This window comes from Vigna umbellata, chromosome 7, assembly GCF_029865625.1.
Source record: "Vigna umbellata cultivar VRB3 chromosome 7, Vumbellata_1.0, whole genome shotgun sequence".
Lineage (NCBI taxonomy): Eukaryota > Viridiplantae > Streptophyta > Magnoliopsida > Fabales > Fabaceae > Vigna > Vigna umbellata.
Genome location: NC_142171.1, coordinates 34997365 through 35141543, shown reverse-complemented (window position 1 = coordinate 35141543; position 144179 = coordinate 34997365). Strand labels below are relative to the sequence as shown.

The window sequence follows — 144179 nt, the reverse complement described above, 5'->3', positions numbered from 1 at the left end:
AGCCATCTAGAATGGTACATTAGTGAGTGGCATTAACAATGATGATTTGAATGTTGAATTCCTAAAATATATGAGAGTGGATGAGATGAAATTGACCCCCAACAACATATTCATTCATATATTCCATTGAAAGTGTTTATCTTTTGTCTTTGCCATTGATCAAAATTCATGCATACATGTTTATTTTCTGTCTTGCATTTTAAACTCAAATATTTCGTTTGTAAGTCTTAGTTAATCAAGAAACCACATAACTAAACTAGGCCGTGAGTCCTTTGGGAAGAACGATACTTGGTCTTACCAAGTTTTATTACTTGAACGATTCGGTCATACTTGCCGATTGTGAAACAAGTTTGTGACATCATATTTTGGTGCTTACAAATTTGTCCATCATGAACGAAGAGGACGAAGTTCACGAAGTTGAAAACGTTGACAAAGTAGACGAAGTGGACGAAGTGGACAATGTTGACGAGGTTGACGAAGTTGACGAAGTGGACGAAGTGCACGAATTGGACAAAGTTGACGAAGATGAGAAAGTGGAGGAAGTGGAGGAACTGGAGAAGGTGGACTAAGTTGACGAAGTTGACGAAGTTGACTAAGTGGACGAAGTTGACGAAGTGGAGGAAGGAAGTGGAGGAAGGTGAGGAAGTGGAGGAAGTGGACGAAGTGAACGAAGTGGACGAAGTTGACGAAGTTGACGAAGTCGCTGATGCACAAATTTATGAACACCGAAATACGGCGCCACAAACTTGTTGAACAATCGGCAAGTATGACCGAATCGTTTCAAGTAATAAACTCGGTAAGACCAAGTATCGTTCTCCAAAAGGACTCACGGCCTAGTTTAGTTATGTGATTTGTTGATTAGCTAAGACTTAAGAACAAAATAAGTAGAGTTTAATATGCAAAAGACGAAAATAAACATGTATGCATGAGGTTGATCAATGGCTAAAACAAAAGACAAGCACTTTCAATGAAATATATTGATGAATATGTTGTTGGGGGTCAATTTCATCTTATCCACTCTCATATACTTTAGGAATTCAACATTCAATTCATCATTGTTAATGCCACTCTCTAAATTACCTTTCAAGAAGGCTTCTCCCTAATTTCGAGTTCATACGATTCCTAGCATTCCTAATAATTAGTTTTTTTAGCACAGGAGCTTAAGGCAACCAATATACTATTGGGAGAAATTCCTCGGATCTAGACTTCCCCGTACGTTCCCGTATCGACAAAATCAATAATCATGCATTGAATGAGTTAAACAAAGCAAGCATTGAGCAAAGAGGAAAAACCCTAACTAATGATGAAAGAAAGCATAGGTCTTAGATTAAGATGTAAACACAAATTCCATATATGAGAGCTTCAAAAGATTACATTGATTCCCCAACAAACATACAAGGTTTAGTTCACCATATTCATGGTGAACCTAGATGAACAATAATGAAAGAATGAAAGATAAAACCCTAGAAAGGTGAAGAGGTAGCCTGAGCATCCAAGATCCTCCTTCAAAGGGGTGGAAGAGAGAGTGTTTGCTTCGTTTCTGCCAAAGATACAAACCCTAGGACGTCCTAAAGCTTATATACTATTCTAAAATTACAGAAAATCTAGGTCCAAGCCCATAAGTGTGCCGCTCAGCGGTAAAGTGTCGTTCAGCGGTAAGTGCGTGAGTAGTTTCTTCCCCTCAGTGGCCATTTTGCCCCTCAGCGGTTCCAACGTGAACTTCTGAGTGCCGCTCAGCGGTAAACTGCCGCTGAGCGGCAGTTGCGGCTTCTCCCTTTGCACTTTTTGATGTCTTTTCTGATTCCATCTCTCTCCTTCTTCACTTCTTTCACCAAATTTACCTTAAAACCTGTACAAAAACACTGAAATCAAGCATAAACCTGTCCAGCTCTCTTATTTATGAAAATATGAACAAAAGCATGATTTCAAGCTAGTTTCTAAGTGTTAAAGGTTGCTTTTAGTATCAATTTTAAGCATGAAAATAACAGTTTTTCAACTGTTATCACAACCCCAAACTTAGAACTTTGCTTGTCCTCAAGCAAACAGGATGTAACTCAATCTTCTACCAATTCATATGATGGTTCACTTATTCAAAAATCTTCTTTTCAAAATAAGTAAAAACATCAATCAAACTTATGACCAAGATTTCAATCAAGATGTGCACATGCTTTGGTATTCACAAAGTCACTTAATATCCAACAAATGCTATTTCTTTTATGAATGATCAATCAATTAAACATGGATGTTCATGTGCTCATGGAATAATTCCTCACTAGGTACAGTGTTTCACTCACACACAAGTGTATAAGAGGTAATCACTCATTCACTCCACTATCACAATGTCACATGAATCAACTTTGCCTTTCATTTAACCACAATCAAAAACATTCACAAGCATGCATCATCACAAGGACTTTTCAATGGCTTATAACGTGGCTGGGCTAACAAGAAAATTGGTTTTTTTTTCTGGACAAAATCATTCATGCTTTCAAAGTAATAGCATCCAAACATAACAACTCTGGAGCTCAAAACCTCACATATAAGCTAATCCACATTTGACATACACATCCTGCTTAATCTCACAATCACAATCATAATATCATGCATTTGTTTACAAAGCTTGTGAATCACCTGTATAAGCATTTTAATGTGCACATCATCTCAACATCAATCAATCAATAAGCATCATCAAGCATTACTTATCAAACAATTACAGTTAATAGCAAACCATCATAACAAACCAGGTGTTCAATAGAGTACATCAAACCCTAATCTAAAAAACAAAAATAACTAAGTTCAGAACACTTAAACCAACAAAAGCATAAGCATATGATAGCATTCATCAGTAAATGCTATCTCACCTCCTCATCAATCTGAGCTGTCCTCTGTATCTTCCTCTTCCTCCTCATCTTCATCATCTTCAAATGCATCATCATCATCAGCTTCATCTTCGACCATCTCTCTAACTGAAGCTTCAGCTGCTTCAGCTCCTCCTCCATGCACTAGCTCCTCATCCATAGTCCACCTATGAGCTGGAGGTGTATCATACATCCCCACAATCATCTCAGCAGTAGCCACCTGCCCTCTGTGAATGGACTGTAACTGAGCACCTATAAGAGACATGTACATGTCCCTCATCTGGAACGGTTCTGCTTCATGTGTTTCAGCAGATGTCTGGCTCTGTGCTTGCCCTCTCTCTCTACGAGCACGGCATGGTGGAATTGGCTGAGCTGCCTCCTTACCTCCACAATACTGTCTGTAATAGGCCTCATCAATGGCTTTTCTTGGCCTTTCAAATGGTGGAGCAGAAGTGTCCACCCCAGCTATCTTGCAAAGGTGAGTGATTAAGGAGGGATGTCCCAAGGGTGCTTTGTTATTTGAGGTATTGGCACACACACTAATCTCATCAGCTATCACCTGCCCAATATTGACATGTAAGTTCCTGATAGCACAGTAGATGAAGAGTGCCCTATTGAGAGTAATATCTGACACATGTGAACATGGCTGAATGTTGGCATGAGAAAATGCCATCCAATACTTTGTAAGAGGAGTCAAATTAGTCCTCCTAATGTTGACCACTGAGCCAGATCTATTCCTTTGGAAGTGTCCTCCAGGTATACATAACACTCTCTCCACATCCTCATAATCAGCACATTCCTCCATGCAAAGAGCAAACTGGCACTGCTCACTAGCCCACACAGTATCCAGGAAGTTATTGATAGAATCAGGATCATACCTGATAGCATGGCCTCTGACATAGCCTAGATAATTTTCAGCTGGATAATCACCAATCTTCTTTGCATTGGTGTAGAATTCTTTTACCACAGCTATGTTGGCAGGTGTAGGATATGTGGCTAGCATTCCCCAGTCATTCCCTAACAATTGCTCTCCAAATTGAGGAGCAAAGTTTGGTGTCGTTCCAGCTTTTCTCTTCATAAGGAGTCTCCTGTCTTGCACCACCTTGAAGTGCTTCTCATGTTTCCGAGAGAGAAACCTACTAGAATGGGGCTGTTCTGGTTCCTTTTCCTTTCTCTTGGTTGCCATGGTTTTCAATCTTTTTCCTGAAGATGATGCCATTCCTGCATTCAAACACAGATACAAAACCACAGAACATGATGTTAATCATTAGTAAAACACAGAAAACAACTCCGTTCGAACCTAAACCACCGTTGAGGGTCAGAATTTCCCCTCAGCGCCACTAGTGCCACAGTCCAGAACGCAACAAATAAAAAAAAACCAAGTTTGGCAGAGTGCCGCTCAGCGGCAGTTTACCCCTGAGCGGTAACTCTGCAGAATTTTGAAAAATCTATTTTAAGCTGTCCTATCTCCACCTAAATGCAATTTTCAGTTTTCCAGTTCAGAATCATGCAATTTAATCAGTTCAAACATCAAATATATCATCAAATCATGCATAGAAACCAAAACCCCTAAATATTCATGCTTTGAGAATCACATTCAAAATCAAGAACCCTAGAATGAACAAAATGCTTTTTACTTACTTGGGTGGAGATACTAGATGCAATGAGAATGCTTCCAAACTAGAATACTCTCTTCCAACCCCAAACTTTGATGGAACACTACTGAGCAAGTGAGTGGAAGAGAAATTTTCAAGAGGGAAGAATGAAAAGATGTGGAAAACCTTGGAAAAGGTATGTGGGAGTGTTTGTGCAGAGAAGAGCCTGGAAAGAAAACCTAAAACGCAGCTTGGGGTATAACAATACCCTAATGGGCTCGGGTCCCGCTAAGGGGAATTAAAGCCCATTCTGCGAGAGTGGACGAAGTGGACGAAGTGGAGGAAGTGGACTATGCGGACGAAGTTGACAAAGTTGTCAAAGTTGACGAAGTTGACGATGTGGAGGAAGTGGACTAAGTGGACGACGTTGACAAAGTGGACGAAGTGGACGAAGTGGACGAAGTTGACGAAGTGGACGAAGTGGATGAAGTAGAGGAATTGGAGGAAGTGGAGGAAGTAGAGGAAGTTGAGGAAGGGGACGAAGTGGATGAAGTTAACGAAGTTGACGAAGTGGAGGAAGTTGACGAAGTGGACGAAGTTGACGAAGTGGAGGAAGGAAGTGGAGGAAGTAGAGGAAGTGGACGAAGTGGACGAAGTTGACGAAGTGGATGAAGTTGACCAAGTGGACGACGTAGAGGAAGTTGATGAAGTGGACTAAGTGGATGAAGTTGACGATGTGGAGGAAGTGGAGGAAGTGGAGGAAGTAGAGGAAGTGGAGGAAGTGGACGAAGTGAAGGAAGTGGACTAAGTGGATGAAGTGGACGAAGTGGACGAAGTGTACGAAGTGGATCTAAGTGGCCGAAGTTGACGAAGTTGGTGAAGTGGACGAAGTGGAGGAAGTGGAGGAAGTGGACTAAGTCGACGAATTAGACGAAGTGGAGGAAGTGGACGAACAAAGTGGACGAAGTGGACGAAGTGGACGAAGTGAACGAAGTGGAGGAAGTGGAGGAAGTGGACTAACTGGACGAAGTTGACGAAGTTGACGAAGTTGACGAAGTTGACGAAGTGGACGAAGTGGAGGAAGTGGAGGAAGTTCACGAAGTGAACGAAGTGGACGAACTGAGCGAAGTGGACGAAGTTGACGAAGGTTACTAAGTGAACGAAGTTGACGAAGTGGAGGAAGTGGACTAAGTGGACGAAGTTGACGAAGTCGACGAAGTCGACGAACTTGACGAAGTGGACGAAGTGGACGACGTTGACGAAGTGGACGAAGTAGAGGAAGTGGACGAGGTGGACTAAGTTGACGAAGTGGACGAAGTGGAGGAGTGGAGGAAGTGGAGGAAGTGGAGGAAGTGGAGGAAGTGGAGGAAGTGGAGGAAGTAGAGGAAGTGGAGGAAGTGGAGGAAGTGGAGGAAGTGGAAGAAGTGAACGAAGGGGACGAAGTTGACGAAGTTGACGAAGTTGAAAAAGTTGACGAAGTTGACGAACGACGTGGACAAAGTGGAAGATGTGGACAAAGTTGACGAGGTTGACGAAGTTGATGAACTGGACGAAGTGTACGAATTGGACGAAGTTGACGAAGATGACGAAGTTGACGAAGGTGACGAAGTGAAGGATGTGGAGGAAGTGGATGAAGTGGACGAAGTGGACGAAGATGACGAAGTGGACGAAGGTGATGAAGATGACGAAGTTGTCGAAGTTGACGAAGTTGATGAAGTGGACGAAGTGGACGAAGTGGACGAAGTGGACTATGCGGACGAAGTTGACGAACTTGACAAAGTGGACGAAGTGGAGGAAGTGGACTAAATGGACGAAGTTGATGAAGTCGATGAAGGGGACAAAGTGGACGAACTTGACGAAGTTAACGAAGTGGACGAAGTTGACGAAGTGGATGAAGTTGACGAAGTGGATGAAGTTGACCAAGTGGATGAAGTTGACCAAGTGGACGAAGTAGAGGAAGTTGATGAAGTGGACTAAGTGGACGAAGTTGACGAAGTTGACGAAGTGGACGAAGTGGACAAAGTGGACGAAGTGGACGAAGTGAAGGAAGTGGACTAAGTGGACGAAGTGGAGGAAGTGGACGAAGTGGATAGAGTGGTCTAATTGGACGAAGTTGACGAAGTTGGTGAAGTGGACGAAGTGGACGAAGTGGAGGAAGTGGACTAAGTGGACGAATTGGACGAAGTGGAGGAAGTGGACGAAGTTGACGAAGTGGACGAACAAAGTGGACGAAGTGGAGGAAGAGGAGGAAGTCGACTAACTGGACGAAGTTGACGATGTTGACGAAGTGGACGAAGTAGAGGAAGTGGAGGAAGTGCACGAAGTGGACGAAGTGAGCAAAGTGGACGAAGGTTACTAAGTCAACGAAGTTAACGAAGTGGAGGAAGTGGAGGAAGTGAACTGAGTGGACGAAGTTGAAGAAGTTAACGAATTTGTCGAAGTTAACGAAGTTAACGAAGTTGACGAAGTGAACGAAGTTGACGAAGTGGACGAAGTGCACGAAGTGAACGAAGTTGACGAAGTGGAGGAAGTGAACTGAGTGTACGAAGTGGACGAAGTTAACGAATTTGACGAAGGTAACGAAGTTGACGAAGTTGACGAAGTTCACGAAGTTGACGAAGTGGACGAAGTGCACGAAGTGAACGAAGTTGACAAAGTGGAGGAAGTGGAGGAAGTGGAGGAAATGGACGAAGTGGACGAAGTGAACGAAGTGGATGAAGTGGACGAAGTTGACGAAGTGGAGGAAGTGGACTAAGTGGACGAAGTTGACGAAGTCGACGAAGTGGACGAACTTGACGAAGTGGACAACGTTGACGAAGTGGACGAAGTAGAGGAAGTGGACAAGGCGGACTAAGTGGACGAAGTGGACGAAGTGGAGGAAGTTGAGGAAGTGGAGGAAGTGGAGGAAATGGAGCAAGTGGAGGAATTGGAGGAAGTGGAGGAATTGGAGGAAGTGGAAGAAGTGAATGAAGTGGACGAAGTGGACGAAGTTGACGAAGTTGACGAAGTTGAAAAAGTTGACGGACGACGTGGACGATGTGGAAAAAGTTGACGAGGTTGACGAAGTTGATGAACTGAACGAAGTGCACGAATTGGACGAAGTTGACGAAGTTGACGAAGTTGACGAAGTTGACGAGGTGAAGGATGTGGAGGAAGTGGACAAAGTTGACGAAGTGGACGAAGATGACGAAGTGGACGAAGGTGATGAAGATGACGAAGTTGTCGAAGTTGATGAAGTTGACGAAGTGGACAAAGTGGACGAAGTGGAGGAAGTGGACTATGCGGACGAAGTTGACGAAGTTGACAAAGTTGACGAAGTTGACAAAGTGGACGAAGTTGACGAAGTCGACGAAGTGGACGAAGTTAACGAAGTGGACGAAGTTGACGAAGTGGATGAAGTAGAGGAAGTGGAGGAAGTGGAGGAAGTGGACTAAGTGGACGAAGTTGCCTAAGTTGAGGAAGTGGAGGAAGTGGAGGAAGTTGAGGAAGTGGACGAAGTGGACGAAGTGAACGAAGTGGACAAAGTTGACGAACATGACGAAGTTGACGAAGTGGACGAAGTGGTCGAAGTTGACGAAGTGGACGAAGTTGACGAAGTGGATGAAGTTGACCAAGTGGACGAAGTAGAGGAAGTTGATGAAGTGGACTAAGTGGACGAAGTTGACGAAGTTGACGAACTGGACGTAGTGGACAATGTGGGGGAAGTGGACGAAGTGAAGGAAGTGGACTAAGTGGACAAAGTGGAGGAAGTGGACGAAGTGGATCAAGTGGAATAAGTGGACGAAGTTGACGAAGTTGGTGAAGTGGACGAAGTGGACGAACTAGAGGAAGTGGAGGAAGTGGACTAAGTGGACGAATTGGACAAAGTGGAGGAAGTGGACGAAGTTGACGAAGTGGACGAACAAAGTGGACAAAGTGAACGAAGTGGAGGAAGTGGAGGAAGTGGACTAACTGGACGAAGTTGACGAAGTTGACGAAGTGGACGAAGTGGAGGAGGTGGAGGAAGTGCACGAAGTGAAAGAAGTGGACGAAGTGAGCGAAGTGGACGAAGTTGACGAAGGTTACTAAGTGGACGAAGTTATGATAACAGTTGAAAAACTGTTATTTTCATGGTTAAAATTGATACTAAAAGCAACCTTTATACTTAGAAACTAGCTTGAAATCATGCTTTTCTTTATGTTTTCATAAATAAGAGAGCTGGACTGGTTTATGCTTGATTTCAGTGTTTTTGTGCAGGTTTTAAGGTGAATTTAGTGAAAGAAGTGAAGAAGGAGAGAGATGGAATAAGAAAAGACATCAAAAAGTGCAAAAGGAGAAGCCGAAGTCACCGCTCAGCGGCAGTTTACCGCTGAGCGGCACTCAGGAAGTCACGGGAGGTCCGCTGAGGGGCAAAATGGCCGCTGAGGGGAAGAAACGACTCACGCACTTACCGCTGAGCGGTACTTTACCGCTGAGTGATGGACAAATTTATGAACACCAAAATATGATGTCACAAACTTGTTTTTCAATCGGCAAGTATGACCGAATCGTTCAAGTAATAAACTTGGTAAGACCAAGTATCGTTCTTCCCAAAGGACTCACGGCCTAGTTTAGTTGTGTGGTTTGTTGATTAGCTAAGACTTAAAGACGAAATATTTGGATTTTTATATGCACAAGACGAAAATTAAATATGTATGCATGAAGTTTTGATCAATGGCAAAACGCAAAAGATAATCACTTTCAATGAAATATATGTATGAATATGTTGTTGGGGATCAATTTCATCTTATCCACTCTCATATATTTTAGGAATTCAACATTCAAATCATCATTGTTAATGCCACTCTCTAAAGTACCTTTCAAGAAGGCTTCTCCCTAATCACGAGTTCATACAATTCCTAGCATTCCTAATGATCAGTTCATAAGTACAGGAGCTTAACGACAACCAATATCATATTGGGAGAAATTCCCCGGATCTAGACTTCCCCGTACGCGCCCGTATCGACAAAACCAATAATCATGCATCGAATGAGTTAAACAATGCAAGCATTAAGCAAAAAGGAAAAACCCTAACTAATGATGAAAGAAAGCATAGGTCTTAATTAAAAGATGTAAAAACAAATTCCATATATGAGAGCTTCAAAAGATTACATTGATTCCCCAACAAACATACAGAGTTTAGTTCACCATATTCATGGTGAACCTAGATGAACAATAATGAAAGAATGAAAGAGATAGAAAAACCCGAGAAAGAGAAGAGGAGAGCTGTCACCATCTCGCAATCTACCCCCAAGGGGTAAAAAAGAGAGTGTTTGCTTCGTCTCTGCCAAAGATACCAAACCCTAAGACATCTAGGTCTTTAAATAGGACATAAAAATAATAGAAAACGGGTCTAGGCCCAAACAGATCATAAAATCGCAGAAAACTGGCCCAAAACTCGTATGGTTGACTTTTTCCGTATTCTGGTTGACTGGTTGACTTTTCTGGTTGACTTTTCTGGTTGACTGGTTGACTTTTCTGGTTTCTGGTTGACTTTTCAGCACTCCAATCATTCGGTACTTCAATTCTTCTTTCAAATCATTCAATTAGCCTACAAAATCAAGGGAATCTTGCAAAAAACCATTAAATTCACTTTTAACTCTCTTATTCACAAAACTAAAGTAAAAATAACGGTTTTTCAAGCTAGTTTCTAAGTCTTAAAGATTGCTTTTGGTATCAATTTTAAGCATAAAAATAACGGTTTTTCAACCGTTATCACAACCCCAAACTTAAAACTTTGCTTGTCCTCAAGCAAATAAGATGTAACTCAATCTTCTGCCAATTCATATGATGGTTCACTCATTCAAAAATCTTCTTTTCAAGATAAGTAAAGACTTCAATCAAACTTATGACAAAGAGTTCAATCAAGATGTGCACATGCTTTAGTGTTCACAAAGTCATTTAAATTCCAACAAATGCTATTTTTAATGAATGATCAATCAATTAAGTACGGATGTTCATGTGTTCATGGAATATTTCCTCACTAGGTAAAGTGTTTCACTCAACACACAAGTGTATAAGAGGTAATCACTCATTCACTCTACTATCACAATGTCACATGAATCAACTTTGCCTTTCATTTTACCACAATCAAAAACATTCACAAGCATGCATCATCACAAGGACTTTTCAATGGCTTATAATGTGGCTGGGCTAACAAGAAAATTGGTTTTTCTGGATCACAAAATCCTTGAGTTAAGAGAATCATAACAACACAATTATTCTTATTCATTCCCAACTTTCTTTTGCATTTGCATTGAGCTTTGCTTCTTTTTCTTTTCTTTTCTTTTTTTTTCTTCTTCTTTGCATATTCTTACTTTTTAGCTCTTAGCTCAATGCTTTTCCTTTTTCATGTTTTCCCAACAACCCCAAACTTGAACATTTAACAATACCACACAAGATCTTCTACTTAACTCAAGGTAAAGATTTTCAATCAAGGGTTTCAGTGTATGTTCAAGGCTAAGGGTTCAAAGGATAGAACACAAAGTGTTCTCTTTTAGTGGGCTAACTTTATGAATCTGGCCAATAAAAAGGGTTCCAACAAATGGCCTTGATCATATGATGCAATACAAGCAATTGATTCAATCATAGAAAACCTGGCAAAATCATTCATGCTTTCAAAGTAATAGCATTCAAACATAACAACTCTGGAGCTCAAAACCTCACATATAAGCTCATTCACATTTGACATACACATCCTGCTTAATCTCACAACCACAATCATGATATCCTGCATTTGTTCACAAAGCTTGTGAATCACCTGTATAAGCATTTTAATGTGCACATCATCTCAACATCAATCAATCAATAAGCATCATTCAGCATTACTTATCACACAATCACAGTTAATAGCAAACCATCACAAACCAGGTTTCCAATAGAGTACATCAAACCCTAATCTAAAACGAGAAATAAATAAGTTTAGAAAACTTAAACCAACAAAAACATAAGCATATGATAGCATTCATCCGTAAATGCTATCTCAGCTCCTCATCAATCTGAGTTGTCCTCTGTATCTTCCTCTTCTTGGATCTTAGTCTTGATTCTTTTTGCCCGATGAGGAGGCCATCCCTGCATCAAACATAATTCACAAAACCAAAAGATACATTGTTAAGCATTAGTAAACCACAATGAAGAAATCAGCCCCTTCAATGATGCTTCTCCCAACCCCAAACTTAGATGGAAAACTAGTGAGCAAGTGAGTGGAAGGGAGATTTTCTAAAGAGGGATGAGGGAAAAGTTGTAGAGAACCTTTGAAAAGGTATGTAGGAGTGTGTGTGCAGAGAAGAGCCTGAAAATAAACGCATTTGCGCATCTTAGGGTATAAAAATACCCTAATGGGCTCGGATCCCGCTAAGGGGAAACTAAAGCCCATCTGCGAGAGTACCGCTCAGCGGTAAGTTGCCGCTCAGCGGCACTTTCGTGAAGTGCTCTTCTCCTTCTTTTCTTAACCTACGTGCCTCCTAGACATGCCCCTCACTGGTTCCCTGCAATTCAATGTTTAAAATACTTATGCAAACCCTAACTAAAATAAAACAAACAGAAACAATCAATCAACTGGGTTGCCTCCCAGGTAGCGCTTGTTTAACGTCACGAGCCTGACCCAAAATCCACCAACACCCATCAGTAGGTGTTTAAATCTCACAACACCCATCAGTAGGTGTTAAAAACTTACCAACACCCATCAGTAGGTGCAAAATTTTCTCATCAACACCCATCAGTAGGTGTTACACACTTAGTATCCTTCAGTAGATACTTAACCACTAGCATCCATCAGTAGATGCTATGTTCAAAATATTCACAAAATCATGTTCAATAGATTAAAAATTACAAACCAAAATAAAATTAAAAGTTTTTAAATCACTGGGTTGCCTCCCAGCAAGCGCTCTTTTAACGTCATTAGCTTGACCCAGTAAAGCTCAAGTTCCTTCTTTATAGTTGATGTTGTCATCCACCAACTCCTCAGCTGTTTCCTGTGAACTGTTTTGGTCCTTCTAGAATGTGGAGACTCTATCTCTATCATCTCCTTCTCTTTAAAGCCCTTCACAACCCACAACTTGTTCTTGATTCTTACAGGTGTGCCAAGTTGGAGTCTTCTTTTCTCCCAGTCACCAGGAATTTCTCCTCCTCTTCCAATCTTTTCTTCCTTGTGTACCTGAAACAACAAACAATGGTTACCTGCAACCTTGAGATTTTCATCTTTACGGCTAGTCATGGGTGCATCTTGAAATGCAGCTTTATAACTAGCTTCTTCCTCCTGTGTTTGCGTCTCATCTTTGAAGACGTCTATAACCACTCTCTCCTCCTGTCCTGGAGCACACTATACCTTCATTTACATCAATGATAGCTCTGGCCGTTTTCATAAACGGTCTTCCAAGTATGATAGGTATCTTCTCTGTCTCCATCTTCATCACCACAAAGTCTGCCAAGAACTGAAGTTTGCCAACACAAACTATAATGTCCTCTGCAATCCCACATGGCTCCTTTGAAGATCCATCGGCCATTACTAGATTAACCTTTACAGGTTTCACATTAACATTGCCGATTTGCTCCAGTAAAGATAAGGTATCAAGTTAACACTTGAACCTAAATCAAGAGAGCTTTCTTCACCTTTTTCTTCCCTATGGTACAAGGGATAGAAAAACTGCCTGGATCTGTTGCTTTAGGAGGGAATGACTCTTTTTTAACAGTTATACACTCCTTTGCCTCATCATCTCTACGTCTTTTCTTTGTAGAGATTTCTTCATTAGATTTAGTGTAAACCGTAATCTGTTGTAGAATCTGTTCCCAAGGTGCATCATTATCCACCATTTTGAATAATTCTGTGAAGTCTAGTTGTTTCCCTTGATGGATTGGAAAAGGAAAAGTGCTTTTGCTCTCTATTTCTCTTCTCTCTTCTGTATCTAACTCAACTTTCTCATCATCAACACTCTCTACCACCTTGCACTCTTCTCTGGGGTTAACCTCAGTATTAGCCCCAAAATTTCTATTTGGCCTTTCTTCCACCTGTTTGGTGATCTGCCCCATCTGAATCTCCAAATTTTTGATAGCAGCTTCAGTGCTCTTTTGGGTAGACTCAGTTTTCTGTATGAAATTGTTGAGAGTTTCCTCCATCCTCATGGACCTTTCATTAAGCATAGATAACTGTTGCCATAAGGTGGGTTGCTGCTGCTGCTTATTATATTGACCAGCTTGCCCAGTTTGCCCTTGACCAATACTTGGGTGTGGTTTCCACCCCTGATTGTAGCTTCCTTGACGTACTGATTGGTCATGTAGTTTACATCCTCTACGGCTTCAACTGGAAAGGCACATTGACCATTGATATGGTCGCCTCCACACAATTCGCACAACTGGGTTTGTACCTGTGCAACAGTTTTCAACTCTTTGGGTAATTGTGCAAGAGTTTTGGTCAGAGTCTCCAGCTGTTGAGTTAGAATTTTTTTTTGAGCTAGCAGGGCATCATGTGTCTGTAATTGGAGGACTCCTTTTTGCATAGGAGCTCCTCTCTCATTGTGTAGCTCATTATCACTAGTAGCCATGTTTTCTATAATCTCTGTTGCTTCCTCTGGAGTTTTCCATTTAATATTGCCTCCTGCTGAGGCGTCCAGCATCATCTTGGTTTGTGAACCAAGCCCTCCAAGGAAAGTTAAGACTACTTCCTGATCTTCAAAGCCATGCGTGGGTGTTTTTCTTAGCAAGCTTTTGTATCTGTCCCATGCATGCCCCAGTGATTCTTCCATACCCTGCTTAAATGAAGAAATCTCTTGCTTGCCTTTTGTCACCTTAGATTGTGGGAAGTACTTGTTTAAAAATTTTGTGACCACTGCTTCCCACTCTGTGAAACTTTCTTCTGGGAAAGAATTCAACCAAAGCTTAGCATTGCCTCCCAATGAGAAAGGAAACAAGCTAAGTTTGATAGCTTCGTCTGGCACCCCATTAATTTTGACTGTGTTGCAAATCTCATTGAAGGTAGTGAGGTGCTCATATGGGCTTTCATGAGATAACCCATTAAATTGGTTGCTTTTCACCAGTTGAATCAGTGCTGGTTTGACCTCCATATTAGCTGCATTGACTCTAGGTCTAGCTATACTGTTAAAGTGCTGAGGTCCAGCTATATTGGTGTAGTCAGCAAGAGTTCTTCTAACATTGTTGTTCTCCATATTTTCTGTGCTATGAACAGAACCTTGTGGTGATGATTGTAAGAGAGTTTCTGGAGAAGGGAAAAGTTCTCTAGATGTTCGGATTCTTCTCCTCCGTCTACTCTCGTCTAGACCTTCAAGCAGAGGTTCTTGTTTTCTTGCTCCTTGTTCTAATTGCTTCCTGCATGCACAAGAAAACAAAACCCTAGAAAAGATTTGTTAGCACAAAAAGATATAGGAGAAGATATAGATTCAGAAGATAAAAGATTCAGAGGATAAGATAAAATATATAAATAAAATAAAATCTAATATAATCAAATCAAATAATCTAATCTAATCAAATCAAATCAAATAATCAAATAAAATAAATAAATAAAATAAAATCTAATCTAATCAAATAAAATAAAATAAAATAAAATCAAATCAAATAAGATAAAATAAAATAAAATCAAATCAAATAAAATAAAATAAAATCAAATAAAATAAAATAAAATAAAATCAAATCAAATAAAATAAAACCAAATCAAATAAAAACCGAAAAAATAAAAACAGAAAATAAAAACAGAAATTCAAAATTAAAGTCAAAGATAATCAATAATCACACAAATTAACCAGTTAAACTAGAGTCCCCGGCAACGGCGCCAAAAACTTGATGGACAAATTTATGAACACCAAAATATGATGTCACAAACTTGTTTTTCAATCGGCAAGTATGACCAAATCGTGCCTAAACAGATCATAAAATCGCAGAAAACTGGCCCAAAACTCGTATGGTTGACTTTTTCCGTATTCTGGTTGACTGGTTGACTTTTCTGGTTGACTGGTTGACTTTTCTGGTTGACTGGTTGACTTTTCTGGTTTCTGGTTGACTTTTCAACACTCCAATCATTCGGTACTTCAATTCTTCTTTCAAATCATTCAATTAGCCTACAAAATCAAGGGAATCTTGCAAAAAACCATTAAATTCACTTTTAACTCTCTTATTCACAAAACTAAAGTAAAAATATGAGTTCAAGCTAGTTTCTAAGTCTTAAAGATTGCTTTTGGTATGAATTTTAAGCATAAAAATAACGGTTTTTCAAACGTTATCACTGAGCGGCACTTTTATGGGCTTGGACCTAATTTTCTGTAATTTACGAATAATATATAAGCTTTAGGGTTTCCTAGGCTTAAGGATCTTTGGCAGGAACGAAGTAAACACTCTCTCTTCCACCCCTTTGAAGGAGAATCTTGGATGCTCAGGCTTCCTCTTCACCTTTCTAAGGTTTTATCTTTCATTCTTTCATTGTTATTCATCTAGGTTCACCATGAATATGGTGAACTAAACTCTGTATGTTTGTTGGGGAATCAATATAATCTCTTGAAGCTCTCATATATGGAATCTGTTTTTACATCTTTTAATTAAGACCTATGCTTTCTTTCATCATTAGTTAGGGTTTTTCCTCTTTGCTTAATGCTTGCGTTGTTTAACTCATTCGATGCATGATTATTGGTTTTGTTTATACGGCCACGTACGGGGAAGTCTAGATCCGGGGAATTTCTCCCAATATTATATTGGTTGTCGTTAAGCTCCTGCACTTATGAACTAATTATTAGGAATGCTAGGAATTGTATGAACTCGTAATTAGGGAGAAGCCTTCTTGAAAGGTACTTTAGAGAGTGACATTAACAATGATGATTTGAATGTTGAATTCCTAAAATATATGAGAGTGGATAAGATGAAATTGACCCCCAACAACATATTCATACATATATTTCATTGAAAGTGTTTATCTTTTGCTTTTGCCATTGATCAAAACTTCATGCATACATATTTAATTTTCGTCTTTTGCATATAAAAATCCAAATATTTCGTCTTTAAGTCTTAGCTAATCAATAAACCACACAACTAAACTAGGCCGTGAGTCCTTTGGGAAGAACGATACTTGGTCTTACCAAGTTTATTACTTGAACGATTCGGTCATACTTGCCGATTGAAAAACAAGTTTGTGACATCATATTTTGGTGTTCATAAATTTGTCCATCAAGTTTTTGGCGTCGTTGCCGGGGACTCTGGTTTAACTAGTTAATTTGTGTGATTATTGATTATCTTTGACTTTAATTTTGAATTTCTGTTTTTATTTTCTGTTTTTCTGTTTTTATCTTCTCCTATATCTTTTTGTGCTAACCAAATATTCTAGGGTTTTGTGTTCTTGTGTATGCAGGAGGCAATTCGAACAAGGAGCAAGAAAACAACAGAACCTCTTCTTGAAGGTCTAGACGAGAGTAGACGGAGGAGAAGAATCCGAACATCTAGAGAACTTTTCCCTCCTCCAGAAACTCTTTTGCAACCATCACCACAAGGTTCTGACCATAGCACAGAAAATATGGAGAATAATAATATCAGAAGAACTCTTGCTGATTGCACCAATACAGCTGGACCTTAGCACTTTAACAGTATACCTAGACCTAGAGTCAATGCAGCTAACATGGAGGTCAAACCAACATTGATCCAACCAGCATTGATCCAACTGGTGAAGAGTAATCAATTTAATGGGTTATCTCATGAAAGCCCATATGAGCACCTCACTACATTTAATGAGATCTGTAACACGGTGAAAATCAATGGGGTGCCAGACGAAGCTATCAAACTTAGCTTGTTTCCTTTCTCATTGGGAGGCAATGCTAAGCTTTGGTTGAATTCTTTCCCAGAAGGAAGTTTCACAGAGTGGGAAGCAGTGGTAACAAAGTTTCTAAATAAATACTTCCCACAATCAAAGGTGAACAAAGGCAAGCAAGAGATTTCTTCATTCAAGCAGGGCATGGAAGAATCACTGGGTCATGCATGGGATAGATACAAAAGCTTGCTACGAAAAACACCCACGCATGGATTCGATGAAGTGGAAGTAGTCCTTACCTTCCTTGGAGGTCTTGGTTCACAAACCAAGATGATGCTAGATGCCTCAGCAGGAGGAAACATTAAATGGAAGACTCTAGAGGAAGCAACAGAAATTATTGAAAATATGGCTACTAGTGATAACGAACTCCACAGTGAAAGAGGAGCTCCTACGCAACAGAAAGAAGTTCTACAATTACAGACGCATGATGCCTTGCTAGCACAAAATAAAATTCTAACTTAACAGCTGGAAACTCTTACTAAAACACTTGCACAATTGCCTAAAGAGTTGAAAACTGCTGCACAGGTACAATCTCAGTTGTGTGAATTGTGTGGAGGCGACCATATAAATGGTCAATGCGCCTTTCCAGTGGAAGCTTTAGAGGATGTTAATTTCATGGCCAATCAATTTCCATATCGTCAAGGGAACTACAATCAAGGGTGGAAACCACACCCAAGCATTGGTCAAGGACAAACTGGGCAAGCTAGTCAGTATAATAAGCAGCAGCAGCAACCCACCTTTTGGCAACAATTATCTATGCTTAATGAAAGATCAACAAGGTTGGAAGAAATTCTTCAGCAATTCATACAGAAAACTGAATCTTCTCAAAAGAGCACTGAAGCTGCTATAAAGAACTTGGAGATTCAAATGGGTCAGATTACCTAGCAATTGGAAGAAAGGCCAAATAGAAATTTTGGGGCTAATACTGATGTTAACCCCAGAGAAGAGTGCAAGGTGGTAAAGAGTGTTGATGATGAGAAAGTTGAGTTAGATACAGAAGAGAGAAAAGAAATAGAGAGCAAAAGTACTTTTCCTTTTCCAATCCATAAAGGGAAACAACTGGACTTCACAGAATTATTCAGAATGGTGGATAATGAAGCACCTTGGGAACAAATTCTACAGCAAATCACAGTTTACACAAAATCTGATGAGTAAATCTCTACCAAGAAGAGACGTAAAGATGATGAAGCAAAGGAGTGTATAACTGTTAAAAAAGAGTCATTCCCTCCTAAAGCATCAGATCCAGGCAGTTTTTCTATCCCTTGTACCATAGGGAAGAAAAAGGTAAAGAAAGCTCTCCTTGATTTAGGTTCAAGTGTTAACTTGATACCTTACTCTTTACTGGAGCAAATTGGCAATGTTAAAGTGAAACCTGTAAAGGTTAATCTAGTAATGGCCGATGGATCTTCAAAGGAGCCATGTGGGATTGCAGAGGACATTATAGTTTGTGTTGGCAAACTTCAGTTCTTGGCAGATTTTGTGGTGATGAAGATGGAGACAGAGAAGATACCTATCATACTTGGAAGACCGTTTATGAAAACGGCCAGAGCTATTATTGATGTAAATGAAGGTATAGTGGTGCTCCAGGACAGAGAGGAGAGAGTGGTGGTAGACGTCTTCAAAGATGAGACGCAAGCAAAGGAGGAAGAAGCTAGTTTTAAATCTGCATTTCAAGATGCACCCATGACTAGCCGTAAAGATGAAAATCTCAAGGTTTTAGGTAACCATTGTTTGTTGTTTCAGGTACCCAAGGAAGAAAATATTGGAAGAGGAGGAGAAATTCCTAGTGACTGGGAGAAAAGAAGACTCCAACTTGGCTCACCTGTAAGAATCAAGAACAAGTTGTGGGTTGTGAAGGGCTTTAAAGAGAAGGAGATGATAGAGATAGAGTCTCCATATTCTAGAAGGACCAAGACAGTTCAGAGGAAACAGCTGAGGAGTTGGTGGAATGACAACATCAACTATAAAGAAGATGGAACTTGAACTTTATTGGGTCAAGCTAATGACGTTAAAAGAGCGCTTGTTGGGAGGCAACCCAGTGGATTTAAAGACTTTTGATTTGGTTTTGTAATTTTTAATTTGTGAACATTATTTTTGTAATTATTTTGTTGGAGATAGTATCTACTGAAGGATGCTAGGTGGTTAAGTATCTACTGAAGGATACTATGGTTGTAACACCTACTGACGGGTGTTGGTAAGAAAATTTTGCACCTACTGATGGGTGTTGGTGGATTTTGGGTCAGGCTCGTGACGTTAAACAAGCGCTACCTGGGAGGCAACCCAGTTGATTGAATATTTCTGTTTGTTTATTTTAGTTAGGGTTTGCATAAGCATTTTAAACATTGACTTGCAGGGAACCAGTGAGGGGCATGTATGGGAGGCACGTAGGTTAAGAAAAGAAGGAGAAGAACACATCACGAAAGTGCCGCTGAGCGGTAATTTACCGCTGAGCGGTACTCTCGCAGAATAGGCTTTAGTTCCCCTTAGCGGGACTGATGGACAAATTTATGAACACCAAATTATGATGTAACAAACTTGTTTTTTAATCGGCAAGTGTGACCGAATCGTTCAAGTAATAAACTTGGTAAGACCAAGTATCGTTCTTCCCAAAGGACTCACAGCCTAGTTTAGTTGTGTGGTTTCTTGATTAGCTAAGACTTAAAAATGAAATATTTGGATTTTATATGCAAAAGACGAAAATTAAATATGTATGCATGAAGTTTTGATCAATGGCAAAAGCAAAAGATAAACACTTTCAATGAAATATATGTATGAATATGTTGTTGGGGGTCAATTTCATCTTATCCACTCTCATATTTTAGGAATTCAACATTCAAATCATCATTGTTAATGCCACTCTCTAAAGTACCTTTCAAGAAGGCTTCTCACCAATCACGAGTTCATACAATTCCTAGCATTCCTAATGATTAGTTCATAAGTGCAGGAGCTTAACGACAACCAATATGATATTGGGAGAAATTCCCCGGATCTAGACTTCCCCGTACGCGCCCGTATCGACAAAACCAATAATCATGCATCGAATGAGTTAAACAATGCAAGCATTACGCAAAGAGGAAAAACCCTAACTAATGATGAAAGAAAGCATAGATCTTAAATAAAAGATGTAAAAACAAATTCCATATATGAGAGCTTCAAAAGATTACATTGATTCCTGATGGACAAATTTGTAAGCACCAAAATATGATGTCACAAACTTGTTTCACAATCGGCAAGTATGACCGAATCGTTCAAGTAATAAAACTTGGTAAGACCAAGTATCGTTCTTCCCAAAGGACTCACGGCCTAGTTTAGTTATGTGATTTCTTGATTAGCTAAGACTTAAGAAAACAATGATTGAAATTTTAATATGCAAGACGAAAATAAACATGTATGCATGAATTGATCAATGGCAAAGACATAAGATAAACACTTTCAATGGATTAAATGAATGAATATGTTGTTGGGGGTCAATTTCATCTCATCCACTCTCATATATTTTAGGAATTCCTCTTTCAAATCATCATTGTTAATGCCACTCTCTAATGTACCATTCTAGATGGCTTCTCCCTAATCAAATAGTTCATACAATTCCTAGCATTCCTAATGATTAGTTCATGAGTGCAGGAGCTTAAGGCAACCAATATAATGTTGTCAGTAAAATATTGGGAGAAATTCCCCGGATCTAGATTTCCCCGTACGTGTCCGTATCAACAAAACCAATAATCATGCATTAGAATGAGTTAAACAATGCAAGCATTGAGCAAAGAGGAAAAACCCTAACTAATGATGAAAAGAAAGCATATGTCTTAATTCAAAGATGTATTCAACAAATCCATATATGAGAGCTTCAAGAGATTACATTGATTCCCCAACAAACATACAAGGTTTAATTCACCATATTCATGGTGAACCTAGATGAATAACAATGAAAGTATGAAAGAATAAACCCAATAAAGGTGAAGAGGTAGCCTGAGCATCCAAGATCCTCCTTCAAAGGGGTGGAAGAGAGAGTGTTTGCCTCGTTTCTGCCAAAGATACCTAACTATAGGACGTGCAAGCCCTTATATACTAATCTAGAGTTACAAAAGATTACAAAAGCCCAAGTCCAAAAAGTGCCGCTCAGCGCCATTTACCGCTCAGCGGTGGTTACGCGTCTTCTTTCTTCCCCTCAGCGGCCATTTGCCCCTCAGCGGTTCCAACGCCACCTCTTGAGTGCCGCTCAGCGGTAGTTTGCCGCTGAGCGGTGCCTTCGACTTCTCCTTTTTGCACTCTTTCTTGTCTTTTCTAATGTCCTCTCTCTCATTCTTCACTTCTTTCACCAAATTCACCTCAAAACCTGCACAAAAACACTCAAATCAAGCATAAACCTGTCCAGCTCTCTTATTTCTGAAAATATAAACAAAATGCATGATTTCAAGCTAGTTTCTAAGTCTAAAGGTTGCTTTTAGTATCACTTTTAAGCATGAAAATAACAGTTTTTCAACTGTTATCACAACCCCAAACTTAGAACTTTGCTTGTCCTCAAGCAAACAAAATGTAACTCCATCTCCAACCAATTCATATGATGGTTCACTCATTCAAAATCCTCTTTTCAAGATAAGTAATAACTTCACTCAAACTTATGACCAAGAGTTAATTCAAGATGTGCACATGCTTTAGTGTTCACAAAGTCATTTAAGTTCCAACAAATGCTATTTTTCATGAATGATCAATCAATTAAGCATGGATGTTCATGTGCTTATGGAATCTTTCCTCACTAGGTAAAGTGTTTCACTCAACACACAAGTGTATAAGAGGTAAAGTGTTTCACTCATTCACTCCACTATCACAATCACATGAATCAACTTTGCCTTTCATTTTACCACAATCAAATACATTCACAAGCATGCATCATCACAAGGACTTTTCAATGGCTTATAATGTGGCTGGGTTAACAAGAAAATTGGTTTTTCTGGATCACAAAATCCTTGAGTTAAGAGAGTCATAACAACACAATCTTCTTATTCATTCCCAACTTTCTTTTGCCTTTGCTTTTGCATTTGCATTGAGCTTTGCTTCTTTTTCTTTTCTTTTCTTTGCATATTCTTACTTTTTAGCTCTTTAGCTCAATGCTTTTTCCTTTTTCATGTTTCCCCAATAACCCCAAACTTGAACATTTAACAATACCACACAAGATCTTCTACTTAACTCAAGGTAAAGATTTTCAATCAAGGGTGTTCAGTGTATATTTAAAGCTAAGGGTTCAAAGGATAGAACACAACGTGTTCTCTTTTAAAAGGCTAACTTTATGAATTTGGCCAATAGAAAGGGTTTCAAAAACACGGCCTTTGATCATATGATGCAAAACAAGCAATTGATTCAATCATAGAAAACCTGGGCAAAATCATTCATGCTTTCAAAGTAATAGCATTCAACAATAATAACTCTGGAGCTCAAAACCTCACATATAAGCTCATTCACATTTGACATGCACAACCTGTTTAATTTCACAATCACAATCATGATATTATGCATTTGTTCACAAAGCTTGTGAATCACCTGTATAAGCATTTCAATGTGCACATCATCTCAACATCAATCAATCAATAAGCATCATCAAGCATTACTTATCACACAATCACAGTTAATAGCAAACCATCATAACAAACCAGGTGTTCAATAGAGTACATCAAACCCTACTTTAAAAAAAAAAAAAAAAAAAAAACAAAAACAAATAAGTTCAGAAAACTTAAACCATAAAAGCATAATCATATGATAGCATTCATCAGTAAATGCTATCTCAGCTCCTCATCAGTCCGAGCTCTCTGTATCTTCCTCTTCCTCTTCATCATCATCTTCATCAAATGCATCCTCCTCCTCTGCTTCATCTTCCTCCATATCTCTGGCTGAAGCTTCAGCTGCTCCAGCTCCTCCATATACTGGTTCTTCTGGCCAAGCTACCACATTATGGAATTCATCCATAGTCCACCTGTGTGCTGGAGGGGTATCATACATCCCCACTATCATCTCAGCCGTGGCCACCTGCCCTCTGTGGATGGACTGCAACTGAGCACCTATAAGAGACATATACATGTCCCTCATCTGGAATGGTTCTGCCTCATGAGTATCAGCAGAAGTCCTGCTCTGTGCTGGCCTTCTCTCTCTACGAGCCTGGCGTGGTGGCACTGGCTGGGCTGCCTCCTCACCTCCACAGTACTGTCTGTAATAGGCCTCATCTATAGCTTTTCTTGGCCTCTCAAATGGTGGAACAGAAGTGTCCACCCCAGCTAGCTTGCAAAGGTGAGTGATCAAAGAAGGATGTCCCAGTGGTGCTTTGTTGTTTGAGGCGTTAGCACACACACTAATCTCATCAGCTATCACCTGCCCAATATTAACATTCAAGTTTCTGATAACACAGTAGATGAATAGTGCCCTGCTGAGAGTAATATCTGACACATGTGAACATGGCTGAATGTTGGCATGAGAAAACGCCATCCAATACTTTGCAAGAGGAGTCAAATCTGTCCTCCTAATGTTAACCACTGAGCCAGATCTATTCCTTTGGAAGTGTCCTCCAGGTATACACAATACTCTCTCCACATCCTCATAATCAGCACCTTCCTCCATGCTAAGAGCAAACTGGCATTGCTCACCAGCCCACACAGTATCCAAAAAGTTATTTATGGAGTCAGGATCATACCTGATAGCATGGCCTCTAACATAGCCTAAATAATTCTCAGCTGGATAATCACCAATCTTCTTTGCATTGGTGTAGAATTCTTTCACCACAGCTATGTTGGCAGGTGATGGATAAGTGGCTAGCTTCCCCCAATCATTCCCTAACACTTGCTCTCCAAATTGAGGAGCAAAGTTAGGTATCATTCCAACCTTTCTCTCCATTAGAAGTCTCCTGTCCTGAACCACCCTAAAGTGCTTCTCATGTTTCCTAGAGAGGAACCTGCCATTATGGGGCTGCTCTGGTTCCTTTTCCTTTCTCTTGGTTGCCATGGTTTTCAATCTCTTTCCTGAAGAGGATGCCATTCCTGCATTCAAACATAAATCCAAAACCACAGAACATGATGTTAATCATTAGTAAACACAAAACAAAACTCCTTTTGAAGCTAAACCACCGCTGAGGGCCAGAATTTCCCCTCAGCGCCACCAGTGCCACATCCCAACACGCAAAAATCAGAAAAAACCAAATCTGGCAGAGTGCCGCTCAGCGGTAATTTACCCCTCAGCGGTAACTCTGCAGATTTTTGAAAAGTCAGTTTTAAAGCTTCCCTAACTCCACCCAAATGCAATTTTCAGTTTTCCAGTTCATAATCATGCAGTTTAATCGGTTCAAACATCAAATATATCATCAAATCATGCATAGAAATCAAAACCCCTAAATATTTATGCTTTGACAATCACATTCAAATTCAAGAACCCTAGAATGAACAAAATGCATTTTACTTACTTGGGTGGAGATACTAGATGCAATGAGAATGCCTTCAGACTAGAATGCTCTCTTCCAACCCCAAACTTTGATGGCCCACTAGTGAAAAAGTGAATAGAAGAGAGATTTTCTTAAGAGGGAAGAGTGAAAAGATGTGGAAAACCTAGGAGAAGGTGTGTGGAAGTGTTTGTGCAGAGAGAAGTCTGGAAATAAACCCTAAAACGCAGCTTGGGGTATAAAAATACCCTAATGGGCTCGGGTCCCGCTAAGGGGAACTTAAGCCCCTCTGCGATAGTACCGCTCAGCGGTAATTGCCGCTCAGCGGCACTTTCGTGAAGTGCTCCCCTCCTTCTTTTCTTGACCTACGTGCCTTCCTAGCATACCCCTCATAGGTTCCCTACAATTCAATGTTAAAAATGCTTATGCAAATCCTAACTAAAAATAAACAAACAAAAACAATAAATCAACTGGGTTGCCTCCCAGGTAGCGCTTGTTTAACGTCCCGAGCCTGACCCAAAATCCACCAACACCCATCAGTAGGCGTTTCAAACTTACCAGCACCCATCAGTAGGTGCAAAATCTTCTCACCAACACCCATCAGTAGGTGTTACAAACTTAGTATCCTTCAGTAGATACTTAACCACCTAGCATCCTTCAGTAGATGCTAGATCAAACAAAATAATATCCAGAATAATATTCACAAATTATAAATTACAAAACCAAATCAAAAGTTTGTAAATCCACTGGGTTGCCTCCCAGCAAGCGCTTCTTTAACGTCACTAGCTTGACCCTGTTAAAGCTCACGTTCCATCTTCTTTATAGTTGACGTAGTCCTTCCACCAACCTTTCAACTGCTTCCTTTGGACTGTCTTAGATTCTCTAGAATATGGAGACTCTATCTCTATCATCTCCTTCTCTTTAAAGCCTTTAATAACCCACAACTTGTTCTTGAGTCTTACAGGTGTGCCAAGTTGGAGTCTTAATTTTTTCCAGTCTCTAGGAACTTCTTCTCCTTTTCCAATCTCTTCTACCTTGGGTGCCTGAAAATACAAACAATGGTTATCAGAAACTTTAAGATTTTTATTTTTACCTCTAGTTATGGGTGCATCTCGAAATGCAGCTTTATAACTGGCTTCTTCCTCCTTTGCTTGTATCTCGTCTTTGAACACATCCACCACCACTTTCTCCTCTCTGTCTTGGAGAACCACTATACCTTCATTCACATCAATGATAGCCCTAGCCGTTTTCATAAACGGCCTTCCAAGTATGAAAGGTATTCTCTCAGTTTCCATCTTCATCACCACAAAGTCTGCCAAGAACTGAAGTTTGCCAACACAAACTACAATGTCTTCTGCAATCCCACATGGCTCCTTTGAAGATCCATCAGCCATTACAAGATTAACCTTTACAGGTTTTATTTCAACATGGCCAATTTGCTCCAATAGAGAATAAGGCATCAAGTTAACACTTGAGCCTAAATCAAGGAGAGCTTTCTTTACCTTTTTCTTCCCTATAATGCAAGGAATAGAAAAACTGCCTGGATCTGCTGCTTTTGGTGGGAATGATTCTTTCTTAACAGTTATACACTTTTCTTCCTCATCCTCTTTACGTCTTCTTTTTGTAGAGGTTCCTTCATCTGATTTGGTGTAAACTGCTATTTTCTGTAGAATTTGTTCCCAAGGAGCTTCATTATCAACCATTTTGAATAAATCTGTGAAATTCATTGGTTTCTCCTGATTTGTTAGAAAAGGAAAAGTGTCCTTTCTTTCTTCTTCTCTTCTCTCTTCTGTTTCATCTTCTTCCAACTCAATGATCTCTTCATTTACACTCTTGACCACTTTGCACTCTTCTCTGGGGTTAACCTCAGTATTAGCCCCAAAGTTTCTGTTGGGTCTTTCTTCCAATTGCTTGGTGATCTGACCCATCTGAATCTCCAGATTCTTTATAGCAGCTTCAGTGCTCTTTTGAGAAGATTCAGTTTTCTGGATGAATTGCTGAAGAGTTTCTTCCAACTTTGTTGATCTGTCATTAAGCATAGATAATTGTTGCCACAAAGTTGGTTGCTGCTGCTGCTTATTAAACTGATTAGCCTGCCCAGCTTGTCCTTGGCCAATGCTTGGATGTGGTTTCCAACCCTGATTATAATTCCCTTGACGGTATGGAAACTGATTAGCCATGAAGTTAACATCCTCCAAGGCCTCTACTGGAAAAGCACACTGGCCATTGATGTGATCACCTCCACACAATTCGCACAACTGGGTTTGTACCTGTGCAGCAGATTTTAACTCTTTAGGTAGTGAAGCAAGAGTTTTGGTCAGAGTTTCCAACTGTTGAGTTAGAATCTTATTCTGTGCTAGCAGAGCATCATGGGTTTGTAATTGAAGAACCCCTTTCTGTTGCATAGGGGCGCCTCTTTCATTGTGAAGCTCATTATCACTTGTAGCCATATTTTCAATAATTTCAGTTGCTTCCTCTGGAGTTTTCCATTTGATATTGCCTCCAGCTGAGGCATCCAGCATCATCTTGGTTTGTGAACCAAGCCCTCCAAGGAAAGTTAGGACTACTTCTTGATCTTCAAAGCCATGCGTGGGAGTTTTACGTAACAAGCTTTTATACCTATCCCATGCATGTCCAAGTGATTCTTCCATGCCCTGCTTGAATGAAGATATCTCTTGCTTTCCCTTAGTCACTTTAGATTGTGGGAAGTATTTATTCAAAAACTTTGCAACCACTGCTTCCCATTCTGTGAAACTTTCTTCTGGAAAAGAGTTCAACCAAAGCTTAGCATTGCCTCCCAATGAGAAAGGAAACAAGCTAAGTTTGATAGCTTCGTCTGGCACCCCATTGATCTTGACCGTGTTGCAGATCTCATTAAATGTTGTAAGGTGCTCATATGGGCTTTCATGTGATAACCCAGTAAATTGATTACTCTTTACCAGTTGAATTAATGCTGGTTTGACCTCCATGTTGGCTGCATTGACTCTAGGTCGAGCTATGCTATTGAAGTGCTGAGGTCCAGCAAGATTAGTGTAATCTGCAAGAGTTCTTCTAGCATTATTATTGTTCTCCATACTCCCTGTGCTATGAACAGAACCTTGTGGTGATGATTGTAGGAGAGTTTCAGGAGAAGGGAAAAGTTCTCTGGATGTTCTGATTCTTCTCCTCCTTCTACTCTCGTCTAGTCCTTCAAGTAGTGGTTCTGTTGTTTTCTTACTTCTAGTTCGAATTGTCTTCTGCATGCACAAGAAAACAAAACCCTAGAAAAGATTTGTTAGCACAAAAAGATATAGAAGAAAATAAAGATTGAAAAGATATAAGAAGATAAAAGATTTAGAAGATAGAATCAAATAAAATATAATAAAACCTAATCTAAAAAAAATAAAATCTAATCTAAAAGATAAAATAAAATAAAATCTAACCTAACCTAAAAGATAGAATAAAAATAAAATAAAATCTAATCAATAAAGATAAAAATAAAATCTAACCTAAAAGATAAAAATAAAATCTAATAAAATCTAACCTAAAAATAAAAAAACAGAAAACAGAAAAACAGAAAACAGAAAAATAAAATAAAAAATAAAAATTCGAAAACAAAATAAAATCTAATCTAAAAAGATAAAAATAAAATCTAACCTAAAAATAAAAAAAACAGAAAACAGAAAAATAAAATAAAATCAAATACAATACAAACTGAAAAATATAAACAGAAAAATAAAATAAAAATTCGAAATTTAAAATAAAATAAAAAAAAATAAGTCAAAGATAATCAATAATCACACAAATTAACCAGTTAAACCACGAATCCCCGGCAACGGCGCCAAAAACTTGATGGACAAATTTGTAAGCACCAAAATATGATGTCACAAACTTGTTTCACAATCGGCAAGTATGACCGAATCGTTCAAGTAATAAAACTTGGTAAGACCAAGTATCGTTCTTCCCAAAGGACTCACGGCCTAGTTTAGTTATGTGATTTCTTGATTAGCTAAGACTTAAGAAAACAATGATTGAAATTTTAATATGCAAGACGAAAATAAACATGTATGCATGAATTGATCAATGGCAAAGACATAAGATAAACACTTTCAATGGATTAAATGAATGAATATGTTGTTGGGGGTCAATTTCATCTCATCCACTCTCATATATTTTAGGAATTCCTCTTTCAAATCATCATTGTTAATGCCACTCTCTAATGTACCATTCTAGATGGCTTCTCCCTAATCAAATAGTTCATACAATTCCTAGCATTCCTAATGATTAGTTCATGAGTGCAGGAGCTTAAGGCAACCAATATAATGTTGTCAGTAAAATATTGGGAGAAATTCCCCGGATCTAGATTTCCCCGTACGTGTCCGTATCAACAAAACCAATAATCATGCATTAGAATGAGTTAAACAATGCAAGCATTGAGCAAAGAGGAAAAACCCTAACTAATGATGAAAAGAAAGCATATGTCTTAATTCAAAGATGTATTCAACAAATCCATATATGAGAGCTTCAAGAGATTACATTGATTCCCCAACAAACATACAAGGTTTAATTCACCATATTCATGGTGAACCTAGATGAATAACAATGAAAGTATGAAAGAATAAACCCAATAAAGGTGAAGAGGTAGCCTGAGCATCCAAGATCCTCCTTCAAAGGGGTGGAAGAGAGAGTGTTTGCCTCGTTTCTGCCAAAGATACCTAACTATAGGACGTGCAAGCCCTTATATACTAATCTAGAGTTACAAAAGATTACAAAAGCCCAAGTCCAAAAAGTGCCGCTCAGCGCCATTTACCGCTCAGCGGTGGTTACGCGTCTTCTTTCTTCCCCTCAGCGGCCATTTGCCCCTCAGCGGTTCCAACGCCACCTCTTGAGTGCCGCTCAGCGGTAGTTTGCCGCTGAGCGGTGCCTTCGACTTCTCCTTTTTGCACTCTTTCTTGTCTTTTCTAATGTCCTCTCTCTCATTCTTCACTTCTTTCACCAAATTCACCTCAAAACCTGCACAAAAACACTCAAATCAAGCATAAACCTGTCCAGCTCTCTTATTTCTGAAAATATAAACAAAATGCATGATTTCAAGCTAGTTTCTAAGTCTAAAGGTTGCTTTTAGTATCACTTTTAAGCATGAAAATAACAGTTTTTCAACTGTTATCAATTCCCCAACAAACATACAGAGTTTAGTTCACCATATTCATGGTGAACCTAGATGAACAATAATAAAAGAATGAAAGAGATAGAAAAACCCGAGAAAGAGAAGAGGAGAGCCGTCACCATCTCCCAATCTACCCCCAAGGGGTGAAAAGTGTGTTTCTACTTCCTCCCCAGCCGAAGATACAAACCCTAGGACGTGCAAGTCCTTAAATACGGCATAAAAATAACATAAAACAAGTCCAAGCCCATAAAAACAAAAGAAAACCGGTCCAAGCCCACTTAGAATCCCGCTCAGCGGTATTTTACCGCTGAGCGGTACTAGCGCATGATCCATTTTGCCCCCCAGCTGCTGTTTTGCCCTCAGCGGTGATTTCGGCACCCGAAAAGTGCCACTCAGCGGTATTTTTCCGCTCAGCGCCACTCGGTCAGACTTTTTCTGCGTTCTGGTTGGTTTTTCAGCATTCTGGTTGACTGGTTGACTTTTCTGGTTGAGTGGTTGACTTTTCTGGTTGACTGGTTGACTTTTCTGGTTTCTGGTTGACTTTTCAGCACTCCAATCTTTCGGTATTTCAATTTTCTTTCAAATCATTCAATTAGCCTACAAAATCAAGGGAATCTTGCACAAAACCATTAAATTCACTTTCAACTCTCTTATTCTCAAAACTAAAGAAAAAATATGAATTCAAGCTAGTTTCTAAGTCTTAAAGGTTGCTTTTGGTATCAAATTTAAGCATAAAAATAACGATTTTTCAACCGTTATCACAACCCCAAACTTAAAACTTTGCTTGTCCTCAAGCAAACAAGATGTAACTCAATCTTCCATCAATCCATATAATGGTTCACCACATTCAAAAATCCTTCTTTCAAGACAAGTAAATACTCAATTTAGCTCATCATCAAGACTTCAATCAAGATGTGCACATGCTTTTAGTGATCACTCAACACATACTATCCAACAAATGCTATTTTCATGAATGATCAATTAACTAAGAAAAGATGTTCTTATGTGTTCATGGAATGTATCCTCACTAGATAAAGTGTTTCACTCAAACACACAAGTGTATAGGAGATATTCACTCATTCACTCTACTATTACAATATCACATGAATCAACTTTGCCTTTCATTTAACCACAATCAAAAACACTTATCAGCAAGCATCATCACAAGGACTTTTCTATGGCTTATAACGTGGCTGGGCTAACAAGAAAATTGGTTTTTCTAGATCACAAAACCCTTGAGTTAAGAGAAACATATAAACACAATCATTCTTATTTATTCCCAACTTTCTTTTGCATTGAGCTTTGCTTTTTCTTTTCTTTTCTTTCTCTTTTTCTTTTTCTTTTCACATACTTAATTCTTAGCTCTTAGCTCAATGCTTTCAATTTCCCTTTCTATTTTCCAACAACCCCAAACTTGAACATTTGTCAATACCACAAAATATTTTCTACTTAACTCAAGGTAAAGCTTTTCAACAAGGGTTTTCAAATCATGTTCAAGGCTAGAGGTTCAAAGGATATAACACATAGTGTTCTCTTTTAGTGGGCTCAATTTATGAATTTGGCTAATAGAAGGGTTATCAACAAATGGCCTTGATCATATGATGCAAACAAGCAAGTAATTCAATCATAGAAAACCTGGGCAAAGTCATTCATGCTTTCACAGTAATAGTATTCAACAATAACAACTCTGGAGCTCAAAACCTCACATATAAGTTCATTCACATTCCACATATAACATCCTCCTGCTTAGAATCATAATCACAATCATAACATCTTGCATTTGTTCACAATGCTTGTGAACCACCTGTATAAGCATATAATGTGCACATTCTCAACATCAATCAATATCAAAGCATCATCAGGCATTACTTATCAAACAACAATCATAAGCAAACCATCATAACAGACAAAGTTTCCAATTGAGTACATCAAATCCTATTCTAAAAACAAAAGTGATTGATAAAACAAATCCTACTTTAGTGCTTTGAAAAACTCAGCCCCATCAATGATGCTCTCTCCCAACCCCAAACTTAGATGGAAAACTAGTGAGAAAGTGAGTGGAAGGGAGATTTTCTAAAGAGGAATGAAAGGAAAAATGTAGAGAACCTTTGGAAAAATGTTTAGGAGTGTGTGTGCAGAGAAGAATCTAAAAATAAAGGCCAAAGCGTGACTTAGGGTATAAAAATACCCTAATGGGCTCGGGTTCCGCTAAGGGGCAACCTAAGCCCCTTTTATGATACCACCGCTCAGCGGCAATTTGCCGCTCAGCGGCACTTTCGTGTTGTGCTTTTCTTCTTCCTAGCTTACCCTAGGTGCCTTCTACTCATGCCCCTCACTTGCTCCCTGCAATTAATTTCTCAAATCACTCAAACATTCAATCCCTATCATGCAACTAAAGCAGAATCAAAACAAATAATACAGATAAAATCAATCAACTGGGTTGCCTCCCAGGTAGCGCTTGTTTAACGTCACGAGCCTGACCCAAAATCCTCCAGCACCCTTCAGTAGATGCAAATCTTTCTTACCAACACCCATCAGTAGGTGTATACAAACATAGTATCCTTCAGTAGATACTCTTCCGCCTAACATCCATCAGTAGATGTAAACCCTGTAACAAACTTATAACAAAAACAAAAATAACCAAAAGTTCAAAATTACATCACCAAACCAAAAATTAAAAGTTCTTAAATCACTGGGTTGCCTCCCAGCAAGCGCTCTTTTAACGTCACTAGCTTGACCCAATAAAGCTCATGTTCCATCTTCTTTTTCTTCTTTCTACTGAACTTCTTCAGAAATTTGATCAAACCAGGAACCTGTTGCAGTGTCTCAATCATAGGAACTTTAATCTCCAATTTCTTGAAGATTTCCATGAAGCACTTAAATTTCTTTTCCTTCCTATGATACTTCTTTGGATGAGGAAGAGGTTTTTCATATGATTCTTTCTTTTTTTCTCTCGTCCTCTTTTTCTTTTCTCTCACTTTCTTTTTTTCTTTTCTTTTTCTACTCACTTTCTCAATCTTCACACAAATTTTCTCTTCTTCTTTCTCTTCTCTCTCTTTTCTCTCTTCTCTCTCTTCTTTTTCCGACTCAACTTTTTCAACATTTACACTCACTAGCACTTCACACTCTTCCCTAGGGTTAACCTCAGTATTAGCCCCAAAGTTTTTGTCAGGCCTTTCTTCCAATTGCTTGGTAATCTGACCCATTTGAATCTCCAAGTTCTTAATAGCGGCTTCAGTGCTCTTTTGAGAAGATTCAGTTTTCTGTATGAATTGCTGAAGAGTTTCTTCCAACCTTGTTGATCTTTCATTAAGTGTAGACATTTGTTGCCATAAGGTTGGTTGTTGCTGTTGTTGCTTGTGAAATGGCCCTGATTGTCCAGCTTGCCTACTTTGTCCTTGACCAATACTTAGGTGTGGTTTCCACCCTTGATTGAAGTTCCCCTGACAGCATGGAAATTGATTGGCCATGAAGTTAACATCCTCTAAAGCTTCCACTGGAAAGGCGCATTGACCATTTATGTGGTCATCACCACATAATTCACACATCTGTGGTTGAACCTGTGCAACAGTCTTTAACTCTTTTGGCAGTTGTGCAAGTATCTTTGTGAGATTCTCCAATTGTTGAGTTAGTATCTTGTTTTGAGCTAGCAAGGCATCATTGGATTGCAACTGTAGAACTCCTTTTTGTTGAATAGGAGCTCCTCTTTCACTATTAAGCTCATTGTCATTAGTAGCCATGTTTTCAATTATTTCAGTTGCTTCCTCTAGAGTCTTCCATTTAATATTGCCTCCAGCTGAGGCATCTAAAATCAGCTTGGTTTGTGAACCAAGACCTCCAAGGAAGATTAGGACTACATCTACTTCGTCAAATCCATGTGTGGGAGTCTTTCTTAATAGGCTTTTGTACCTGTCCCATGCATGACCTAGTGATTCCTCCATGCCTTGCCTGAAAGAAGAGATCTCTTGCTTTCCTTTGTTTACCTTGGATTGTGGGAAGTATTTGTTCAAGAACTTTGTCACCACAGCTTCCCACTCTGTAAAGCTCCCTTCTGGAAAAGAGTTCAACCAAAGCTTAGCGTTGCCTCCTAATCAGAATGGAAACAGGATAAGTTTGATTGCTTCGTCAGGCACCCCATTTATCTTCACTGTATTGCAAATTTCATTAAAGGTTGTGAGGTGCTCATATGGGCTTTCATGAGATAACCCATTAAATTGGTTGCTTTTCACAGTTTGGATCAGTGCTGGTTTGACCTCCATATTAGCTGCATTGACTTTAGGTCTAGCTATGCTGTTAAAGTGCTGAGGTCCAGCTATATTGGTGTAATCAGCAAGAGTTCTTCTAACATTGTTATTCTCCATATTTTCTGTGCTATTGTTAGAACCTTGTGGTGATGGTTGTAACAGAGTTTCTGGAGGAGGGAAAAGTTCTCTAGATGTTCGGATTCTTCTCCTCCGTCTACTGTCGTCTAATCCTTCAAGCAGAGGTTCTGTTGTTTTCTTGCTCCTAGTTCGAATTGCCTCCTGCATACACAAGAACACAAAACCCTAGAAAACATTTGGTTAGCACAAAAAGATATAAGAGAAGATATAAGATTCAGAAGATAAAAACAGAAAAAAAAAACAGAAAATAGAAAAAAAAAATAAAAAACAGAAAACAGAAAAATAAAATAAAATCAAATCAAATAAAATACAAACTAAAAAATATAAACAAAAATAAAAATAAAAATTCGAAATTTAAATTAAAAATAAAAAAATAAGTCAAAGATAATCAATAATCACACAAATTAACTAGTTAAACCACGAGTCCCCGGCAACGGCGCCAAAAACTTGATGGACAAATTTATGAACACCAAATTATGATATCACAAACTTGTTTTTTAATCGGCAAGTGTGACCGAATCGTTCAAGTAATAAACTTGGTAAGACCAAGTATCGTTCTTCCCAAAGGACTCACAGCCTAGTTTAGTTGTGTGGTTTCTTGATTAGCTAAGACTTAAAAACGAAATATTTGGATTTTATATGCAAAAGACGAAAATTAAATATGTATGCATGAAGTTTTGATCAATGGAAAAAGCAAAAGATAAACACTTTCAATGAAATATATGTATGAATATGTTGTTGGGGGTCAATTTCATCTTATCCACTCTCATATATTTTAGGAATTCAACATTCAAATCATCATTGTTAATGCCACTCTCTAAAGTACCTTTCAAGAAGGCTTCTCACCAATCACGAGTTCATACAATTCCTAGCAATCCTAATGATTAGTTCATAAGTGCAGGAGCTTAACGACAACCAATATGATATTGGGAGAAATTCCCCGGATCTAGACTTCCCCGTACGCGCCCGTATCGACAAAACCAATAATCATGCATCGAATGAGTTAAACAATGCAAGCATTACGCAAAGAGGAAAAACCCTAACTAATGATGAAAGAAAGCATAGATCTTAAATAAAAGATGTAAAAACAAATTCCATATATGAGAGCTTCAAAAGATTACATTGATTCCCCAACAAACATACAGAGTTTAGTTCACCATATTCATGGTGAACCTAGATGAACAATAATGAAAGAATGAAAGAGATAGAAAAACCCGAGAAAGAGAAGAGGAGAGCCGTCACCATCTCCCAATCTACCCCCAAGGGGTGAAAAGTGTGTTTCTACTTCCTCCCCAGCCAAAGATACAAACCCTAGGACGTGCAAGTCCTTAAATAGGGCATAAAAATAACATAAAACAAGTCCAAGCCCATAAAAACAAAAGAAAACCGGTCCAAGCCCACTTAGAATGCCGCTCAGCGGTATTTTACCGCTGAGCGGTACTAGCGCATGATCCATTTTGCCCCCCAGCTTCTGTTTTGCCCCTCACCGGTGATTTCGGCACCCGAAAAGTGCCGCTCAGCGGTATTTTTCCGCTCAGCGCCACTCGGTCAGACTTTTTCTGCGTTCTGGTTGGTTTTTCAGCATTATGGTTGACTGGTTGACTTTTCTGGTTGACTGGTTGACTTTTCTGGTTGACTGGTTGACTTTTCTGGTTTCTGGTTGACTTTTCAGCACTCCAATCTTTCGGTATTTCAATTCTTCTTTCAAATCATTCAATTAGCCTACAAAATCAAGGGAATCTTGCACAAAACCATTAAATTCACTTTCAACTCTCTTATTCTCAAAACTAAAGAAAAAATATGAATTCAAGCTAGTTTCTAAGTCTTAAAGGTTGCTTTTGGTATCAAATTTAAGCATAAAAATAACGGTTTTTCAACCGTTATCAGGGACCCGAGCCCATTAGGGTATTTTTAAACCCTAAGCTGCGTAAGTTCTCATACTTTCAGGCTTTTCTCTGCACAAACACTTCTACATACCTTCTCCAAGGTTTTCCACATCTTTTCACTCTTTCCTCTTAAGAAAATTTCTCTTCCACTCACTTTTTCACTAGTGTTCCATTCAAGTTTGGGGTTGGAAGAGAGTATCTTAGATTGGAAACATTCTCATTGCATCTAGTATCTCCACCCAAGTAAGTAAAATGCATTTTTGTTCATTCTAGGGTTTTTGATTTTGAATGTGATTGTCAAAGCATGAATATTTAGGGGTTTTGATTTCTATGCATGATTTGATGATATATTTGATGTTTGAACCGATTAAACTGCATGATTATGAACCGGAAAACTGAAAATTGCATTTGGGTGGAGTTAGGACAGGTTTAAAACAAGATTTTCAAAAATCTGCAGAGTTACCGCTGAGGGGTAAACTGCCGCTGAGCGGCACTCTGCCAGATTTGGTTTTTCTGAATTTTTGCGTGTTGGAATGTGGCACTGGTGGTGCTGAGGGGAAATTCTGGCCCTCAGCGGTGGTTTAGCTTTGAAAGGAGTTGTGTTTTGTGTTTTACTAATGATTAACATCATGTTCTATGGTTTTGTATTTGTGTTTGAATGTAGGAATGGCATCCTCTTCAGGAAAGAGATTTAAAACCATGGCAACCAAGAGAAAGGAAAAGGAACCAGAGCAACCCCACTCTAGCAGGTTCCTCTCTAGGAAACATGAGAAGCACTTTAGGGTGGTTCAGGACAGAGACTTCTGATGGAGAGAAAGGTTGGAATGATACCTAACTTTGCTCCTCAATTTGGAGAACAAGTGTTAGGGAATGAATGGGGAAAGCTAGCCACCTATCCTGCACCTGCCAACATAGCTGTGGTAAAGGAATTTTACACCAATGCAAAGAAGATTGGTGATTATCCAGCTGAGAATTATTTGGGCTATGTCAGAGGCCATGCTATCAGGTATGATCCTGATTCTATTAATAACTTCCTGGACACTGTGTGGGCTGGTGAGTGATGAGAGGGTCGCACCTCCCAACAAAAGTTGTGCATAAAAGAATGCAGTATAGTGCTAGGATTTGACTCCTAGGTCGTCTCTCAAGGACCAAATGTGGTTCGAGTCTTAGGTCAAACACGTAGTGGGGGGGGGGGGGTTTGTGAGAGTTTGTTTGTGGATGAAATTAAAAAGCGTCGAATTAAAATTTTAAAACAGTAAAATGAAAGACAATAAAACTTATGACCCATTCATCTACCAAAAGAAATTAAACATTGCAAATGCTTATAAAGAACTACATCCTTAGCCGTGACACATCCATGTATTCAATCCAAAGAAAATTAAATAATTAAAAGCAAGCTACTTTTAAACAAATTAAAAACCGAACTTGTGTTAACTTGAAAGCACCGATTGAACGCAACAGTTAAATAAAGAAACTCATCTAAAACGTGCAACACTCAACTAACAAAGAAAATGTACGTTGTAGTCATCTAGAAAGGCACATCACCAGCGGAAACAATAATGAAAACGTGCTTGAACAGTATGATAATATAAATTAGTAAACATTTTACCCTAAAAGTATTTCAATGTAGAGAATAAAAGAAAATAATTATTGGTCCAAGGGTTAAAGACAAATTGCAGAATCTATTGGAGCTCTCTGATTTTTCCAGCACATTGTATTGAGCTTTAACCATGTGCACATTCTCTAAAGGTTGAAAGAAAAAACGCTGTACCTACCAAAAGCAAGGTTACGTGGGATCAAAATAAAATAAATAGGCTGAGACATCACTTTCTCCAAGCATCTGGACCTACATGCTACTCCCTCTCTTTAAAGCAAAGAAAAAAAAACCCAACTAATAGGTGGCGGCTCGCTGTTCATTCCCTCCAGCTCAACCGTAACCCTTCATTTTTCCAGTGCCTCCTTTTCTAAGTGAAGATGATGATGATGCCCTCAAGGGTGGCGGCTGCTCTTTTTAATTAAGAACGATTGCCCTACTGGATGCCTTCTTCACGTTGTTCTATGTGCTGGAAGCCAAACCCAATTCAAATTGCTGGAGCTGCTGGATGCATCCCCCAAACTGCTTCCCATTCTCCGCGTGGCAGCTGGACTCCCGTGTGCGTGGACGTGGCTTCAGCTGTTGGACCGAGTGCTTCTTTTCTTCCAGCACCACGTTTCACTGCTCTGCTGGACCGTGAGTGCTGCAGGCCGTGTGTTTACTTCCCAGCGTACGTATCTCCTTTCTCCAATGCTGGATGCCACCTCCAAAGTGTGGGCCGTGTGCTTCAATTCCCGTGGAGACCTGGGCCAATTGCCTTCCGCGTGTGAGGTTGCTTTCAAGCTTGCTGGATGTGTGCAACCAAGTGTGGGCCGGAATGTTGTGTTTTTCGTTCCAGCAAGCAACATACACATCTCCAAGTGCACCCCCAAATATGAAATTCACACCTCCTCACTCATTTTAGTTTAAAGTATATTTGATGTGGTATTTTCTTTTGACCTCCAAAATGTCCCAAATATTATCCAACAATTTCCCTACAATTAATAATGCAAATAATTAGCTCAAATAATTCAAATTAATTAAAATAAGAATTTTTGGTCAAATTAAGCACAATTATCAAAAACGGGAAAATACTGGACAATTAAGCACAATTCCCCGATTAAATTCGGTACAATAAACTAAGTGAAGTGAATAAAATATTGACTCATCAAAATAGACCACACTTAGTCTTTTGCACTCCTGGGCAAAATCAAGACGCAGCTCAAGGAATAGTTCAAAGGACATCAGGAAGTGACACAAACTTAGCACACAGAAAACAAAGACTCACAAGGAAACAAACAGAATTTACACAGTCCTCAAGAAATCTGGACAGAGAAAAGAAGTAGACAATTCCAACACAGAATGAATCAGAGAAAGCAGATACTCATGAAATTCATCCAAGCAATTCAAAACATGGCAAAATGATCAATCAGTTCAAGAGGTGAATCAAAAGAAACAAAACCTCACAGATGCACTATCAGTGTTTCTCTCAAGTGTATAAGGTAAAGAATTTCAACTCAATGCACTCAAGAAAGCAAACACAACAGACTTGGCAAACCTCTAATATCAACACTCAAAACATATGCATGTTCAAATCAAAAGGTCTTTTATGGTGAAATGGGGCCAAGGACAAAGGAGGATAAATATGGATGAGAAGCTACAAACCAAAAGAAATAGAGGAGCAATGGGGAACAAGTGTAAACACAGTAAAATCACACCCAGACCTCTAATTCAATCCTCTTCTTGACTTCATTATTCACAAATTTTTTTTTTTTCATTTTTTTTATATATATTTTTTTTTCTTCATCCTGTCTCTTTTCTTTACTCTATTCAGCACACAATTTCAAGAGACAAGATACACCACATATTTACAAAAACACGATAAGAAAAGGACTCACTAGCCAATTCATCAGAAACCCCTAAGAGACCACACTTGTTCCCAAAACACTTCCAAAGCTCCAAAATTCCCTAAGGTTAAGGTAATCATGGTTTTTCACTTAGGGCTAGTGTATGAGCATTCGAAATAAAGAAATGGGGGAAAGTATAGGCTCAAAAAGGGTTTTCAAAGGATTAGAACAAGGTGAGCTTATTTGGCTAGAGAGGCTCAAGAACAAAACTGCCTTTATCACTTCCAAACATGCATATCAATCAAGAATTATCAACAAGAGTCAAGCCAAGGCATATGTGCAAGCAATCAAGAGACATATCACACACAAGAAAGAACATAAAGTGGCTCAAATTCTCACGCAGGGCATTTGTGTCACAGTCAATTCAACTCTCAATCATCATGATCATCTTCCAAGCAAAGAAAAGCAAGAATTTCAAACTAATCAGAGTATCAATGAAGTGAAGTGAAAGACCACTCTACAACTTAAACAAAGTCCAGAAATGAAGAGAATCATGTAAAACTGTACACAAGACAAAACAAAAATAACCTAGAAAAGAAAAAAATTTAACCAAGAAAACAAAAGCTAACAGAAAAATCAGAATCTCCCCCAATAGACCACACTTAAACTACACAGTGTCCTCAATGTGTCATAAGCATAAGATTAGAAATCATAACAGTCAACAGATCATGGACAAGTGCAATAAAAGTAGGGAAAGGGGAGAAGAGAAAAGGAAAACTCCCCTGATCATGGTGGCAGTTGCCAATTTTGGACTTGCAGGGAGATGTCTTCCACCATTGGACCCAGCCAGGAAGTTTTGAGGACGAACTGCTTCATCCTCCATATTTGATCAAGCAGGGAAATGTCTTCCACAATTGGATCTAAGAAGAAGTGATTGTTGATGAGCGGGTTCAACAGGTGCTTATTGATCTTGAAGCTTTTGTCATTGTGAGCACCTTTGTTGTCCACTGTGGGTGTTTGTTGATCAAATTCATTTGTACCTCCTGCAATAGGGTTAGTGCAATGTGGCTCTACAGAAATTTCATGCAGGGGTATAACACCCAATCCTAGTGTAACAGGCTGAACCTCAGATACATCCTCAAAACATGAATCAATTTCCAAATTAAAAGTAATATCAATAACAGACTCAGATTCATGTTCAGTGCATTGAGAATAAACATCTGGATGTGATATCAAAAAGTGGTTCTGATAACAGTTGAAAAACTGTTATTTTCATGCTTAAAGTTGATACTAAAAGCAACCTTTAGACTTAGAAACTAGCTTGAAATCATGCCTTTTGTTTATATTTTCAGAAATAAGAGAGCTGGACAGGTTTATGCTTGATTTAAGTGTTTTTGTGCAGGTTTTGAGGTGAATTTGGTGAAAGAAGTGAAGAATAAGAGAGAGGACATTAGAAAAGACAAGAAAGAGTGCAAAAAGGAGAAGTCGAAGGCACCGCTCAGCGGCAAACTACCGCTGAGCGGCACTCAAGAGGTGACGTTGGAACCGCTGAGGGGCAAAATGGCCGCTGAGGGGAAGAAAGAAGACGCGCAATCACCGCTGAGCGGTAAATACCGCTGAGCGGCACTTTTTGGGCTTGGACTTTTGTAATCTTTTGTAACTCTAGATTAGTATATAAGGGCTTGCACGTCCTATAGTTAGGTATCTTTGGCAGAAACGAGGCAAACACTCTCTCTTTCACCCCTTTGAAGGAGGATCTTGGATGCTCAGGCTACCTCTTCACCTTTATTGGGTTTATTCTTTCATACTTTCATTGTAATTCATCTAGGTTCACCATGAATATGGTGAACTAAACCTTGTATGTTTGTTGGGGAATCAAAGTAATCTCTTGAAGCTCTCATATATGGATTTGTTGAGTACATCTTTGAATTAAGACATATGCTTTCTTTCATCATTAGTTAGGGTTTTTCCTCTTTGCTCAATGCTTGCATTGTTTAACTCATTCTAATGCATGATTATTGGTTTTGTTGATACGGACACGTACGGGGAAATCTAGATCCGGGGAATTTCTCCCAATATTATACTGACAATATTATATTGGTTGCCTTTAAGCTCCTGCACTCATGAACTAATCATTAGGAATGCTAGGAATTGTATGAACTATTTGATTAGGGAGAAGCCATCTAGAATGGTACATTAGAGAGTGGCATTAACAATGATGATTTGAATGTTGAATTCCTAAAATATATGAGAGTGGATGAGATGAAATTGACCCCCAACAACATATTCATTCATATATTCCATTGAAAGTGTTTATCTTTTGTCTTTGCCATTGATCAATTCATGCATACATATTTAATTTTCGTCTTTGCATATTAAACTTCAATTATTGTGTTCTTAAGTCTTAGCTAATCAACAAATCACATAACTAAACTAGGCCGTGAGTCCTTTGGGAGAACGATACTTGGTCTTACCAAGTTTATTACTTGAAACGATTCGGTCATACTTGCCGATTGTGAAACAAGTTTGTGACATCATATTTTGGTGCTTACAAATTTGTCCATCAGGTTCTCATCATGCACAGAGGGAAGATTAAAATCAGACTCAACAACAATACAATCATCAGCATACCTCTCAACAACATAATCATCAACATAATCAAATTGAGGTATGCTTACCTCCTCTTCCTTGAAGATTGCTAAAGTGTGGGAAGATGAAGGTGGTCTACCTGGTTCAGGGTTACTGCTTATTTCTGCCTGCTCCTCAAAATACTCATTACTCTCCTCAGGTGCAAGAGTAGGACCATCTGAAGGTGGGAAAGTATGTGGCGCAGTAGTAAGCTCATGACTCTTCTCCCCATCTTCTATGTTGATGCCACTATCATCATCATCTGGAATCTGAACAGTCTGAAATGGTAACTCTGAATCTTGAGACTGTTCCTCAGTGAGTTGAGTGGCCATCTGCCCTATCTGATCAGTCATACTCTGAATGGCAGCTCCTATTTCTTGTTGGAACTGCATGTTCTCTTGCTGAAACTGAAGGTTTTGCATGGTCATCTGCTCCAACAACTCCTGCAATGTAGGCTCAGAAGTAGAAGGCTGAGGAGTTATTTGGGCAGGAGCATCATATTGCTGACTCTGATATTGCTGGACTGGTGGAGGCATGAAAGTACTCTGGAATGGTGGTTCTTGATATTGATGTTGTGGAGCATTATACCATCCCAAAGTAGGGTCATTCCATCCAAGACCGTTGCTGTAAGCATATTGCACAAGGGAAAATTTGCTCAGAAACTGATGCTCAAGATATCCCCAATCGGTAACGGATCTCAGAGGAAGAGAGTCTTTCCAATCCTTAGCTGCTCCTTGTAATGAATGCGGAAATGCGCTCAAGAAAATGTAATCAAGAGGGACATCTGGAGGCTTCATTGAAGAGCACATGATGTGGAGCTCCTCCAAATGTCTGTGTGGGCATTCTCCTGCAAAACCATGAAACTTAGGCAGCAAATGTATCAGTCCAAGGGTGAGATCGCAATGAAGATCATCCTCCTTAAGTGAAATCGGCTCACAAAGAGCACTCTCAGAAATTAGAGGATGAGTCGTATTGTTCGCAACATAGAAATCAGCAGAATATGAATTACAATCAGAGTAACATGCAGAAGGAGAATCATAATCAGAGGCACTAGCAAAACAAGCAGTGTTCACGAAATCAAAATAGGTAGACATGGAAAAAGAAGAATACTAAAAATCACGAAACAAATAAAACACAACACATTTTGATGGACAAATTTATGAACACCAAATTATGATGTCACAAACTTGTTTTCAATCGGCAAGTATGACCGAATCGTTCAAGTAATAAACTTGGTTAGACCAAGTATCGTTCTTCCCAAAGGACTCACGGCCTAGTTTAGTTATGTGGTTTCTTGATTAACTAAGACTTACAAACGAAATATTTGGGTTTAATATGCAAGACAGAAAATAAACATGTATGCATGAATTTTGATCAATGGCAAAAAGCAAAAGATAAACACTTTCAATGAAATATAGATATGAATATGTTGTTGGGGGTCAATTTCATCTTATCCACTCTCATATATTTTAGGAATTCAACATTCAAATCATCATTGTTAATGCCACTCTCTAAAGTACCTTTCTAGAAGGCTTCTCCCTAATCACGAGTTCATACAATTCCTAGCATTCATAATGATTAGTTCATAAGTACAGGAGCTTAACGACAACCAATATAAAATTGGGAGAAATTCCCCGGATCTAGACTTCCCCGTACGTTCCCGTATCGACAAAACCAATAATCATGCATCGAATGAGTTAAACCATGCAAGCATTAAACAAAGAGGAAAAACCCTAACTAATGATGAAAGAAAGCATAAGTCTTAATTAAAAGATGTAAAAACAGATTCCATATATGAGAGTTTCACAAGACTACATTGATTCCCCAACAAACATAAAGAGGTTAGTTGACCATATTCATGGTGAACCTAAATGAATTACAATGAAAGAATGAAAGAATAAACCCGAGAAAGAGAAGAGGAGAGCTGTCACCATCTCCCAATCTACCCCAAGGGGTGGAAGAGAGAGTGTTTGCTTCGTTTCTGCCAAAGATACCTAACCCTAGGAAACCCTAAAGCTTATGTATCATTCGTAAATTACAAAAAGTCAAGTCCAAGCCCATTAAAGTGCCGCTCAGCGGTAAACTACCGCTCAGCGGTGATTGCATGACTTGTTTTCTCCCCTCAGCGGCCATTTTGCCCCTCAGCGGATCTCCCGTGACTTCCAGAGTACCGCTCAGCGGTAAAATACCGCTCAGCGGTGAGTGCGTGACTTGTTTTCTCCCCTCAGCGGCCAATTTGCCCCTCAGCGGACCTCCCGCAAACTCCTGAGTGTCGCTCAGCGGTAAACTGCCGCTGAGCGGTGACTTCGGCTTCTCCTTTTGCACTTTTTGTTGTCTTTTCTGATTTCATCTCTCTCCTTCTTCACTTCTTTCACCAAATTCACCTTAAAACCTGCACAAAAACACTGAAATCAAGCATAAACCTGTCCAGCTCTCTTATTTCCAAAAATATAAAGAAAAGCATGATTTCAAGCTAGTTTCTAAGTGTAAAGGTTGCTTTTAGTGTCAATTTTAATCATGAAAATAACAGTTTTTCAACTGTTATCACAACCCCAAACTTAAAACTTTGCTTGTCCTCAAGCAAATAAGATGTAACTCTATCTTCAACCAATTCATATGATGATTCACTTCATTCAAAAATCTTCTTTTCAAGATAAGCAAAAACTTCACTCAAACTTATGACCAAGAGTTCAATCAAGATGTGCACATGCTTTAGTGTTCACAAAGTCATTTAAATTCCAACAAATGCTATTTTCATGAATGATCAATCAATTAAACATGGATGTTCATGTGTTCATGTGATATTTCCTCACTCAGTCAAGTGTTTCACTCACACTCAAGTGTATACGAGATGATCACTCATTCACTCTACTATCACAATGTTACATGAATTAGCTTTGCCTTTCATTTTACCACAATCAAAAATATTGACAAGCATGCATCATCACAAGGACTTTTCTATGGCTTATAATGTGGCTGGGCTAACAAGAAAATTGGTTTTTCTAGATCACAAAACCCTTGAGTTAATAGAATCATAACAACACAATCATCTTATTCATTCCCAACTTTCTTTTGCCTTTGCATTGAGCTTTACTTCTTTTTCTTTTCTTTTCTTTTTCTTTGCATATTCTTACTTTTTAGCTCTTAGCTCAATGCTTTTCATGTTTTCCCAACAACCCCAAACTTGAACATTTAACAATACCACACAAGATCTTCTACTTAACTCAAGGTAAAGATTTTCAACTAAAGGTTTTCAGTGTATATTCAAGGCTAAGGGTTCAAAGGATAGAACACACAGTGTTCTCTTTTAGTGGGCTAATTTTATGAATTTGGCCAACAAAAAGGGTTTCAACAAACGGCCTTGATCATATGATGCAAAACAAGCAATTGATTCAATCATAGAAAACCTGGGCAAAATCATTCATGCTTTCAAAGTAATAGCATTCAACAATAACAACTCTGGAGCTCAAAATCTCACATATAAGCTCATTCACATTTGCCATACACATCCTGCTTAATTTCACAATCACAATCATGATATCATGCATTTGTTCACAAAGCTTGTGAATCACCTGTATAAGCATTTTAATGTGCACATCATCTCAACATCAATTAATCATAAGCATCATTCAGTATTACTTATCACACAATCACAGTTAATAGCAAACCATCATAAGAAACCAGGTTTCAAATAGAGTACATCAAACCCTAATCTAAAAACAAAAACAAATAAGTTCAGAAAACTTAAACCACAAAAGCATAATCATATGATAGCATTTATCAGTAAATGCTATCTCAGCTCCTCATCAATCTGAGCTGTCCTCTGTATCTTCCTCTTCCTCCTCATCTGCATCATCTTCAAATGCATCATCCTCATCAGCTTCATCTTCTTCCATATCTCTAGCTGAAGCTTCAGCTGCTTCAGCTCCTCCTCCATGCACTGGCTCCTCTGGCCAAGCTACCACATTATGGAATTCATCCATAGTCCACCTGTGGGTTGGAGGTGTATCATACATCCCCACAATCATCTCAGCAGTGGCCACCTGCCCTCTGTGAATGGACTGCAACTGAGCCCCTATAAGAGACATATACATGTCCCTCATCTGAAATGGCTCTGCTTCATGTGTCTCAGCAGATGTCTGGCTCTGTGCTGGTCCTCTCTCTCTACGAGCTCGGCGTGGTGGAACTGGCTGAGCTGCATCATCACCTCCACAGTACTGTCTATAGTAGGCCTCATCAATAGCTTTTCTTGGCCTCTCAAAAGGTGGAGCAGAAGTGTCCACCCCAGCTATCTTGCAAAGGTGCGTGATCAAAGAAGGATGTCCTAGTGGTGCTTTGTTGTTTGAAGTATTGGCGCACACACTAATCTCATCAGCTATCACCTGCCCAATATTAACATTCAAGTTTCTGATAGCACAGTAGATGAAGAATGCCCTGCTGAGAGTAATATCTGACACATGTGAACATGGCTGAATGTTGGCATGAGAAAACGCCATCCAATACTTTGCAAGAGGAGTCAAATCTGTCCTCCTAATGTTAACCACTGAGCCAGATCGATTCCTTTGGAAGTGTCCTCCAGGTATACACAGTACTCTCTCCACATCCTCATAATCAGCACCTTCCTCCATGCAAAGAGCAAACTGGCACTGCTCACCAGCCCATACAGTGTCTAGAAAGTTATTAATTGAATCAGGATCATACCTGATAGCATGGCCTCTAACATAGCCCAAATAATTCTCAGCTGGATAATCACCAATCTTCTTTGCATTGGTGTAAAATTCCTTAACCACAGCTATGTTGGCAGGTGCAGGATAAGTGGCTAGCTTTCCCTAGTCATTCCCTAAAACTTGCTCTCCAAATTGAGGAGCAAGGTTAGGTATCATTCCAACCTTTCTCTCCATCAGAAGTCTCCTGTCCTGAACCACTTTAAAGTGCTTCTCATGTTTCCTAGAGAGGAACCTACTAGAGTGGGGTTGCTCTGGTTCCTTTTCCTTTCTCTTGTTTGCCATGGTTTTCAATCTTTTTCCGGATGAGGATGCCATTCCTACATTCAAAACACAAAACCAAACCACAGAACATGATGTTAATCATTAGTAAAACACAGAACACAACTCCTTTCGAAGCTAAACCACCGCTGAGGGCCAGAATTTCCCCTCAGCGCCACCAGTACCACATTTCAGATCACAAAAAACCAGAAAAACCAAATCTGGCAGAGTGCCGCTCAGCGGCAGTTTACCCCTCAGCGGTAACTCTGCAGATTTTTGAAAAACCTGTTTTAAAGCTTTCCTAACTCCACCCAAATGCAATTTTCAGTTTTCCAGTTCATAATCATGCAGTTTAATCGGTTCAAACATCAAATATATCATCAAATCATGCCAAGAAATCAAAACCCCTAAATCTTCATGCTTTGACAATCATATTTAAAATCAAAAACCCTAGAATGAACAAAATGCATTTTACTTACTTGGGTGAAGATACTAGATGCAATGAGAATGCTTCCAAGCTAGAATTCTCTCTTCCAACCCCAAACTTTAATGGCACACTAGTGAAAAAGTGAGTGGAAGAGAAATTTTCTTAAGAGGGAAGAGTGAAAAGATGTGGAAAACCTTGGAGAAGGTATGTGGGAGTGTTTGTGCAGAGAAAAATCTGAAAGTGTGAAAGAATACGCAACTTAGGGTTTAAAAATACCCTAATGGGCTCGGGTCCCGCTAAGGGGAACTAAAACTCATTCTGCGAGAGTACCGCTCAGCGGTAAAGTACCGCTCAGCGGCACTTTCGTGAAGTGCTCTTCTCCTTCTTTTCTTAACCTACGTGCCTCCTAGACATGCCCCTCACTGGCTCCCTGCAATTCAATGTTCAACATGCTTATGCAAACCCTAACTAAAACAAACAAACAGAAATATTCAATCAACTGGGTTGCCTCCCAGGTAGCGCTTGTTTAACGTCACGAGCCTGACCCAAAATCCACCAACACCCTTCAGTAGGTGTTAAATTTTCTTACCAACACCCATCAGTAGGTGTTACATCCATAGTATCCTTCAATAGATACTTAACCACCTAGCATCCTTCAGTAGATGCTATATCCAACAAAATAATTACAAAAATAATGTCCACAAATTAAAAATTACAAAACCAAAATAAAATCAAAAGTTCTTAAATCAACTGGGTTGCCTCCCAGGTAGCGCTCTTTTAACGTCATTAGCTTGACCCAAGCTCAAGTTCCTTCTTCTTTTTCTTCTTTCTACTAAACTTCTTCAAAAATTTGATCAAACCAGGAACCTGTTGCAATGTCTCAATCATAGGAACTTTAATCTCCAATTTCTTGAAGATTTCCATAAAGCACTTGAATTTCTTTTCCTTCCTATGATTCTTCTTTAGATGAGGATGGGATTTTTCATATGATTCCTTCTTCTTTCCTCTCATCTTCTTTTTCTTCCTTTTTCTCTCCCTAAATTTTCTCTTTTTCTTTTCTTTTATTTTTTTCTTCCCTTTTCTTTTTCTCCTCAACTTCTTTATTTTCACACAAATTTTCTTTCTCTGTTCTCTCTCAACCACTTCTTTTTCTTTTTCTTCATCTTTATTTTTCTCACTCAACTCTTCTTTCTCTTTTCTCTCTACCCTTAATTTTTCCTCATCAAAAATCTTGTCACTTTCAGTGATAATGACTTGCCCTTCCTCCTTAAGGTTAACTTCAGTATTAACATCATCATTCAATCTCTGATTAATGGAATGAAGCTGCATCTCCATCCTTTTACATGATTCTTCAATGCTTTTCTGAGTAGCGTCAGAATTTTTCAAAAATTGTTGAAGGGTGTCATCCAAACTTCCTGATAGAAAGGTTTGTTGCTGTTGCTTGTTAAATTGCCCAGTTTGTCCAGCTTGCCCACTTTGTTCCTGACCAATACTTGGGTGTGGTTTCCACCCTTGATTGTAGCTCCCTTGACAGTACTGATTGGTCATGTAGTTTACATCCTCTACGGCTTCAACTAGAAAGGCACATTGACCATTGATATGGTCACCTCCACACAATTCGCATAACTGGGATTGTACCTGTGCAACAGTCTTTAACTCTTGTGGCAATTGTTCAAGTATCTTTGAGAGATTCTCCAATTGTTGAGTTATTAACTTGTTCTGAGCTATCAAGGCATCATTGGATTGCAACTGTAGAACTCCTTTTTGTTGAATAGGAGCTCCTCTTTCACTGTTCCACTTATTAGTAGTCATGTTTTCAATTATTTCTGTGGCTTCCTCTGGAGTCTTCCATTTGATATTGCCTCCAGCTGAGGCGTCAAGCATCATCTTGGTTTGTGAACCAAGACCTCCAAGGAAGATTAGGACTACTTCTCCTTTGTTAAATCCATGCTTGGGAGTCTTTCGTAATAGGCTTTTATACCTGTCCCATGCATGCCCCAGTGATTCTTCCATGCCTTGTCTAAATGAAGAGATCTCTTGCTTCCCTTTGTTGATTTTAAAGCTTTGTTGCTGCCATTGTTGTTGTGGTTGGTTCTCAAATTGTCCGGCAGCTTGCCAAAATTGGCTTTGATCCATGCTTGAGTCATGTTCCCACCAGTGGTTGAGATTACTTTTGTGGAATTGAGTGCCCATATAGTTAAATTCTTGACCAAATTGCATTCTGCAGACATTAGGCACAAAACCCTAAAAAGAATTGTTAGCACAAAAAGATAGAGAAAAAAAAATCAAAGGATATAATTGAAAAGATAAGAAGATAGGAAATAAAAACAGAAAAATAAAAACAGAAAAATAAAATAAAATAAAATAAAATACAAACAGAAAATAAAATAAAATAAAATAAAATCTAATCTAATCAAATAAAATAAAATCAAATAAAAACCGAAAAATAAAAAACAGAAAATAAAAACAGAAAACAGAAAAAATAAAATCAAATAAAATCAAATAAAATACAAACTGAAAAATATAAACAGAAAAATAAAATAAAATAAAAAAATTCGAAATTTAAATTAAAAATAAAAAAAATAAGTCAAAGATAATCAATAATCACACAAATTAACCAGTTAAACCAGAGTCCCCGGCAACGGCGCCAAAAACTTCATGGGCAAATTTATGAACACCAAATTATGATGTCACAAACTTGTTTTCAATCGGCAAGTATGACCGAATCGTTCAAGTAATAAACTTGGTTAGACCAAGTATCGTTCTTCCCAAAGGACTCACGGCCTAGTTTAGTTATGTGGTTTCTTGATTAACTAAGACTTACAAACGAAATATTTGGGTTTAATATGCAAGACAGAAAATAAACATGTATGCATGAATTTTGATCAATGGCAAAAAGCAAAAGATAAACACTTTCAATGAAATATAGATATGAATATGTTGTTGGGGGTCAATTTCATCTTATCCACTCTCATATATTTTAGGAATTCAACATTCAAATCATCATTGTTAATGCCACTCTCTAAAGTACCTTTCTAGAAGGCTTCTCCCTAATCACGAGTTCATACAATTCCTAGCATTCCTAATGATTAGTTCATAAGTACAGGAGCTTAACGACAACCAATATAAAATTGGGAGAAATTCCCCGGATCTAGACTTCCCCGTACGTTCCCGTATCGACAAAACCAATAATCATGCATCGAATGAGTTAAACCATGCAAGCATTAAACAAAGAGGAAAAACCCTAACTAATGATGAAAGAAAGCATAAGTCTTAATTAAAAGATGTAAAAACAAATTCCATATATGAGAGTTTCACAAGACTACATTGATTCCCCAACAAACATAAAGAGGTTAGTTGACCATATTCATGGTGAACCTAAATGAATTACAATGAAAGAATGAAAGAATAAACCCGAGAAAGAGAAGAGGAGAGCTGTCACCATCTCCCAATCTACCCCAAGGGGTGGAAGAGAGAGTGTTTGCTTCGTTTCTGCCAAAGATACCTAACCCTAGAAACCCTAAAGCTTATGTATCATTCGTAAATTACAAAAAGTCAAGTCCAAGCCCATTAAAGTGTCGCTCAGCGGTAAACTATCGCTCAGCGGTGATTGCGTGACTTGTTTTCTCCCCTCAGCGGCCATTTTGCCCCTCAGCGGATCTCCCGTGACTTCCAGAGTACCGCTCAGCGGTAAAATACCGCTCAGCGGTGAGTGCGTGACTTGTTTTCTCCCCTCAGCGGCCAATTTGCCCCTCAGCGGACCTCCCGCAAACTCCTGAGTGCCGCTCAGCGGTAAACTGCCGCTGAGCGGTGACTTCGGCTTCTCCTTTTGCACTTTTTGTTGTCTTTTCTGATTTCATCTCTCTCCTTCTTCACTTCTTTCACCAAATTCACCTTAAAACCTTCACAAAAACACTGAAATCAAGCATAAACCTGTCCAGCTCTCTTATTTCCAAAAATATAAAGAAAAGCATGATTTCAAGCTAGTTTCTAAGTGTAAAGGTTGCTTTTAGTGTCAATTTTAATCATGAAAATAACAGTTTTTCAACTGTTATCACATTTATACATGCAACACGCACACACAAAACAGAACATTACATCACAACACAAGACAAAACACAACACACACAAACACAACAAAAACCTAAGACCGAACCATTGGTCCCCGGCAACGGCGCCATTTTGATGAGAGGGTCGCACCTCCCAACAAAAGTTGTGCATAAAAGAATGCAGTATAGTGCTAGGATTTGACTCCTAGGTCGTCTCTCAAGGACCAAATGTGGTTCGAGTCTTAGGTCAAACACGTAGTGGGGGGGGTTTGTGAGAGTTTGTTTGTGGATGAAATTAAAAAGCGTCGAATTAAAATTTTAAAACAGTAAAATGAAAGACAATAAAACTTATGACCCATTCATCTACCAAAAGAAATTAAACATTGCAAATGCTTATAAAGAACTACATCCTTAGCCGTGACACATCCATGTATTCAATCCAAAGAAAATTAAATAATTAAAAGCAAGCTACTTTTAAACAAATTAAAAACCGAACTTGTGTTAACTTGAAAGCACCGATTGAACGCAACAGTTAAATAAAGAAACTCATCTAAAACGTGCAACACTCAACTAACAAAGAAAATGTACGTTGTAGTCATCTAGAAAGGCACATCACCAGCGGAAACAATAATGAAAACGTGCTTGAACAGTATGATAATATAAATTAGTAAACATTTTACCCTAAAAGTATTTCAATGTAGAGAATAAAAGAAAATAATTATTGGTCCAAGGGTTAAAGACAAATTGCAGAATCTATTGGAGCTCTCTGATTTTTCCAGCACATTGTATTGAGCTTTAACCATGTGCACATTCTCTAAAGGTTGAAAGAAAAAACGCTGTACCTACCAAAAGCAAGGTTACGTGGGATCAAAATAAAATAAATAGGCTGAGACATCACTTTCTCCAAGCATCTGGACCTACATGCTACTCCCTCTCTTTAAAGCAAAGAAAAAAAAACCCAACTAATAGGTGGCGGCTCGCTGTTCATTCCCTCCAGCTCAACCGTAACCCTTCATTTTTCCAGTGCCTCCTTTTCTAAGTGAAGATGATGATGATGCCCTCAAGGGTGGCGGCTGCTCTTTTTAATTAAGAACGATTGCCCTACTGGATGCCTTCTTCACGTTGTTCTATGTGCTGGAAGCCAAACCCAATTCAAATTGCTGGAGCTGCTGGATGCACCCCCCAAACTGCTTCCCATTCTCCGCGTGGCAGCTGGACTCCCGTGTGCGTGGACGTGGCTTCAGCTGTTGGACCGAGTGCTTCTTTTCTTCCAGCACCACGTTTCGCTGCTCTGCTGGACCGTGAGTGCTGCAGGCCGTGTGCTTACTTCCCAGCGTACGTATCTCCTTTCTCCAATGCTGGATGCCACCTCCAAAGTGTGGGCCGTGTGCTTCAATTCCCGTGGAGACCTGGGCCAATTGCCTTCCGCGTGTGAGGTTGCTTTCAAGCTTGCTGGATGTGTGCAGCCAAGTGTGGGCCGGAATGTTGTGTTTTTCGTTCCAGCAAGCAACATACACATCTCCAAGTGCACCCCCAAATATGAAATTCACACCTCCTCACTCATTTTAGTTTAAAGTATATTTGATGTGGTATTTTCTTTTGACCTCCAAAATGTCCCAAATATTATCCAACAATTTCCCTACAATTAATAATGCAAATAATTAGCTCAAATAATTCAAATTAATTAAAATAAGAATTTTTGGTCAAATTAAGCACAATTATCAAAAACGGGAAAATACTGGACAATTAAGCACAATTCCCCGATTAAATTCGGTACAATAAACTAAGTGAAGTGAATAAAATATTGACTCATCAGTGAGCAATGCCAGTTTGCTCTTTGCATGGAGGAAGGTGCTGATTATGAGGATGTGGAGAGAGTACTGTGTATACCTGGAGGACACTTCCAAAGGAATCGATCTGGCTCAGTGGTTAACATTAGGAGGACGGATTTGACTCCTCTTGCAAAGTATTGGATGGCGTTTTCTCATGCCAACATTCAGCCATGTTCACATGTGTCAGATATTACTCTCAGCAGGGCACTATTCATCTACTGTGCTATCAGAAACTTGAATGTTAATATTGGGCAGGTGATAGCTGATGAGATTAGTGTGTGCGCCAATACCTCAAACAACAAAGCACCACTAGGACATCCCTCTTTGATCACTCACCTTTGCAAGATAGCTGGGGTGGACACTTCTGCTCCACCATTTGAGAGGCCAGGAAAAGCTATTGATGAGGCTTATTACAGACAGTATTGTGGAGGTGAGGAAACAGCTCAGCCAGTTCCACCACGCCGTGCTCGTAGAGAGAGAGGGCCAGCACAGAGCCAGACATCTGCTGAGACACATGAAGCAGAACCATTCCAGATGAGGGACATGTATATGTCTCTTATAGGTGCTTAGTTGCAGTCCATTCACAGAGGGCAGGTGGCCACTGCTGAGATGATTGTGGGGATGTATGATACACCTCCAGCCCACAGGTGGACTATTGATGAATTCCATAATGTGGTAGCTTGGCCAGAGGAACCAGTGCATGGAGGAGGAGCTGGAGCAGCTGAAGCTTCAGCTAGAGAGATGGAAGAAGATGAAGCTGATGATGATGATGCATTTGAAGATGATGAAGATGAGGAGGAAGAGGAAGATACAGAGGACAGCTCAGACTGATGAGGAGCTGAGATAGCATTTACTGATAAATGCTATCATATGATTATGCTTTTGTGGTTTAAGTTTTCTGAACTTATTTGTTTTTGTTTTTAGATTAGGGTTTGATGTACTCTATTGAACACCTGGTTTGTTATGATGGTTTGCTATTAACTGTGATTGTTTGATAAGTAATGCTTGATGATGCTTATTGATTGATTAATGTTGAGATGATGTGCACATTAAAATGCTTATACAGGTGATTCACAAGCTTTGTGAACAAATGCATGATATTATGATTGTGATCGTTAAATTAAGCAGGATGTGTATGTCAAATGTGAATGAGCTTATATGTGAGGTTTTGAGCTCCAGAGTTGTTATTGTTAAATGCTATTACTTTGAAAGCATGAATGACTTTGCCTAGGTTTTCTATGATTGAATCAATTGCTTGTTTTGCATCATATGATCAAGGCCGTTTGTTGGAACCCTTTTTATTGGCCAAATTCATAAAGTTAGCCCACTAAAAGAGAACACTTATTGTTCTATAATTTGAACCCTTAGCCTTGAACATACACTGAAACCCTTGATTGAAAATCTTTACCTTGAGTTAAGTAGAAGATCTTGTGTGGTATTGTTAAATGTTCAAGTTTGGGGTTGTTGGGAAAACATAAAAAAGGAAAAGCATTGAGCTAAGAGCCAAAAAGGAAGTATAGGCAAAGAAAAAGAAAAGAAAAGAAAAAAGAAGTAAAGCTCAATGCAAATCCAAAGGCAAGTTGGGAAAAATAAGAATAATTGTGTGTTATGATTCTCTTAACTCAAGGATTTTTCGATCCAGAAAAACCAATTTTCTTGTTAGCCCAGCCATATTATAAGCCATTGAAAAGTCCTTGTGATGATGCATGCTTGTGAATGTTTTTGATTGTGGTAAAATTAAAGGCAAAGTTGATTCATGTGACATTGTGATAGTAGAGTGAATGAGTGATTACCTCTTATACACTTGTGTGTTGAGTGAAAAAGAGCATTTGTTGGGTATTAACTGATTTTGTGAAACACTAAAGCATGTGCACATCTTCATTGAACTCTTGGTCATAAGTTTGATTGAAGTTTTTACTTATCTAAAAAGAGGATTTTTGAATGAGTGAACCATCATATGAATTGGTTGAAGATTGAGTTATATCTTGTTTGCTTGAGGACAAGCAAAGTTCTAAGTTTGGGGTTGTGATAACAGTTGAAAAACTGTTATTTTCATGCTTAAAATTGATACTAAAAGCAACCGTTATACTTAGAAACTAGCTTGAAATCATGCTTTTCTTTATATTTTCAGAAATAAGAGAGCTGGACAGGTTTATGCTTGATTTAAGTGTTTTTGTGCAGGTTTTAAGGTGAATTTAGTGAAAGAAGTGAAGAAGGAGAGAGATGGAATAAGAAAAGACATCAAAAAGTGCAAAAGGAGAAGCCGAAGTCACCGCTCAGTGGCAGTTTACCGTTGAGCGGCACTCAGGAAGTCACGGGAGGTCCGCTGAGGGGCAAAATGGCCGCTGAGGGGAAGAAACGACTCACGCACTTACCGCTGAGCGGTACTTTACCGCTGAGCGGCACTTTTATGGGCTTGGACCTAATTTTCTGTAATTTACGAATAATACATAAGCTTTAGGGTTTCCTAGGGTTAAGGATCTTTGGCAGGAACGAAGCAAACACTCTCTCTTCCACCCCTTTGAAGGAGGATCTTGGATGCTCAGGCTTCCTCTTCACCTTTCTAGGGTTTTATCTTTCATTCTTTCATTGTTATTCATCTAGGTTCACCATGAATATGGTGAACTAAACTCTGTATGTTTGTTGGGGAATCAATGTAATCTCTTGAAGCTCTCATATATGGAATCTGTTTTTACATCTTTTAATTAAGACCTATGCTTTCTTTCATCATTAGTTAGGGTTTTTCCTCTTTGCTTAATGCTTGGGTTGTTTAACTCATTCGATGCATGATTATTGGTTTTGTTGATACGGGTACGTACGGGGAAGTCTAGATCCGGGGAATTTCTCCCAATATTATATTGGTTGTCGTTAAGCTCCTGCACTTATGAACTAATTATTAGGAATGCTAGGAATTGTATGAACTCGTAATTAGGGAGAAGCCTTCTTGAAAGGTACTTTAGAGAGTGGCATTAACAATGATGATTTGAATGTTGAATTCCTAAAATATATGAGAGTGGATAAGATGAAATTGACCCCCAACAACATATTCATACATATATTTCATTGAAAGTGTTTATCTTTTGCTTTTGCCATTGATCAAAACTTCATGCATACATATTTAATTTTCGTCTTTTGCATATAAAAATCCAAATATTTCGTCTTTAAGTCTTAGCTAATCAATAAACCACACAACTAAACTAGGCCGTGAGTCCTTTGGGAAGAACGATACTTGGTCTTACCAAGTTTATTACTTGAACGATTCGGTCATACTTGCCGATTGAAAAACAAGTTTGTGACATCATATTTTGGTGTTCATAAATTTGTCCATCAAGTTAACGAAGTGGAGGAAGTAGAGGAAGTGGAGGAAGTGAACCGAGTGGACGAAGTTGACGAAGTTAACGAAGTTGACGAAGTTAATGAAGTTGATGAAGTTGACGAAGTTGACGAAGTTGACGAAGTGGACGAAGTTCACGAAGTGAACGAAGTTTACGAAGTGGAGGAAGTGGAGGAAGTGGAGGAAGTGGAGGAAATGGACGAAGTGGACGAAGTTGACGAAGTTGACGAAGTGGACGAAGTGGATGAAGTGGACGACGTTGTTGAAGTGGTCGAAGTAAAGGAAGTGGACGAGGTGGACGAAGTGGACGAAGTTGACGAAGTGGAGGAAGTGGAGGAAGTGGAGGAAGTGGAGGAAGTGGAAGAAGTGAACAAAGTGGACGAAGTTCACGAAGTTGACGAAGTTGACGGACGACGTGGACGATATGGACAAAGTTGACGAGGTTGACGAAGTTGATGAACTGGAGGAAGTGCACGAATTGGACGAAGTTGACGAAGATGACGAAGTTGACGAAGTGAAGGATGTGCAGGAAGTGGACGGAGTTGACGAAGAGGACGAAGATGACGAACTGGACGAAGGTGATGAAGATGACGAAGTTGTCAAAGTTGACGAAGTTGACGAAGTGGAGGAAGTGGACTATGCGGACGAAGTTGACGAATTGGACGAAGTGGAGGAAGTGGACTAAGTGGACGAAGTTGACGAAGTCGACTGATGTGATCATGGACGGGCCAAGTAATGAAGAGAATAAAAGGATGACAAGAAGCATGGCTAACAACAATCATTTTACTTCTTGTCTTCTTTATACATTTGTACCAAAAAAAGTAGAATAGGTTTCATAGGCGTGTATTTGCCTCTTTGATTTCTTTCTCTTAGTTTTTGTGAATAAACGCTTATAAACTCTTCTTTCTCTTTAAGAACAAGCAATGTGGGACTCTCCATGGCTTGGTTTTAAAAAGAAAAGAAGAGGAAATGGGCGTCCTAGGCGTGTAGCATTAGATAGCATAATTAGTTTTCATGTTTTGAACTATAGGAGAACTAGTTGTCTTATAAACCCTTTGGAGTGGAGAGAATTGAGCAATGTGGGACTCCAAAGTCCCTAGAAGAGCTGCAGCAGCTGCTGGACGGATTCCACACTCATAAGTCCCACATCTCCTAGATCTTGCATCCTAGCTCACTCCAAAGGTTATATAAGAAGGCTTAGGGGTCTCCTTTTTGTACCTTACTTTGAATCAATTGAATTTTGAGTTGATTTGCACTTTTGCAATCTTCTTTGAGATAGTATTCTGTCTCCAAAGTCCCTATTTTGGGCAGACCTTATCTTGCTCAAGCAAGTGGCGGTCCTCCTTTGATGCTTATCTTGGAGCTTCCTTCAAGTGGCGCATCTTCAAATCATAAGTTTCCTCTTCCTTAATTTCTTCCATTCTTAATTTCTTTCCCATTCTCTTAAATGTCATTTAGTATATTCTCTCTAGGTATGCACTTCCCCATCATGTGGTATCATGAGCCTTAGGTTTTTGATCTCTTAGGAATTGCATGCTAGAGTAGAATAGCTTAGAGATGTTCATTTTCGCTGATCCATTTTCTGTCTCGCCCAGCCTGTGAAAATACAGTCAACTTGTATGATTTAGTTTAGCTTCATTTCTAGTCCGTTTTCCGTGAAATTTTTTTTCAAAGTTTCATCTGGATGTCTAGTTTCATGTACAATTTTTACTTTGTTCAAATTCGTTCTGTGCTATTCCCAGTAAAATTATTTCTCCACTATGTCAGTCCAGTGCTTACTGTTGTGTGACTTCTAATCTGTTTGCATTGTTTGCTTGTTGTTTGGTACTTGTGGTGGCTGAATTTGATCTGTGGACGGTGCTAAGGCCTACCAACACTCTTAAGCAAGGATTCAACACTTCATATCACAGTTTGGAGGTGAGTCCGATGGCTGTCCAGAGCCTTATCAATGCTGACATTTCTTCAAATAGCAACAATGCTATTGGAAGTGATGAACCAATATTTTCCTCACTTCACTTAGTTTAATGCACTAGAATTAGTCGGGGAATTATGCTTAAACGTCCGGTATTTTCCTGTTTTTCCTAATTGTGCTTAATTTTATCGGAAATTCTTATTTTAACTAATTTGAATTATCTGAGCTTATTATTTTGCATTATTAATTACGGGAAAATTTTAGATAACTTTTTGGGACATTTGAAAGCTAAATGAGAAATGGCAACTGAGCCAATGCATCTTAGCCATTTTTATTTTCGCTGGCTGCCGCGTGAATGTTGTGTCAACTTGTGTGTCTTCGTTTGAGTTCAATTCTTATCCGTTTTCCATGCAATTTTTTTTCATAGTTTCGTCTAGATGTCTACTTTAACGTATAGTTTTTACTTTGTTCAAATTCGTTTTGTGCTGTTCCCAGTATTTATTTTACTCTCATATGTCAGTCCAGTGATTACTGTTTGAGTGATTTCTAATCTGTTTGCATTGTTTGCTTGCTGTTTAGTAATTGTGGTGGCTGGAATTGATCATTGGACAGTGCTAAAACCTCCCAACACTCTTAAACAAGGCATACAACAGCTTGGCTTTATTGGATAGCAAAGAAAAAAAAAAGAAAGCAGCCACATGCACATCCAGCACCATAGAGAAGCCACGGCTGGAATAAAAAAAAAAGTGGAGAAGGTGGATTTGTTTTAGTGAAGTATGGAAAAGATGTGCATTCTTGTGGTGATTAATTAATTGAAGGAAGTCAAAAGTGCTAGGGGACAAAACTTTATGGAATGAAGAAGTGGGCTGAGCACCACGTTTTCTTTCTTTTAAAATATTGGAGCTTGGCACAAAGAGGGAGGCTTCAACGGTCCAGCAAGCAGTAGGCCCAACAGTTTGGAGCTGCATGAAGAAGCTTCCAACAGCTGCCACATCCACAAGTCCAGCAGCACACGGCCTGCACCATTCAAGTAATCACACGCGGACAACAGCTGGTCCAAAAAAAAGGAGGTGCACACGGTAATTGCTAGCTCTCGGTCCAGCAGTCCAGCACTTTAGTTGTAGGAGGGTAGTGTAGGGCGGAGAAGAATATAGTGCACAAGACTCTCAGGTTTTAAGGGGCATCCAGCCGCCACTTTTGGGGGGAAAAAAATGGGATGAAGGAGAGAGCCGGCCACCACTTGTTTTGAGGGTGTGCGAACTTGGTCTTCTTTTGTTTTTCTTTGTTCCTTTCTTTGAGAGTACTTTACAGGGGATGAATGGGAGAGCATATTCTGAATTTTATTTCATTTAAGTAACATGCGTTGGACTCATCTTTAGTTTTCTATTGAATGAAAAAGAATGTGCACAAGAGCTTATGTTAATTGTTATTTGCTGCATTTATTTCTTGCCTCTTTCATTTTGGATTTTTATGCACCTTTGATTGAAGCCTTTATTGCTTTCATGCTTGAATGTTCACGCGGTTGAGGGGACGATGAAGTGATGTTTTATGATTTTATTTTGATGCCTTGGGAATGAAAAGGAGGCAAAGCAATTGGTGACATGGTTGGTGCAGGGATGTTACGGCTAGTAGAGGGAAAGTAGCTAAGCTTTTGGAGATTTTTTTTTTCTTAGGAAATGAAGAGGTGGTGGAGAGAAAGCTCACGGTGCCGTCACATCCAGAGAGCAGCACGCAGGATTTTTTTTTCTTTCTTTTAAATAGAAGCACATGGGGTAGGAAAAGAATGGTGTCATGGTGGAAGCTTTGCAGAATGGCACATGGAAGAGCTGGGACGTGTTGGCTGCTGCAATGGAGAGCTGGAACGTGTTGGAGTTCCACGCTAATTCCAATTTTGTTTTACTCCTTGCCCCTTTTTCATTTTTGTTCATGCAATTTTTAAATTAAATGTATCACTCCATCAATGTCACGACTGGAAGGAGAATTCACCACTTTCATTTAATTTCCATTTGAAAAGCACATTTAATTTTCATTTTACGAGAAGCGGTGCACACACTCTATTCCGTGAATTAATTGCATTTTAATGTGTCGTGCACTTTGGCATTTCATTTATACTCAATGCATTTAAATTTGAATTGAAGTTTATTAGTTAAGTGTGTTTCTTTAATTCCACTGCAATGAGCATTTTAATTATTAGCTAAACCTTGTTTCTTTTATTCTAGTGACTTTGTGTTTCAATTGGTTAACATCTCTGTTTCTTTGAATTTACATTCCAAGTTGTAATGTGCATTTCATTTTTTAGCTTTAGTGTTGCATTTGAATAATACTTTAATTGTGTTTGGAAATTTATCTTTGCATTGTTCGGTCTAATATTTTCATTCACTTTAAGGTTGTCAATTATGTTCGGTTGTGTTTAATTCTCATTTTAATTTAAGTTCAATTACAGTCACAAATCTTGCACAAAACCCCCCACTACGTGTTGATCTGAGACTGAACCCAATTTGGTCCTTGAGAGACGACCTAGGAGTCATTTCCTAGTCTATACTGCATTCTTTTATGCACAACTTTTGTGGGAGGTGCGACCCTCTCATCAGGAAGTCTTCAACAAGTAGGTGTCCTTATTCCTTTTTGCTTGCTGTTCCAGCTTTAATTTCTTGTCTTGGCTGGATTGTATGTGTCTTTCCTTGCTTGTTAACTTTGAATTGAGTCATATGTTTGTCCTCTTTAGGAGTTTTCAAGAGTATTTTTCTGAAATTGCATAGCTAAGAGTTTTTTTACATCTCCATGTTTGTATGCTGAATTGAGTTTGATCATCATAGGATTTAAGTGTGTAAACTTTGCTTATATATTCGGCATTAGTAGAGGTCTTAAACCAATCAAATATTAGCTTTGTGCAAACACACCTAAGCACCTCAATTTTGCTTGGCCGAGACTAGCCAATCTCCTAAACTGCATGCACCACAAAAAAATTCAAAATTGTTTTGCATTGTGTGTGCTGGTCTGGCCATGAGCTATCTTCATTATTGGTGTGTTTTCTAGCTTCATTTTGAGCCTCTATTTTACTACAATTACAGAATATATAGGTTTGAGGTTTGCCAAATTATTTCCAGCATTAATTTGATCTTACTCTTCATGTATGCCTAGCATGTTGGTGTGATTTACTTCTTAGTTGTGTCAATTTGTTTGCTGTTGTCTTGTTCATTTTGTGCCACTGTTTTGCCTCCATTTTTCTCGCTGTTTTGTCTTCATAAAATCATTAGATTGCTGCCTCCTTATTGTGTGCCAAGTTTCTTGATTTTTAGGTTCCATTTCCATCATTTGTCTTGTAGTTTTCATTCATTTTTTTGGCTTCTACCATGGGCTGTCTTGATTTGGCTCCTTTGCATTGAGGGTGGATTGTACATCTTTCCATTTGCTTTAGACTTGAGTTGGTGCTCTCAAAGTGGACTTGTGAGACATTATACTATTTTTTAAAAGAAGAGTGCTGACCTTGTTTTGTCTTGAGAGCCAATTTTACCGTGAGTTTTGAGCCATTTTTCCTTGCATGCTTTGAGTGCAACCGTGAGTGTGCTGCTGTTTTGTGGCTGCTGTTTGGACCATGTTTATACACCATTTCTAACCTGTTTTGTGTGTAGTTTTTTTTTCTCTTTGCCTTACCATGTCTGCAGGTTCCAGTCGTGCTTCATCCAATGGAGATAGCCACCATGGAAGCCCTTCTAGTAAATTTGATTTGATGAAGGCCTTCCAACAAATGCAACATCAACTTGACACCCTTAGCAAAAGGCTAGACATAGAGGTAAAGACCAAAGGAAAGCACACTCATGGTCATGACCATGGTTCCTCCAAGAAAAAGCAAGCAGACAAAGCTTTGGATCCAAACCTTGCAATGCCAAAGTTGTCTTTGCCAAGTTTCAAGGGAGACACCGATCCTAGTGTATTTTTAGATTGGATAGCTAAAGTAGAACAAGTTTTTAATTTGTATGATGTAGACGAACATTTGCGTGTAAAGCTAGCTACTTTAGCCTTAGAGGGATACGCCATGCAATGGCTACTTAGGATGAACATTACCAGGGGCTCACCCGCGAGCTCTTGGGAACATTTTCGGTGCTTGTTGTACCAACGCTTCGTACCTCCATACTACCATAGGGACCTCCTGATTAAGCTCCAACGGCTTACTCAGGGTAGACGAAGTGTGGAGGAGTATGCGCGTGAGCTCGAAGTGCTCTTATACCATACTAACACTAATGAGACTGACTCCGCGAAAATAGCTAGATTTATAAGTTGTCTCAATAGAAACATCCAAGATGTTGTAGAGCTCCATGATGATGAGGATTTAGATATTGTGGTACATAGGGCTATGAAAGTTGAAAGACAAGTTTTAAGAAAAGAGTCTTATCGCCACAAATTTTCCAGTTCTTCAAAAGACAATTTTTACAAAAGCTCATCATCAAGGGACAAGGAAAAGGATGTTTCTAGAGAGATTTCTCATAAATCTCGGCCATCTTCTACTAACACCGCACCTTCTTTTTCCAAACCTAAGTCACCAACACGACCTAGTCAAGTAAAATGTTTTCGGTGCTTGGGTCATGGTCATATTGCATCTGCATGCCCAAACAAGAGGGCAATGTGCATTAGAGGAGAAGAGGTTGTCACCGATGCCTCTCCTCCTTCTTCACCTTCACACACTTCTCATTCTTCTTCTTCCTCTAGTGAAGATGAGTACAAGGTTCCATTTGATGGCGACCTACTAGTTATAAGATGTCTCTTGGGTCAAGTCCACAAGGACTTTAACACAACTCAAAGAGAAAATATTTTTCACACTAGATATCTTATAGCTAGCAAGGTTTGTTCCATGATCATAGACGGGGGAAGTTGCACTAATGTGGCTAGCACACGCGTAGTGGAAAAGCTCAAGCTACTGATGAGAGGGTCGCACCTCTCACAAAAGTTGTGCATAAAAGAATGCGGTATAGACTAGGAAGTGACTCCTAGGTCGTCTTTCAAGGACCAAATGTGGTTCGAGTCTTAGGTCAAACACGTAGTGGGGGGGGGGGGGGTTTGATGGTTTGGTTGCGAATAAATAAAAAGAGCGTTTTAAATAAAATTCAAAATAGTAAAACTAGATTAAGACAGTAAAAACGAAATTGATACATTAAAATGGAATTACAGCAACTTGAAATAGTAAAATCAATCCGAAACATCTAAAATACAGAAAATGAGTTCAAAATATGATATAAAATATTTTAAAGCAAAAGAAATGAAAGAAAATAAAACTTATGACCCATTCATCTACCAAAAGAAATTAAACATTGCAAATGCTTATAAAGAACTACCTCCTTAACCGTGACACCACATCTCCAACGTATCCTACTTCTTTTCCCAAATAAAAATTCCACACCTCTGCACCATCTTCCTTCAATGATTAACTAAAGAGAATAAAACTTTCTAGCCTCTTGAAAGTGCTCCATCACCGTGCACACTATGGTCCACATTCACGTGAATCACTCTTCAGGGTTCCAGCACTTTTGCTTTCTAAAATGTATGACTTCTTCTCCACATGGCAGCTGCATTATCCACATGAAAACAGTTAAACATTCTATTCTACTGCAAATTCAATGTCACACCTTCACGTGGGCATCAAACGGCTTGGACACCACTGCACTTCTTCCTTCCAACCGTGGCACATCACTCCTCCAACACGTTTCAGCAGCTTCCAATATGTCCAGCCACCTCAAGCATCCTCTCATTCTCTATTCCAGCTAAGCTAAATAGAAATAAACTACTAAATCAATCACCGCTACTGCCCTTTAAAGAAAGAAAAACCACATCCTTACTGCTGGAATGACTCATCACTTCTCCCTGCTTCCAGCTCCACTCTCCGTGCAATTAACGTGTGCTACCTTGAAATCACCGTTCCAGCATCCACCTTCCGTGCACACCAACGCTTTCTTGCTTCCAGCCGTGAAGATGAATTCTCCCCTCTTCTGTTCGTGACAGCTGGACCACGCTTCAATAAGCACACTTATGCCTTCCTTCCACCATGAATCAGCGCCTCCTTCAAAGTTTCCAGCCGTGACTCCAATCAAAAAGAATTAACGTCTCCTCTTTAAAAGAAAGAAAATTTGAGTAACTCTACTGGACGGTGCTAGCTGGAATGAAGCTTCCAAAGTGTAAAACCCAAACGAAAAGGGGCAATGAGAAATCAGTAAAAATAATCACCATCATCTCTTCATTCATTCATTGCAAAACGCGTTCAGCCCCCTAGAAAAATTCAAAAATACAGTTGCCTCAAAACTAAGAGCCGAGAGAGTAAAAGTGAGTCCGTGATGTGTGGCGGCTAGCTCTTTCCTTTAAGGCCGTGTGTCCTCTTTTTTTTAGGGTAGGGTCCACACAATAAAACCCTAGGGTGCCAAGTCACTAACTTCTAATTTTGGGTCTAATCTAATTTACCAAAAATTGACCCAAAATATAACAGTTGATTCAAAAATTCTAAACTACTGAATTACAATTTAATTAATTCAAAAATATCTGGGTGGAGAGTCTTGAATTTATTTGGCATTCTTCCTGATGTCCCAAAATGTATTTTTGAAATTTTCCTGCACTTCAAAAATGCACTTAATCAGCTCAGAAAACCCAAATTAGCACAATTACAAATTTCCGACCAAATTAAGTAGAATTCGGAAAACGGGGAAATAACAAAGAATTAAACACAATTCCCTGGTTTATTTAAGTGCAATAAACAAAATATAATTCAAGAAATAATGACTCATCAAAATAGACCACACTTAGTCTTTTGCACTCCTGGGCAAAACCAAGACAAAAACCAGGGAACTACTCAAACATCAGGAAGCTGACACAGACTCGACAGACAGACAACAAAGACTCAACAAGGACAGAAACAGAATTACACAGCTCTCCAGGAATCTGGACCAAGAAAAGAAGTAGACAATATCCCACACAGAATCAATCAGAGAAAGCAGATACTCATGAAATCATCCAAGCAATTGAAGACATGGCAAAATGATCAATCAGCTCAAGAGGTGAATCAAAAGTAACAAAACCTCACAGATGCACTATCAGTGTTTCTCTCAAGTGTTTAAGGTAAATCAATGTCACTCAATGCACTCAAGAAAGCAAACACAACTAGACTTGGCAAGCCTCTAATATCAACACTCAAGCACATACGCATGTTTAAATCAAAAGGTCCTTTCATGGTTGTAATGGGGCCAAGGACAAGGGAGGATAAAATATGGATAAAAAGCTACAAACCAAAAGAAATAGAGGAGCAATGGGGAACAAGTGTAAACACAGTCAACTCACACCCAAAACCTCTAATTCAATCCTCTTCTTGACTCCATTATTCACAAATTTTTTTTTCTTTTTTTTTCAATTTTTTTTTCTCTATATTTTTTTTTTCATCCTGTCTCTTTTCTTTTCTCTCTGTTTAGGACACAACTATAAGAGACAAGATACACAACATATTTACAAACATAAAACAAGAAGAGGAACCAACCAGCCAATTCATCAGAAACCCCAAGGAGACCACACTTGTTCCCAAAACACTTCCAAAGCTCCAAAATTCCCTAGGGTTAAGGTAATCATTGTTTTTCACTGAGCGCTAGTGTATGAGCTTCAAAACAAGGAAATGGGGGAAAGTATAGGCTCAAAATGGGTTATCAAAGAATTAAAACAAGGTAAGCTTATTTGGCTAGAGAGGCTCAAGAACAAAATTGCCTTTATCACTTCCAAACATGCATATCAATCAAGAACTATCAACAAGAGTCAAGCCAAGGCATATGCGCAAGCAATCAAGAGACATATCACACACAAGAAAGAACATAAAGTGGTTCAAATCTCACACAGTGTAATTCTGTCACAATCAATTCAACTCTCAAACATCATGATCATCTTCCAAGCAAAGAAAAGCAAGGAATCCAACATCTCAGAGTATCAATGAAGTGAAGGAAAACTGACAACCTAACCACAATCCAGAATTCACGAAAAGCATGCAAAACTGTACACAAGACACAACAAAAACTACCTAGAAAAGAAAAAAAAAATTTAACACGGAAAACAAAAATTAACAAAGAAAAATCAGAATCTCCCCCAATAGACCACACTTAAACTACACAGTGTCCTCAATGTGTCATAAGCATAAGATCAGAAATCAAAACAGTCAACAGATCATGGACAAGTGTAATAAAAGTAGGGAAAGGGGGAGAAGAGAGAAAGAAAACTCCCCTGGTCATGGTGGCAATTGCCAATTTTGGACTATCAGGGAGATGTCTTCCACCACAGGATTCAGCAAACAAGTTTTGAGGAGTAACAACTTCATCAGTACTGCCATATCATCCACAACGAGATGTTTCTTCTTTCTTTTCCCAGCAAATTGTTCCATCAGTAGCTTTCCTTCCACTGGCAGTTGTTCAGTGTGTGACACCGGAACGGAGATCTCTGGCTCAGTCAAAGAAGTAGCAGTACACTCTCCTTCATTAATCATGATTTCCTTAATGTCAGCACCTGTATTCTCATTTAATCCTGCAGCATGGTCATCAAACTCACAATCAATAGCATCTGTTATACGCTTAGAATCTGTCTATAACACATAATCAATTTCAATACAAATCGGGCAAGAACCAGATTCACAATCACATTCAAAGTTCTCAAAGAACTGTGTCAGATCAAAGTTCAGTCCTAACTCTATAGAGTTATCAGATTGCATAGTTTCTACCTCAAAATCAATATTGATATATGCATCATCAACAGAATCAAAGGTCAGTTCAAGGCTATTATCATTCAAAATTTCATCACGGCAATCATGTCCATTCAAAACAACCTTTAGACCAATGGGTTCAATGGCTGATACTGAATAAAAAATTTTAGAATGGTCAATCAACTCTGTATCAGTATCAGTCATGAATCCTATAGAATCAGTGTGCATCAAATCACAGGCAATTGAATGTATAAGCAAATCAGGTAAAGTGTTTGGAATCTCAAGTTCAGAATAAACTTGTTTTTGCTCATTGAAAATTTTCTTACCAATCTCCAAGTCATCAGCTGCATCCTCAAGGCTATCATTTAAATCAAGATCAGTGCAAGGATAGTGAACATCAGGTATGTCAATGTGCTCTACAGGGAATAATGAATCCACAACATGAGTGTGCACATGTATATCAATATCAGAATCCAGAACAGGCTTAAATGGTTCAAGTTTTACCAATTCAAAAACATTAAAATTTACTTGAACCTCAGATACATGAGTAGGGATTTCGAGTTTACAGTAAACCTGCTCAGGTTTTTCCTTTACTACCTCACTTGGATTTTGACCCGCCAGCTTGCAGAGCAACTTCTTTGCCTCTGTTGGAGTTCTGTCCATCAAAGATCCACCAGCAGCTACATCCACTAATATCCTTTCATTGTCCAGGAGCCCTTCATAAAAGTAAATCAAGAGCAAATGCTTTGAAATTTGGTGGTTTGGACAGGCTGTGCAGAGCCTGTTAAACCTCTCCCAATAATCTGCCAGGCTTTCTTCTTGAAATTGCTCAATGGTAGTGATCTCCCTCCTAATGTTGATTACCTTTGCTGCTGGAAAGAACTTGTTGAGGAATCTTTGTTGTGTTTCCTGCCAACTATCAAAAGGATTCTGGTATAGGAACCAGTCTCTTGCTGCACCTTGAAGGGACATTGGAAACACTTTCATCAACACTGTCTCCTTTGAAACACCAGGAGGCCTCATCGACAAACACACCAAACAAAACCCCTTGAGGTGCCTGTATGGATCTTCATGTGCCAACCCATTGAATTTGGGAAGACTCTTGATCAGATCATATATCCAGTCTTGAGAATCTGTCATCTCCTCTATTGTAGTGCAAAACCTGTCTCAGACCTGGACTTCCACTTCAAACAAAGATTAAACCAAACATATAGAAACATAACATGGGGGAAAACCATTATTTACATAATTTGAAACTTCCAGAAACAACAACTAAATGCACAAAATACAAAAAATGATAAAAATCTAAAAACAAAAAAATCGATAAAAGAAGTAAACCCAAACAAGACTAACTAAACATCCTAAAACAAATCACACAACACAACACTAACACAACAAAAGACCTAAGACTGAACCGTTGGTCCCCGGCAGCGGCGCCATTTTGATGAGGGGGTCGCACCTCTCACAAAAGTTGTGCATAAAAGAATGCAGTATAGACTAGGAAGTGACTCCTAGGTCGTCTCTCAAGGACCAAATGTGGTTCGAGTCTTAGGTCAAACATGTCGTGGGGGGGGGGGTTTCATGGTTTGGTTGCGAATAAATAAAAAAAGCGTTTTAAATAAAATTCAAAATAGTAAAACTAGATTAAGACAGTAAAAACGAAATTGATACATTAAAATGGAATTACAACAACTTGAAATAGTAAAATCAATCTGAAACATCTAAAATACAGAAAATGAGTTCAAAATATGATATAAAATATTTTAAAGCAAAAGAAATGAAAGAAAATAAAACTTATGACCCATTCATCTACCAAAAGAAATTAAACATTGCAAATGCTTATAAAGAACTACCTCCTTAACCGTGACACCACATCTCCAACGTATCCTACTTCTTTTCCCAAATAAAAAGTCCACACCTCTGCACCATCTTCCTTCAATGATTAACTAAAGAGAATAAAACTTTCTAGCCTCTTGAAAGTGCTCCATCACCGTGCACACTATGGTCCACATTCACGTGAATCACTCTTCACGGTTCCAGCACTTTTGCTTTCTAAAATGTATGACTTCTTCTCCACATGGCAGCTGCATTCTCCACATAAAAACAGTTAAACATTCTATTCTACTGCAAATTCAATGTCACACCTTCACGTGGGCATCAAACGGCTTGGACACCACTGCACTTCTTCCTTCCAACCGTGGCACATCACTCCTCCACTACGTTTCAGCAGCTTCCAATATGTCCAGCCACCTCAAGCATCCTCTCATTCTCTATTCCAGCTAAGCTAAATAGAAATGAACTACTAAATCAATCACCGCTACTGCCCTTTAAAGAAAGAAAAACCACATCCTTACTGCTGGAATGACTCATCACTTATCCCTGCTTCCAGCTCCACTCTCCGTGCAATTAACGTGTGCTACCTTGAAATCACCGTTCCAGCATCCACCTTCCGTGCACACCAACGCTTTCTTGCTTCTAGCCGTGAAGATGAATTCTCCCCTCTTCTCTTCGTGACAGCTGGACCACGCTTCAATAAGCACACTTGTGCCTTCCTTCCACCATGAATCAGCGCCTCCTTCAAAGTTTCCAGTCGTGACTCCAATCAAAAAGAATTAACGTCTCCTCTTTAAAAGAAAGAAAATTTGAGTAACTCTATTGGACGGTGCTAGCTGGAATGAAGCTTCCAAAGTGTAAAACCCAAACGAAAAGGGGCAATGAGAAATCAGCAAAAATAATCACCATCATCTCTTCATTCATTCATTGCAAAACGCGTTCAGCCCCCTAGAAAAATTCAAAAATACAGTAGCCTCAAAGCTAAGAGTCGAGAGAGTAAAAGTGAGTCAGTGATGTGTGGCGGCTGGCTCTTTCCTTTAAGGCCGTGTGTCCTCTTTTTTTTAGGGTAGGGTCCACACAATAAAACCCTAGGGTGCCAAGTCACTAACTTCTAATTTTGGGTCTAATCTAATTTACCAAAAATTGACCCAAAATATAAGAGTTGATTCAAAAATTCTAAACTACTGAATTACAATTTAATTAATTCAAAAATATCTGTGTGGAGAGTCTTCCTGATGTCCCAAAATGTATTTCCGAAATTTTCCTGCACTTCAAAAATGCACTTAATCAGCTCAGAAAACCCAAATTAGCACAATTACAAATTTCCGACCAAATTAAGCAGAATTCGGAAAACGGGGAAATAACAAACAATTAAACACAATTCCCTGGTTTATTTAAGTGCAATAAACTAAATATAATTCAAGAAATAATGACTCATCACTACCCACTACTGCGCATGCCAAGCCCTACAAACTTCAATGGTTAAGTGAGGAGGGTGAAATCTTGGTAAATAAGCAAGTCCATATTTCCTTTTCCATTGGCAAATATCAAGATGAGGTTCTTTGTGATGTTGTACCCATGGAAGTGATGGACAAATTTATGAACACCAAAATATGATGTCACAAACTTGTTTTTCAATCGGCAAGTATGACCGAATCATTCAAGTAATAAACTTGGTAAGACCAAGTATCGTTCTTCCCAAAGGACTCACGGCCTAGTTTAGTTGTGTGGTTTATTGATTAGCTAAGACTTAAAGACGAAATATTTGGATTTTTATATGCAAAAGATGAAAATTAAATATGTATGCATGAAGTTTTGATCAATAGCAAAAGCAAAAGATAAACACTTTCAATGAAATATATGTATGAATATGTTGTTGGGGGTCAATTTCATCTTATCTACTCTCATATATTTTAGGAATTCAACATTCAAATCATCATTGTTAATGCCACTCTCTAAAGTACCTTTCAAGAAGGCTTCTCCCTAATTACGAGTTCATACAATTCCTAGCATTCCTAATAATTAGTTCATAAGTGCAGGAGCTTAACGACAACCAATATAATATTGGGAGAAATTCCCCGGATCTAGACTTCCCCGTACGTGCCCGTATCGACAAAACCAATAATCATGCATCGAATGAGTTAAACAACGCAAGCATTAAGCAAAGAGGAAAAACCCTAACTAATGATGAAAGAAAGCATAGGTCTTAATTAAAAGATGTAAAAACAGATTCCATATATGAGAGCTTCAAGAGATTACATTGATTCCCCAACAAACATACAGAGTTTAGTTCACCATATTCATGGTCAACCTAGATGAATAACAATGAAAGAATGAAAGATAAAACCCTAGAACGGTGAAGAGGAAGCCTGAGCATCCAAGATCCTCCTTCAAAGGGGTGGAAGAGAGAGTGTTTGCTTCGTTCCTACCAAAGATACCTAACCCTAGGAAACCCTAAAGCTTATATATTATTCGTAAATTACAGAAAATTAGGTCCAAGCCCATAAAAGTGCCGCTCAGCGGTAAAGTACCGCTCAACGGTAAGTGCGTGAGTCGTTTCTTCCCCTCAGCGGCCATTTTGCCCGTCAGCGGACCTCCCGTGACTTCCTGAGTGCCGCTCAGCGGTAAACTGCCGCTGAGCGGTGACTTCGGCTTCTCCTTTTGCACTTTTTGATGTCTTTTCTGATTCCATCTCTCTCCTTCTTCACTTCTTTCACTAAATTCACCTTAAAACCTGCACAAAAACACTGAAATCAAGCATAAACCTTTCCAGCTCTCTTATTTCTGAAAATATGAAGAAAAGCATGATTTCAAGCTAGTTTCTAAGTATAAAGGTTGCTTTTAGTATCAATTTTAAGCATGAAAATAACAGTTTTTCAACAGTTTGGGGTTGTGATAACAGTTGAAAAACTGTTATTTTCATGCTTAAAATTGACACTAAAAGCAACCTTTACACTTAGAAACTAGCTTGAAATGATGCTTTTCTGCATATTTTCATAAATAAGAGAGCTGGACATGTTTATGCTTGATTTTAGTGTTTTTGTGCAGGTTTTAAGGTGAATTTGGTGAAAGAAGTGAAGAAGGAGAGAGATGAAATCAGAAAAGACATCAAAAAGTGCAAAAGGAGGCAATATTAAATGGAAAACTCCAGAGGAAGCTATAGAAATCATTGACAACATGGCTACTAGTGATAATGAGCTCAACAGTGAAAGAGGAGTTCCTATGCAACAAAAAGGGGTTCTCCAATTACAGACCCATGATGCCTTGCTAGCTCAAAATAAAATTCTAACTCAACAGCTGGAGACTCTGACTAAAACTCTTGCACAATTACCTAAAGAGTTGAAAACTGCTGCACAGGTACAAACCCAGTTGTGCGAATTATGTGGAGGTGATCATATCAATGGTCAATGTGCTTTTCCAGTGGAAGCCTTGGAGGATGTTAATTTCATGGCTAATCAATTTCCATACCGTCAAGGGAATTACAATCAAGGATGGAAACCACATCCAAGCATTGGTCAAGGACAAACTGGGCAAGCAAATCAATATAATAAGCAGCAGCAGCAACCAACCTTTTGGCAACAGTTATCTATGCTTAATGAAAAATCAACAAGGTTGGAAGAAACTCTTCAGCAATTCATACAGAAAACCGAATCTTCTCAAAAGAGCACTGAAGCTGCTATAAAGAATTTGGAGATTCAAATGGGTCAGATTACCAAGCAATTGGAAGAAAGGCCAAATAGAAATTTTGGGGCTAATACTGAGGTTAACCCTAGAGAAGAGTGCAAAGTGGTAAAGAGTGTGAATGAAGAGATAATTGAGTTAGAAGAAGAAGAAACAGAAGAAAGAAGAGAAATAGAGAGCGAAAACAATTTTCCTTTTCCAATAAATCAAGAGAAACAAATGGATTTCACAGAATTATTCAGAATGATGGATAATAAAGCACCTTGGGAACAAATTTTACAGAAAATTGCAGTTTACACAAAATCTGATGAAGAAATTTCTACAAAGAAGAGACGTAGAGATGATGAGGCAAAAAAGTGTACAACTGTTAAGAAAGAGTCATTCCCTCCTAAAGCGTCAGATCTAGGCAGTTTTTCTATCCCTTGTACTATAGGGAAGAAAAAGGTAAAGAAAGCTCTCCTTGATTTAGGTTCAAGTGTTAACTTGATACCTTATTCTTTACTGGAGCAAATCGGCAATGTTAAAATGAAACATGCAAAGATTAAAATAGTAATGGCCGATGGATCTTCAAAGGAGCCATGTGGGATTGTAGAGGACATTATAGTTTGTGTTGGCAAACTTCAGTTCTTGGCAGACTTTGTGGTGATGAAGATGGAGACTGAGAAGATACCTATCATACTTGGAAGACCGTTTATGAAAACGGCCAGGGCTATCATAGATGTAAATGAAGGTATAGTGGTGCTCCAGGATAGAGAGGAGAGAGTGGTGGTAGTGATGGACAAATTTATGAACACCAAATTATGATGTCACAAACTTGTTTTCAATCGGCAAGTATGACCGAATCGTTCAAGTAATAAAACTTGGTAAGACCAAGTATCGTTCTTCCCAAAGGACTCACGGCCTAGTTTAGTTATGTGATTTCTTAATTAACTAAGACTTACAAACGAATTAATTGGGGTTTAAAATGCAAGACAGAAAATAAACATGTATGCATGAATTGTGATCAATGGCAAAAAGCAAAAGATAAACACTTTCAATGAAATTTATGTATGGATATGTTGTTGGGGTTCAATTTCATCTTATCCACCCTCATATATTTTAGGAATTCAACGATCAAATCACCATTGTTAATGCCACTCTCTAATGTACCTTTCCAGAAGGCTTCTCCCTAATCACGAGTTCATACAATTCCTAGCATTCCTAATGATTAGTTCATAAGTACAGGAGCTTAACGACAACCAATATAAAATTGGGAGAAATTCCCCGGATCTAGACTTCCCCGTACGTTCCCGTATCGACAAAACCAATAATCATGCATCGAATGAGTTAAACCATGCAAGCATTAAACAAAGAGGAAAAACCCTAACTAATGATGAAAGAAAGCATAAGTCTTAATTAAAAGATGTAAAAACAGATTCCATATATGAGAGTTTCACAAGACTACATTGATTCCCCAACAAACATAAAGAGGTTAGTTCACCATATTCATGGTGAACCTAGATGAATTACAATGAAAGAATGAAAGAATAAAACCTAAAAAGGTGAAGCGGAAGCCTCAGCATCCAAGATCCTCCTTCAAAGGGGTGGTAGAGAGAGTGTTTGCCTCGTTCCAGCCAGAGATACCTAACCCTAGGAAACCCTAAAGCTTATATATCATTCGTAAATTACAAAAAGTCAAATCCAAGCCCATTAAAATGCCGCTCAGCGGTAAACTACCGCTCAGCGGTGATTGCGTGACCTGTTTTCTCCCCTCAGCGGCCATTTTGCCCCTCAACGGATCTCCCGTGACTTCCAAAGTACCGCTCAGCGGTAAAATACCGCTCAGCGGTGAGTGCGTGACTTGTTTTCTCCCCTCAGCGGCCATTTTGCCCCTCAGCGGACCTCCCGCAAACTCCTGAGTGCCGCTCAGCGGTAAACTGCCGCTGAGCGGTGACTTCGGCTTCTCCTTTTGCACTTTTTAAAGATGTAACTCTATCTTTAAACCAATTCATATGATGATTCACTTCATTCAAAAATCTTCTTTTCAAGATAAGCAAAAACTTCACCCAAACTTATGACCAAGAGTTCAATCAAGATGTGCACATGCTTTAGTGTTCACAAAGTCATTTAAATTCCAACAAATGCTATTTTCATGAATGATCAATCAATTAAGCGTGGATGTTCATGTGTTCATGTGATATTTCCTCACTAAGTCAAGTGTTTCACTCACACTCAAGTGTATAAGAGATGATCACTCATTCACTCTACTATCACAATGTTACATGAATTAACTTTGCCTTTCATTTTACCACAATCAAAAACATTCACAAGCATGCATCATCACAAGGACTTTTCTATGGCTTATAATGTGGCTGGGCTAACAAGAAAATTGGTTTTTCTGGATCACAAAATCCTTGAGTTAAGAGAATCATAACAACACAATCATCTTATTCATTCCCAACTTTCTTTTTCCTTTGCATTGAGCTTTACTTCTTTTTCTTTTCTTTTCTTTTTCTTCGCATATTCTTACTTTTGAGCTCTTAGCTCAATGCTTTTCATGTTTTCCCAACAACCCCAAACTTGAACACTTAACAATACCACACAAAATCTTCTACTTAACTCAAGGTAAAGATTTTCAATCAAGGGTTTTCAGTGGATATTCAAGGCTAAGGGTTCAAAGGATAGAACACAAAGTGTTCTCTTTTAGTGGGCTAATTTTATGAATTTGGCCAATAAAAAGGTTTACAACAAATGGCCTTGATCACATGATGCAAAACAAGCAATTGATTCAATCATAGAAAACCTGGGCAAAATCATTCATGCTTTCAAAGTAATAGCATTCAACAATAACAACTCTGGAGCTCAAAACCTCACATATAAGCTCATTCACATTTGACATACACATCCTGCTTAATTTCACAATCACAATCATGATATCATGCATTTGTTCACAAAGCTTGTGAATCACCTGTATAAGCATTTTAATGTGCACATCATCTCAACATCAATCAATCATAAGCATCATTCAGAATTACTTATCACAACATCACAGTTAATAGCAAACCATCATAACAAACCAGGTTTCAAATAAAGTACATCAAACCCTAATCTAAAACCAGAAAATACTTACAAAACTCTGGGTTGCCTCCCAGTGAGCGCTTGTTTAACGTCACGAGCCTGACCCAAACTTTCAAGGATCAACCAACAACATCATTGTGGAAAATTGTTGCACCTCTCCCCCTAGATAAGGTTTGAGACGTTGACCATTCACCACCCAACTCTTTTGTGGATCAGCAGCAACTGGATTAAATATTTCAATTGCTCCATGCGGATGCACTTCTTTTATCACATATGGTCCTGACCATTTTGACTTCAGCTTCCCAGGAAATATCTTCAATCTTGAATTGAACAATAATACCTGTTGTCCTGGATTGAAAACTCTATTCACCAACTTTCTGTCATGATAAAATTTAATTTTGTCTTTGTAAGCCTTGGATGAATCATATGCATGTAATCGCATTTCTTCAAGCTCCAAAATCTGCCGTCTGCGTGTGCATTTAGTTTCATAAGGATCGAAATTCAAGAATTTCAAAGCCCATAATGCTTTATGCTCCAATTCTACAGGCAAATGGCATGCTTTCCCATAGACTAATTGGAATGGTGATAATCCCATAGACGTCTTCATTGCTGTCCTATAAGCCCAAAGAGCATCATCCAATTTGAGAGACCAATCCTTTCTTGATGAAGTCACTGTTTTTTCCAGGATCCGTTTTATCTCCCTGTTAGATACCTCAGCTTGTCCATTGGTTTGCGGATGATAAGGTGCAGCTACCTTATGTTTTACTCCATAGTGTTTGAGTACTTTCTCTAGCTGATAATTGCAAAAATGAGATCCTCCATCACTGATCAACACTCTTGGAGTGCCAAAACGTGAGAATATCTGCCTCTTCAGGAATTTAATTACCGTGCTAGCATCATTTTTAGGACAAGCTAATGCTTCCACCCATTTACTCACATAATCCACTGCTACCAGAATATATTCATTGTTGAAAGATGGAGGGAAGGGTCCAACAAAGTCAATACCCCAACAATAAAAAACCTCCACCTCTAAAATACCTTGTAAAGGCATCTCATGACGTTTAGTGATTGTCCCTGCTCTTTGACATTTGTCACAATTTTTAGCATGATTATGAGCATCTTTAAACAAAGTTGGCCAATAAAATCCTGATTGAAGGACTTTTGCTGCTGTTCTTTCTCCATTAAAATGTCCTCCATAAGGTGAATCATGACAATGCCAGAGAATTCCTTCTGCTTCTTCATTTGTAACACATCTCCTCAGAAGATTATCTGCTCAAATTTTGAACAAATAAGGATCATCCCAAACAAACTGTTTGGCATCATGCAAAAATTTCTTTCTTTGTTGCCAAGTTAAGTCTTCCGGCATGACCCTTGCAGCTTTGAAATTAGCCATATTAGCAAACCAGGGTCTCTGCTGAATATACATGAGTGATTCATCTGAAAAAGATTCCCAGATTTCAGACTCCTTGCTAGTGACTTCATTATTGACTAACCGTGACAAATGATCAGCAATTAAGTTTTCACTTCCTTTCTTATCACGGATGTTTACATCAAATTCTTGCAATAGTAAAACCCATCTAATCAGACGTGGCTTAGAATCTGGTTTTGTCAACAAATATTTGATAGCTGCATGATCTGTATAAACAGTTACCTTGGACCCAATAAGATAAGGTCTAAATTTCTCTAGAGCATACACAATAGCAAGAAATTCTTTCTCGGTTGTAGCATAATTCAATTGAGCATCATTCAGAACCTTGCTAGCATAATAAATTGGATGAAACTTTTGTTCTTTCCGCTGGCCAAGGACAACTCCTATTGCATAATCACTTGCATCACACATTAATTCAAAGTTTTGATTCCAATCTGGTGCTACAATTACTGGAGCTGACACTAACTTCTTCTTCAATGTGTCAAAAGCTTTCAAGCAATCTTCATTCATCACAAAAGGTGCATCCTTCATCAAAAGATTACTCAATGGTTTAGCAATTTTTGAGAAGTCCTTGATGAATCTTCTATAGAACCCAGCATGACCAAGAAAACTTCTAATCCCCTTTACATTTGTTGGTGGAGGTAGTTTCTCAATGACTTCTACTTTAGCTTTGTCTACCTCAATTCCTTTAGCAGAGATTTTGTGCCCCAATACAATTCCTTCAATTACCATGAAATGACATTTTTCCCAATTCAAAACAAGATTTGTCTGAACACATCTTTTGAGGACAGTGTTCAAATTAGCCAAACATCTTTGGAAAGAATTTCCAAAAACTGAGAAATCATCCATGAATACTTCAATGCATTTTTCTAAAAGATCCGCAAAAATTGCCTGCATACACCTTTGAAACGTAGCTGGAGCATTACATAATCCAAAAGGCATCTTTCTATACGCAAAGATACCAAAAGGACAAGTAAAAGCCGTCTTCTCCTGGTCTTTTGGATCCACCACAATTTGATTATATCCAGAATATCCATCTAGAAAACAATAAAAAGCCTGCCCTGATAACCTTTCTAGCATTTGATCCATGAAAGGAAGAGGAAAATGATCTTTCCTAGTAGCTTTATTCAGCTTCCTGTAATCAATGCACATACGCCAACCAGTAACTGTCCGAGTAGGAATAAGTTCATTCTTATCATTATAAATTACTGTCATCCCACCTTTCTTTGGAACCACCTGTACTGGACTCACCCATTCACTGTCAGAGATTGGATAAATGATACCAGCTTCTAACAGTTTCAACACTTCTTTTCTGACAACCTCCTTCATAACAGGATTTAACCTTCTCTGTGGTTGAGCACTTGGTTTATAATCTTCTTCCATAAAAATTTAGGAGGTAGTTTCTGTATGATTGCACTGCAGTTGCCCTGTATATTGATAGTTTCCTTCTCAATGTACTTGTGTTTCTTTGTGAGGAGTTCCTTCAAAAATTTCGCATATGCTGGTGATGAGAGGGTCGCACCTCTCACAAAAGTTGTGCATAAAAGAATGCAGTATAGTGCTAGGAAGTGACTCCTAGGTCGTCTCTCAAGGACCAAATTTGGTTCAAGTAATAGGTCAAACACGTAGTGGGGGGTTGATGTGTGAACTAATTAAAATGCAACAGATAATAAAAAAGAACATGTGGTGTGCTATTCAAATGCAATACTTAAGCTAACACATTAAATGCCTAATGCAACTTGGCATTTAAAATTAAAATCTCAAGGTGCGTGACAAATTGAAATACAAGAAATAAATAACAAAACGCATCAATGTTCTTAAATTGCAATGTTGGAGAAATAAATTAAATGCACGTTGGAATAATGTTTGGAAACATATATTAAATGCAAAAACCGAAAAAGTCCTTGAATCAATTGAAGATGCAACATTAAGCTAAACATTAAATGCAATTTATCATGGCAATTGTGCAAAGAAAACACACTTGAACAGTAAGGAAACCAAAGTTATTTTAGTGCCATTCCCTGACGAGACAACTACTCTTTTCTCCAATATAAAGTCACGTGCTCCAGCAAAGTAAACGTCCGCCTCTTCTAAAATGACCAATGAAAGTCCTCCTTCAATTGGAAATGAATGTGCTTCAAGAAAATTTCTTTCAAGGCTGCGGTAGCAAATTGATACTAAGGAGTTCTCCATTTCTCGCGTAACAGCGTGTAACCCATCAACTAATCACCGTGCACCTCTCCAAAGTGTGTCAACATCTCCAAAAGAAATCACCTTGCTGCACCGCTTCTCTCCCTCCAAACAGCGACAGCTCCACTTATCCGCGCACTACATTCTAGAAAAATTGAAATGCCCTTCTCCCTTCTTCACGTGACATTGCTGGACATTAGAATGAATCAACACCTCTCCCTAATTTAAAAGAAAACTAACTCCCTTGATGTGACCGTGTGCCAGCTTCTAGCAAACTAAAATACACCTTGCCTAAAGGAAATTAAATGACCGAGTGTTTCAATGAAAAGAAAAATGTGTGCTAGAAAAAAAATAATTCTTCAGTGCAAAGTGCTAAAGCCATTTTTCATTCCATGAGAAAATTGAACAAACGTTAGAAAATGAGAAGGTTTTTCTTTTCTTGCCATTCCCGGACTCCAGAACACAAAACCGAGAATCAATGTCCAGTAGTAAGTGGCGGCTGGACTGCACCCCTAAAACCTGCACCACCTAGACCTACCTCTCTTCTTTTAAACTCCAAAACCCTCCTCTCTTTTTACTGTGGCCGCTGGACCGAGTGAAGGACGTGCGTGTAGCTGCTTGCTGGATGCTGAGTCCGTGTGAATTGCTGGACACACCCCCTCTGCTTCCAAATCACGTGCTGCTATCCATTCTCCGTAACACTCCACTTTTCAATTTTAAAATCCAAAAGCTTTCCATATGGGCCGTGATGTGCATGTGGCTCTTCAAGTCCATTTATCTACGTGTCTACCACTTCAAAGTGGATTAAAATTAATTCTTGTAGAACACTTTGTATATAATTTTTCTCCAACATGTGCTTCTACTTTCACGTGAAATGAGTCACCAAAATGGACCAATATTCCATTTTAAGTTTTCCATTTCAACACCCAAATTAAATCAATGCAGTAGCTTCTTCCAAAACGTATTGCTTAAGGCCGTGAGTGCCTCCCAAGCTGTTGGATTCCTTGTTTAAGAGTGTTGGGAGGTTTTAGCACTGTCCAATTATCAATTCCTAGCCACCACAAGTACCCAACAGCAAGCAAATGCAAACAGATTAGAAATCACTCAAACAGTAAGCATTGGACTGACATAGGGGAGTAAAAAAAATACTGGGAACAGCACAGAACGAATTTGAACAAAATAAAAACTATACGTGAAAATAGACATCCATACGAAACTATGAAAAAAAATTGCATGGAAAACGGATAAGAATTGAACTCAAACGAAGACACACAAGTTGACACAACATTCACGCGGCAGCCAGCGAAAATAAAAATGGCTAAGATGCATTGGCTCAATTTCCATTTCTCATTTAGCTTTCTAATGTCCCAAAATGTTATCCAAAATTTTCCCATAATTAATAATGCAAAATAATAAGCTCAGATAATTCAAATTAGTTAAAATAAGAATTTCCGATCAAATTAAGCACAATTAGGAAAAACAGGAAAATACCGGACGTTTAAGCATAATTCCCCGACTAATTCTAGCACATTAAACTAAGTGAAGTGAGGAAAATATTGGTTCATCAAAATAGACCACACTTAGTCTTTTGCACTCCTGGGCAAAATCAAGACGCAAATCAGGGAATAGTTCAAAGGACTTTTAAGAAGGTGACACAACGTCGACACACAGAAAACAAAGACTCGCAAGGAAACAAACAGAATTTACACAGTCCTCAAGAAATCTGGACAGAGAAAAGAAGTAGACATTTCCAACACAGAATGAATCAGAGAAAGCAGATACTCATGAAATCATCCAATCAATTCAAGACATGGTAAAATGATCAATCAGCTCAAGAGGTGAATCAAAAGCAACAGAACCTCACAGATGCACTATCACTGTATCTCTCAAGTGTATAAGGTAAAGAATTTCAACTCAATGCACTCAAGAAAGCAAACAACAACAGACTTGGCAAACCTCTAATATCAACACTCAAAACATATGCATGTTCAAATCAAAAGGTCTTTTATGGGTGAAATGGGGCCAAGGACAAGGTAGGATAAATATGGATGAGAGCTACAAACCTTAGGGAATTTTGGAGCTTTGGAAGTGTTTTGGGAACAAGTGTGGTCTCCTTGGGGATTCTTATGAGTTGGCTAGTTGGTTCCTCTTCTTGTTTTGTTTTTGTAAATATACGTGTATCTTGTCTTTTACAGTTTTGTTTTGAAAAAAAAAAAAAAAGAGAGCAGAAAAACAGTAAAAAAAAATGAAAAAAAATTGTGAATAATTGTGAATAATGGAGTCATGAAGAGGATGGAAGTAGAGGTTGTGGGTGAGTTTGATTGTGTTTACACTTGTTCCCCATTGCTCCTCTATTCTTTTTGGTTTGTAGCTCTCATTTTGATGAGAGGGTCGCACCTCCCACAAAAGTTGTGCATAAAAGAATGCAGTACAGTGCTAGGAAGTGACTCCTAGGTCGTGTCTCAAGGACCAATTTGGGTTCAGTCTCAGATCAAACACGTAGTGGGGGGGAGTTTGTGAAAGGTTTGTGAATGCAAATGAAGAAATTAAAAAATGAAAATTAAACACAACCGAATATAAGTGAAAGCATTAAAATGCATGAAAACATTAAACCGAACAGTGTAACATATAAATATCCAGACACAATTTAAACTATTCAAACGACAATGTTGAGCTAACAAATTAAATGCACATTGGAATAAAGCTTGGAAATTGTAAAATAAAAATTACCACCGATTCAAACATCAACATAGACCTTTTTAGAACTAAAAGAGAATAACAGGCAATTCAAAGAAAATGTTTTTCTAAAAGAAAAATGCAAAGGGAAGCGTGTACACTTGATTGAAAACGCTTCCACCATCCAAGCTGGGCCATCATTCTCCAATCACCAAGTGCATACCAACACTGGAAGCTACATTCTCCCGTGAATCACCGTGCTTCTTTATCACTTTGACACCACACACCTACTCCCTTCAATCAGTGTTCCACCAGCTTGCACCGTTTTCATTCAATGATTAACTAAAAAATTAATAAAACTTCTAGACTTGACCGTGACAAGGGAATAAATTCCCATGACCGTGCACTACTTTGCTTCACCTAATCTACCTCTTCATTCTTAAACAAATAAAAGAAATACATTGCTACACCTCCTGCTACCACATGTCCCATCATCTAGACTTTATCCTAATCTACTACTCATTCCATTAAAGCCAAATTAAATGCACCTTGTGCTGCACCAAATGAAATCCCTGTCCACACTTTCAAGTAAATCACCTTCTGAATAAAAATAAAACCGAGAGCCACGTGCACAGTAAAATGCTAGAATGAAAACTTTAATAAAAACAAAATGCTTGAAAATAAAATATTGAAAATGGCATGTGTAATCTGCAACATAAAAATAAAGTAAGCTTTTTCCTCAAAATATAAACATTCCCAGCCAAAGAAAAATCTAAACGGTCTTCTTCATCCAAGCCGTAACACTTGGAGCTCGGACGTGGCAGCTCTCCTTGCTACATTCCTTCCAGTGAAAATAAGAAAAATCCGCTAACCGTAACCCTCCATCTTTCCAGTGCTTTTTTTTTTCTCAGTGAAAGATAATAATGCCTCCCTCCAAGGTGGCGGCTAGGCTCCCCCTTTTATCCCCTTTTCGTTGCAGCCCATGCTTAATTAATTTTTTTAAAGTATTTCTTCCGTACTGGACCGTGCCAATAATGAATGAGGGGGTTCTCCACTTTTTATCCAATTAAGGGAAGGTTGCACCCCACTTATTACGTGCTTCATTTTAAAAAGGAAGAAGACAAAAACATTCCCATTGCCAAATAAACAAATAATTTCCTTCTCTGAGTGTGTGGGCTTCCTCTCTCCTGTTTGCTTTTGGACCACTGCACCTTCATTCTCCTCGCCACCGTACTGCATGAAGCTGCTTCAGTCTTGCTTGCTGGGCCGTGAGCACCTTCACGCGTGATGCCTCCTGGACTCTACTGGATGCACCGCTGCTTCCCATGTGGCTTCGCTGTTGCTGAATGGAAGAAGGCGCTGGATGCGAATCAGCTGGGAGCGTGAAAGAATGGGTGTGTGCTGGACCGCAACTATTGGACGTGCGGCCTGGATGTGTGCGGACGTGCGCTGTCTTCCACTCTGCTGGACGTTCGTGCTGGATGTGTGCGGACGTGCTGGACGTGCGCTGAAGTGTTGGACGCTCGTGCTATCCGCGAGAAGCCAAATCAGGACGTGCGTGCCATCTGCTGGACGCTCGTCGTGGGCGTGTGCTGAAGCTGCTGGACGTGCGCTGAAGTGTTGGACGCTCGTGCTTCTGTTGGGTGCAGGCCGTGAGCCTCTTTTTCTTCCAGCACCACTTCTTAGCTTCTCCAACCAAGCCCATCTCCATGTGCACTCCCATAACTTAAATCCACACCTCCTCAGATTACTATTTAGCCTCTAAATGTTCCAAATTGTATTTCCGAAATTTTCCCTACAATTAATAATGCAAATAATTAGCTCAAATCATTCAAATTAATTAAAATAAGAATTTCTGATCAAATTAAGCACAATTAGGAAAAATGGGAAAATACCAGACATTTAAGCACAATTCCCCGATTAATTCTAGTATAATAAACTAAGTGAAGTGAACAAAATATTGACTCATCAAAATAGACCACACTTAGTCTTTTGCACTCATGGGCAAAATCAAGACGCAGATCAGGGAACAGTTCCAAGGACATCTAGGGTATGACACAAACTTAGCACACAGAAAACAAAGACTCGCAAGGAAACAAACAGAATTTACACAGTCCTCAAGAAATCTGGACAAAGAAAAGAAGTAGACATTTCCAACACAGAATGAATCAGAGAAAGCAGATACTCATGAAATCATCCAATCAATTCAAGACATGGCAAAATGATCAATCAGCTCAAGAGGTGAATCAAAAGCAACAGAACCTCACAGATGCACTATCACTGTATCTCTCAAGTGTATAAGGTAAAGAATTTCAACTCAATGCACTCAAGAAAGCAAACAACAACAGACTTGGCAAACCTCTAATATCAACACTCAAAACATATGCATGTTCAAATCAAAAGGTCTTTTATGGGTGAAATGGGGCCAAGGACAAGGTAGGATAAATATGGATGAGAAGCTACAAACCAAAAGAAATAGAGGAGCAATGGGGAACAAGTGTAAACACAGTCAAATCAGACCCAGACCTCTAATTCAATCCTCTTCTTGACTCCATTATTCACAAAATATTTTTTTTAAAATTTTTTTTTTCTCATTTTTCTCTATTTTTTTTTTCATCCTGTCTCTTTTCTTTTCTCTCTTTAGCACACAACTATAAGAGATTAGATATAAATCATATTTCTGAACACAAAACAAGAAGAGGAAGCAACTAGCCAACTCATAAAAATCCCTAAGGAGACCACACTTGTTCCCAAAACACTTCCAAAGCTCCAAAATTTCCTAAGGTTAAGGTAATCATGGTTTTTCACTTAGAGCTAGTGTATGAGCTTCAAAACAAAGAAATGAGGAAAGTATAGGCTCAAAAGGGTTTTCAAAGAATCAGAATAAGGTAAGCTTATTTGGCTAGAGAGGCTCAAAAACAAAAGTGCCTTTATCACTTCCAAACATGCATATCAATCAAGAATTATCAACAAGAGTCAAGCCAAGGCATATGTGCAAGCAATCAGGAGACATATCACACACAAGAAAGAACATAAAGTGGCTCAAATCTCACACAGGGTAATTCTGTCACAATCAATTCAACTCTCAAAAATCATAATCATCTTCCAAGCAGAGAAAAGCAAGGATTTCAAACAAATAAGTATCAATCAAGTGAAGGAAATGATAAGTCTACAACCCAAACAAAGTCCAGAAATCAAGAGAAACATGTAAAACTGTATACAAGACAAAACAAAAACTACCTAGAAAAGAAAAAAAATTTAACCAAGAAAACAAAAACTAACGAAGAAAATTAAAAATCTCCCCCAATAGACCACACTTAAACTACACAGTGTCCTCAATGTGTCATAAGCATAAGATCAGAAATCATAACAGTCAATAGATCATGGACAAGTGCAATAAAAGTAGGAAAAGGGGGAGAAGAGAGAAAGAAAACTCCCCTGGTCATGGTGGCAGTTGCCAATTTTGGACTTTCAGGGAGATGTCTTCCACCACAGGATCCAGCCAGGAAGTTTTGAGGAAAAATTGCTTCATCCTCCATATTTGATCAAGCAGGGAAATGTCTTCCACAGCTGGATCTAAGAAGAAGTGATTGTTGATGAGTGGGTTCAGCAGGTGCCTATTGATCTTGAAGCTTTTGTCAGTGTCAGCACCTTTGTTGTCCACTGTGGGTGTTTGTTGATCAAATTCATTTGTACCTCCTGCAATAGGGTTAGTGCAATGTGGTTCCAAAGAAATGACATGCAGGGGTATAACACCCAATCCCAGTGTAACAGGCTGAACAACAGATAAACTCTCAGAACATGAATCAATTTCAAATTCAGAAACAATATCAACCACAGATTCAGATTCATGTTCAGTGCATGGAGAATAAACATACGAATTTGATATCAAAAATTGATTCTCATCATGCAGAGAGGGAGAATTAAAAACAGACTCATCAACAATACAATCACCAACATACCTATCAACAGCATAATCATCGACAGCATAGTCAAAATTAGGTATGTTTTCCTCCACTTCCCTAAAGATTGGAAAAGTGGTGGAAGATGAAAATTGTCTACCTGATTCAAAATTACTGCTTATACCTGCCTGGTCCTCAAGATCTTCAGCAGTCTCCTCAGGTGCAAGAGTGGGACCATCTAAAGGTGGGAAAGTATGTGGCGCAGTAGTAAGCTCATGACTCTTCTCCCCATCTTCTATGTTGATGCCACTATCATCATCATCTGGAATCTGAACAGTCTGAAATGGTAACTCTGAATCTTGAGACTGTTCCTCAGTGAGTTGAGTGGCCATCTGCCCTATCTGATCAGTCATACTCTGAATGGCAGCTCCTATTTCTTGCTGGAACTGCATGTTCTCTTACTGAAACTGAAGGTTCTGCATGCTCATCTGCTCCAACAACTCCTGCAATGTAGGCTCAGAAGTAGAAGGCTGAGGAGCTATTTGAGCAGGAGCATCATATTGCTGACTTTGGTATTGCTGGACTGGTGGAGGCATGAAAGTACTCTGGAATGGTGGTTCTTGATATTGATGCTGTGGAGCATTATACCATCCAAAATTAGGGTCATTCCATCCAAGACCGTTGCTGTAAGCATATTGCACAAGGGAAAATTTGCTCAGAAACTGATGCTCAAGATATCCCCAATCGGTAACGGATCTCAGAGGAAGAGAGTCTTTCCAATCCTTAGCTGCTCCTTGTAATGAATGCGGAAATGCGCTCAAGAAAATGTAATCAAGAGGGACATCTGGAGGCTTCATTGAAGAGCACATGGAGTGGAGCTCCTCCAAATGTCTGTGTGGGCATTCTCCTGCAAAACCATGAAACTTAGGCAGCAAATGTATCAGTCCAGGGGTGAGATCGCAATGAAGATCATCCTCCTTAAGTGAGACCGGCTCACAAAGAGCACTCTCAGAAATTAGAGGATGAGTCGTATTGTTCTCAACATAGAAATCAGCAGAATATGAATTACAATCAGAGTAACATGCAGAACGAGAATCATAATCAGAGGCACTAGCAAAACAAGCAGTGTTCACGAAATCAAAATAGGTAGACATGGAAAAAGAAGAATACTAAAAATCACGAAACAAATAAAACACAACACATTTATACATGCAACACGCACACACAAAACAGAACATCACATCACATCACATCACAACACAAGACAAAACACAACACACACAAACACAACAAAAAGACCTAAGACTGAACCGTTGGTCCCCGGCAACGGCGCCATTTTGATGAGAGGGTCGCACCTCTCACAAAAGTTGTGCATAAAAGAATGCAGTATAGTGCTAGGAAGTGACTCCTAGGTCGTCTCTCAAGGACCAAATTTGGTTCAAGTAATAGGTCAAACACGTAGTGGGGGGTTGATGTGTGAACTAATTAAAATGCAACAGATAATAAAAAAGAACATGTGGTGTGCTATTCAAATGCAATACTTAAGCTAACACATTAAATGCCTAATGCAACTTGGCATTTAAAATTAAAATCTCAAGGTGCGTGACAAATTGAAATACAAGAAATAAATAACAAAACGCATCAATGTTCTTAAATTGCAATGTTGGGGAAATAAATTAAATGCACGTTGGAATAATGTTTGGAAACATATATTAAATGCAAAAACCGAAAAAGTCCTTGAATCAATTGAAGATGCAACATTAAGCTAAACATTAAATGCAATTTATCATGGCAATTGTGCAAAGAAAACACACTTGAACAGTAAGGAAACCAAAGTTATTTTAGTGCCATTCCCTGACGAGACAACTACTCTTTTCTCCAATATAAAGTCACGTGCTCCAGCAAAGTAAACGTCCGCCTCTTCTAAAATGACCAATGAAAGTCCTCCTTCAATTGGAAATGAATGTGCTTCAAGAAAATTTCTTTCAAGGCTGCGGTAGCAAATTGATACTAAGGAGTTCTCCATTTCTCGCGTAACAGCGTGTAACCCATCAACTAATCACCGTGCACCTCTCCAAAGTGTGTCAACATCTCCAAAAGAAATCACCTTGCTGCACCGCTTCTCTCCCTCCAAACAGCGACAGCTCCACTTATCCGCGCACTACATTCTAGAAAAATTGAAATGCCCTTCTCCCTTCTTCACGTGACATTGCTGGACATTAGAATGAATCAACACCTCTCCCTAATTTAAAAGAAAACTAACTCCCTTGATGTGACCGTGTGCCAGCTTCCAGCAAACTAAAATACACCTTGCCTAAAGGAAATTAAATGACCGAGTGTTTCAATGAAAAGAAAAATGTGTGCTAGAAAAAAAATAATTCTTCAGTGCAAAGTGCTAAAGCCATTTTTCATTCCATGAGAAAATTGAACAAACGTTAGAAAATGAGAAGGTTTTTCTTTTCTTGCCATTCCCGGACTCCAGAACACAAAACCGAGAATCAATGTCCAGTAGTAAGTGGCGGCTGGACTGCACCCCTAAAACCTGCACCACCTAGACCTACCTCTCTTCTTTTAAACTCCAAAACCCTCCTCTCTTTTTACTGTGGCCGCTGGACCGAGTGAAGGACGTGCGTGTAGCTGCTTGCTGGATGCTGAGTCCGTGTGAATTGCTGGACACACCCCCTCTGCTTCCAAATCACGTGCTGCTATCCATTCTCCGTAACACTCCACTTTTCAATTTTAAAATCCAAAAGCTTTCCATATGGGCCGTGATGTGCATGTGGCTCTTCAAGTCCATTTATCTACGTGTCTACCACTTCAAAGTGGATTAAAATTAATTCTTGTAGAACACTTTGTATATAATTTTTCTCCAACATGTGCTTCTACTTTCACGTGAAATGAGTCACCAAAATGGACCAATATTCCATTTTAAGTTTTCCATTTCAACACCCAAATTAAATCAATGCAGTAGCTTCTTCCAAAACGTATTGCTTAAGGCCGTGAGTGCCTCCCAAGCTGTTGGATTCCTTGTTTAAGAGTGTTGGGAGGTTTTAGCACTGTCCAATTATCAATTCCTAGCCACCACAAGTACCCAACAGCAAGCAAATGCAAACAGATTAGAAATCACTCAAACAGTAAGCATTGGACTGACATAGGGGAGTAAAAAAAATACTGGGAACAGCACAGAACGAATTTGAACAAAATAAAAACTATACGTGAAAATAGACATCCATACGAAACTATGAAAAAAAATTGCATGGAAAACGGATAAGAATTGAACTCAAACGAAGACACACAAGTTGACACAACATTCACGCGGCAGCCAGCGAAAATAAAAATGGCTAAGATGCATTGGCTCAATTTCCATTTCTCATTTAGCTTTCTAATGTCCCAAAATGTTATCCAAAATTTTCCCATAATTAATAATGCAAAATAATAAGCTCAGATAATTCAAATTAGTTAAAATAAGAATTTCCGATCAAATTAAGCACAATTAGGAAAAACAGGAAAATACCGGACGTTTAAGCATAATTCCCCGACTAATTCTAGCACATTAAACTAAGTGAAGTGAGGAAAATATTGGTTCATCAGCTGGCATCTGTTGCAATGCTTCAGAGAATGGTATAGTAATCTCCAACTTTTTAAACAATTCCATGAATCTTTCCAACTGCTTTTCTTTCTCCTTCCTCGAATAACTCTTTGGATAAGGAAGTGACTTTTCATACTCTTTTTCTTTCTGTCTCTCCTCTCTCTCTTCTCTCTCTTTTTTTTCTCTCCTTTCCTCTTCTTCTTTTTCCTTTTTCTCTCTCTCAACTCTTTCTTTCCACTCACATGTTTCTTTTTCACTCTCACTCTCATTTTCTTTCTCTTCTCTTTCTTTTTGTCTCTCCTCTAACACTCTACCACTTCTAGTCACAATAGTTTTACACTCCTTTCCCAGATTATCATGTTTCATCTCGTCAACTATTCTCTCAACATAAACCTCCATTTTTTTAAATGCAACATCTACATTATGACAATAAGACGCATTCGTCTTCAAGAATCTTTGGAAAGTCTCTTCAAGCTTTGTTGTTTTCTCAACTGGAGTACATTGCATCTGCCATTTTGGTTGTTGCACTTGAACCATTGAGACCTGTTGTATTTCCTGTGGTATTTGACATAGTTACTTCTTCAAGCTGTTGAGAGATAATTCTATTTTGAATAAGCAAAGCTTCATTTAATTGTAACAACTCCTTCTGACTAAAATCTCCTTTTTCAATATTGAGTTCATTGTCATTAGTAGCCATATTTTCAATAATTTCTGGAGTTTTCCATTTAATGTTTCCTCCTGCTGAGGCATGAAGCATCATCTTAGCTTGTGAACCAAGACCTCCAAGGAAAGTTAGGACTACTTCTTCTTCTTTGAAGCCATGCGTGGGTGTTTTTCTTAGCAGACTTTTGTATCTATCCCATGCATGCCCCAGTGATTCTTCCATGCCCTGCTTAAATGAAGATATCTCTTGCTTGCCTTTTGTCACCTTTGATTGTGGAAAGTACTTGTTCAAAAACTTTGTTACCACTGCTTCCCACTCTGTGAAACTTCCTTCTGGAAAAGAGTTCAACCAAAGCTTAGCATTGCCTCCCAATGAGAAAGGAAACAAACTAAGTTTGATTGCTTCGTCTGGCACCCCATTGATTTTCACTGTGTTGCAAATTTCATTAAATGTAGTAAGGTGCTCATATGGGCTTTCATGAGATAACCCATTGAATTGATTACTCTTCACCAGTTGGATCAATGCTGGTTTGACCTCCATATTGGCTGCATTGACTCTAGGTCTAGCTATGCTGTTAAAATGTTGAGGTCCAGCTACATTGGTGTAATCAGCAAGAGTTCTTCTGATATGATTATTCTCCATATTTTTTGTGCTATTGTCAGAACCTTGTGGTGATGGTTGCAACAGAGTTTCCGGAGGAGGGAAAAGTTCTCTAGATGTTCTGATTCTTCTCCTCCGTCTACTGTCTTCTAATCCTTCAAGCAACGGTTCTGTTGTTTTCTTGCTCCTAGTTCGAATTGCCTCCTGCATACACAAGAACACAAAACCCTAGAAGATTTGGTTAGCACAAAAAGATATAAAAGAAAATATAAGATTCAGAAAATAAAGACAGAAAACAGAAAAAAATAAAATAAAATAAAAATTCGAAATTTAAAAATAAAATAAAAAAAATAAGTCAAAGATAATTAATAATCACACAAATTAACCAGTTAAACCACAAGTCCCCGGCAACGGCGCCAAAAACTTGATGGACAAATTTATGAACACCAAATTATGATGTCACAAACTTGTTTTCAATCGGCAAGTATGACCGAATCGTTCAAGTAATAAAACTTGGTAAGACCAAGTATCGTTCTTCCCAAAGGACTCACGGCCTAGTTTAGTTATGTGATTTCTTAATTAACTAAGACTTACAAACGAATTAATTGGGGTTTAAAATGCAAGACAGAAAATAAACATGTATGCATGAATTGTGATCAATGGCAAAAAGCAAAAGATAAACACTTTCAATGAAATTTATGTATGGATATGTTGTTGGGGTTCAATTTCATCTTATCCACTCTCATATATTTTAGGAATTCAACGATCAAATCACCATTGCTAATGCCACTCTCTAATGTACCTTTCCAGAAGGCTTCTCCCTAATCACGAGTTCATACAATTCCTAGCATTCCTAATGATTAGTTCATAAGTACAGGAGCTTAACGACAACCAATATAAAATTGGGAGAAATTCCCCGGATCTAGACTTCCCCGTACGTTCCCGTATCGACAAAACCAATAATCATGCATCGAATGAGTTAAACCATGCAAGCATTAAACAAAGAGGAAAAACCCTAACTAATGATGAAAGAAAGCATAAGTCTTAATTAAAAGATGTAAAATCAGATTCCATATATGAGAGTTTCACAAGACTACATTGATTCCCCAACAAACATAAAGAGGTTAGTTCACCATATTCATGGTGAACCTAGATGAACTACAATGAAAGAATGAAAGAATAAACCCTAAAAAGGTGAAGCGGAAGCCTCAGCATCCAAGATCCTCCTTCAAAGGGGTGGTAGAGAGAGTGTTTGCCTCGTTCCAGCCAGAGATACCTAACCCTAGGAAACCCTAAAGCTTATATATCATTCGTAAATTACAAAAAGTCAAATCCAAGCCCATTAAAATGCCGCTCAGCGGTAAACTACCGCTCAGCGGTGATTGCGTGACCTGTTTTCTCCCCTCAGCGGCCATTTTGCCCCTCAACGGATCTCCCGTGACTTCCAAAGTACCGCTCAGCGGTAAAATACCGCTCAGCGGTGAGTGCGTGACTTGTTTTCTCCCCTCAGCGGCCATTTTGCCCCTCAGCGGACCTCCCGCAAACTCCTGAGTGCCGCTTAGCGGTAAACTGCTGCTGAGCGGTGACTTCGGCTTCTCCTTTTGCACTTTTTATTGTCTTTTCTGATTTCATCTCTCTCCTTCTTCACTTCTTTTACCAAATTCACCTTAAAACCTGCACAAAAACACTGAAATCAAGCATAAACCTGTCCAGCTCTCTTATTTCCAAAAATATACAGAAAAGCATAATTTCAAGCTAGTTTCTAAGTGTAAAGGTTGCTTTTAGTGTCAATTGTAATCATGAAAATAACAGTTTTTCAACTGTTATCAGGTAGATGTTTTCAAAGATGAGATGCAAGCAAAGGAGGAAGAAGCTAGTTATAAAGCTGCATTTCGAGATGCACCCATGACTAGCCGTAAAGATGAAAATCTTGAGGTTTCAGGTAACCCTTGTTTGTTGTTTCAGGTACCCAAGGAAGAAGAGATTGGAAGAGGAGAAGAAATTCCTAGAGACTGGAAGAAAAGAAGACTCCAACTTGGCACACCTGTTAGAATCAAGAACAAGTTGTGGGTTGTGAAGGGCTTTAAAGAGAAGGAGATGATAGAGATAGAGTCTCCATATTCTAGAAGAACCAAAACAGTTCAAAGGAAACAGCTGAGGAGTTGGTGGAAAGACAACATCAACTACAAAGAAGATGGAACTTGAGCTTTAATGGGTCAAGCTAATGACGTTAAAAGAGCGCTTGCTGGGAGGCAACCCAGTGAATTTAAAAACTTTTGATTTGGTTTTGTAATTTTTAATTTGTGAACATTATTTTTGTAATTATTTTGTTGGAGATAGCATCTACTGAAGGATGCTAGGTGGTTAAGTATCTACTGAAGGATACATGGCTGTAACACCTACTGATGGGTGTTGGTAAGAAAATTTCACCTACTGAAGGGTGTTGGTGGATTTTGGGTCAGGCTCGTGACGTTAAACAAGCGCTACCTGGGAGGCAACCCAGTTGATTGAATATTTCTGTTTGTTTATTTTAGTTAGGGTTTGCATAAGCATTTTGAACATTGAATTGCAGGGAACCAGTGAGGGGCATGTCTAGGAGGCACGTAGGTTAAGAAAAGAAGGAGAAGAGCACTTCACGAAAGTGCCGCTGAGCGGTACTTTACCGCTGAGCGGTACTCTCGCAGAATAGGGTTTTAGTTCCCCTTAGCGGGACCCGAGCCCATTAGGGTATTTTTAAACCCTAAGCTGCGCATTCTTTCACACTTTCAGACTTTTCTTTGCACAAACACTCCCACATACCTTCTCCAAGGTTTTCCACATCTTTTCACTCTTCCCTCTTAAGAAAATTTCTCTTCCACTCACTTTTTCACTAGTGTGCCATCAAAGTTTGGGGTTGGAAGAGAGCATTCTAGCTTGGAAGCATTCTCATTGCATCTAGTATCTCCACCCAAGTAAGTAAAATGCATTTTGTTCATTCTAGGGTTTTTGATTTTGAATATGATTGTCAAAGCATGAAGATTTAGGGGTTTTGATTTCTTGCATGATTTGATGATATATTTGATGTTTGAACCGATTAAACTGCATGATTATGAACTGGAAAACTGAAAATTGCATTTGGGTGGAGTTAGGAAAGCTTTAAAACAGGTTTTTCAAAAATCTGCAGAGTTACCGCTGAGGGGTAAACTGCCGCTGAGCGGCACTCTGCCAGATTTGATTTTTCTGGTTTTGTGTGATCTGGAATGTGGTACTGGTGGCGCTGAGGGGAATTCTGGCCCTCAGCGGTGGTTTAGCTTCGAAAGGAGTTGTGTTCTGTGTTTTACTAATGATTAACATCATGTTCTGTGGTTTTGTTTTGTGTTTTGAATGTAGGAATGGCATCCTCATCAGGAAAAAGATTGAAAACCATGGCAACAAGAGAAAGGAAAAGGAACCAGAGCAACCCCATCTAGCAGGTTCCTCTCTAGGAAACATGAGAAGCACTTTAAAGTGGTTCAGGACAGGAGACTTCTGATGGAGAGAAAGGTTGGAATGATACCTAACCTTGCTCCTCAATTTGGAGAGCAAGTTTTAGGGAATGACTGGGGAAAGCTAGCCACTTATCCTGCACCTGCCAACATAGCTGTGGTTAAGGAATTTTACACCAATGCAAAGAAGATTGGTGATTATCCAGCTGAGAATTATTTGGGCTATGTCAGAGGCCATGCTATCAGGTATGATCCTGATTCAATTAATAACTTTCTGGACACTGTATGGGCTGGTGAGCAGTGCCAGTTTGCTCTTTGCATGGAGGAAGGTGCTGATTATGAGGATGTGGAGAGAGTACTGTGTATACCTGGAGGACACTTCCAAAGGAATCGATCTGGCTCAGTGGTTAACATTAGGAGGACGATTTGACTCCTCTTGCAAAGTATTGGATGGCGTTTTCTCATGCCAACATTCAGCCATGTTCACATGTGTCAGATATTACTCTCAGCAGGGCATTCTTCATCTACTGTGCTATCAGAAACTTGAATGTTAATATTGGGCAGGTGATAGCTGATGAGATTAGTGTGTGCGCCAATACTTCAAACAACAAAGCACCACTAGGACATCCTTCTTTGATCACGCACCTTTGCAAGATAGCTGGGGTGGACACTTCTGCTCCACCTTTTGAGAGGCCAAGAAAAGCTATTGATGAGGCCTACTATAGACAGTACTGTGGAGGTGATGATGCAGCTCAGCCAGTTCCACCACGCCGTGCTCGTAGAGAGAGAGGGCCAGCACAGAGCCAGACATCTGCTGAGACACATGAAGCAGAGCCATTCCAGATGAGGGACATGTATATGTCTCTTATAGGGGCTCAGTTGCAGTCCATTCACAGAGGGCAGGTGGCCACTGCTGAGATGATTGTGGGGATGTATGATACACCTCCAGCCCACAGGTGGACTATGGATGAATTCCATAATGTGGTAGCTTGGCCAGAGGAACCAGTGCATGGAGGAGGAGCTGGAGCAGCTGAAGCTTCAGCTAGAGATATGGAAGAAGATGAAGCTGATGAGGATGATGCATTTGAAGATGATGAAGATGAGGAGGAAGAGAAGATACAGAGGACAGCTCAGATTGATGAGGAGCTGAGATAGCATTTACTGATGAATGCTATCATGTGCTTATGCTTTTGTGTTTAAGTTTTCTGAACTTATTTGTTTTTGTTTTTAGATTAGGGTTTGATGTACTCTATTTGAAACCTGGTTTCTTGTGATGGTTTGCTATTAACTGTGATTGTGATAAGTAATGCTGAATGATGCTTATGATTGATTGATGTTGAGATGATGTGCACATTAAAATGCTTATACAGGTGATTCACAAGCTTTGTGAACAAATGCATGATATCATGATTGTGATTGTGAAATTAAGCAGGATGTGTATGTCAAATGTGAATGAGCTTATATGTGAGATTTTGAGCTCCAGAGTTGTTATTGTTGAATGCTATTACTTTGAAAGCATGAATGATTTTGCCCAGGTTTTCTATGATTGAATCAATTGCTTGTTTTGCATCATGTGATCAAGGCCATTTGTTGAAAACCTTTTTATTGGCCAAATTCATAAAGTTAGCCCACTAAAAGAGAACACTTTGTGTTCTATCCTTTGAACCCTTAGCCTTGAATATACACTGAAAACCCTTGATTGAAAATCTTTACCTTGAGTTAAGTAGAAGATCTTGTGTGGTATTGTTAAATGTTCAAGTTTGGGGTTGTTGGGAAAACATGAAAAGCATTGAGCTAAGAGCTAAAAAGTAAGAATATGCAAAGAAAAAGAAAAGAAAAGAAAAAGAAGCAAAGCTCAATGCAAAGGCAAAAGAAAGTTGGGAATGAATAAGATGATTGTGTTGTTATGATTCTCTTAACTCAAGGATTTTGTGATCCAGAAAAACCAATTTTCTTGTTAGCCCAGCCACATTATAAGCCATAGAAAAGTCCTTGTGATGATGCATGCTTGTGAATGTTTTTGATTGTGGTAAAATGAAAGGCAAAGTTAATTCATGTAACATTGTGATAGTAGAGTGAATGAGTGATCATCTCTTATACACTTGAGTGTGAGTGAAACACTTGACTTAGTGAGGAAATATATCACATGAACACATGAACATCCATGCTTAATTGATTGATCATTCATGAAAATAGCATTTGTTGGAATTTAAATGACTTTGTGAACACTAAAGCATGTGCACATCTTGATTGAACTCTTGGTCATAAGTTTGAGTGAAGTTTTTGCTTATCTTGAAAAGAAGATTTTTGAATGAAGTGAACCATCATATGAATTGGTTGAAGATGAGTTACATTATTTGCTTGAGGACAAGCAAAGTTTTAAGTTTGGGGTTGTGATAACAGTTGAAAAACTGTTATTTTCATGATTAAAATTGACACTAAAAGCAACCTTTACACTTAGAAACTAGCTTGAAATCATGCTTTTCTTTATATTTTTGGAAATAAGAGAGCTGGACAGGTTTATGCTTGATTTCAGTGTTTTTGTGCAGGTTTTAAGGTGAATTTGGTGAAAGAAGTGAAGAAGGAGAGAGATGAAATCAGAAAAGACAATAAAAAGTGCAAAAGGAGAAGCCGAAGTCACCGCTCAGCGGCAGTTTACCGCTGAGCGGCACTCAGGAGCTTGCGGGAGGTCCGCTGAGGGGCAAAATGGCCGCTGAGGGGAGAAAACAAGTCACGCACTCACCGCTGAGCGGTAGTTTACCGCTGAGCGGCACTCTGGAAGTCACGTAAGGTCCGCTGAGGGGCAAAATGGCCGCTGAGGGGAGAAAACAAGTCACGCACTCACCGCTGAGCGGTATTTTACCGCTGAGCGGCACTTTAATGGGCTTGGACTTGACTTTTTGTAATTTACGAATGATACATAAGCTTTAGGGTTTCCTAGGGTTAGGTATCTCTGGCTGGAACGAAGAAACACTCTCTCTTCCACCCCTTTGAAGGAGGATCTTGGATGCTGAGGCTTCCTCTTCACCTTTTTAGGGTTTATTCTTTCATTCTTTCATTGTAATTCATTAGGTTCACCATGAATATGGTGAACTAAACTCTGTATGTTTGTTGGGGAATCAATGTAGTCTTGTGAAACTCTCATATATGGAATCTGTTTTTACATCTTTTAATTAAGACTTATGCTTTCTTTCATCATTAGTTAGGGTTTTTCCTCTTTGCTTAATGCTTGCATTGTTTAACTCATTCGATGCATGATTATTGGTTTTGTCGATACGGGCACGTACGGGGAAGTCTAGATCGGGGAATTTCTCCCAATTTTATATTGGTTGTCGTTAAGCTCCTGTACTTATGAACTGATCATTAGGAATGCTAGGAATTGTATGAACTCGTGATTAGGGAGAAGCCTTCTGGAAAGGTACATTAGAGAGTGGCATTAACAATGATGATTTGATTGTTGAATTCCTTAAAATATATGAGAGTGGATAAGATGAAATTGAACCCCAACAACATATTCATACTATATTTCATTGAAAGTGTTTATCCTTTGATTTTTGCCATTGATCAAAATTCATGCATACATGTTTATTTTCTGTCTTGCATTTTAAACCCCGAATATTTCGTTTGTAAGTCTTAGTTAATCAAGAAACCACATAACTAAACTAGGCCGTGAGTCCTTTGGGAAGAACGATACTTGGTTGATGAGTCAATATTTTCTCAATTTCACTTAGCTTATTGTACCGAATTTAATCAGGGAATTGTGCTTAAATGTCCAATATTTTCCCACTTTTCTTAATTGTGTTTAATTTGATCGGAAATTCAAATTTTAATTAATTTGAATTATTTGAGCTAATTATTTGCATTATTAATTGTAGGGAAATTGTTGGATAAATTTTGGAACATTTGGAGGTCAAAAGAAAGATGCCACATCAAATATATTTTAAAATAAAATGAAAGAGAGGTGTGGATTTAAATTGGGGGGTGCACATTGAGAAGCTGGATTCGTTTGGAGAGGTGCACACGGTGAGCAGCCACGCGTCCTAAAATGTTTCTTCATTTTAAAGCAGCCACATGCCATAGGTCACGGCCCACATAATGGAAAAGAGGTGCAGATTTTAATTCTCGGTGCTTTCCACTCTACACATAAACTTTTGACTTTTCAATTGGAGATGAGAAGCAACTCTCGGTGTGTGCTTATTGGAGGGGCCCTCATGGTTTTGCTACAAAATTAAAAGCACACGGCCTAGGGCCCATGAAGCAGCATAGGAGCAGGTGGTGTCACGGTTTGGGCCATTCAATTCTTCTAGAGAAGAGGCCTTCACACGTTCCAGCAGTAGGGGCTGTAGCTGGACAGCAAGCACACGGAACTGTAAGGGTGCACATCCAGCTTTCAAATGGAAAAGAATTCCACACGTTCACGGTGCATTCAGCAACTTGGAGAGATTCGGCCCACACTTGGCAGCACCCACGGTCCCATTTTGTTTGGCACGGTCCAGCAAATTTTGGAAAGGAATCCACGTCCAGCTTGGAGAGAATGGAGGGAAGCGGTCCAGAGTTGAATGGAGAGGTGCACCTAGCACATTAACGCCCAGCAGAGGCACGAGGAGAACACACAGCCGCCACAGTAGAAAGGAGTGTGACCTAACGGGGGAACAGCTACCAGCTTCACGAGAGTTTTCCTTGGAGCAAATTTTTTTTCATATATTGTAGAAATGGAAGGTTACGGGTGACGGCCTGGACGGGTTTGATGTGCACACTTGGAAGCTCCAGCCGCCACTCTCTCTCATTTTATTTTCCAGCTGCCGTGGATGGCTCTTTGCTTTGCTTTTGAATGTTATTTTGAGGGCATTTTAATGCTTATGCTTGAACTGAGTTTTTTTTTACGTTTCACAATGGATGAGAAATGAAGCACATTTACTTCTCCGTTTAGTATTCTTTTTGCAAGCACAAAGGGATGAATGAAACATCTTGGTTTTTATTCCAGTAGGGAAATCAGTTTTTCTTTTCTTTCTTTAGACAGTAGCAACACAAATGTTTTCTTCTTTCTTTTGGATAAGTGTGGATGATGAGCTGAGAGAGAAATGGAGCGGTGATAGAGAATGAACATACGGGAATGGTGACTCTCGGCTTGCTGGAAGAAAAGTGAAGCGTGACTCACTTTGCATGAAGAGATGGAACGGTGATTGACTTTAGGAGAGTATTTCTATTAGCTTAGCTGGAGTAGAGAATGAAAGGTGGACACTTGGAAAGAAGAGCACGGTGTAGTGTTTCTTTCGGTTTGGAGCACAAGCATGGGAGCGTCCTGGAATGAAGCGGTAATGAGTTTTTAATTTCTTTCTTGGAGAAAGAAGTGAAATGGTGACACGTTTAGGAAGCACGCAAGGGGGAGAGAGTGGTATGCGGCTGCTGTGAAGGTGGATGGTGTCTTTAATTTTATTCAGAGAATAAAAAGAGTGGATTAGGATAAAGTATAGGGTGATGGGACATTTGGCAGAAATTGTTGGAGGATGAAGAAGTGATTTAAATGTGGTAGGTAGGAGCTGGATGAGCACGGTCACGTGGAGCTCTCGGAGGGCAGATTCATTTTCTTTTTAGAAGCGCACAGTGATTGATGATTTCACTTGGAGAAGTTGGCTGATTTCATTTTTATCTTTACTGTTCATGAATTTACTTTTAAGTGTTATGTGCGTGAATGATATGCGTTGGGGAATGTCTTCAATCAGCAATTTATTTCTTTACCTCAATAGTTGCATTTAATAGCTGAATTGCATTTGCTGAAGTGTCTACTGCATCCTAAGTGGTTAACGCCCTTTTTTCCAATTAAAGTTTAGTCTCGCTACATGTGCTCATGAATCGTGTTTTCATTCCAACTATTTTACTTTCGCTAAATTGTGCTTCTGTTGATGCGTTGAATTCAATAGTGTTAGATGAGTTTTCAGATTTTTCTAGTGCATTTAAATTAGTTCACACATCTTGCTTTAGGACCATTCAGTTTACTCTCTTTATTTAATTTAATGTTTTCAATTGTATTCGGTTGTGTTTAATTTTAATTTTAGCTTTAAGTTTTTCCGCAACAAAAAAAAAATCACAAACCCCCCCCACTATGTGTTTGACCTAAGACTCGAACCACATTTGGTCCTTGAGAGACGACCTAGGAGTCACTTCCTAGTCTATACTGCATTTTATATGCACAACTTTTGTGGGAGGTGCGACCCTCACAACAAAATGGCGCCGTTGCCGGGGACCAATGGTTCGGTCTTAGGTCTTTCTGTTGTGTTAGTATGTGTTGTGTTTTGTCTTGTGTTGTGATGTGACGTGACGTGATGTTCTGTTGTGTGTGTGTGTGTTGCATGTATAAATGTGTTGTGTTTTATTTGTTTCGTGATTTTTAGTATTATTCTTTTTCCATGTCTACCTATTTTGATTTCGTGAATACTGCTTGTTTTGCTAGTGCCTCTGATTATGATTCTCCTTCTGCATGTTACTCTGATTGTAATTCATATTCTGCTGATTTCTATGTTGAGAACAATATGACTCATCCTCTAATTTATGAGAGTGCTCTTTGTGAGCCGGTTTCACTTAAGGAGGATGATCTTCATTGCGATCTCACCCCTGGACTGATACATTTGCTGCCTAAGTTTCATGGTTTTGCAGGAGAATGCCCACACAGACATTTGGAGGAGCTCCACATCATGTGCTCTTCAATGAAGCCTCCAGATGTCCCTCTTGATTACATTTTCTTGAGCGCATTTCCGCATTCATTACAAGGAGCAGCTAAGGATTGGAAAGACTCTCTTCCTCTGAGATCCGTTACCGATTGGGGATATCTTGAGCACCAGTTTCTGAGCAAATTTTCCCCTGTGCAATATGCTTACAGCAACGGTCTTGGATGGAATGACCCTACATTGGGATGGTATGATGCTCCACAGCATCAATATCAAGAACCACCATTCCAGAGTACTTTTATGCCTCCACCAGTCCAGCAATACCAAAGTCAGCAATATGATGCTCCTGCCCAAATAACTCCTCAGCCTTCTACTTCTGAGCCTACATTGCAGGAGTTGTTGGAGCAGATGACCATGCAGAACCTTCAGTTTCGGCAAGAGAACATGCAGTTCCAGCAAGAAATAGGAGCTGCCATTCAGAGTATGACTGATCAGATAGGGCAGATGGCCACTCAACTCACTGAGGAACAGTCTCAAGATTCAGAGTTACCATTTCAGACTGTTCAGATTCCAGATGATGATGATAGTGGCATCAACATAGAAGATGGGGAGAAGAGTCATGAACTTACTATGGTGCCATCTACTTTCCCATCATCCTATGTCCCTACTCTTGCACCTGAGGAGAGTGATGAGTATTTTGAGGAGCAGGCAGGTATAAGCAGCAATTTTGAGCCAGGTAGACCATTTTCATCCTCCACCACTATTCCAATCTTTAGGGAAGTGGAGGTAAACATACCTCAAATTGATTATTCTGTTGATGATTGTGCGATGCATGATTATGATGTTGATAGGTGTGTTGATGATTATATTGTTGATGAGTCTGTTCTTAATTGTCCTTCTCTGCATGATGAGAACCACTTTTTGCTATCACATCCAAATGTTTATTCTCCATGCACTGAACATGAATCTGAGTCTGTTGTTGATATTGCTTTTGAATTTGAAATTGATTCATGTTCTGAGAGTATATCTGTTGTTCAGCCTGTTACACTGGGATTGGGTGTTATACCCCTGCATATCATTTCTTTGGAAACACATCGCACTAACCATGTTGCAGGAGGTACACATGAATTTGATAGACAAACACCCACAGTGGAAAATAAAGGTGCTAACACTGACAAAAGCTTCAAGATCAATAGGCACCAGCTGAACCTGCTCATCAACAATCTTTGCTTCTTAAATCCAGCTGTGGATGATATCTCCCTGCTAGATCAAATCTGGAGGATGAAGCAGTTCGTCCTCAAAACCTTTGCTGGATACTGTGGTGGAAGACATCTCCCTGAAAGTCCAAAATTGGCAACTGCCACCATGATCAGGGGAGTTTTCTTTTTCTCTTCTCCCCCTTTCCCTACTTTTATTGCACTTGTCCATGATCTGTTGACTGTTCTGATTGTTTGATCTGCTGATTGTGACACATTGAGGACACTGTGTAGTTTAAGTGTGGTCTATTGGGGAGATTCTGATTTTTCTTTGATAGTTTTTGTTTTCCGTGTTAAATTTTTTCTTTTCTAGGTAGTTTTTGTTTTGTTTTGTGTACAGTTTTACATGTTTCTCTTGATTTCTGGACTTTGTTTGGGTTGTAAATATGTCTTCCACTTCATTGATACTCTGATTGGTTGGAAATCCTTGCTTTTCTCTGCTTGGAAGATGATTATGATTTTTGAGAGTTGAATTGATTGTGACAGAATTACCCTGTGTGAGATTTGAGCCACTTTATGTTCTTTCTTGTGTGTGATATGTCTCTTGATTGCTTGCGCATATGCCTTGGCTTGACTCTTGTTGATAACTCTTGATTGATATGCATGTTTGGAAGTGATAAAGGCAGTTTTGTTTTTTAGCCTCTCTAGCCGAATAAGCTTACCCTGCTCTGATTCTTTGAAAACCCTTTTTGAGCCTATACTTTCCTCATTTCTTTGTTTTGAAGCTCATACACTGGCCCTAAGTGAAAAACCATGATTACCTTAACCTTAGGGAATTTTGGAGCTTTGGAAGTGTTTTGGGAACAAGTGTGGTCTCCTTAGGGATTTTTATGAGTTGGCTAGTTGGTCCCTCTTCTTGTGTTGTTGTTGTAAATATATGTGTATCTTGTCTCTTGAAATTGTGTGCTGAATAGAGAAAAGAAAAGAGACAAGATGAAAAAAAAAAAAAGAGAGCAGAAAAATAGTGAAAAAAAAATGTGAATAATTGTGAATAATGGAGTCAAGAAGAGGATGGAGTTAGAGGTTGTGGGTGTGTTTGAATGTGTTTACACTTGTTCCCCATTGCTCCTCTGTTCCTTATGGTTTGTAGCTTCTTATCCAGATATATCATGCCTTGTCCTTGGCCCCATTACAACCATGAAAAGACCTTTTGATTTAAACATGCGTATGTGCTTGAGTGTTGATATTAGAGGCTTGCCAAGTCTGTTTGTGATTGCTTTCTTGAGTGCATTGAGTGACATTGATTTACCTTAAACACTTGAGAGAAACACTGATTGTGTGCACCTGTGAGGCTCTGTTGCTTTTGATTCATCTCTTGAACTGATTGATAATTTTGCCATGCTTGGAAGTGCTTGGATGATTTCATGAGTATCTGATTTCCTTGATTTTGTGTTGGATATTGTCTACTTCCCTTCATGGTCCAGATTCATTGAGAATTGTGTAATTTTGTTCTTGTCCTAGTTAGTGTTTGTTTTCTGTGTGCTGAGTTTGTGTCACTTCCCTAATGTCCTTTGAACTATTCCTTGATCTGCGTCTTGATTTTGCCCGGGAGTGCAAAAGACTAAGTGTAGTCTATTTTGATGAGTCAATATTTTCTCAATTTCACTTAGCTTATTGTACCGAATTTAATCAGGGAATTGTGCTAAAATGTCCAGTATTTTCCCATTTTTCTTAATTGTGTTTAATTTGATCGGAAATTCAAATTTTAATTAATTTGAATTATTTGAGCTAATTATTTGCATTATTAATTGTAGGGAAATTGTTGGATAAATTTTGGAACATTTGGAGGTCAAAAGAAAGATGCCACATCAAATATATTTTAAAATAAAATGAAAGAGAGGTGTGGATTTAAATTGGGGGGTGCACATTGAGAAGCTGGATTCGTTTGGAGAGGTGCACACGGTGAGCAGCCACGCGTCCTAAAATGTTTCTTCATTTTAAAGCAGCCACATGCCATAGGTCACGGCCCACATAATGGAAAAGAGGTGCAGATTTTAATTCTCGGTGCTTTCCACTCTACACATAAACTTTTGACTTTTCAGTTGGAGATGAGAAGCAACTCTCGGTGTGTGCTTATTGGAGGGGCCCTCATGGTTTTGCTACAAAATTAAAAGCACACGGCCTAGGGCCCATGAAGCAGCATAGGAGCAGGTGGTGTCACGGTTTGGGCCATTCAATTCTTCTAGAGAAGAGGCCTTCACACGTTCCAGCAGTAGGGGCTGTAGCTGGACAGCAAGCACACGGAACTGTAAGGGTGCACATCCAGCTTTCAAATGGAAAAGAATTCCACACGTTCACGGTGCATTCAGCAACTTGGAGAGATTCGGCCCACACTTGGCAGCACCCACGGTCCCATTTTGTTTGGCACGGTCCAACAAATTTTGGAAAGGAATCCACGTCCAGCTTGGAGAGAATGGAGGGAAGCGGTCCAGAGTTGAATGGAGAGGTGCACCTAGCACATTAACGCCCAGCAGAGGCACGAGGAGAACACACAGCCGCCAGTAGAAAGGAGTGTGACCTAACGGGGGAACAGCTACCAGCTTCACGAGAGTTTTCCTTGGAGCAAATTTTTTTTCATATATTGTAGAAATGGAAGGTTACGGGTGACGGCCTGGACGGGTTTGATGTGCACACTTGGAAGCTCCAGCCGCCACTCTCTCATTTTATTTTCCAGCTGCCGTGGATGGCTCTTTGCTTTGCTTTTGAATGTTATTTTGAGGGCATTTTAATGCTTATGCTTGAACTGAGTTTTTTTTTTACGTTGTCACAATGGATGAGAAATGAAGCACATTTACTTCTCCGTTTAGTATTCTTTTTGCGAGCACAAAGGGATGAATGAAACATCTTGGTTTTTATTCCAGTAGGGAAATCAGTTTTTCTTTTCTTTCTTTAGACAGTAGCAACACAAATGTTTTCTTCTTTCTTTTGGATAAGTGTGGATGATGAGCTGAGAGAGAAATGGAGCGGTGATAGAGAATGAACATACGGGAATGGTGACTCTCGGCTTGCTGGAAGAAAAGTGAAGCGTGACTCACTTTGCATGAAGAGATGGAACGGTGATTGACTTTAGGAGAGTATTTCTATTAGCTTAGCTGGAGTAGAGAATGAAAGGTGGACACTTGGAAAGAAGAGCACGGTGTAGTGTTTCTTTCGGTTTGGAGCACAAGCATGGGAGCGTCCTGGAATGAAGCGGTAATGAGTTTTTAATTTCTTTCTTGGAGAAAGAAGTGAAATGGTGACACGTTTAGGAAGTACGCAAGGGGGAGAGAGTGGTATGCGGCTACTGTGAAGGTGGATGGTGTCTTTAATTTTATTCAGAGAATAAAAAGAGTGGATTAGGATAAAGTATAGGGTGATGGGACATTTGGCAGAAATTGTTGGAGGATCAAGAAGTGATTTAAATGTGGTAGGTAGGAGCTGGATGAGCACGGTCACGTGGAGCTCTCGGAGGGCAGATTCATTTTCTTTTTAGAAGCGCACAGTGATTGATGATTTCACTTGGAGAAGTTGGCTGATTTCATTTTTATCTTTACTATTCATGAATTTACTTTTAAGTGTTATGTGCGTGAATGATATGCGTTGGGGAATGTCTTCAATCAGCAATTTATTTCTTTACCTCAATAGTTGCATTTAATAGCTGAATTGCATTTGCTGAAGTGTCTACTGCATCCTAAGTGGTTAACGCCCTTTTTTCCAATTAAAGTTTAGTCTCGCTACATGTGCTCATGAATCGTGTTTTCATTCCAACTATTTTACTTTCGCTAAATTGTGCTTCTGTTGATGCGTTGAATTCAATAGTGTTAGATGAGTTTTCAGATTTTTCTAGTGCATTTAAATTAGTTCACACATCTTGCTTTAGGACCATTCAGTTTACTCTCTTTATTTAATTTAATGTTTTCAATTGTATTCGGTTGTGTTTAATTTTAATTTTAGCTTTAAGTTTTTCCGCAACAAAAAAAAATCACAAACCCCCCCCCCACTATGTGTTTGACCTAAGACTCGAACCACATTTGGTCCTTGAGAGACGACCTAGGAGTCACTTCCTAGTCTATACTGCATTCTTATATGCACAACTTTTGTGGGAGGTGCGACCCTCACAACATTGGTCTTACCAAGTTTTATTACTTGAACGATTCGGTCATACTTGCCGATTGAAACAAGTTTGTGACATCATAATTTGGGTTCATAAATTTGTCCATCAGGAATCAATGTAATCTTTTGAAGCTCTCATATATGGAATTTGTTTTTACATCTTTTATTTAAGATCTATGCTTTCTTTCACCATTAGTTAGGGTTTTTCCTCTTTGCGTAATGCTTGCATTGGTTAACTCATTCGATGCATGAATATTGGTTTTGTCGATACGGGCGCGTACGGGGAAGTCTAGATCCGGGGAATTTCTCCCAATATTATATTGGTTGTCGTTAAGCTCCTGCACTTATGAACTGATCATTAGGAATGCTAGGAATTGTATGAACTCGTGATTAGGGAGAAGCCTTCTTGAAAGGTACTTTAGAGAGTGGCATTAACAATGATGATTTGAATGTTGAATTCCTAAAATATATGAGAGTGGATAAGATGAAATTGACCCCCAACAACATATTCATACATATATTTCATTGAAAGTGTTTATCTTTTGCTTTTTGCCATTGATCAAAAACTTCATGCATACATATTTAATTTTCGTCTTTTGCATATAAAATCCAAATATTTCGTCTTTAAGTCTTAGCTAATCAAGAAACCACACAACTAAACTAGGCCGTGAGTCCTTTGGGAAGAACGATACTTGGTCTTACCAAGTTTATTACTTGAACGATTCGGTCACACTTGCCGATTGAAAAACAAGTTTGTGACATCATATTTTGGTGTTCATAAATTTGTCCATCACTTAACTCAAGGTAAAGATTTTCAATCAAGGGTTTCAGTGTATGTTCAAGGCTAAGGGTTCAAAGGATAGAACACAAAGTGTTCTCTTTTAGTGGGCTAACTTTATGAATTTGGCCAATAAAAAGGTTCCAACAAACGGCCTTGATCATATGATGCAAAACAAGCAATTGATTCAATCATAGAAAACCTGGGCAAAGTCATTCATGCTTTCAAAGTAATAGCATTCAAACATAACAACTCTGGAGCTCAAAACCTCACATATAAGCTCATTCACATTTGACATACACATCCTGCTTAATTTCACAATCACAATCATAATATCCTGCATTTGTTCACAAAGCTTGTGAATCACCTGTATAAGCATTTTAATGTGCACATCATCTCAACATCAATCAATCAATAAGCATCATTCAGCATTACTTATCACACAATCACAGTTAATAGCAAACCATCACACAAACCAGGTGTTCAATAGAGTACATCAAACCCTAATCTAAAAACAAAAACAAATAAGTTCAAAAAACTTAAACCACAAAAGCATAATCATATGATAGCATTTATCAGTAAATGCTATCTCAGCTCCTCATCAATCTAAGTTGTCCTCTGTTTCTTCCTCTTCTTCCTCATCTTCATCATCTTCAAATGCATCATCATCATCAGCTTCATCTTCTTCCATCTCTCTAGCTGAAGCTTCAGCTGCTCCAGCTCCTCCTCCATGCACTAGTTCCTCTGGCCAAGCTACCACATTATGGAATTCATCCATAGTCCACCTGTGGGCTCGAGGTGTATCATACATCCCCACAATCATCTCAACAGTGACCACCTGCCCTCTGTGAATGGACTGCAACTGAGCACCTATAAGAGACATATACATGTCCCTCATCTGGAATGGTTCTGCTTCATGTGTCTCAGCAGATGTCTCGCTATGTGCTGGCCCTCTCTCTCTACGAGCACGGCGTGGTGGAACTGGCTGAGCTGTTTCCTCACCTCCACAATACTATCTGTAATAAGCCTCATCAATAGCTTTTCTTGGCCTCTCAAATGGTGGAGCAGAAGTGTCCACCCCAGCTATCTTGCAAAGGTGAGTGATCAAAGAGGGATGTCCTAGTGGTGCTTTGTTGTTTGAGGTATTGGCGCACACACTAATCTCATCAGCTATCACCTGCCCAATATTAACATTCAAGTTTCTGATAGCACAGTAAATGAAGAATGCCCTGCTGAGAGTAATATCTGACACATGTGAACATGGCTGAATGTTGGCATGAGAAAACGCCATCCAATACTTTGCAAGAGGAGTCAAATCCGTCCTCCTAATGTTAACCACTGAGCCAGATCGATTCCTTTGGAAGTGTCCTCCAGGTATACACAGTACTCTCTCCACATCCTCATAATCAGCACCTTCCTCCATGCTAAGAGCAAACTGGCATTGCTCACCAGCCCACACAGTGTCTAGGAAGTTATTGATAGAATCAGGATCATACCTGATAGCATGGCCTCCGACATAGCCCAAATAATTCTCAGCTGGATAATCACCAATCTTCTTTGCATTGGTGTAAAATTCCTTTACCACAACTATGTTGGCAGGTGCAGGATAGGTGGCTAGCTTTCCCCATTCATTCCCTAACACTTGTTCTCCAAATTGAGGAGCAAAGTTAGGTATCATTCCAACCTTTCTCTCCATCAGAAGTCTCCTGTCCTCAACCACCCTAAAGTGCTTCTCATATTTCCTAGAGAGGAACCTGCTAGAGTGGGGTTGCTCTGGTTCCTTTTCCTTTCTCTTGGTTGCCATGGTTTTCAATCTCTTTCCTGAAGAGGATGCCATTCCTACATTCAAACACAAATACAAAACCACAGAACATGATGTTAATCATTAGTAAAACACAAAACACAACTCCTTTCAAAGCTAAACCACCGCTGAGGGCCAGAATTTCCCCTCAGCGCCACCAGTGCCACATTCCAACACGCAAAAATTCAGAAAAACCAAATCTGGAAGAGTGCCGCTCAGCGGCAGTTTAGCCCTCAGCGGTAACTCTGCAGATTGATAACAGTTGAAAAACTGTTATTTTTATGATTAAAATTGACACTAAAAGCAACCTTTACACTTAGAAACTAGCTTGAAATCATGCTTTTCTTTATATTTTTGGAAATAAGAGAGCTGGACAGGTTTATGCTTGATTTCAGTGTTTTTGTGCAGGTTTTAAGGTGAATTTGGTGAAAGAAGTGAAGAAGGAGAGAGATGAAATCAGAAAAGACAACAAAAAGTGCAAAAGGAGAAGCCGAAGTCACCGCTCAGCGGCAGTTTACCGCTGAGCGGCACTCAGAAGCTTGCGGGAGGTCCGCTGAGGGGCAAAATGGCCGCTGAGGGGAGAAAACAAGTCACGCACTCACCGCTGAGCGGTAGTTTACCGCTGAGCGGCACTCTGGAAGTCACGTAAGGTCCGCTGAGGGGCAAAATGGCCGCTGAGGGGAGAAAACAAGTCACACACTCACCGCTGAGCGGTATTTTACCGCTGAGCGGCACTTTAATGGGCTTGGATTTGCCTTTTTTGTAATTTACGAATGATATATAAGCTTTAAGGTTTCCTAGGGTTAGGCATCTCTGGCTGGAACGAAGAAAACACTCTCTCTTCCACCCCTTTGAAGGAGGATCTTGGATGCTGAGGCTTCCTCTTCACCTTTTTAGGGTTTATTCTTTCATTCGTTCATTGTAATTCATCTAGGTTCACCATGAATATGGTGAACTAAACTCTGTATGTTTGTTGGGGAATCAATGTAATCTTATGAAACTCTCATATATGGAATCTGTTTTTACATCTTTTAATTAAGACTTATGCTTTCTTTCATCATTAGTTAGGGTTTTTCCTCTTTGCTTAATGCTTGCATTGTTTAACTCATTCGATGCATGATTATTGGTTTTGTCGATACGGGCACGTACGGGGAAGTCTAGATCCGGGGAATTTCTCCCAATTTTATATTGGTTGTCGTTAAGCTCCTGCACTTATGAACTGATGATTAGGAATGCTAGGAATTGTATGAACTCGTGATAGGGAGAAGCCTTCTAGAAAGGTACATTAGAGAGTGGCATTAACAATGATGATTTGATTGTTGAATTCCTAAAATATATGAGAGTGGATAAGATGAAATTGACCCCCAACAACATATCCATACATAAATTTCATTGAAAGTGTTTATCTTTTGCTTTTTGCCATTGATCAAAATTCATGCATACATATTTATTTTCTGTCTTGCATTTTAAACCCCAATTAATGCGTTTGTAAGTCTTAGTTAATTAAGAAATCACATAACTAAACTAGGCCGTGAGTCCTTTGGGAAGAACGATACTTGGTCTAACTAAGTTTATTACTTGAACGATTCGGTCATACTTGCCGATTGAAAACAAGTTTGTGACATCATATTTTGGTGTTCATAAATTTGTCCATCACAGATTTTTGAAAATCTTGTTTTAAAGCTGTCCTAACTCCACCCAAATGCAATTTTCAGTTTTCCAGTTCATAATCATGCAGTTTAATCGGTTTAAACATCAAATATATCATCAAATCATGCATAGAAATCAAAACCCCTAAATATTCATGCTTTGACAATCACATTCAAAATCAAAAACCCTAGAATGAACAAAATGCATTTTACTTACTTGGGTGGAGATACTAGATGCAATGAGAATGTTTCCAATCTAAGATACTCTCTTCCAACCCCAAACTTGAATGGAACACAAGTGAAAAAGTGAGTGGAAGAGACATTTTCTTAAGAGGAAAGAGTGAAAAGATGTGGAAAACCTTGGAGAAGGTATGTAGAAGTGTTTGTGCAGAGAAAAGCCTGAAAGTATGAGAACTTGCGCAGCTTAGGGTTTAAAAATACCCTAATGGGCTCGGGTCCCGCTAAGGGGAACTAAAGCCCATTCTGCGAGAGTACCGCTCAGCGGTAAATTACCTCTCAGCGGCACTTTCGTGATGTGCTCTTCTCCTTCTTTTCTTAACCTACGTGCCTCCCATACATGCCCCTCACTGGTTCCCTGCAAGTCAATGTTTAAAATGCTTATGCAAACCCTAACTAAAATAAACAAACAGAAATATTCAATTAACTGGGTTGCCTCCCAGGTAGCGCTTGTTTAACGTCACGAGCCTGACCCAAAATCCACCAACACCCATCAGTAGGTGCAAAATTTTCTTACCAACACCCATCAGTAGGTGTTACAACCATAGTATCCTTCAGTAGATACTTAACCACCTAGCATCCTTCAGTAGATGCTATCTCCAACAAAATAATTACAAAAATAATGTTCACAAATTAAAAATTACAAAACCAAATCAAAAGTCTTTAAATCCACTGGGTTGCCTCCCAGCAAGCGCTCTTTTAACGTCATTAGCTTGACCCAATAAAGTTCAAGTTCCATCTTCTTTATAGTTGATGTTGTCATTCCACCAACTCCTCAGTTGTTTCCTCTTAACTGTCTTGGTCCTTCTAGAATATGGAGACTCTATCTCTATCATCTCCTTCTCTTTAAAGCCCTTCACAACCCACAACTTGTTCTTGATTCTTATAGGTGAGCCAAGTTGGAGTCTTCTTTTCTCCCAGTCACTAGGAATTTCTCCTCCTCTTCCAATATTTTCTTCCTTGGGTACCTGAAACAACAAACAATGGTTACCTGAAACCTTGAGATTTTCATCTTTACGGCTAGTCATGGGTGCATCTTGAAATGCAGCTTTATAACTAGCTTCTTCCTCCTTTGCTTGCGTCTCATCTTTGAAGACGTCTACCACCACTCTCTCCTCTCTGTCCTAGAGCACCACTATACCTTCATTTACATCAATAATAGCTCTGGCCGTTTTCATAAACGGTCTTCCAAGTATGATAGGTATCTTCTCTGTCTCCATCTTCATCACCACAAAATCTGCCAAGAACTGAAGTTTGCCAACACAAACTATAATGTCCTCTGCAATCCCACATGGCTCCTTTGAAGATCCATCGGCCATTACTAGATTAACCTTTACAGGTTTCACTTTAACATTGCCAATTTGCTCCAGTAAAGAGTAAGGTATCAAGTTAACACTTGAACCTAAATCAAGGAGAGCTTTCTTTACCTTTTTCTTCCCTATGGTACAAGGGATAGAAAAACTGCCTGGATCTGATGCTTTAGGAGGGAATGACTCTTTTTTAACAGTTATACACTCCTTTGCTTCATCATCTCTACGTCTCTTCTTGGTAGAGATTTCTTCATCAGATTTTGTGTAAACTGTGATTTGTTGTAGAATTTGTTCCCAAGGTGCTTCATTATCCACCATTCTGAATAATTCTGTGAAGTCCAGTTGTTTCCCTTTATGGATTGGAAAAGGAAAAGTACTTTTGCTCTCTATTTCTTTTCTCTCTTCTGTATCTAACTCAACTTTCTCATCATCAACACTCTTTACCACCTTGCACTCTTCTCTGGGGTTAACATCAGTATTAGCCCCAAAATTTCTATTTGGCCTTTCTTCCAATTGCTTGGTAATCTGACCCATTTGAATCTCCAAGTTCTTTATAGCAGCTTCAGTTCTCTTTTGAGAAGATTCAGTTTTCTGTATGAATTGTTGAAGAGTTTCTTCCAACCTTGTTGATCTTTCATTAAGCATAGATAACTGTTGCCAAAAGGTGGGTTGCTGCTGCTGCTTATTATACTGACTAGCTTGCCCAGTTTGTCCTTGACCAATGCTTGGGTGTGGTTTCCACCCTTGACGATATGGAAATTGATTGGCCATGAAATTAACATCCTCTAAAGCTTCCACTGGAAAGGCGCATTGACCATTTATATGGTCGCCTCCACACAATTCACACAACTGAGATTGTACCTGTGTAGCAGTTTTCAACTCTTTAGGCAATTGTGCAAGTGTTTTAGTAAGAGTTTCCAGCGGTTGAGTTAGAATTTTATTTTGTGCTAGCAAGGCATCATGCGTCTGTAATTGTAGAACTCCTTTCTGTTGCGTAGGAGCTCCTCTTTCACTGTGGAGTTCGTTATCACTAGTAGCCATATTTTCAATAATTTATGTTACTTCCTCTGGAGTCTTCCATTTAATGTTTCCTCCTGCTGAGGCATCTAGCATCATCTTGGTTTGTGAACCAAGACCTCCAAGGAAGGTAAGGACTACTTCCACTTCATCGAATCCATGCGTGGGTGTTTTTCGTAGCAAGCTTTTGTATCTATCCCATGCATGACCCAGTGATTCTTCCATGCCCTGCTTGAATGAAGAAATCTCTTGCTTGCCTTTGTTCACCTTTGATTGTGGGAAGTACTTATTTAGAAACTTGGTTACCACTGCTTCCCACTCTGTGAAGCTTCCCTCTGGAAAAGAATTTAACCAAAGCTTAGTATTGCCTCCTAATGAGAAAGGAAACAAGCTAAGTTTGATCGCTTCATCTGGCACCCCATTGATTTTCACCGTGTTGCAGATCTCATTAAATGTAGTGAGGTGCTCATATGGGCTTTCATGAGATAACCCATTAAATTGATTACTCTTCACCAGTTGGATCAATGCTGGTTTGACCTCCATGTTAGCTGCATTGACTCTAGGTCTAGCTATACTGTTAAAGTGCTGAGGTCCAGCTGTATTGGTGTAACAGGAAGAGTTCTTCTAATATTATTGTTCTCCATATTTTCTGTGCTATGGTCAGAACCTTGTGGTGATGGTTGCAACAGAGTTTCCGGAGGAGGGAAAAGTTCTCTAGATGTTCGGATTCTTCTCCTCTGTCTACTCTCGTCTAGACCTTCAAGAAGAGGTTCTGTTGTTTTCTTGCTCCTTGTTCTAATTGCTTCCTGCATGCACAAGAAAGCAAAACCCTAGAAAAGATTTGTTAGCACAAAAAGATATAGGAGAAGATAAAAGATTCAGAAGATAAAAATAAAATAAAATAAAAATAAAATCTAATCTAATAAAAACCGAAAAAAAAAATAAAAACATAAATTCAAAATTAAAGTGAAAGATAATCAATAATCACACAAATTAACCAGTTAAACCACGAGTCCCCGGCAGCGGCGCCAAAAACTTGATGGACAAATTTATGAACACCAAAATATGATGTCACAAACTTGTTTTTCAATCGGCAAGTATGACCGAATCGTTCAAGTAATAAACTTGGTAAGACCAAGTATCGTTCTTCCCAAAGGACTCACAGCCTAGTTTAGTTGTGTGGTTTATTGATTAGCTAAGACTTAAAGACAAAATATTTGGATTTTTATATGCAAAAGACGAAAATTAAATATGTATGCATGAAGTTTTGATCAATGGCAAAAGCAAAAGATAAACACTTTCAATGAAATATATGTATGAATATGTTGTTGGGGGTCAATTTCATCTTATCCACTCTCATATATTTTAGGAATTCAACATTCAAATCATCATTGTTAATGCCACTCTCTAAAGTACCTTTCAAGAAGGCTTCTCCCTAATTACGAGTTCATACAATCCCTAGCATTCCTAATAATTAGTTCATAAGTGCAGGAGCTTAACGACAACCAATAATATTGGGAGAAATTCCCCGGATCTAGACTTCCCCGTACGTGCCCGTATCGACAAAACCAATAATCATGCATCGAATGAGTTAAACAACGCAAGCATTAAGGAAAGAGGAAAAACCCTAACTAATGATGAAAGAAAGCATAGGTCTTAATTAAAAGATGTAAAAACAGATTCCATATATGAGAGCTTCAAGAGATTACATTGATTCCCCAACAAACATACAGAGTTTAGTTCACCATATTCATGGTCAACCTAGATGAATAACAATGAAAGAATGAAAGATAAAACCCTAGAAAGGTGAAAAGGAAGCCTGAGCATCCAAGATCCTCCTTCAAAGGGGTGGAAGAGAGAGTGTTTGCTTCGTTCCTGCCAAAGATACCTAACCCTAGGCAACCCTAAAGCTTATATATTATTCGTAAATTACAGAAAATTAGGTCCAAGCCCATGAAAGTGCCGCTCAGCGGTAAAGTACCGCTCAGCGGTAAAGTATCGCTCAGCGGTAAGTGCGTGAGTCGTTTCTTCCCCTCAGCGGCCATTTTGCCCCTCAGCGGACCTCCCGTGACTTCCTGAGTGCCGCTCAACAGTAAACTACCGCTGAGCGGTGACTTGGGCTTCTCCTTTTGCACTTTTTGATGTCTTTTCTGATTCCATCTCTCTCCTTCTTCACTTCTTTCACTAAATTCACCTTAAAACTTGCACAAAAACACTGAAATCAAGCATAAACCTTTCCAGCTCTCTTATTTCTGAAAATATGAAGAAAAGCATGATTTCAAGCTAGTTTCTGAGTATAAAGGTTGCTTTTAGTATCAATTTTAAGCATGAAAATAACAGTTTTTCAACTGTTATCAGGAAGCAACTCACATTTTATTAGGAAAACCATGGCAATTTGTTCGAAATGTTCTACATGATGGTCTTACTAATAGAATGTCTTTTACTTACCAAGGGCACAAGGTCGTCTTAAAACCTCTAACTCCAAAGGAAATACATGAGGACCACCTCATCATGAAATCCAAGAGAGGTGAAGAAAAGGAGAAGGTCAAGAATAATCTCCTCATCTCTCATAAAGAGGTAATTAAAGTTATTGGAAAAAGGGAACCTATCTTTTGTGTTGTTCCGTCCGAGTGTCTCACATCCACTCCTATCCTTAAGTCTTCCAAGCTAGATAGTTTGCTAGAGAAGTTCCAAGATGTGTTTCAAGATCCTCCCAAAGGTTTACCACCTATTAGAGGAATTGAGCACCAAATTGATTTTACTCCAGGAGCTTCTCTTCCAAACCGTCCAGCTTATAGAACAAATCCCATGGAAACCCAAGAAATTCAAAGACAAGTAGAGGGTTTGTTGTCCAAAGGGTGGGTTCGAGATAGCATGAGTCCATGTGCTATGCCGGTCATACTTGTTCCTAAGAAAGATGGTTCATGGCGCATGTGCACAGATTGTAGGGCAATTAATAACATCACCATTAAGTATAGGCATCCCATTCCTAGGTTAGATGATTTATTAGATGAGCTTCATGGTTCCACCATATTTTCCAAAATTGATCTTAAGAGCGGATATAATCAAATTCGAATCAAAGAAGGGGATGAATGGAAAACCGCTTTTAAGACCAAGTTTGGTCTATATGAGTGGCTTGTCATGCCTTTTGGCTTGACTAATGCTCCTAGCACATTCATGCGTCTCATGCATCATGTTCTAAGACCTTTCATAGGCAAATATGTGGTGGTCTATTTTGATGACATTCTCATTTATAGTGTGTCTCTCGATGATCATTGCATGCATGTTAGGAGTGTTCTTCAAGCCTTAAGGGAGGCGTCATTATTTGCTAATTTAGAGAAGTGCATCTTTGGCATGGAGCAAGTAGTTTTTCTAGGCTTTGTTATTAGCTCTCAAGGAATTAAAGTCGACTCCTCCAAAATTGATGCTATTAAGGAGTGGCCTATTCCTCAAAACATCAAGGACGTGAGGAGCTTTCATGGCCTAGCCAGTTTTTACCGTCGCTTTGTGCCTAATTTTTCTTCTCTTGCCGCTCCTTTAAGTGACATAGTTAAGAAGGATGTAGGTTTTAAGTGGGGTGATGAGCAGCAAAAGAGTTTTCAAGTCCTTAAAGACAAGTTAACTCATGCTCCCATTTTAGCCTTGCCTAACTTTTCTAAGTCATTTGAAGTTGAGTGTGATGCTTCTAATGTAGGCATTGGGGTCGTGCTTCTTCAAGAAGGACACCCTATTGCTTACTTTAGTGAGAAGCTTAAAGGGAGTCACTTAAATTATTCCACCTATGATAAGGAATTATATGCTCTCATTCGAGCTTTGCAAACTTGGCAACATTACTTACTTTCAAAAGAGTTTGTGATCCATAGTGATCATGAAACTCTAAAACATTTGAAAAGCCAAGGCAAACTCAACAAGAGACATGCTAAGTGGGTGGAATTCTTAGAACAATTTCCTTATGTAATCAAACACAAGAAGGGTTCTTCTAATATAGTTGCGGACGCACTATCAAGAAGACATACTCTTTTGACTACTCTTGAAACAAAGTTTCTTGGGTTTGATCACATCAAGGAATTGTATCAAGATGATAGTGATTTCTCTTCTTTATTTGACCAATGCACTCATGGACCACACAAGGATTTTTTCATTAACAATGGCTTTCTTTTCAGAAATAAATGGCTTTGTGTGCCCAAGAGTTCATTGCGTTTTCTCTTAATTAAGGAAGCACATGAGGGAGGTTTGATGGGGCACTTTGGGATTGCAAAAACTTTAGCTATTCTTCATGAGCATTTCTATTGGCCGCATATGCATAAACATGTAGCTAAGTTTTGTAATCAATGTATTCCATGTAAGCATGCTAAGTCCACCACCCACCCTCATGGCTTGTACACCCCTTTGCCTGTGCCTAGTAGTCCTTGGGTTGACATTTCTATGGATTTTGTTTTGGGTTTACCTAGGACACAGCGAGGGATGGATTCTATCTTTGTGGTAGTGGACCATTTTTCAAAGATGGCACACTTTATTCCATGCCACAAAGTAGATGATGTTGTCCACATTGCTAACTTATTCTTTAGAGAGGTTGTGCGACTACATGGTTTGCCTAAGACAATAGTTTCTGATAGAGATTCCAAGTTCCTTAGTCATTTCTGGCGATCTTTGTGGAACAAGTTGGGTACTAAACTTATTTTCTCTACCACTTGTCATCCACAAACTGATGGTCAGACTGAGGTGACTAATAGAACTTTGGGACAGTTGTTGAGATGTTGTCTTGAGGGCAATCCCCGCCAGTGGGAAGAGTTGCTACCCCATATTGAGTTCGCTTATAATAGGGTTGTCAACTCTACTTCCACTCATTCTCCTTTTCACATTGTTTATGGGTTTAACCCCCTCACTCCATTGGATCTCCTTCCCCTTCCTGACCTTGAGTCCATGTGCTTAGATGGTGTGTCCAAAGCGCAATTCATTAAAGATTTACATAATAGAGTGAAGACGCGCATTGAACACACCAACCAAAAGCATGCATCTAGTGTCAATAAACGTAGGAAAAAGGTTACTTTCTCTCCTGGTGATTGGGTATGGGTTCATTTGCGCAAGGATAGATTTCCTTCGCAACGGAAATCCAAAATCAATCCTCGAGGAGATGGTCCTTTTCAAGTCCTACGCAAAATAAATGATAATGCATGAGATTGATTTGCCTGACAAATATACTGTACATCCTACTTTTAATGTGGCTGATCTTTCTCCTTTTGCAGATTTCACAGATTCGTGGTCGAATCCTCTCCAACCTGGGGGGGATGATGTGATCATGGACGGGCCAAGTAATGAAGAGAATAAAAGGATCACAAGAAGCATGGCTAAAAGCAATCATTTTACTTCTTGTCTTCTTTATACATTTGTACCAAAAAAAGTAGAATAGGTTTCATAGGCGTGTATTTGCCTCTTTGATTTCTTTCTCTTAGTTTTTGTGAATAAACGCTTATAAACTCTTCTTTCTCTTTAAGAACAAGCAATGTGGGACTCTCCATGGCTTGGTTTTAAAAAGAAAAGAAGAGGAAATGGGCATCCTAGGCGTGTAGCATTAGATAGCATAATTAGTTTTCATGTTTTGAACTATAGGAGAACTAGTTGCCTTATAAACCCTTTGGAGTGGAGAGAATTGAGCAATGTGGGACTCCAAAGTCCCTAGAAGAGCTGCAGCAGCTGTTGGACGGATTCCACACTCATAAGTCCCACATCTCCTAGATCTTGCATCCTAGCTCACTCCAAAGGTTATATAAGAAGGCTTAGGGGTCTCCTTTTTGTACCTTACCTTGAATCAATTGACTTTTGAGTTGATTTTCACTTTTGCAATCTTCTTTGAGATAGTATTCTGTCTCCAAAGTCCCTATTTTGGGCAGACCTTATCTTGCTCAAGCAAGTGGCGGTCCTCCTTTGATGCTTATCTTGGAGCTTCCTTCAAGTGGCACATTTTCAAATCATAAGTTTCCTCTTCCTTAATCTCTTCCATTCTTAATTTCTTTCCCATTCTCTTAAATGTCATTTAGTATATTCTCTCTAGGTATGCACTTCCCCATCATCGACGAAGTGGACGAAGTTAACGAAGTTGACGAAGTTGACGAAGTGGACGAAGTGGATGAAGTAAAGGAAGTGGAGGAAGTGGAGGAAGTGGACTAAGTGGACGAAGTTGACGAAGTTGCCTAAGTTGAGGAAGTGGAGGAAGTTGAGGAAGTGGACGAAGTTACGAAGTTGACGAAGTGGAGGAAGTTGACGAAGTGGATGAAGTGCACGAAGTGGACGAAGTTCACGAAGTGGAGGAAGGAAATGCAGGAAGTGGAGGAAGTGGACGAAGTGGACGAAGTGGACGAAGTTGACGAAGTGGACGAACTTGACGAAGGTGACGAAGTGGACGAAGTTCACGAAGTGGACGAAGTAGAGGAAGTTGAAGTGGACTAAGTGGACAAAGTTGACGAAGTGGACGAAGTGGAAAAAGTGGAGGAAGTCGACGAAGTGGACGAAGTGGAAAAAGTGGAGGAAGTCGACGAAGTGAAGGAAGTGGACTAAGTGGACGAAGTGGAGGAAGTGGACGAAGTGGATCAATTGGACTAAGTGGACGAAGTTGACGAAGTTGGTGAAGTGGACGAAGTGGACGAAGTGGAGGAAGTGGACTAAGTGGACGAATTGGACGAAGTGGAGGAAGTGGACAAAGTAGACGAAGTGGACGAACAAAGTGGACGAAATGAACGAAGTGGAGGAAGTGGAGGAAGTGGACTAACTGGACGAAGTTGACGAAGTGGACGAAGTGCAGGAAGTGGAGGAAGTGGAGGAAGTGGCGGAAGTGCACGAAGTGAACGAAGTGACGAAGTGGACGAAGTTGACGAAGGTTACTAAGTGGAGCAAGTTAACGAAGTGGAGGAAGTGGAGGAAGTGAACTGAGTGGACGAAGTTGACGAAGTGGACAAACTGGACGAAGTTGACGAAGTGGACGAAGTGGACGAAGTTGACGAAGTTAACGAAGTTGACGAAGTTGACGAAGTTAACGAAGTTGACGAAGTTAACGAAGTTGATGAAGTGGACGAAGTGAACGAAGTTGACGAAGTGGAGGAAGTGGAGGAAGTGGAGGAAATGGACGAAGTGGACAAAGTGGATGAAGTGAACAAAGTGAACGAAGTGGACGAAGTTGACGAAGTTGACGAAGTTGACGAAGTGGACGACGTTGACGAAGTGCGTAGTGGAAGAACTGGACGAGGTGGACTAAGTGGACTAAGTGGACGAAGTGGACGAAGTGGAGGAAGTGGAGGAAGTGGAAGAAGTGAACGAAGTGGATGAAGTTGACGAAGTTGAAAAAGTTGACGAAGTTGACAGACGACGTGGACGAAGTGGACGATGTAGACAAAGTTGACGAGGTTGACGAAGTTGATGAACTGAGGAAGAGCACGAATTGGACGAAGTTGACGAAGATGACGAAGTTGATGAAGTGAACGATGTGGAGGAAGTGGACGAAGCACTAGTGGAAAAATGACATTTTATAACGTACAAAAATGATCTTTTATAACGTAGTTACTGGGGACATAGTTCTGGGCGATATAGTAAGTCTACGCATTTTATAACGTAGCAGAAATTTACGTTATAATATGCGCAGTTTATTATGACAAATTTTCATTTGTCTGTTATAATAGGATGGAAGGTTTTATGACGTAGAAGTTTTTGTACGTTATAATATGTGATATATTATTACGTATATATTGTTGTACGTTATAATATGTGATCAACTATCATAACGTACATTGTTTAGTACGTTATAATATATGTTGTTTTTGAAAAAAAAAATTGATTATTACATTTGACATCCAATAAAATTATAATAATATTCATGTATTATGATCTCATCCAATCAATTTATAATCAATATAGCTTCAAATAAACAAATTTAAGAAAAATGAACAAAATAGAATTCATTTCAAATATTAAATAGTCTAATATTTAATACATCATTTATACATGAAACTATATATTAAATCCAACTATTACATTAATCTACATACATTGTAGTCAAGTTTCTACTAACACTTAAAATAAAAGAAGCTCACTTTCTTCTAATGTCTTCAATGTCTGCAACATGAGAGATGAATCATTAAAGATCTACAAATAAAATAATAGAATTAAAAAAATATTCTAATGAATAGTTCAAGTTACATTAGAGATGTCAGACTAAAACCATTTGATACATCTGAATCTAATTATTAAATCTGAATGTAACAAAAAATTTTACTATATCACAAAATTATGTAAGTTTACATGTGAATAAATTTAGACAAAAATATAAGTTAAAATAGATTGACAAAAGGTAAAATAAAAAAAATAAGTACAATTAGATATAAAAACAATCAGATTTTTTTAAATTATTTATTTCCAATCAAAGACTCCTTTCTCTTTTACAAAATGAAAAAAAAAAATACAAAAAGAAATGAGAATACGAAATTATTTGTCTGGAATAAAATTTCAACCTCATGTCATTTCAAGAAAAGAAAAAAGACTAGTAAATTACACAAATGATGACAAATCCATAAAAATAAAGTAACACAGGATAATGCTCTAAAGAAGTGGATAAGTTTAAAACAAACATTTTTTAACTGGTTGTCACATACTAAAAAATTCATCGAGCAATGATATTAAAATCCATATAATTTGAGGCATTTACTTATCTAAACTGGTACAAATTGATTTATTGATTTCATTAATTACTCAATCCAAGGATACCCTTTGGCCAGAACTCATTGACCACTATTTAGGAAATTATATGCAGTTAGCAATTTCAATGACTTCACCCAGAAGTCGATCAAACCAACTATAAAACTACTCATTATTATTAAATTATCCTACATGTGTATGAAGATTCCCAACATGACTTTAAATTATTAAATTATCCTACAATTAGGTATACCACCAGTTAGGTATAATCAAACATGACTTTAACTGCAAGAATACAATAACATTGTCCCAGGAACAGGCTCAAAAACTTCGGCTATTTCTATGTCAAGCATGTTTGGTTTTTTCTATAACAGTCTTACCTTAGATCTTAAGCTTTTGAGACGTGTTGTCAAACAAATAAATTTTGCTGGATCATTCAAAATGAGAGGCAGTGACGAAGTTGGACAATCCTAAAACAACAATGTAACTTAGTTGGATACTATAGAAAATTTGTTTAAGCGTCCTCCAAAATTTTGATGACAATAACTAAGTTAATTAACAAGAATCAACCATTCACTTAGACAAACCAATATGAATAAACATAATTTTGATGAAGTATATTAGAAAGTTGGATAATTCATAATATTCTGATGAATAAATACTCACTTGAATATATTTTTAGCAGGTCTCTGATAGCATGCAAAAAATTATCACTGTCATGTACTCCTCCTTATTCTTGAACATCAGAGGCACCTTGGATCAGGGCCAAGCAATGACCCTACAAACCATAAAGGGAAGTTCAAAAGATAAAAGTAGAGGTGTGATGCAAAACTGGACTTTGACTCCTCAAATGTGAGAGGAGAACACTTGATAGGATTGTGATAAAATAAATTATGCTTAATTGAAGGAGCCAAATACATTCAACAATTGTTAGTTCACTTTGTTCTCTAAAGTGCACCTACTAACTTTAAAGGAGCCAAATCCCTTAGTGGTAGAGGACAAAAGGGAGAATTTATATAAGAAACTCTACTTAGCGTGACTCTAATAAAACCACATTGCATCTATTTCATGTTAATCACCAATATTTCTTAAGTGCAACCAACAAATCATGAATGATAAGACCTAACATTGTATCGTATGCCTTCACTCTTAGATTGGATTAAACAAATGAAAAATACTTGGGCGTATAATTTCATAAACATTTTAATAGAGTAATTCTATCTATTTGTATGATTTCATCATACTACTATGAAAGAAGAAACAAGAACAGGAGCAGAAGCTCCTCATGATCAAAGATCACTCAATGACCCTGTTTCCATATGACAACACTTGTTTTCTTTCCACAACTAACTATTCCCCATCCCATCTCACTACTCACCTAAAGGGGGTCTAAGATAACCAATCACACCATGTGTAAGAAAAGAAAATCAGACACTTTAAATTGGAAGTGGTAAATGGGAATTTTGAAATAAGAAATATACCACTACAAGTCAAAGCAATGAAAATAAATAATCATACAAAATTAAAGAATAAGTGCAATGCCAAAATTCTAAGGATACATACCACCCGTCCCTCAGTTAGAGACAAGTATGCTTGAAGCTCAGACTCAATAACCTTGAGCAACGAAAATGCTCCAAGCATGTGCTTCTTTTCTAATTGGCAGGCTATCTTTAAGAACTGATGCCTGGCAAGGAGATTGATGAATCATCGAGGATGAAGGAGAGAAGAGAAGAGAACAGAGTAGCATTGTAGTGATAGGAAAATTTATAATGCAGGGAGATCTGTATCACACAACAACTGCAAAAGGAAAACTCCTCAAGCGAGCATTTGAGCAAAAAACCAAGGCCCAAACGGCAACCATTGCAATTCCACTCAAAATGCTAAGAAACCGCTCTCTCACCAAACAAAACCACACAACACTAACATTTTCGTTTTCATATTATACACATCACCTACAAAATATTCTATCAAACGACCATAACTTCCCAAATCAACTCGGGATGGAAAGAAGGTAGCCTCACCAGAGAACAACCTTCGAACTTCGTCTCGTCTGTTACCATCATCGGACACTCCGTCGAAATCGAGGTCGGCGAGGTCTCACCCTTCCAAATCCCATCCTCCTCCTCTCTCGTGCTAACGCCGCTGATTTCTCCACCAATTCAATCACAATCCCCACCAATCTGGGACAAATTAGTGAAATTAATAGAAGAAAAACATAACAAATTAGGAAAAAACAAATAGTAGAAGAAATTTCGGCGATTTCAAAAGTATGAATCGTAAAACCTACTTGGTCAGACTTCGGAGATTTCGACGAAGAGGCAGCGGAGGTTGAAGCAGTCTCCGAAGGTTCTATAACTACTTGGTCAGCCGTAGGAACAGTGTTTTCAGTTCGCTAGCCTTCGCCTTCCCCTAACCTAGCTCTCCTTCTCTCTATAGCCTAAACCACAACCACAATCGCGCGGAGGGAGGAGTGTTCTCGGAGCCGAGAAAAGCATGGGCGTGGAGCAGTGTTCTCAGAGTGTTTGGAGGGAGGAGTGCCAAGAAATTAAAGATGAGAGGGAACGTGATAATAGGTTTTGAACGAGAGGAGTCTCGGAGGTTTAGAGACGCGGAAGAGAGGAACGAGACGAGAGGGAAAGTTGAAATGAAATTAGGGGAATGTGAAAAATTAGAAAGGAGGAGATATTATAACTGATTTTCAAAATTACGTTATAATATGTCTTAAACTTATTTACAAGTTTGCCATCGTGTTTTAATTTTATAACTGATTTTTAAGAGTACGTTATAATATGTCTTAAACTTATTTACAAGTTTGCCAACGCGTTTCATATTATAACTGATTTAGAAAACTACGTTATAATATGTCCTATTATAATGGATAATTTTTATCCGTTATAATAGGTTAGTTATAAAATGTCATTTTTCCACTAGTGAAGTTGACGAAGAGGACGAAGATGACAAACTGGACGACGGTGATGAAGATGACGAAGTTGTCGAAGTTGACAAAGTTGACGAAGTGGACGAAGTGGAGGAAGTGGACTATGTGGACGAAGTTGACGAAGTTGACGAAGTGGAGGAAGTGGAGGAAGTGGAGGAAGTGGACGAAGTGGACGAAGTGGAGGAAGTGGACGAAGTTGACGAAGTGGAGGAAGTTGACGAAGTCGACGAAGTTGGAGGAAGTGGAGGAAGTGGAGGAAGTGGAGGAAGTGGACGAAGTTGACGAAGTGGACGAAGTTCACATAGTGGACGAAGTTGAAGAAGTTAACGAAGTTGACGAAGTGGAGGAAGTTGACGAAGTGCACGAAGTTGACGAAGTGGATGAAGTGGAGGAGGTGGAGGAAGTGGAGGAAGTGGACGATGTGGACGAAGTGAACGAGGTGGACGAAGTTGACGAAGTGGACGAAGTTGACAAAGTGGACGAAGTTGACCAAGTGGACTAAGTGGACGAAGTTGACCAAGTGGAGGAAGTGGAGGAAGTGGAGGAAGTTGACGAAGTGGACGAAGTTGACGAAGTTGAAAAAGTGGATGAAGTTGACAAACTGGACGAAGAAGAGGAAGTGGACGAAGTGGACGAATTTGACGAAGTTGACGAAGTGGAGGAAGTGGAGGAAGTGGAGGAAGTGGACGAAATGGACGAAGTGGACGAAGTTAACGAAGTTGATGAAGTGCACGAATTGGACGAAGTTGACAAAGATGACGAAGTTGATGAAGTGAAGGAAGTGGAGGAATTGGATGAAGTTCACGTAGTGGACGAAGTTGATGAAGATGACGAAGTTGTCGAAGTGGACAAAGTTGACGAAGTGGACGAAGTGGACTAAATGGACGAAGTGGAAGAAGTGGCGGAAGTGGAGGAAGTGGACGAAGTTGACGAAGTGAGGAAGCTGAGGAAGTGGACTAAGTTGACGAAGTTGACGAAGTGGACGAAGTGGAGGAAGTGGAGGAAGTGGCCTAAGTGGACGAAGTTGACGAAGTGGAGGAAGTGGAGGAAGTGGAGGAAGTGGACGAAGTAGAGGAAGAGGAGAAAGTTGAGGTAGTGGACGAAGTGGACGAAGTGGACTAAGTGGACGAAGTGGACGAAGTGGAGGAAGTGGAAGAAGTGGAGGAAGTGGAGGAAGTGGAGGAAGTTGACGAAGTGAGGAAGTTGAGGAAGTGGACTAAGTCGACGAAGTGGACGAAGTGGACGAAGTGGACGAAGTGGACGAAGTGGAGGAAGTGCACAAGTGGAGGAAGTGCAAGAAGTGGACGAACTTGACGAAATGGAGGAAGTTGAAGAAGTGGACGAAGTGGAGGAAGTGGACTAAGTGGACGAAGTTGACGAAGTGGAGGAAGTGGAGGAAGTGGACGAAATGGACGAAGTGGACGAAGTTGACGAAGTGGAGGAAGTGGACGAAGTGGAGGAAGTGGACGAAGATGACGAAGTGGAGTAAGTGGACGAAGTTGACGAAGTGGAGGAAGTGCAGGAAGTGGACGAAGTGGAAGAAGTGGACGAAGTTGACGAAGTGGACGATGTTGAGGAAGTGGAGGAAGTGGAGGAAGTGGAGGAAGTGAACTGAGTGGACGAAGTTGACGAAGTGGACGAAGTGGACGAAGTTGAAGAAGTTAATGAAGTTGACGAAGTTAACGAAGTTGATGAAGTGGACGAAGTTGACGAAGTTAACGAAGTTGACGAAGTGGAGGAAGTGGAGGAAGTGGAGGAAATGGACGAAGTGGACAAAGTAGACGAAGTGAACGAAGTGGACGAAGTTGACGAAGTTGACGAAGTTGACGAAGTGGACGAAGTGGACGAAGTTGACGAAGTGGACGACGTTGACGAAGTTCGTAGTGGAAGAAGTGGACGAGGTGGACTAAGTGGACGAAGTTGACGAAGTGGAGGAAGTGGAGGAAGTGGAGGAAGTGGAGGAAGTGGAAGAAGTGAACGAAGTGGATGAAGTTCATGAAGTTGAGAAAGTTGACGAAGTGGAGGAAGTGGAGGAAGTGGAGGAAGTGGAGGAAGTGGAGGAAGTGGAGGAAGTGGAGGAAGTGGAGGAAGTGGAGGAAGTGGAAGAAGTGAACGAAGTGGATGAAGTTCACGAAGTTGAAAAAGTTGACGAAGTTGACGGACGACGTGGACGAAGTGGACGATGTGGACAAAGTTGACGAGGTTGACGAAGTTGATAATTGAGGAAGAGCACGAATTGGACGAAGTTGACGAAGATGACGAAGTTGACGAAGCGAAAGATGTGGAGGAAGTGGACGAAGTTGACGAAGAGGAAGAAGATGACAAACTGGACGAAGGTGATGAAGATGACGAAGTTGTCGAAGTTGACAAAGTTGACGAAGTGGACGTAGTGGAGGAAGTGGACTATGTGGACGAAGTTGACGAAGTGGAGGAAGTGGACTAAGTGGACGAAGTTGACGAAGTCGACGAAGTGGAGGAAGTGCAGGAAGTGGAGGAAGTGGAGGAAGTGGAGGAAGTGGACGAAGTGGACGAAGTGGACGAAGTTGACATAGTGGACGAAGTTGAAGAAGTTAACGAAGTTGACGAAGTGGAGGAGGTTGACGAAGTGCACGAAGTGAACGAAGATGACGAAGTGGAGGAAGTGGAGGAAGTGGAAGAAGTGGACGAAGTTGACGAAGTTGACGAAGTGGACGAAGTTGACGAATTGGAGGAAGTGGACGAATTGCACGAAGTGGACGAAGTTGACGAAGTGGAGGAAGTGGAGGAAGTGGAGGAAGTGGAGGAAGTGGACGATGTGGACGAAGTGAACGAAGTGGACGAAGTTGACGAAGTGGACGATGTTGACAAAGTGGACGAAGTTGACCAAGTGGACTAAGTTGACGAAGTGGAGGAAGTGGAGGAAGTTGACGAAGTGGACGAAGTGGACGAAGTGAACGAAGTGGACGAAGTTGACGAAGTTGACAAAGTGGATGAAGTTGACGAACTGGACGAAGTAGAGGAAGTGGACGAAGTGGACGAATTTGACGAAGTTGACGAAGTGGAGGAAGTGGAGGAAGTGGATGAAGTGGAGGAAGTGGACGAAATGGACGAAGTGGACGAAGTTAGCGAAGTTTACGAAGTTGACGAAGTGCACGAATTGGACAAAGTTGACGAAGATGACGAAGTTGACGAAGTGAACGAAGTGGAGGAATTGGATGAAGTTCACGAAGTGGACGAAGTTGATGAAGATGACGTAGTTGTCGAAGTTGAAAAAGTTGACGAAGTGGACGAAGTGGACGAAGTGGACGAAGTGGATTAAATGGACGAAGTGGACGAAGTTGACGAAGTGGAGGAAGTTGACGAAGTGGACGAAGTGGAGGAAGTGGAGGAAGTGGCCTAAGTGGACGAAGTGGAGGAAGTGGAGGAAGTGGACGAAGTAGAGGAAGAGGAGAAAGTTGAGGTAGTGGATGAAGTTGACGAAGTGAGGAAGTTGACGAAGTGAGGAAGTTGAGGAAGTGGACTAAGTTGACGAAGTTGACGAAATGGAGGAAGTGGAGGAAGTGGAGGAAATGCACAAAGTGGAGGAAGTGGACGGAGTTGATGAAGTTGACGAAGTTGACGTAGTGGACGAAGTGGACGAAGTGGACGAACTTGACGAAATGGAGGAAGTTGAAGAAGTGGACGAAGTGGAGGAAGTGGACTAAGTGGACGATGTTGACGAAGTGGAGGAAGTGGAGGAAGTGGCGGAAGTGCACGAAATGGACGAAGTACACGAAGTTGACGAAGTGGAGGAAGTGGAGGAAGTGGACGAAGATGACGAAGTGGACGAAGTGGACTAAGTGGACGAAGTTGACGAAGTGGAGGAAGTGGACGAAGTGGACGAAGTGGACGAAGTGGACGAAGTGGAGGAAGTGGACGAAGTGGACGAAGTTGACGAAGTGGACAAAGTGGTCGAAGTGGGCGAAGTGGAGGAAGTGGAGGAAGTGGAGGAAGTGGAGGAAGTGGAGGAAGTGGAGGAAGTGGACGAAGTTGACGAAATGGACAAAGTGGAAGAAGTGGAGGAAGTGGAGGAAATGGAGGAAGTGGAAGAAGTGGACGAAGAGGATGAAGTGAACGAAGTGGACTAAGTTCACGAAGTTGACAAAGTGGACAAGGTTGCGAAGTGGACGAAGTGGACAAAGTTGACGAGGTTGACGAAGTGGACGAAGTGCACGAATTGGAGGAATTTGTCGAAGATCACGATGTTGACGAGGTGAAGGAAGTGGAGGACGCGGACGAAGTTGACAAAGTTGACGAAGTTGACAAAGTGGACGAGGTGGAAAAAGTTGATGAAGATGACGAAGTTGACGAAGTGGACGAAGTGGACGAAGTGGAGGAAGTGGACTAAGTGGAGCAAGTGGACGAAGTGGACGAAGTGGACGAAGTGGATGAAGTGGAGGAAGTTGACGAAGTGGAGGAAGTGGAGGAAGTGGAGGAAGTGGAGAAATTGGAGGAAGTGGAGGAAGTGGACGAAATGGACGAGGTGGACAAAATGAACAAAGTGAACGAAGTGGACGAAGTCGACGAAGTGGACGATGTTGACGAAGTGGACGAAGTGAGGAAGTGGACTAAGCGGACGAACTGGACGAAGTGGAGGAAGTGCACGAAGTGGAGGAAGTGGACGAAGTTGATGAAGTTGATGAAGTGGAGGAAGTGGAAGATGTGGGCGAAGTGGACGAAGTTGACGAAGTGAAGGAAGTTCACGAAGTTGACGAGGTGGACGAAGTGGAGGAAGTTGACGAAGTTGAGGAAGTGGAGGAAGTCGAGGAAGTGGACGAAGTTGGTGAAGTGGACGAAGTAGACGAAGTGGACAAAGTGGAGTAGGGGGAGGAAGTGGACTAAGTGGACGAATATGAGGAAGTGGATGAAGTAGACGAAGTTGACGAAGTCCACGAAGTGGACGAAGTTCACGAAGTGGATAAAGTGAACGAAGTGGAGGAAGTGGAGGAAGTGGACTAAGTGGACGAAGTTGACGAAGTTGAAGAAGTGGACGAAGTTGACGAAGTGGAGGAAGTTCACGAAGTGGAAAAAGTGAACGAAGTGGAGGAAGTGGAGGAAGTGGACTAAGTGGACGAAGTTGACGAAGTGGACGAAATTGACGAAGTGGACGAAGTTGACGAAGTGGATGAAGTTGACGAAGTGGAGGAAGTGGAGGAAGTGGAGAAAGTGGAGGAAGTGGAGGAGGTGGAGGAAATGGATGAAGTGAACGAAGGGGACGAAGTTCACGAAGTTGACGAAGTTTACAAAGCTGACGAAGTTGATGCCGTGGACGAAGTGGAGGAAGTAGACAAAGTGGACGAGGTTGACGAAGATGACGAAGTTGACGAAGTGAAGGAAGTGGAGGAAGTGGACGAAGTTGACGAAGTTGAAGAAGTGGACGAAGTTGATGAAGATAACCAAGTTGTCGAAGTTGACGAAGCTGACGAAGTGGAGGAAGTGGAGGAAGTGGTCTAAAGGGACGAAGTTGACGAAGTGGAGGAAGTAGAGGAAGTGGACTAAGTGGACGAAGTTGACGAAGTGGAGGAAGTGGAAGAAGTGGACGAAGTGGAGGGAGTGGAGGAAGCAGAGGAAATGGAGGAACTGGAGGAAGTGGAGGAAGTTGTCGAAGTGGACGAAGTGGAAGAAGTGGAATATGTTGACGAAGTGGACGAAGTGGACGAACTTCATGAAGTTGACGAAGTGGACGAAGTACAAGAAGTGGACGAAGTTGAGGACGTGGACGAAGGGGACGAAATTGACGAAGTGGACGAAGTTGACGATGTTGACGAAGTTGAGGAAGTTGACGACGTAGAAGAAGTGGACGGAGTTGACGAAGTTGACGAAGTGGAGGAAGTGGACGAAGTGGACGAAGCGAAAGAAGTGGACGAAGTTGACGAAGGTTACAAAGTGGAGGAAGTTGACGAAGTGGAGGAAGTTGACAAAATGGACGAATTAGAGGAAGTGGACGAATTGGACTAAGTGGACGAAGTTGACCAAGTGGACAAAGTTGACGAAGTGGAGGAAGTGCACAAAGTGCACGAAGTGGAGGAAGTTGACGAAGTCGACGAAGTTGACGAAGTGGACGAAGTGGACGAAGTGGAAGAAGTGGACAAAGTTGACGAAGTGGAGGAAGTTGACGAAATTGACGAAGTGGACGAAGTGGACGAAGTTAGTGAAGTGGACGAAGTAGACGAATTGGACGAAGTGGAGTAGGGGGAGGAAGTGGATTAAGTGGAAGAATTGGACGAAGTGGAGGAAGTGGAGGAAGTGGACGAAGTAGACGAAGTTGACGAAGTGGAGGAACGAAGTTGACGAAGTGGACGAACGAAGTGGACGAAGTGAACGGAGTTGAGGAATTGGAGCAAGTGGACCAAGTGGACGAAGTTGACGAAGTTTACGAAGTGGAGGAAGTGGAGGAAGTGGACGAAGTGGAGGAAGTTGAGGAAGTGGAGGAAGTGGAGGAAGTGGAGGAAGTGTACGAAGTGAACGAAGTGGACGAGTGAACGAAGTTGACGAAGTTAACGAAGTGGACGAAGTTCACGAAGCTAACGAAGTAGACGAAGTTGACAAAGTTGACGAAGTGGACGAAGTGGAGGAAGTGGACGAAGTTCACGAAGCTAACGAAGTAGACGAAGTTGACAAAGTTGACGAAGTGGACGAAGTGGAGGAAGTGGACGAAGTGGAGGAAGTAGACTAAGTGCAGGAAATGGAGGAAGTGGAGGAAATGGAGGAAGTAGAGGATGTGGACGAAGTTGACGAAGTTGACGAAGTTGACAAAGTTGACGAAGTTGACGAAGTGGACGAAGTTGACGAAGTGGACGAAGTGGACAAAGTTGACGAGGTTGACAAAGTTGACGAAGTGGACGAAGTGCACGATTTGGACGAAGTTGTCGAAGATGACGAAGTTGACGAAGTGAAGGAAGTGGAGGAAGTTGAGGAAGTGGAGGAAGTTGACGAAGTTGACAAAGTGGACGAAGTGCTTGAAGTGGAGGAAGTGGACTAAATGGACGAAGTTCACGAAGTTGACGAAGTTGACAAAGCTGAGGAAGTTGACGACGTGGACGAAGTGGAGGAAGTGGAAAAAGTTGACGAGGTTGACGAAGTTCACGAAGTGGACGAAGTACACGAATTCGACAAAGTTGACGAAGTTGACGAAGTGGACGAACGAAGTGGACGAAGTTGACAAAGTTGACGAAGTGGACGAAGTGAACAAAGTTGAGGAAGTGGAGCAAGTGGACTAAGTGGACGAAGTTGGCGAAGTGGAGGAAGTGGACGAAGTGGACGAAGTAGAGGAAGTTGAGGAAGTGGAGGAAGTGGAGGAAGTGGAGGAAGTGTACGAAGTGTACGAAGTGAACGAAGTGGACGAGTGAACGAAGTTGACGAAGTTAACGAAGTGGACAAAGTTCACGAAGTTAACGAAGTGGACGAAGTTGAAAAAGTTGACGAAGTGGAGGAAGTGGAGGAAGTGGAGGAAGTGGACTAAGTTCAGGAAATGGAGGAAGTGGAGGAAGTGGAGGAAATGGACGAAGTGCAGGAAGTGGACGATGTGAATGAAGTGGACGAAGTTCACGAAGTTGACGAAGTGGACAAAGTTGACGAAGTTGACGAAGTGGACGAAGTGGACGAAGTTGACGAAGTGGACGAAGTGGACAAAGTTGACGAGGTTCCCAAAGTTGACGAAGTGCACGATTTGGACGAAGTTGACGAAGTGAAGGAAGTGGAGGAAGTGGAGGAAGTGGAGGAAGTTGACGAAGTTGACAAAGTGGAGGAAGTGGACTAAATGGATGAAGTTCATGAAGTTGACGAAGTTGACAAAGCTGACGAAGTTGATGTCGTGGACGAAGTGGAGGAAGTGGACAAAGTTGACGAGGTTGACGAAGTTCACGAAGTGGACGAATTGCACGAATTGGACGAAGTTGACGAAGATGACGAAGTTGAAGAAGTGGACGAAGTTGATGAAGATGACCAGGTTGTCGAAGTCGACGAAGTTGACGAAATGGAGGAAGTGGACTGATGAGTCGTTATTTCTTGAATTATATTTAGTTTATTGCCCTTAAATAAACCAGGGAATTGTATTTAATTGTTTGTTATTTCCCCGTTTTCCGAATTCTGCTTAATTTGGTCGGAAATTTGTAATTGTGCTAATTTGGGTTTTCTGAGCTGATTAAGTGCATTTTTGAAGTGCAGGAAAATTTCGGAAATACATTTTGGGACATCAGGAAGAATGCCGAATAAATTCAAGACTTTCCACACAGACAATTTTGAATTAATTAAATTGTAATTCAGTAGTTTAGAATTTTTGAATCAACTCTTATATTTTGGGTCAATTTTTGGTAAATTAGATTAGACCCAAAAATTAGAAATGAGTCATTGGACCTAGGGTTTTTCTTTTGTGTGGACCCCATCCCTATTAAAGGGAGGACACACGTCCTTAGAAGGGCCCTAGCCGCCACTTGAGGTTTTTTTTTGGTTTTGGTCTCTCGGTTTTTGTCAGAGGATTTTAGGATTTTGCTTTGGAATTTTTCTTTAGCTGGAAACACTATTTTCGGATCATGAATGAAAAGCACATTTTGAATTTTTTCCATTTCCTTTTTGCAAGCCCTGGATTCATGAGAATGTTTATTTGATTTTCGTAATGAAGAATGGCAAGGAAAAAGGGTACTCTTCCGGCGAAGAATCACGACTTTGTCACCGAAAACTCTAACGCTCACATCTCTTCTTCCACTGTAACTGGCAACTTCGATTCGGTTACTTGCACTGTTGCATATTGTTTTGGATGAGAGGCCTAAAGTGATTGTTAGATGGAATCTTTTGCAGGGAGGGAAGTAGGTGAAATAGTGGTGTGCATAGAATGAAGCGGTGTTGAATGGTGCAACCTGCAAGCTGCTGGAACGTGGTGGAAGCTTTGGGGTGTTACGGCTGGAAGGCTTTGAGAAATGGAGGAAAAGGGCTGGAAGAAGGTGGCGTACAGGAGCTGGGAGATAATGGTGTGCACGGTAATTAGAGAAATGGGATAGGGTCACGGAAGCATTCCAGAAGCACGTCCAGAGGGGAGAACGGTGATTCAACTTTGGGAGCTTTTTTTTTTATTTCTTTCTTTTAATATGTCAGGCATAAGGGCCCATGAGGTGATTGATTTTGGAGGCACATGGTGCATTGGAGGTGACGGTGATGATTCATTGAGAAAAGGGAAAAGTTGATTTGTTTTGGAGGTGCAGCATGTGTGAATTATTTAGGAGGGGAGCTCTCGGTTTATTTTTTTTTCAGCAGCAATGTTTTCAATTCCTTTTCTTTCTTAGAATAGGGACGGTGCTTTAATTAGCTTTGGAGGCAGGGATATTACGGATGGCAGGAACGTGGAGCAAGTAGCGCACCGAGAAGTAGATTAGGTGAAGGAAAGTGGTGCACGGCAGGGAGCAGTCCGAGGGTATAAAAGAGGAAACCATGGTGATTAATTTCCTTTTTCTTTGCATTCATTTAGCTTTGGAGCGGTGCATTCAGTATTTTAATTTGGAGCGGTGCAATTGGCATTTTAAATTGGTGTCTTCATTCTCGGTGTGCTTTTCACTTTTTAATTCCATGTTGCAATTTAATTTGGTTCAAGCAATTTTCATTTTAATTTTGTCTAGTTTGGTCGGTTGTGATATTTTAGTTGTAATGTTAATTTAAGTTAGTTGGGTGACTCGTCTTGGATTTGGATAAGAGTAGTGTGTAATTGTCATTAATCGGTGATTGGAAGTACGTAATTGAATTAGTGACCAACCATTTTAATTCTTCGGTTCCTTCCGTGTTTACATTCGCATTTTAATTTAGTTTACTCGCATTCACAAAATCTTCACAAAACCCCCCCCACTACGTGTTTGACCTAAGACTCGAACCACATTTGGTCCTTGAGAGACGACCTAGGAGTCACTTCCTAGTCTATACTGCATTCTTTTATGCACAACTTTTGTGAGAGGTGCGACCCTCTCATCATGGACTAAGGGATGAAGTTGATGAACTGGACGAAACAGAGGAAGTGGACTAAGTGGACGAAGTTGACGAAGTTGAGGAATTGGAGGAAGTGGAAGAAGTGGAGGAAGTGGACGAAGCGGAGGAAGTGGAGGAAGTTGACGAAGTGGATGAAGTTGACGAAGTGGAAGAAGTGGACAAAGTTTACGAAATGGACGAAGTTGACGAAGTTCACGAAGTTGACGAAGTGGAGGAAGTTGACGAAGTGGACGAAGTAGAAGAAGTGGACGATGTTGACGACGTGAATGAACTGGACGAAGTTGACGAAGTGGACGAAGTTGACGAAGTTGACGAAGTGGATGAAGTTGACAAAGTGGACGAATTAGAGGAAGTGGACGAAGTGGACTAAGTGGACGAAGTCGACGAAGTTGACCAAGTGGATGAAGTTGACGAAGTGGACGAAGTGGAGGAAGTGGAGGAAGTGAACGAAGTGGAGGAAGTGCACGAAGTGCATGAAGTGGAGGAAGTGGACAAAGTTGATGAAGTTGACGAAGTGCACGAAGTGGACGAAGTCGAAGAAGTGGACGAAGTTGACGAAGTGGAGGAAGTTGATGAAATTGACGAAGTGGAGGAAGTGGACGAAGTTGGTGAAGTGGACGAAGTAGACGAAGTGGACGAAGTGGAGTAAGGGGAGGAAGTGGACTAAAATGAAGAATTGGACGAAGTGGAGGAAGTGGAGGAAGTGGACAAAGTTGAGGAAGATGACGAAGTGGAAGAAGTGGACGAAGTTGACGAAGTGGAGGAAGTGGACGAAGTGGACAAAGTGGACGAAGTTGACGAAGTGGACGAAGTGGAGGAAGTGCACGAAGTGCATGAAGTGGAGGAAGTGGAGGAAGTGGACATAGTTGACGAAGTTGACGAAGTGGAAGAAGTGGACGAAGTTGACGAAGTGGAGGAAGTTGATGAAATTGACGAAGTGGACGAAGTGGACGAAGTGGACGAAGTTGGTGAAATGGACGAAGTAGACGAAGTGGACGAAGTGGAGTAGGGGGAGGAAGTGGACTAAGTGCACGATTTGGACGAAGTTCTCGAAGTTCTCGAAGATGACGAAGTTGACGAAGTGGAGGAAGTGGAGGAAGTGGAGGAAGTTGACGAAGTTGACGAAGTTGACAAAGTGGACGAAGTGGATGAAGTGGAGGAAGTGGACTAAATGGACGAAGTTCACAAAGTTGACGAAGTTGACAAAGCTGACGAAGTTGACGACGTGGACGAAGTGGAGGAAGTGGACAAAGTTGACGAGGTTGACGAAGTTCACGAAGTGGACGAAGTGCACGAATTGGACGAAGTTGACGAAGTGGACGAACGAAGTTGACGAAGTGGACGAACGAAGTGGACGAAGTTGACAAAGTTGACGAAGTGGACGAAGTGGACGAAGTGGACGAAGTGGACGAAGTGGACGAAGTGGACGAAGTGAACAGTGTTGAGGAAGTGGAGCAAGTGGACTAAGTGGACGAATTTGACGAAGTCTACCAAGTGGAGGAAGTGGACGAAGTGGACGAAGTGAAGGAAGTTGAGGAAGTGGAGGAAGTGGAGGAAGTGGAGGAAGTGGAGGAAGTGGAGGAAGTGGAGGAAGTGGAGGAAGTGGACTAAGTGCAGGAAATGGAGGAAGTGGAGGAAGTGGAGGAAATGGACGAAGTGGAGGAAGTGGAGGAAGTGGAGGAAGTGTTGGAAGTAGAGGAAATGGAGGAAGTAGAGGATGTGGACGAAGTGGACGAAGTGAACGAAGTGGACGAAGTTCACGAAGTTGACAAAGATGACGAAGTGGACGAAGTTGACGAAGTGGACGAAGTGGACGAAGTTGACGAGGTTGACAAAGTTGACGAAGTGCACGATTTGGACGAAGTTGTCGAAGATGACGAAGTTGACGAAGTGAAGGAAGTGGAGGAAGTGGAGGAAATGGAGGAAGTTGACGAAGTTGACAAAGTGGACGAAGTGGAGGAAGATGACTAAATGGACGAAGTTCACGAAGTTGACGAAGTTGACAAAGCTGACGAAGTTGACGTCGTGGAGGAAGTGGAGGAAGTGGACAAAGTTGACGAGGTTGACGAAGTTCACGAAGTGGACGAAGTGCACCAATTGGACGAAGTTGACGAAGATGACGAAGTTGACGAAGTGAAGGAAGTGGACGAAGTTGACGAAGTTGAAGAAGTGGACGAAGTTGATGAAGATGACCAAGTTGTCGAAGTCGACGAAGTTGACGAAATGGAGGAAGTGGACTAAGTGGATGAAGTTGATGAAGTGGACGAAATAGAGGAACTGGACTAAGTGGACGAAGTTGACGAAGTTGAGGAAGAGGAGGAAGTGGAGGAAGTGGAAGAAGTGGAGGAAGTGGACGAAGTTGACAAAATGGACGAATTAGAGGAAGTGGACGAATTGGACTAAGTGGACGAAGTTGACCAAGTGGACAAAGTTGACGAAGTGGAGGAAGTGGAGGAAGTGGAGGAAGTGGAGGAAGTGCACAAAGTGCACGAAGTGGAGGAAGTGGAGGAAGTTGACGAAGTTGACTAAGTTGACGAAGTTGACGAAGTTGACGAAGTTGACGAAATGGACGAAGTGGAAGAAGTGGACAAAGTTGACGAAGTGGAGGAAGTTGACGAAATTGACGAAGTGGACGAAGTTAGTGAAGTGGACGAAGTAGACGAATTGGACGAAGTGGAGTAGCGGGAGGAAATGGACTAAGTGGAAGAATTGGACGAAGTGGAGGAAGTGGACGAAAAGGACGAAGGTGACGAAGTTGACGAAGTTGACGAAGTGGAGGAATGAAGTTGACGAAGTGGACGAACGAAGTGGACGAAGTGAACGGAGTTGAGGAAGTGGAGCAAGTGGACTAAGTGGACGAAGTTGACGAAGTTTATGAAGTGGAGGAAGTGGAGGAAGTGGATGAAGTGGAGGAAGTTGAGGAAGTGGAGGAAGTGGAGGAAGTGGAGGAAGTGTACGAAGTGAACGAAGTGAACGAAGTGGACGAGTGAACGAATTTGACGAAGTGGAAGAAGTTCACGAAGCTAACGAAGTGGACGAAGTCCACAAAGTTGACGAAGTGGACGAAGTGGAGGAAGTGGACGAAGTGGACGAAGTGGACGAAGTGGACTAAGTGCAGGAAATGGAGGAAATGGAGGAAGTGGAGGAAATTGACGAAGTGGAGGAAGTGGAGGAAGTGGAGGAAGTGGAGGAAGTGGAGGAAGTGAAGGAAATCGAGGAAGTAGAGGATGTGGAGGAAGTGTACGAAGTTGACAAAGTTGACGAAGTTGACGAAGTGGACGAAGTGGACAAAGTTGACGAGGTTGACAAAGTTGACGAAGTTGAAAAAGTTGACGAAGTGGAGGAAGTGGAGGAAGTGGAGGAAGTGGACGAAGTGGAGGAAGTGGACTAAGTGCAGGAAATGGAGGAAGTCGAGCAAGTGGAGGAAATGGACGAAGTGGAGGAAGCGATGGAAATGGAGGAAGTAGAGGATGTGGACGAGGTGGACGAGGTGGACGAAGTGAATGAAGTGGACGAAGTTCACGAAGTTGACGAACTTGACAAAGTTGACGAAGTTGTCGAAGTGGACGAAGTTGACGAAGTGGACGAAGTGGACAAAGTTGACGAGGTTGACAAAGTTGACGAAGTGCACGATTTGGACGAAGTTGTCGAAGATGACGAAGTTGACGAAGTGAAGGAAGTGGAGGAAGTGGAGGAAGTGGAGGAAGTGTAGGAAGTTGACAACGTGGACGAAATGGAGGAAGTGGACTAAATGGACGAAGTTCACGAAGTTGACGAAGTTGACAACGCTGACGAAGTTGACGTCGTGGACGAAGGGGAGGAAGTGGACAAAGTTGACGAGGTTGACGAAGTTCACGAAGTGGACGAAGTGCACGAATTGGACGAAGTTGACGAAGATGACGAAGTTGATGAAGTGAAGGAAGTGGAGGAAGTGGACGAAGTTGACGAAGTTGAAGAAGTGGACGAAGTTGATGAAGATGACCAAGTTGTCGAAGTCGACGAAGTTGCTGAAATGGAGGAAGTGGACTAAGTGGATGAAGGTGATGAAGTGGACGAAATAGAGGAAGTCGACTAAGTGGAGGAAGTTGACGAAGTTGAGGAAGTGGAGGAAGTGGAAGAAGTGGAGGAAGTCGAGGAAGTGGACGAAGTGGAGGAAGTGGAGGTAGTGGAGGAAGTGGACAAAGTGGAGGAAGTGGAGGAAGTTGACGAAGTGGACGAAGTTGACGAAGTGGAAGAAGTGGACAAAGTTTACGAAGTGGACGAAGTTGACGAAGTTCACGAAGTTGACGAAGTGGAGGAAGTTGACGAAGTGGACGAAGTGGAAGAAGTGGAAGAAGTTGACGACGTGGATGAACTGGGCGAAGTTGACGAAGTGGACGAAGTTGATAAAGTGGACGAATTAGAGCAAGTGGACGAAGTGGACTAAGTGGACGAAGTGGACGAAGTTGACCAAGTGGACGAAGTGGACGAAGTGGACGAAGTGGACGAAGTGGACGAAGTGGACGAAGTGGACGAAGTGGACGAAGTGGACGAAGTGGACGAAGTGGACGAAGTGGAGGAAGTGGAGGAAGTGGACGAAGTAGAGGAAGTGGAGGAAGTTGATGAAATTGACGAAGTGGACGAAGTGGAGGCAGTGGACGAAGTTGGTGAAGTGGACGAAGTAGACGAAGTGGAAGAAGTGGAGTAGGGGGAGGAAGTGGACTAAGATGAAGAATTGGACGAAGTGGAGGAAGTGGACGAAGTGGACGAAGTTGAGGAAGATGACGAACTGGAAGAAGTGGACGAAGTTGACGAAGTGGAGGAAGTGGACGAAGTGGACGAAGTTGACGAAGTAGACGAAGTTGACGAAGTGGAGGAAGTTGACAAAGTGGACGAAATAGAGCAAGTGGACGAAGTGGACTAAGTGGACGAAGTGGACGACGTTGACCAAGTGGACGAAGTGGACGAAGTGGAGGAAGTGGAGGAAGTGGACGAAGTGGGCGCAGTGCACGAAGTGCATGAAGTGGAGGAAGTGGACAAAGTTGATGAAGTTGACGAAGTTGACGAAGTGGACGAAGTGGAAGAAGTGGACGAAGTGTAGGAATTTGACGACATTGACGAAGTGGACGAAGTGGAGGAAGTGGACGAAGTTGGTGAAATGGACGAAGTAGACGAAGTGGAGTAGGGGAAGGAAGTGGACTAAGTGGAAGAATTAGACGAAGTGGAGCAAGTGGACGAAGTAGACGAAGTTAACGAAGTTGACGAAGTGGACGAATGAAGTGGATGAAGTTAACAAAGTTCACGAACGAAGTGGATGAAGTTGACAAAGTTGACGAAATGGACGTAGTGAACGAAGTTGAGGAAGTGGAGGAAGTGGATGAAGTGCACGAAGTGGAGGAAGTGGAGGAAGTGGAGGAAGTGGAGGAAGTTGAGGAAGTGGAGGAAGTGAATGAAATGGAGGAAGTGGAGGATGTGGACGAAGTGGACGAAGTGCACGAAGTTGACGAAGTTGACGAAGTGGACGAAGTAGACAAAGTTGACAAGGTTGACGAAGTGGAAGAAGTGCACGAATTGGACGAAGTTATCGAAGATGACGAAGTTGACGAAGTGAAGGAAGTGGAGGAAGTTGACGAAGTTGAACAAGTGGACGAAGTGGACGAAGTGGAGAACGTGGACTAAATGGACGAAGTTGACGAAGTTCACAATGTGGAAAAAGTGGAGGAAGTGGAAGAAGTCGACTAAGTACACGAAGTTGGCGAAGTTCACGAAGTGGAGGAAGTGGACGAAGTGGAGGAAGTGGACTAAGTTGATGAAGTTGACGAAGTGGACGAAGTGGAGGAAGTGGAGGAACTGGAGGAACTGGAGGAACTGGAGGAAGTGGACGAAGTGAACGAAGTTGACGAAGTTAACGAAGTGGACGAAGTGGACGAAGTGGATGAAGTGGACGAAGTAGACGAAGTGGAGGAAGTGGACTAAGTGTACAAAGTGGAGGAAGTGGAGGAAGTGGAGGAAGTGGACGAAATGGACGAAGTGGACGAAGTTGACGAAGTGGATGAAGTTGCCGAAGTGGACGAAGTGAGGAAGTGGAGGAAGTTGACGAAGTGGACGAAGTTGACGAAGTTGACGAAGTTGGTGAGGTGGACCAAGTTGACGAAGTGGAGGCAGTGGACTAAGTGGACGAAATGGAAGAAGTGGAGGAAGTGATCGAAGTAAACAAATTTGACGAAGTTGACGAAGTGGACGAAGTGGACGAAGTGAACCAAGTGAACGAAGTGGAGGAAGTGGACGAAGTTGACGAAGTGGACGAAGTGGACGAAATGGACGAAGTGGACGAAATTGATGAAGTGGACGAAGTTGACGAAGTTGACAATGTTGACGAAGTCGAGGAAGTGGACGAAGTGCACGAAGTGGACGAAGTGAATAAAGTGAACGAAGTGGACGAAGTTGACATAGTTTACGAAGTGGAAGAAGGGGACGAAGTTGACGAAGTGGACCAAGTTGACGAAGTTAACGAAGTTGACGAAGTGGAGGAAGTTGACGAAGTGGACGTAGTGGATGAAGTGAACGAAGTTGACGAAGTGGAGGAAGTGGAGGAAGTGGAGGATGTGGACGAAGTGAACGAAGTGAACGAAGTGGACGAAGTTGGCGAAGTTGACGAAGTGGACAAAGTTGACGAAGTGGACGAAGTTGATGAAGTGGACGAAGTAGAGGAAGTAAAGGAAGTGGAGGAAGTGGTGGAAGTGGAGGAAGTGGAGGAAGTTGGGGAAGTGGACAAAGTTGATGAAATGGATGAAGTGCACGAAGTTGACGAAGTTGACGAAGTGGACGAAGTGGACAAAGTTGACAAGGTTGACGAAGTGGACGAAGTGCACGAATTGGACGAAGTTGTCGAAGATGACGAAGTTGACGAAGTGAAGGAAGTGGAGGAAGTTGACGAAGTTGAATTAGTGGACGAAGTGGAGAACGTGGACTAAATGGACGAAGTTGACGAAGTTCACAATGTGGAAAAAGTGGAGGAAGTGGAAGAAGTCGACTAAGTACACGAAGTTGGCGAAGTTGACGAAGTGCAGGAAGTGGACTAAGTTGATGAAGTTGACAAAGTGGAGGAAGTGGAGGAAGTGGAGGAAGTGGACGAAGTGGACGAAGTGGAGGAAGTGAACGAAGTTGACGAAGTTAACGAAGTGGACGAAGTTGACGAAGTGGACGAAGTTGACGAAGTGGACGAAGTTGACGAAGTGGACGAAGTGGACGAAGTGGATGAAGTGGACGAAGTGGACGAAGTGGACTAAGTGGACAAAGTGGAGGAAGTGGAGGAAGTGGACGAAGTGGAGGAAGAGGACGAAATGGACGAAGTGGACGAAGTTGACGAAGTGGATGAAGTTGCCGAAGTGGACGAAGTGAGGAAGTGGAGGAAGTTGACTAAGTGGACGAAGTTGACGAAGTTGACGACGTTGACGAAGTGGAGGAAGTGGAGGAGGTGGAGAAAGTGGAGGAAGTTCACGAAGTGGAGGAAGTGAACGAAGTTGACGAAGTGGACGAAGTGGACGAAGTTGACAAAGTGGACGAAGTTGACAAAGTTGACGAAGTGGAGGAAGTTGACGAAGTGCACGAAGTGGACGAACTTGACGAAGTGGAGAAAGTGGAGGAAGTGGATGAAGTGGACGAAGTGGACGAAGTGGACGAAGTGAACGAAGTGGACGAAGTTGACGAAGTGGACGAAGGGGACGAAGTTAACGAAGTTGACGAAGTGGAGGAATTTGACGAAGTGGACGAAGTGCACGAAGTGAACGAAGTTGAGGAAGTTGAGGAAGTGGAGGAAGTGGAGGAAGTGGAGGATATGGACGAAGTGAACGAAATGGACAAAGTTGACGAAGTTGACGAAGTTGACGAACGAAGTTGACGAACGAAGTGGACGAAGTTGACAAAGTTCATGAACGTTGATGAAGTGGACGAAGTAGAGCAAACGGAGGAAGTGGAGGAAGTGGACAAAGTTGATGAAGTGGATGAAGTGAACGTAGTGGACGAACTAGAAAAGTGGAAGAAGTGGACGAAGTTGACGAACTGCAGGAAGTTGACGAAGTGGAGGAAGTTGACGAAGTGGAGGAAGTGGAGGAAGTTGGCGAAGTGGAAGAAGTGGACGAAGTTGACGAAGTGGAGGAAGTGAACGAAGTGAACGAAGTGGAGGAAGTGGACGAAATTGACGAAGTGGACGAAGTGGACGAAGTGGACAAAATTGATGAAGTGGATGAAGTTGACAATGTTGACGAAGTCGAGGAAGTGGACGAAGTGCACGAAGTGGACGAAGTGAACGAAGTGGACGAAGTTGACAAAGTTGACGAAGTGGAAGAAGGGGACGATGTTGACGAAGTGGACAAAGTTGACGAACTTAACGAAGTTGACGAAGTGGAGGAAGTTGACGAAGTGGACGAAGTGGATGAAGTGAACGAAGTTGACGAAGTGAAGGAAGTGGACTAAGTGGACTAAGTGGAGGAAGTCGAGGAAGTGGATGAAGTGGACTAAGTGGACGAAGCTGACGAAGTTGGTGAAGTGGACGAAGTGGACGAAGTAAACGAAGTTGATGAACGAAGTAGACGAACGAAGTGGACGAACTTGAGGAAGTTGACAAAGTTGACGAAGTTGACGAAGTGGACGAAGTGAACGAAGTGGAGGAAGTGGAGGAAGTGGACTAAGTGGACGAAGTGGACGAAGTTGACGAAGATGACGAAGTGGACGAAGTGAACGAAGTGAAGGAAGTTGACAAAGTCGAGGAAGTGGAGGATGTGGAGGAAGTGGACTAAGTGGACGAAGTTGACGAAGTGGAGGAAGTGGAAGAAGTGGAGGAAGTAGAGGAAGTGGAGGAAGTGAAGGAAGTGGAGGAAGTGGAGGAAGTGGACGAAGTGAACGAAGTGGACGAAGTTGACGAAGTGGACCAAGTTGACAAAGTGGACTGATAACAGTTGAAAAACTGTTATTTTCATGCTTAAAGTTGATACTAAAAGCAACCTTTAGACTTAGAAACTAGCTTGAAATCATGCCTTTTGTTTATATTTTCAGAAATAAGAGAGCTGGACAGGTTTATGCTTGATTTAAGTGTTTTTGTGCAGGTTTTGAGGTGAATTTGGTGAAAGAAGTGAAGAATAAGAGAGAGGACATTAGAAAAGACAAGAAAGAGTGCAAAAAGGAGAAGTCGAAGGCACCGCTCAGCGGCAAACTACCGCTGAGCGGCACTCAAGAGGTGACGTTGGAACCGCTGAGGGGCAAAATGGCCGCTGAGGGGAAGAAAGAAGACGCGCAATCACCGCTGAGCG

General features: G+C 40.1%; 1 protein-coding gene and 1 long non-coding RNA gene across 6 annotated transcripts; one reads left to right on the top strand and one right to left on the bottom strand.

The window, feature by feature from the left end:
• Positions 1-62340: 62340 nt before the first annotated feature.
• On the top strand, positions 62341-118582 carry LOC148195845 (uncharacterized). Its single transcript, XM_088095302.1, has 4 exons — positions 62341-63593; positions 70665-70812; positions 115644-115871; positions 118532-118582. The coding sequence occupies exons 1-4, from the start codon at positions 62341-62343 to the stop codon at positions 118580-118582; spliced, it is 1680 nt and encodes a 559-aa protein (XP_087951428.1).
• Positions 118583-121216: 2634 nt separating this feature from the next.
• LOC148195844 (uncharacterized) lies at positions 121217-124610 on the bottom strand. Of its 5 annotated transcripts, XR_015780944.1 has the most exons (6): positions 124255-124610; positions 123989-124147; positions 123531-123651; positions 122634-122745; positions 122348-122437; positions 121217-121388 (listed from the first exon to the last, which is right to left on the bottom strand). It is a non-coding gene; the product is annotated as an uncharacterized LOC148195844 (long non-coding RNA). The 5 variants fall into 5 exon arrangements; XR_015780941.1 differs by having other exon boundaries at positions 121217-121418; positions 123531-124147; XR_015780940.1 differs by having other exon boundaries at positions 123531-124147.
• Positions 124611-144179: the final 19569 nt, after the last annotated feature.

Bases quoted from the DNA above. Each gene is read 5' to 3' on its own strand.
- LOC148195845 (XM_088095302.1), top strand. From the start codon at position 62,341: ATGTCTGCAGGTTCCAGTCGTGCTTCATCCAATGGAGATAGCCACCAT. The intron at 70,813-115,643 runs GTGATGGACAAA...AACTGTTATCAG, and splicing joins GTGATGTTGTACCCATGGAA to GAAGCAACTCACATTTTATT. The intron at 115,872-118,531 runs GTTATTGGAAAA...CTCCTTTTGCAG, and splicing joins CTCATAAAGAGGTAATTAAA to ATTTCACAGATTCGTGGTCG.